The sequence below is a fragment of the Myotis daubentonii genome, chromosome 1 (assembly GCF_963259705.1).
Source record: "Myotis daubentonii chromosome 1, mMyoDau2.1, whole genome shotgun sequence".
Classification (NCBI taxonomy): Eukaryota; Metazoa; Chordata; class Mammalia; order Chiroptera; family Vespertilionidae; genus Myotis; species Myotis daubentonii.
In genome coordinates this window covers 152,256,716-152,400,894 of record NC_081840.1, presented here as the reverse complement: position 1 = coordinate 152,400,894, position 144,179 = coordinate 152,256,716, and the positions used below count along the sequence as shown (strand labels likewise).

At 44.5% G+C, this 144,179-nt stretch overlaps 2 protein-coding genes, 1 non-coding gene and 1 pseudogene across 4 annotated transcripts; 3 read left to right on the top strand and 1 right to left on the bottom strand.

The window, feature by feature from the left end:
- Positions 1-27,963: 27,963 nt before the first annotated feature.
- Positions 27,964-115,871, bottom strand: WDR37 (WD repeat domain 37). Of its 2 annotated transcripts, none has more exons than XM_059662955.1 (14): positions 115,659-115,871; positions 94,512-94,689; positions 90,062-90,158; positions 83,184-83,279; positions 82,810-82,874; positions 77,208-77,343; positions 75,834-75,905; positions 74,247-74,291; positions 72,375-72,451; positions 58,779-59,013; positions 57,269-57,410; positions 34,987-35,121; positions 34,460-34,574; positions 27,964-30,966 (listed from the first exon to the last, which is right to left on the bottom strand). In XM_059662955.1, exons 2-14 carry the CDS (start codon positions 94,647-94,649, stop codon positions 30,835-30,837), a joined length of 1,485 nt encoding a protein of 494 aa, XP_059518938.1. In that variant the 5' UTR covers positions 94,650-94,689; positions 115,659-115,871; the 3' UTR covers positions 27,964-30,834. The 2 variants fall into 2 exon arrangements, with proteins under 2 accessions (XP_059518938.1, XP_059518930.1); XM_059662947.1 differs by lacking the exon at positions 115,659-115,871 and adding an exon at positions 115,077-115,604.
- Positions 88,734-89,570, top strand: LOC132237403 (F-actin-capping protein subunit alpha-1-like; annotated as a pseudogene).
- A 12,329-nt stretch (positions 115,872-128,200) lies between the features above and the next one.
- On the top strand, positions 128,201-137,627 carry LOC132215201 (isopentenyl-diphosphate Delta-isomerase 1). Its single transcript, XM_059662967.1, has 5 exons — positions 128,201-128,521; positions 129,685-129,857; positions 131,375-131,467; positions 131,914-132,044; positions 136,167-137,627. Exons 1-5 carry the CDS (start codon positions 128,358-128,360, stop codon positions 136,482-136,484), a joined length of 879 nt encoding a protein of 292 aa, XP_059518950.1. The 5' UTR covers positions 128,201-128,357; the 3' UTR covers positions 136,485-137,627.
- Positions 137,628-143,402: 5,775 nt separating this feature from the next.
- LOC132223753 (U6 spliceosomal RNA) lies at positions 143,403-143,508 on the top strand. The gene has a single exon (XR_009450515.1). It is a non-coding gene; the product is annotated as a U6 spliceosomal RNA (small nuclear RNA).
- The last annotated feature ends 671 nt before the right edge of the window (positions 143,509-144,179 follow it).

The window sequence follows — 144,179 nt, the reverse complement described above, 5'->3', positions numbered from 1 at the left end:
AGCAACTAGACTTGAAGTGCTGCTTCTCAGATGACTGCTCCCAGGCTGCTGGAACCACGCCCGCCCGCCACACCTACAGGCACGAGTGTGGTGGCTCCCTCTTCTTGGTGTGCCAGAGGGGACATGACTATTCAGGCTGCAGGGTCTGAGTTGCAGCCTCGAAAGGTGGCACCGGGGCATTGCCAGTTAGAAATGAACCTCAGGCACCGTTCATTCCCTGTTCCCCTCCCCAACGCGCCGCTCGAGCGTTGCACTTGGTTCTCACTAGCACAAGGTTATAGACACTTCGAGATAAGCCACAAGTGAAGAGAAAAGCCATGGGCTCCTCCCCAAAGAAGCCAGTAAGAAGTCCTCTCGTTGTCATCATTCGTTTCGTGTTTTACTCCGTCTCCTTTCGAAACGCATTTGGGATGCATGATCTTAGCTCCTAAAACAGGGCCTGAGAAGTGAGACCCCTGCTGCAGAGCAGAGGCACTAGATGTGACAAAACTGTCCCTGAACGTCCCAGGACCCGACTGTCCCAGGCGGTCCCGGCCTCTTGTGCCCTTCACTGCTCGGCGTCGCTGGCAGATAATGAGGCTTGAGCTGTATAAAGGCAGCCACCACCCCACAGCCTCCCGCCAGGTAATGAGGAAACCCCATCCTAGACCAAATTCTGACTTGGGAACTAAATTGTTCTCAGAAAGCAAGCACCAGAAGTTTCCAAACAACCTTGACTCTGAGCTTGAGCACCCACCAACTCTCGGTTCCTTTAGGTTCCCCCTCAACATCTTGCATGACAGAAAGAATTCATTGAAAGCAGCTGTACAAATGCAGGAGGCAGGATCCTGTCCCCTCCAGAGCGGGCATCAGACGGCAAAGTCCTCCTGCACACGCTGGACGAGGCCAGGGCACCGTCCTGAGAGTGAGAGGCAGGATGCTACCCCTGGTCGTGCAAAGCAAGGTGTCCCCCTAGTGTACTGTAATCAGTCCGTACACCTGGACCTGTTACTGTGATCACTTGAGAGCTCATTTATAACACCCTTCATGCTAGTTGACAGGTCTCTAGTTTCTCCAGTTACAAGCCCCATATCTGAACTCATTGTGCTAAGTAGCAAAGCTTAGTAGTAGCCACAGCTCTGGTATCGGGGCTGCCGATCAGGGTCCCAGCTGCACCCTTGGGGGAACACCTTGAGAACACAGGCTCCCATTTAACCCAGGAAACACGAGCATAACATCAGACTCTATATATTCTGGTACAAATTACAGATGTCATACCAGTGAGTCAAAAATGAAACAAATCGAATTGTAGGTAGTTGTTAAACGATAATAAGTAGAGACATTAGTCTTGAAATAGAAGCTTTTCCTGGGATTTCATATAACATCAAATTTATCCCTCGTGTTTTTTGGAAAGGAAAAGGGCACTGCAGTAGACGACTTCTTCAAGATAAAGTTTCAAGAGATATGAAAATGTTTTGCAAATATGGCTCACATTAGTCATTCATAAAAATTTAAATCTTAAGTTAGTACAAAAGCCGTGATAAAACGGCCAGTTTATATTATTAGTTTCTGATAATCTGATGTGTCATTAGGATGGGGGTTAAAGAACCAAAAGCCTTGAGAGCTGATTGATGACTTAGACGCTCAGCCGCAATATCTGGAGCCCCTCTCCGACAGCAGCAGGCGTGGGCGATCCCGGCTGGCGTCTGTGGCCTGAACCCGAGCTGCCAGCATCCTCACCTGCTGCCTGGAGAAGTGTGCTTCCGCTTTACACCAACTGCTCCAAATAGCACTCCCTCTCCTGTGAGGAGCGAGCACAGGCGGCAGCAGTCCTAACCGCCACAGGAGTGACGCCGGCGGGACCGACCTGCAAACTGCACAGTGGGTCACCCGCACGGTCCATCCCAGGCCCCTGGATGGCATTCTCCTGCCCCACAAAGACCACGCCCACAGCTCCTGAACTGCACCAGTTTGGTCACAAGTCGTTTTGCCTAAAGCTCCGGCTCTCTGGAAACAGCCCAAACTTGACTAAACTAAAAACATCTTCTTCCGGAGAAAGCCACCCACGAACGCCGCAATACCCATTAGCACCAATATGCAGAGTTGTCTGCTGGGTCCGCAGGGACGCTTCAGAGGCAGAGATGAGGCTCTGCAGAGGTTTACAGAGAGAAGGTCCCAATGTAGCGGGAAGTCCGTCCAGCAGCCTGACACGCCGCCGCAGAGGCACCTGTCGGTGAGTGGGAAGTGAAGAAGGAGCCCAGGGAGGAGGAGACACTAGCAGGCTGTGGGCACAGAAGGGGCAGCCAAGGGAGGCGCACTGAGCCGCCCGGAAGCACCTGCCGAGAGCCCGGGCTCAGGGTGCTGCCCGGGAGGCACCTGGTGCAGCTGGAGGGGCGGTCGTCAGCCCAGAGACAGAAGGTCTTGCAGGGGAGCCGAGGATTTCACTCTCTCTCTCTTCAAAGTTCCAAAGGGCATCCCAACACTGCGTTAGGCCAGGTCTCCCCTGCATTTTCTAAATAGAAAATCTGAGGAATCTGAGTCCTGAGAGGGGCCCACATCCACCCGACCACCTGAGGTTTCCGTAAGGAGGACGAAACAGGAGCAGGTGGCGTGTAACGTCTAGTCACCCTGAAAATGTGACGAGCAAAACAGAGGGAAGATGGACAGACAGAAAGTCAGGGTCTCCCCAGGTTACCCCGACCGCCCCCACCACCCATCTGAATTTGCCTCAGCATCACCATCCTGCATCACCGGTGGCTCCGCCCCTTGCTCACAACCTTCCCACGTTCTGTATGTATCGCTCTTTAGCGCTGATACTGAACTCCAAGTGCAAGCCACACCACCCTTATCTGCCTCCAGAGCGCGTGTTGCTCTCCTGCTGGGGAGAGAAACCCTGGGAGCTCCCCTGCCTGGCTCTCAGCCAACGGGCTCGCCGGGGAGAAGGCCCCGGGTCGCATGGGCTCGGCCTGCCCCGCTCCAGCGGTGTCACAGCAACCTGTGACAGCACGTTAGGGGATTTAGGATTTCTTTGGTTCTGGTTTTTGCCAAGGAAAGGATTTGTGGGTCTGTAGCTATGATTTGTTTTTGTTCCTTGTGGTTCTCTTTGAGTCTGTATATAGTTTTCTTGCCACCACTGGTTTTGTCTTGCTCCTCAGACACATCCAGTTGTGTTACTTGTCAAGCAAACACAGCTCATGGTTTTCCCACATAATTTCCTTTTCAGAAGAAGCTGTTCTTATCAATAAAGTTAAATGTGTGTTTTTTTTCCTTTAGTTTACTGTTTACCACACCTGGAGAGCCATAAACAGTAAATACATGGTATTGCAATGCTCAGAGTAGAAGAGATAGAGTATTTTGATGAAATCCTATTTTTAGATTATAAATTTTAAAATGTGTCTATATATCTTGTTTAAAGAATTTAAAAAGACATTTAAAACGTAGACACTTTTAATTTGGGGAAACTTCTACACCCATTTTTTTTAAAAGCCATTCTAATGACATCGTCTGTGCAATTGGCCCAAAATACAACAAATTTCACTTTCTAGTAGAGACCAATGGGAGTTCGGGACCGTCTCTCTGTGCCCTAGCACTGACTGCTAACTCAGCAAACCAGGTGGACCTGTGCTAGTTTCTCCACTGCCCTCCTGAGCAGAGTTCATAGAGCCCATCACTCCACCCAGGATCAGGACAGTCCACACCGCTCACGTTCCCAGCTCTGAGTTCGTGTGGAGTTCGGGGTAGAGTGGGAAATTAGAAGCTGTGTTTCAGGAAGGGCTGTAACACCATCAGGCAGCATTTAGCTGGGACAAGACCCCTCTGCGGTCTTGCTGGCAGTTTATGCTCAGGCACAGAGATGAGACATGTGGGGTGCCCTCGGGACAGGGCAGAGGGCGGGACTGACAGCCTGCAGAGCGAGGGACCACTTGCCGCTGTCCGTGGTCCTGACCTGGTTGCTGCCTGCAGCACTGTGTGTCTGGGGCCACTGGGATACTGTTGGCTCCTGTCAGATGCTCCCACAAATTCCAAATTGAGTGAAGGAGAGCAGACCGAAGGAGAGCAAGGATGCAGGCTGCAGAGTGATGGCTTTGGAAAACAAATTTAGCACCTGCGATTCTGGGAATCCAGACAGATAGGTGACCATCACCCCCTTGTGCACTGTTCCTCTCACCAATGCTGCTTCTCTGATTTTCTTTCTCATATTTCCTCTCCCTCCCCTTCCTGTTCCCTTTCTTATTGCCTGTCCTTCCCTATCCAAACACCTCTGACTCCTGAGATTCAAGTCTCAGGCAGATGTCTGCCTTGAGCTCCACTCAGCTGATCTGTGAATCAGCTGGGCGCCCAGGACCAGGCAGGAGCCCGTGTGACTTCTTGTCCAGAGGGATTTATGAGTTCTTTCCTGGGCTCCTGGACCATGCCCACTCGGTCTGACCTTCCACCAAAGGGGACACTGATGGCCACATCCCTAGAAGTTTAGACCAGAGGACACCACTCCTGCAGGGAACTGCAGACAGTATCGAACTCTGGAGAAAGAAATACCTTACTTCCCAACTCAGCATTTCAAAGTCAAGTTGGAGGGACCCAATATCCTCTAAGATGCAGATAAAAGACCTGGGTTCTAGGGCCTCTTTTCACACAGGCACTAGATTTCTATCACTCTGCAGTGTGCGCATCAGTAAAGACAGAAGAAAAACACTAACCCAGCAGTGCCCAGTGAACTTTCTGCTAATTTTCAGCATTTTTTAAGCAAAATGAACTTAATGAATAGTATTCTTAAGAGAAGGTTTGTACATAAAAAGCATGACTGAATGGCAATATTGTACCAATGGATGTACATTTGTAATATTTGTAAAAAAAAAATCCAAAATCTTAAAATATGAATTTAGATATGTTAATTTTCCTCTAAGTTCTGTACATTGCACTGCAGTGATATCTGATAAGTGAATGTTTCTGTTAAGTGAATAAAAATATCAAGTAAAATTGTGTGACTCCGTAGGTTGTTGAGCCTTTTCATCGATCAGCATTCAGGGAAACTCTGCTGAATACACTGTGTAGGTTTAGAATCCATGAAGGGTCCACCCACTCCAAAGAAATGGCACACTCCACCCTACAACCCTTTTCTTTTCATTATGATTGTGCCTGTTAGTGGATCCTGCCTGATGTTACCCTTGTAGATTTTATGTAAATGAACCACCGAAAATATCACAGGGCTGGGAATAAAAGACCCCCCAAGCCCTGACTCAACTTCTATTAATTGCATAAAATGCAACAAATCTCTCAGCAGGTGACTTGGCCCCCCCAGTTTCCTCACTGTTAAGTGTGGGGAACAGCCAGCCCACTGCATCACGGTGCATAGGGGAATGGGCGGTGTTGGGATGCCTCCGGGCTTCGAGGCGTTGAAGAGAACATTGAGATGTTCTGAGTCTTCCGCCCAAACGTGCCCTCACACAGAAAGCACAGGTGTGGCTTGATGGCTTCCTATAGGAGACAAGGCCAGATGGGCATTGGGCCATAAGAAACACCTAAAACCTCACTCAGAGTCCTCAGCTCCACTCTACAGCATGATGCAGGGAACTTCCCACCAACACGTATGGTCCCCTTCCTGGGTCGGCTGAGGGACTTTGAAATTTCACCGATCCCAGGAGCAGAACGAAGTCACAGACACACTGCGCACAGGGCTGACGCTCCCAGTCAGGTTTCTTGTTGCGAGCACTCCTCTGGCCCGTCACGGCTCCTGCAAGTCCCCTCGCGGGCCTCTCAGGCTGGGGTGGAGGTTCTTACATTTTGTTCAGTCTGCACTGGTTTGCCACTAACCAGTGACACTCAGCTCAGGTATGAACATGAATCTCGGGGTGGGTGCACGCTGGAGTGTAGGGAGATCTTAAAATCAATGCCCCGGGGACATTCTGACACGTCCTGTCACCCTCAGGTCTGGTGGGGAGCACTGGGCAGCATCTCCCCTTTCAAGCCATACAGTAAGTTGCCCCTAATGGAGAGGACACTTAAGGCCACAGTCACTTGTAGGGAACAGAGGGGATCTGAAAGCATAAATAAGTTTCAAGACAAAACCCAGGCATCTGAGTGCTGCGCCTCAGAAGTCAGGGGTGGGATCACCGAGCCCTAAAATTGTGTCGTCGGGTGGTAGCATTGCTTATGGCAGGAGAGTGAAAGCTCCCAGACATCTCTTCACGGTCCTCAGAAGGGACTCTGGCCGGCACCCAGACCCGCTCTCACTCAGAGGACCCCCTTCCTACGAAAGAAGACCCCTCATTCCTGGAAATGAGCAGTCTGGTTCCTAGTCACCTCCTTGAGCTTAATGCACCTGCATATTCACCCAGATCATTCTTCATGCCTGTCGAGTCCCCGCCTGCCCTTGCTGGGAGCACGGCGGCCTCATTTCTTGTGGCATTTTTCTTGCTTGTTGGGAATTTTTGGGGTGAAACATGAAGTTTATGATATATTGGCTCAGTAAAAGGTTTCGGTGAAGTGCACATTTCCCAAGGAGAGTAACAAGAGTCTACTCCGACTCTTGAAGCTGGGAAGGCGAGTGTGAAGCATGAAGGACACACGGCCAGGCCAGCGCAGTGATGCACGGCGCCGGGCCCCTCCGCAGCTGTTCAGTCGGGTTGCCTGGACGGCAGAAATGCACTCTGTCTGCCAAGTGAGTTTCACAAACCAGTGCCCTTACAGAGCCAGCCTTCTGGAAAAGTCTATCAACAAAGACGGAGAGTGGCCAGGCCCCAGGGTAACAGCGATGGACTCAATGATGACCTGCTCCAAAGTGGTCACAACCGTGCCCTCGCCTTTCAGAATTACAAGTTAATTCTGGACTAAGCCTGGGACTGAGCTCACTAAGAAGGTCGGTGTTTAACGTAGGTCCCCCAGCCGCTCAGAGCTCGAGCTCCCTACAGGGTGTTCTGAACAGCGTCTCTCCCAACCCTGGGAAACAACGTCCCTGAGCAGTTCAGAGCCTGGGGAGGGGATGCTTCTGGAGTCAGGGAACCCGACGTCTCGTCCGCTCTGTGTTGGTGAGTGCTGAGGCCCAAGCAAACCGCAGCCCTGAGCATAAAATGGCTAATAGTTACCCCAGAGCAAAGAGCAACGCAGACACAGTGAACTCTCTCAAACCAGAGGGTGCTGTGCAAACATCAGTGGCTTTTCTTCATAGACGTGAGTGCACAGGGCAGGTGGTCCCAGTGAGCTTCTGGCAAACCAGGTCCACTCGGAGATTTCAGGATTTCAGTAGCAAGCACAGCACAGCTCTCCAGGGTTGCAAACTACTGGAGAATGGAAGAAGGAACTGGATCCATGGGGGGGGCGGGGGGGGGGGGACTTGTCACAGAGACAAGAATGAGGCGATGCCACTTTTATAGAGCCCGAGAGAAATGAAAACATCAGGAAGGTGATCAAACATGTAAATATATTATATGCATACACAATACATAAAACAGTCTGAATGCTTCTGTCCCCAAAATTCGTGGTGAAACTTAACCCCGAAGGTGATAGTGTTAGGAGGTGGGCCTTTGGGAGCTGATGAAGTCAGGAGGGTGGCGCCCCCTGATGGGATTAGTGCCCTTATAAAGAGCCTCAGGGAGCTCCCTCGCCCTCCACCATGTAAGAGGCGAGAAGACGCCTTCTGTGAACCAGAAAGAGGCTCTCAGCAGGCATTGAATCTGCCGGTACCTTGATCTTGAACTTCCAGCCTACAGACTGTGAGAAATGAAAGTCTGCTGCTTACGCCTCCATCTGTGATGTTTGTTATGCAGCCCAAACAGATTGAGACAGAAAACAAGGGGAAGGAGGACTCAGAAAAGACCTGACGACCAGAAGTCTGTGGGCTTTGAGGGAGAAATTTCGTGACCAGTCCAGGGTGGACGTGGCACAGTGAGGTGAGTGGGGCAGGGATAGGGCAGGAGGAAGGCAAATGCAGGTGGGGATGTGGGAGAAAGGGAGGGAAATGGAGATGTCCGTAGGAGAGCCCAGCAGGGTACTCAGCACAGGGAAAGTCGGAGGGTAGATCCTACAAGGACCAGGGCCACCAAGGGGCCTCCTGGAACTGGCCTGGCACACAAGGATGGGCAGAGGCCGCTGTGTTCCCCAGCCTTCAGAAGAGGCCACCAGTACATGGGCCCCACCGGGACAGCAATTCGGGGCTGCTTTACAAAAAAATGAGTGTGTCCCCAGTGGCTAGTGTATGGTAGGTGTTCCATAAAGATTTGCTAACATTCGAATGAGTCAGCATTTCTCTGGGTAAGGAGGGAAGGAAGAGGGACCAGGACTGAGCAAGAGAAAGCATTGAGCACTTTACATCCAGTTACACGGCGAGGAGAGAGTCGGAGACCCCCCAGCACACAGCGTGTCCTTGCCTGCAGGACTCCCCACGCCTGCACACCATCTCCCTTCGCTCTCACACACACACACATTTCACAGGTGCACAAAATACAAAGGCAGTGCTCTGGAGCCTCCTCCTTAGAAAACCGCCCGCTCACCCCTGTTCTACTTGAGGAACCATCATCCTGCACAGCAAATGTCACTTCCACTTTGCTTCCCCTTCAATTGGGCTAAGCAGGTAACTGTCCCTGCGCCCAGAGCCCTGCCATCTGCCGGCACTGCCCTGGATGCGAGTGACACTCCGCAGGCGTCACCGGGTCTCTCAGGCCTGAGGTCACAACCATCAGTTTCCATTTGTGTGAAACACCTTTACGGCCTCACTGGGAGGCTCACACAGGCTCCGGGACACACGGCTAATGATGGGCCCCGGTGGAGAGCCACACAACACAGGCACAGGCACAGGCACAGGCTGTGGGCCTCACACACTGGGGTGGGGGAATGAGGGGGTAGAACAAGGACCCACAGGTCAAACCTTGCGGGTGGGGGTGTCACACTGGGGCTTGGACCACTGTCAGCGTGGGATAACTGGCTCCTTTCCCAGCAGCTCTGGCTGCAGTCCGGACGCAGCACTTCCCTGCTCTGCACATAGTCTTTGACAAAAGAGGCTTCATTACTCTCCATTTTGGTTACCTGAAATGGCTCATTTAAGAATAAATGGTAATGTACTCTCCAATATCAAAGGAGGTCAGCCAGAAAGCCCAGGAGGGTCTGGAGGGAGAGGGGTGTGGGGCCGTCCTGGAGGTGGGGAGGATAATCCCGCTCACAGGATAGGCCCCTCCTCACCTCCCCAAGCATGTTAAATACGGAGACACGTGTCATTTCTTAGAATGCCAAGTGCAGACCCCAAGGAGAGCAGAACCCGAGTGTCACAGGCTTCGTGCCTGATTCTGGGATCCTGCCGACGGCTTCACACACTCGAAGCGCAGTGAACACCCCTGTCTGTGCCCTCAGGCTGTGCAGACTCACGCAGAGTGACCTCCGCAGTGTTTGTAGAGCTAGTTTTCAGTGAGTCAAGGCAATTTTCCCACAGAGATCTACGTTCACTAGCTCTGAGTCACCTATGCCACTGAACCCCAACTCTTCATCTTTTAGTAACAGAATAATACCTAAATTGAAGAATTATTATGAGGGGTCAACGAGATAACATGTGTAAAAATATGGGTGTTCGAAATTGGTGCAGCCAATTTAAAATTGGAAACAGTATGAAAGTTCTTCAAAAAATTAAAAATAGAACTACCATATAACCTAGTGATTCCACTTTGGGGTAGTTATCCGAAGAAATCCAAGACACTCAGATATATGCATCCCTTTGTTCATTGCAGCATTATTTACAACTAGAGGCCCAGTGCACGAAATTCAGCCCGGCCTGCACCCTCTCGCAATCCAGAACCCCTTGGGGGATGTCTGACTGGGGGATTAGGCCTAAAGTGGCAGTGAACATCCCTCTCACAATCCAGGACCACTGGCTCCTAACCACTCACCTGCCTGCCTGGTGCCCCTAACTGCTCCCTTGCCTGCCTGATCGCCCCTAACCACTCTGCCTGCCTACCTGATCGCCCCTAACTGCTCACCTGCCTGCCTGATCACCCCTAACCACTTGCCTGCCTGCCTGATCACTTCTAACCACTCACCTGCCTGCCTGATAGCTCCTAACTGCTTACCTCTGCCTGTCCAACCCTAACTATTCTGCCTGCCTGCATCATCGCCCCTGACAGCCTCTGCCTCAGCTCCTGCTGCCCCGGCTTCATCCAGAAGGACATCCGAAATGACATCTGGACTGTTGTTTGGCTGTCTGATCTAATTAGCATATTACGCTTTTATTATTATAGATAGCCAAGATCCAGAAGCAGCTTAGGTGTCCATCAGTAGATAGATAAAGAAGAGGTGGTACAATGGAATATTACTCAGCCATAAAAAAGAATGAAATCTTGCCATTTTCTGCAGCTTAGATGGACCTAGGGGATATTATGCTAAGTGAAATAATTCAGACAGAGAAAGACAAATATTGTATGATTTCACATATTTGTGGCATCTAAAAAACAAAATAAAGGAACAAACAAAACAGAAATAAACTCATAGATACAGAAAATAAACTGTTGGTCACCCAATGGGTAAAAAAGAGGAAGGGATAAATATGTAAAAATTGGCAGTTATAAAAATAGTCATGGGAATGTAAGGTACAGCATAGGGAATATAGTCAGTAATATTGTAATAACTATGTATGGTGGCAGATGGGTACTAGACTTATTGGGGAGATCACTTCATAAGGTGTATAGATATCTAATCACTATGTGCTGTATGCCTGAAACTAATGCAAAATTATGTTGAATGTCAATTATAATTAAAAAAGATTAGTAGGGGGAGAAACCAAGATGGCGGCATAGGTAAACATCGGAAATTGCTGCCTCACACAGCCACTTCAAAAATACAACTAAAAGACAAAACGGACATCATCCAGAACCACAGGAAGGCTGGCTGAGTGGAAATTCTACAACTAGAAGGAAAGAGAAAAGCACACTGAGACTCAGAGGAGGTAAGGAAGTAAAGTGCAGAGGTACAGAGGCGCATGTGGAAAGGGCTGGCAACTGAGGACGCGGCTGTCTTTTTCAATCAATCAGGAGGGAGTCTCAAGCTCCCAACTGCTCTGAACTCCAGTTCTGGGCGAGTCTCTGGGGACCCAGACTCATATGGGGAGAAACTGGATTGTCTGGCATCAGTCGGAACTCGAGGGCGGCTTTCTCTCAGAGGTGCTTGCAGCGATTACCGGGACACTGAGACTTGGGGCCCCTTAGGGTAGGACTGAGGAGCAGCCATAGCTGTTTGCTCCTCCCTGTTGATTCCCTGAGACCCCGCCCCACCCAAGCTGTGAGGAGAGGCTTTTGCATATGAAAGACCTAGCCCTTTGCAATCTGAAAATTACCTAACAAACTGCAGCTGGGCCAGAGAGACCCAGAACTTCCAAAAGAAGGCCAAGGCCCCACAGCAGCTTGCATTGCTTCACAGCTGGGCCTCATCTGGGCACCTCCAAACCCCAAACAAGGAAGGGGAATCTGCAGATCTCTCCATAGCTCCTGCTGGGTAGCCTCAGGCAGAGGCTAAATTAGCACCTCCTTAGAGATCCAAGAGCCAATGTACCCAGTGGTCAGAGTGGGACCATCCAGATTATAACTCCTCAGATCCATAAGGGACACACTCAGGGAGCAGACTCAGTGAGCACCAAAGCCCCACTGAAGCAAGTCTTGCCCCAGAAGGGTGTCTTCAGCACAGAAGTTCTCCCACTGCAGACACAGCTGATTCTCACAGCCAATTGGCCTGGAGGTCAATTCTTCCCAGTGATACCTACAACAATCAAGGCTTAACTACAACAAGACTGTGCACACAGCCCACAAAGGGGTGCACCAGAGTGTCCACCTCAGGTAACTGGGGAGGCTGAGCCACTGGGCCCTATAGGACACCAAGCACAGAAAGCCACTCTATCAACACAGAGAAGCATAAAAAATGCAGAGACAGATCTGAACCAAGATGGCGGCATAGGTTAACGCCGGAGTTTGCTGCTTTGAACAACTACTTCAAAAGTGAAACCAAAAAACGGAAGGGACATCACCCAGAACCACAGGAACGCTGGCTGAGTGGAAGTCCTACAACTAGGAGGAAAGAGAAACGCATACGGACACTCAGAGGAGGCGCAGTGCTGAAGTCAAATTCTGAGGTGCGGAGTGCGTGGAGCGGGCTGGCAGCGGAGGGCGCGGTTGTTGTTTTCAATCGGGAGGGAGTCGCAGACTCTGAGCACCAGATCCGGGGGAGTCTTTAGGGACCCAGACTCAAACGGGAGAAGCAGGACTGTCTGGCTTTGGTCAGAGCGAGTGCAGCTTTCTCTCCGAGCTTTGCAGCGGGTGCTGGGACTCAGAGAGGCAGAGCTCCTTGGGACAGGACTGAGAGCCGCCATAACTGCTCTCTCCGGCCCACCCTGTTGATCCTGTGCGACCCGCCCCGCCCAAGCCCTGCACAGAGGCCTTTGCCGGATAGCCTCAGGCAAAGGCTAGATTAGCACCTCCCTAGAGGACAGAAGTTCTCTCACTGCTGACACAGCTGATTCTCATAGCCACTTGGCCTGGAGGTCAAACCCTCCCTGGAATTAGCTACAACAATCAAGATTTATCTATAAGACTGCGAACAAAGACCACTAGGGGGTGCACCAAGGAAGCATAACAAAATGCGGAGACAAAGAAACAGGACAAAATTGTCAATGGAAGAAATAGAGTTCAGAACCACACTTTTAAGGTCTCTCAAGAACTGTTTAGAAGCTGCCGATAAACTTAATGAGCTCTACACGAAAACTAATAAGACCCTCGATCTTATATTGGGGAACCAACTAGAAATTAAGCACACACAGACTGAAATAACGAATATTATACAGACGCCCGACAGCAGACCAGAGGAGCGCAAGAATCAAGTCAATGATTTGAAATGCGAGGAAGCAAAAAACATCCAACCGGAAAAGCAAAATGAAAAAAGAATCCAAAAATGCGAGGATAGTGTAAGGAGCCTCTGGGACAGCTTCAAGCGTACCAACATCAGAATTATAGGGGTGCCAGAAGATGAGAGAGAGCAAGATATTGAAAACCTATTTGAAGAAATAATGACAGAAAACTTCCCCCACCTGGTGAAAGAAATGGACTTACAGGTCCAAGAAGCACGGAGAACCCCAAACAAAAGGAATCCAAAGAGGACCACACCAAGACACATCATAATTAAAATGTCAAGAGCAAAAGATAAAGAGAGAATCTTAAAAACAGCAAGAGAAAGAAACTCAGTTACCTACAAGGGAATACCCATACGACTGTCAGCTGATTTCTCAACAGAAACTTTGCAGGCCAGAAGGGAGTGGCAAGAAATATTCAAAGTGATGAATACCAAGAACCTACAACCAAGATTACTTTATCCAGCAAAGCTATCATTCAGAATTGAAGGTCAGATAAAGAGCTTCACAGATAAGGAAAAGCTAAAGGAGTTCATCACCACCAAACCAGGATTATATGAAATGCTGAAAGGTATCCTTTAAGAAGAGGAAGAGGAAGAAAAAGGTAAAGATACAAATTATGAACAACAAATATGCATCTATCAACAAGTGAATCTAAGAATCAAGTGAATAAATAATCTGATGAACAGAATGAACTGTTGATTATAATAGAATCAGGGACATAGAAAGGGAATGGACTGACTATTCTTGGGGGGGAAAGGGGTGTGGGAGATGTGGGAAGAGACTGGACAAAAATCGTGCACCTATGGATGAGGACAGTGGGTGGGGAGTGAGGGCGGAGGGTGGGCCGGGAACTGGGAGGAGGGGAGTTATGGGGGAAAAAAAAAAAAGGAACAAATGTAATAATCTGAACAATAAAGATTTAATTAAAAAAAAAAAAATGCAGAGACAAAGAAACAGGTCACAAATGACAGAAATGGAGGAAAGCAAACTACTGGATATAGAGTTCAAAACCACACTTCTAAGGTTTTTCAAGAATTTTCTAGAAACCACCAATAAATTTAGTGAGACCCTCAAGAAATCTAGTGAGACCCTCGAGGTTATGAAAAAGGAGCAACTAGAAATTAAGCATACACTGACTGAAATAAAGAATATTATACAGATTTCCAACAGCAGACTAGGGGATCGCAAGAATCAAGTCAAAGATTTGAAATAAGCTAAAAACACCCAACCGGAAAAACAAAAAGTAAAAAGAATCCAAAAATATGAAGATAGTGTAAAGAGCCTCTGGGACAGCTTCAAGCATACCAACATCCGAATTATAGGGGTGCCAGAAGATGAGAGAGAGCAAGATATTGAAAACCTATTTGAAGAAATAATGACAGAAAATTTCCCCTACCTGGTGAAAGAAATAGACTTACAAGTCCAGGAAGCGCAGAGAACCCCAAACAAAAGGAATCCAAAGAGGACCACACCAAGACACATCATAATTAAAATACCAAGAGCAAAAGACAAAGAGAGAATCTTAAAAGTAGCAAGAGAAAAACAGTCAGTTACCTACAAGGGAGTGTACCCATACGACTTGTCCACTGATTTCTCAACAGAAACTATGCAGGCCAGAAGGGAGTGGCAAGAAATATTCAAAGTGATGAATGCCAAGAACCTACAACCAAGATTACTTTATCCAGCAAAGCTATCATTCAGAATTGAAGGTCAGATAAAGAGCTTCACTGATAAGAAAAAGCTAAAGGAATTCATCACCATCAAAACAGTATTATATGAAATGCTGAAAGGTGTCCTTTAAGAAGAGGAAGAAGAATAAAAAGGTGAAGATACAAATTATGAACAACAAATATACATCTATCAACAAGTGAATCTAAAAATCAAGTGAATAAAAAATCTGATGAACAGAATAAACTGGTGAATATAATAAATCAGGGCCATAGAAAGGGAGTGGACTGATATTCTTGAGGGGGAAGGGGGTGAGAGGGGTGCGGGAAGAGATGACAAAAATCGTACACCTATGGATGAGGACAGTGGGGGGGGGGGGTAAGGGCAGAGGGTGGGGTGGGAACCGGTGGAGGGTAGCTATGAGGGGAAAAAGAGGAACAACTGTAATAATCTGAACAATAAAGATTTAATTTTTTTAAAAGTAGGGGCTCAATAAATGGTAATAATGATAATGGTTGTTATTAGTGTCAAGATTTGTCTCATTTTACTACCAACTAGGAGATCACACTTTTCCCACCATTCCTGGGATTCAGCTGGTCACTGAGAGGGAGATTCAAAGTGACTGCTCTTCCCAAATTCCTTAATAAACAGTATTTACTGAGCCTTGCTATGAGCAGTCACCATGCTCAGGCATTAGAGATCATAAAAATGTGCCATGATCTCTGGTCCCAAGGAGCTGACAGATTCATTGATGAAACAGGACATAAGAACATAAAGAAATTAAATAGTGAAGACATCAGGAAGAGTTGTCATAAGATAGAACATAATTAGTAGCTAGATGATAGAGTTTTCAACTTAAAGCAAGGGACAGTAGATAATGACCAGGCAAACTCCATGTCTGAGGGACTGCCAGCAATGAATGCCTGATGATATTTGAGTCATCTGGGAGGAAGGTAAGGGCACCTGGTGGGGGCAGGTGCAAGGTCAGAGGCCAGGATCATAGTGAGCAGGGCCCATAAATAAGAAGGATAGGAGGTAAATCCACAGGCCTTTTTATCGAAAGAAAAAGGGAAATGTAAGTTGTCTCGCCTCAAAGAAAGCTATCTGAAATTCTGGATTTATAAATATTTGTAATCTTAGCTAATAAATGTCATCTTAGGGGAACTCTTTAAAGGCAGCCACTGCATGAACTGTCCAGAGATTTGGAGATAAAATCATAAGAACTCTAACCCGGCTAGTGTGGTTCAGTGGTTGAGCATTGACCTATGAACCAGGAGGTCACACTTCAATTCCCCGTCAGGGCACATGCCCAGGTTGCGGGCTCCATCCCCAGTGTGGGGTGTGCAGGAGGCAGCCGATCAATGATTCTCTCTCATCGTTGATGTTTCTATCTCTCTCTCCCTCTCCCTTCCTCTCTGAATTCAATGGAAAAAAATTTTTTTTTAAATCCTAGGACCTCCTTAAAGAATTCACACCTGACATAGTCACTCAACTTCCTTGATTGGGTTGGAGAACCTACAACTGGATGAAGCAAAAGGTCTGGATGTGGTTACACTTTGGGGAAGATTCCAGCAGATGAACCCTATCACCCATGGACTTCACTGCAGTTGGCAAATCTGAGGTGGAGCTTGTGGTTGGGTTGTGGAGTCGAAGAACATCCAGCCTGTCAACTATATGAGCTGCAGGGAAGCTATCTAGTCGACCTTCGCTGCATCCCACGGCAGTATCAGCAGGACCCAACTGGGTATGTGGTTCTAAGACCAGGGAAAGGTGCTTAATGGTAGTGCGAAGCTCTGACCCATGGTTCAGATGGTGGGAGAGTCAGCCGGTGCACCGAAAGGTCCCTATTCAATTCTTGATCAGGGCACATACCTGGGTTGTGGGTTCAATCCTCAGTCAGGGTGCATACAAGAGACAACTGATAGATGTTTCTCATATAGTTGATGTTTTTCTCTCTCTAAAAAAAAAAAATCAGTAAAATATATCCTCAGATGATAATTTTTTTAACATTGGAAAATTGTTGGCAAGTAGGAAAGAACTGAGAAGTAGAGAGAGAGCGTATCTCCATGTCTGACAGCTTCAAGGAGGGACTCTGTGAAGAGAGAGAGAGAAAGAGCCAAACAGGCTGAAGGAAGGTGACACTGAGACATCAGAGGTGGGGAACCCCCACAGCTGACACACAAGTAACAGGATGTGTACTCAGAGAGGAACTCATCAAAGAGTGAGGGGCGCCCTAACCGGTTTGGCTCAGTGGATAGAGCGTCGGCCTGCAGACTCAAAGGTCCCAGGTTCGATTCTGGTCAAGGGCATGTACCTTGGTTGGGGGCACATCCCCAGTAGGGAGTGTGCAGGAAGCAGCTGATCGATGTTTCTCTCTCATTGATGTTTCTAACTCTCTGTCCCTCTCCCTTCCTCTCTGTAAAAAAATCAATAAAATATATATTTTTAAAAAAAGAGTGAGGGGCATGACTGCTGACCTTCTGCCTCTGAGAGGGGGGTTATGAACAAAGGGCTGTTAGACAGCCTGGCCATGGATGTCCCTGCTGCAAGCACAGAACTCTTACATGGAGCCCACACCCCAGGGAGACCAGAAAGCTACACAGGTGGAAAGAGACTCAAAGTTCCCAGAGTTAGGGACTGTGAAAGTGGTCAGTACACCAGCTCCCAAGCTGGGCTGGGTGGCCTAGCATCCCTCCACCTCTTGCACTCCAGGACGAGACCATAGGAAAGCACTGGCTCTTGGTGTCTTGGTTTCCTCATCAGTATCCTGTGTGCTACCCATGGCACTGGACGGTTGTGAGGACTAAATGACATCATCTGGTCAAGGGCCCCTTCATGAGGAGACCTTCTGAGCAATGCAGCCGTGGGGTGATTCCGTTGTGCAAACATCACAGAGTGTACTCACACAAAACTAGATGGTACAGACTAGATGGCTGTAATGGTATGTGCTATACTTTTATACGACCGGCAGCATCGTAGGTTTGTTTCCACCAGCATCACCACAAACACGTGTGCAAGGCATGGTGCTATGACATGTTGATGGCTCTGACATCAGTAAGTGACATCATAGCTCCATTAAAACCTATGGGGTCACCGTCACATTTGCTGCCCATCGTTGAGCAAAATGCTGTTGTGCAGCACATGACTGGACACAAAGCCTGAAACATAAATATTGGACGTGCATTGGTCGCTGCTGATGGTGGGAGGGGCTAGTGAAACAGAAACTGCATCACTGGGCGGCCTGCTGATCGACCTCCATTATCAGGCAGTGGGAGGAAAACCCTGCATGTGTCCAGATTTATATGACTCACCTCGCTGTAGAGACATTATCCTGGGACCCAAATCTAGGAGCATCGCTAGAGGACTGAGGACACCAGAGACCTTAGTAAGTCGGAGTCCTGCATGAGAAGGTGGAGCAGGAGCTAATGAAGGTGCTGGTTGCCATAAAATTACGGCGGTGCTGCGGGGACAAATCCCTTCCCCAGCAGTCGTCCTGCATTTGTTGAGTGAGCAAGTGAGCAGAGCCAGTTCCAGCAGCTCAGTGCTCATTGCTCTTCTTCCTCTTGGTAAGATGCGCAGGACTTCCCTCCCCATTGTCATCAAAGAGCTTTCATTGCGCACTGGAGGAGTGCTGTGCTAAAGGACAAGTGCAGTTCCTGTCAGCCTGGACACTGACATTAGACCATCAAGGCTGCCTGGCCTGTAGCTTCAAAAAAATACAGATTTTCTCATGACTCAAGGCAGTTAAATCCAACATAAGCACCAAGAATGCTCAATGAACACCTTCTGGGCATCGCTGGAGATTTAAGAGACAAAACAGATAACAGCACAGGGAAGAAACTCAATACATGTTTTATAGAAAACCCCACATCTCCCTTTGAGGAAGTTCTAACTAGGGAAACGAAATAGCTACTCTCTTCCCTCCTCTTCCCAATTCTAGGTCTACAACTTGTCCAACTTTTCCTAAATTAAATCCCCCAAACTCAAGAAATTGGCCAGAACCATGCTTCAAATCCTAGCACAGGAAGGGCGAGGAACAAGGTTGTGTAGCCATCACCAATGTCTAATCCAGGACATCTACCCTCCCCCGGCCCACCACCACCACCCCTGGATAGAAACGCTGTCCCTCCAGCAATCACTCCCTACTGCCAGCTCTCCCAGATCCTGGAACCACAAATCCGGTTTCCATCTCTACAGATTTGCCTGCTCTGGCCATTGCATATGGAAACCTCCAGCTGGTGGCCTTTGTGTCTGGTTATGTTCCCGTAGCAGGATGTTTTCAAGGTGGTTTCTGAGTCATATCCTACTGTGCGGATATGAGCACACTTCGCTCTCCATTCGCCAGCTGACGGACATTCATGTTGTTCTCACTTTGTGACATCAGGAGCGATGCAGCTTTGAGTGATCACATACTAGTACAAGGTGTGGACAAGCAGAGCCAACTCTTCCTGGGGGTGAAAATTCACCACAAGGGGCCCCTCCCAGGAAGCTCATTTTTTCACACTCGACCAACACAAGCAGGATTTTTCACAGGTCATGTGTTCTTTTAAAATTCCTCATGCAGCCCTAGCTGGTTTTGCTCAGTGGATAGAGTGTTGGCCTGTGAACTGAAGGGTCCCAGGTTCGATTCCAGTCAGGGGCACATGCCTGGGTTGCAGGCTCGATCTCCAGTGGGGGGCGTGCAGGAGGCAGCAGATCAGTGATTCTCTCTCATCGTTGATGTTTCTATCTCTCTCTCCCTTTCCCTTCCTCTCTGAAAGCAATTTAAAAAATTAAAATACAATTCCTCATGCAATGTCCTAAACTTTGGGACCTAAAGCAAAACATGGGCACCTGGTGGAACTTGGGAGAAGTTTCATTGAACGTTTTTGAGGCACCTGCTTTCTGCGAGACCCTGTACTGGGTGCTGTGGGGATAGAGACGAGGTGGTCTGTGCCAGGGCAGCTCCTCCTCCAGTGGAAACCAGTGGCGAGTCCTCCACTCCAGGCCTGCAGAACAGGCTCTGTCATGAGCAGTTCTTCATACAGAAAGAAGCAAAGGCAGCTGAGGACTGTCACCCAGAGGAAAAATCAGATGAGCTGGGGCAGGCATCCCAGAGAACTGGTGCAGGGTTTGCTCCTGCTATAAAACACCTATGCGAGACCTAAGACTTCACAGAATACCCAAGACCTTCACCTTGCAAGATGTGAGGATGCCTACAATTCAATAGTCTTTCTTTTAATATCAACCTTATAAAAAATCCAATTCCTACATGTTCTTTAGTCTCTTAGTGGACTTTCCCGGCCCCCACTTCTTCATTCTAGTGGTCATACCCTAGTAATATTAAGTCCTAATTATTAAAGATTTAAATGGTTTTTAATTTCTAGTAATTCTCTGAATTCATCTGGCATGTTTTATGCATTGCTTATTTTTTGGATTGACCTGTCTATAATCCTATGGCTGTTTTTATTGATTACCTTTAAATTTATGGAATAACTTTAGGATTGATGTCTTTGTGATGTTGAGCCTTCCTTGCCAAAAACACGGAGTACCTTTCCATATATTCCATATACCCCTCCCAAAAACATCCACATCTTAATCCCAGGTCCTGTGAATATGTGACATTCCACTCAAAGCAGAATTCATGCTGAAAATGAAGTTGTGGGCGCTGACCATCTGACTTCAAGCAGGGAGCTTAATCTGAGTGTTCTCACCACAAAAAGAAGGGTAACTGCAGGAGGGGATGGAACCTTAGGGTGGTGATCACTTCCGGTGTGTACGAACATCAGATCACCAAGTTTGTATGCCTTAAATATGTACCATTTTTAGTTATCAGGTGCACCCAAATAAACTAGGGTAAATAAATTTTAAAAAAAACAAAAGGGTGTGAGGTAGAGTCATTTGCAGTTGCAGCAGATGGAGCCACAGAGGCTCACATGTGCATGCATTATGTATGTATGCATGTGTATCCATCATGTGCATGCACGCTTCCATCACATGTGTCTACTTATATACATGTGTATGCTTCTGTCACGTGTGCATGAACCTCATTTGTGCATGTGCATACCTGCACATGTCTCTCTCACATGTGTTCATGCCTGTCTCCATCATGTGTGTGCATATTCCTCCATTGTGTGCCTATACATGTGCTCATGTGTGCTTCTATCATGTATGTATGCATGCATGCATGTGCATGTCTCCATTGTGATATGTGCCTGAGCTGTGTGCATGTGTGCTTCCAGGCATGTGCATGTGTCCCTACACATGTGCATGTGTGTGCCTCTATCACTTGTGCATGTGCATGTCTAGTTCCATCATATGTGCCTGCCTCCATCATGTGGGCCTGTATGTGTGCATGTGTCCCCATCATCTGTACAACTATGCACGTGTGTACAGGTTCATGATTTGCATGCATGTGCAATTGCTTATATCACATGTGCATGCCCACTAATGTGTGTGCCTCCGTCATGTGTACATGTGTGCATGCCCCATCATGTGTATAGGTTCATACTTGTATGTGTGTGTGCATTGCTTATATCACATGTGCATACCCATTCATGTGCATATGTGTGCTTCCATCACAAGTGTGCATGCCTCCTTCATGTGTGCAGATGTGCAAGTGTGTGCCTTACATGTGCATACACATGCCTATGCATGTGTGCCTCCATCGCATTGTTATAGGCCTGCATATGTGTGTACATGCCTCCATCATGCATTGCATGTGTGTCCATGGATGTGTGTGCATGTGATGGAGGAAGGGCACAGGTACCTGAGGTAGATCAGAAAGGGAGAAGCACCGGAAGGAGCTTGAGGACAAAGTTGACAACCCTGAGGTGGCCCTGGCAGACTGTGCCGGAAGCTCGAGGCCCAGCCTGTCCACTGTGCAGACCAGCTAAATGTCCCTCCTGTCAGTCAGGATCATGGTTTCCAAGTGGCAGAGATTGTGAGAGATATTCCTCTTCCCTTATCTCTCCCCCTTCCACCAAGAGACTGCAGAGCCACTCACTCGAACAATAGCTGAGCTTCGGGGCCAGGCAGCAGCTTGCAGAGGGGCTAATGTGCAGATTAAAACGGACACTGCTGAGTGAGGCGCCTTCCACCCGAGATGTCTAAAAACACTGATAACTGCTGTAGCCACCCTCCCGCTGCGCTTCGGCTGCCTCACGGCGGTCTGCACCGGGGCTTCCCGTGTGGTCAGGAGGGGACGATGACACCCGCCCTCTGAGTCCAGGCAGAAATGGGTCTCAAACATGGCACAGGAATTCAGTGCTTCCACATTTAAATTGACTAGGAGATGGTACTGACTGGTTAGGAGCTAAAAGGTGTGGGTTGCTGTTTTCGTGTATTAACAATAGTTTTCCAAGATTTAGAGGCTTTTACTGTGATATGAAATAGCTGCTGATGCAGTAAGCAGAGGACCACATGAGTCGGGCCCTTCGGGTTAGGATGGAGGGGAAGGAGCCTCAGGGGAAGTTGCCAGCGAGTGCACGCTCTAAGGGGCGTGGTCATGAGGTCTTAGGGTGGGGAGTGGGAGGCAGGAAGGTGGAGGTGGGGGTGCAATGCAAGCAATCCTTGACATGAGCACGGGGGATGCAGGAGCTGGGGGACACTTCGTCAAGTCCACGTTTACACACTCACCCAGCATCTCCCGGGGGCTGCCATGAGTTAGGCCTCGTGTTATGGTTCCTGATAAATCTTACCATCTGTATGACGGTAAAAAGTCTAGCCAATGTTACAACAGTACAATGTTACCAATATTATGATAGTGGTTTGGAGGGAGTATCAGTATTATTACCACAGATTCCTCAGATATTAAATGGCAACAAGGGGGAATAATATGAACAACTTTATGCCAATAAGTTCAACAGTTCAGATGAGAACACATTCCTGAGACACATAAACCAACAAGGCTTACTCAAGTATAAATTTAACTTACAGTTTAAAATGCTGTTTCCCCCCAAACACAGACTGTGAGAATAAAAATTCTTATTCTGATATGTGGCCGCTGCTCAGCACAATTTTTGGACTGTCTCCTGGATTTGAAATTATCTCCAGTCCCAGTTTATGAGCAACATAAGAAAACTACTTTTACTGTTTTATGATCGCACCTGGTAAACGAATCCTTATTACATTTCCCACTTTCAAGCTGGAATTTCCCAAACATATTTGAAAACAACCCAATTTAGACACCGTGCAACACTGCTGGTTTGCAATTTCCTCAGTGACTATGTTTTTCAAGAACATTATCCTGGAACAAAATTGGCTTTCATTTCCTCCTACGGACTGTACACACCAACTGAAATTCAGACATTTTAGAATAATAATACTACCTGTTTTTAAGTGGGAAAAACACTAATATTTGAAGTGAATAAAGTATGGTTATGTACTAAGCTTGAAACTAATGTGGTGAAAAATATTACTGTAAATCTCCCATTTTGTTATCAGCATTCACTTTATCCAACTTTGGAATAATACACATTTTTCTCTTTAGAATTTATTACTTTTAATGATATTAGATGCATTAAAGGAATATTTGTAAAGATAAAAGTACAAACACTGGAGCAGAGATTTGTGTACCATCATCTAAATTAAGAATCAAATCAAATATTGCCAATTCTGGGCTCATACGGATCCTGCCCTCTGCCTCCCACCCACACTCCTCTCCTGGCCCAGAGAATGCCATGCTGAATTTTGGGTTTTCATCCCCATGTCCCCATGTATGTGAACATAATCAGACATAGGTGGCTGAGCTTGTGTGTACTTTGTAAAAACGGTTTCACAGTGCATACTCCAGTGGCTCATGTCTTCATTCACCACTGTGCTCCTAAGGTCAACACTGGCAAGCTGTGTGTCTCATCCCTGTTTACTGGTAGGTAATGTTCCATTGTGCAGACGGACCGGTTTATTTATAGTCCCCGTCGAGGTGCTCAGGTTGTGTCCAGGTTGGCAGCACAACCTTGCCTGTGTCTCCCAGTGCACATGTACCAAGGTTCCTCAGGACAGCCGCGCTCAGACTGGACAAGATCACGCGCAGGAGCTTGTCTGCAGCGCAGATTCTTGCGTCCTACTGAAACGTTCTGGGTTGGCAGCTATGGAGTCAGACCCAGGAACCTCCATTTTAAGACTTGCAAGGTCTCCGGATACCACACTTTAATAAACCATATTCTTAACTGTATCCCTATTTTTTGCTGGAGCGGGAAGCATGCACACATCCAGACGTACAAACAGTACTTTCAAATTTCCAATTTAGTTTATATACAAACCAGTAAGTGCATATAAAATATTCCAACAATTTATGTGCTTGGCAGAGCTTTTATCAATCTAACAGTTCTGAGATGGTACTTTGTTTTGGTCTTAATTTTCATTTTTTAAATTTCTATATGTATTTATTGGCTATTTAGCTTTCTCTTTTGTAACATACTTATGTCTGTCCCATTCTCCTGGAAACATGTAGACTTTTGTTTATTATCCTGAATATTCATCTTTTGTAGATTATATATGCTACAACTATAACTTGTGATTTATCATTTCACTCTAAGGTGTCCTATAATCTTTTACTTTTAATATACTTAAATGTATCAATCTTTCTAGTATGGCTAATGTATTTTTAGATATTTAATAAAGTCAAAGTCACAAAAATGTTTTTAAAAAAATATCGTTTTTCCTTTAATATATAATGTGAAATTTTCTTTTGGTGTGAGGTAGGGATCCAAGTTCCTCGTTCTCCCCCAACCCCTCAAATATGGATAACCAGTACCATTAGAACCATTACTAAAATAGGCCACTTTCTTCCAGTGATCTGTGATTAAATAAGCAGAAATATTTCAAGTTTACATATTGGCAAGAGTCAACCTGGCATACTATTCCACTGGTCAGTTCTTCTGTTTCCAGTGCCAATATCACACTTTATGGGCCACAGCCCTTCCAGGTCTAAGGTAAATCTATTGTTCTCCTTTCTTCCTCCTCCTTTCTCTCCTTGGACATCTCATTAACCATGGCCTTTTCTCTTTCTAATAAATTTAAGATCAGATTGTCGTATCCCTCAAAACACTAGGGTGAGCTGGATTGGAATTGCACTGAATCTACTTGCCAACATGGAAGAGCTGACATTTTTACAATATTGACTCTTCCTATTAATGCACATGATAGTCTCTCATTTTGTCTTTTTCAATGTCTTTGCAACACTTTATGTTACTAATATTCTAATGGATAATTTCAAGCCTTTTTTCTTTGTCAGTTGTTCCCCAGCAGGTACCCTATGTTTTTGTCATTAGCATAAAATGTGAACTTTTCAGATAATGAGTGATGCACTTCAATGGTTCTAAAATTTAAAAACTGTGATACACCAAAAAGTCACTTCTACCCCAGTTCTTACATTTCCCAACCCCCCCCTTACAATAACCACTTTTTATCATTTTTTTTCTTTCCAATGTGTTTTCCTTCTTTGTAGTGACCCTTGAAATTTTGCATATATATGATAAAGACTAAAATGAATCATTATTTCATTCTTCCAGCCAAACAAAAACAGAAATTTAAACCAGTAACTCCAAGCATGTACAAGTGAGAACTCTGACCTATCCAGAACCAAAGTACCAGCCACACACACACGCCAACACATACACCCAAAGGCCCAGGACGTAATCAAAACCTGAACACCAGAACCCTTTCTTCAGAAGCCCTGTTGTCCAGGAAAATCTGGTGTTGATGCCCCTTAACATAAATGGCCAAGTTCCAGGGTCCTCCAATTAAAACTTCCCCACCAGCACTTCTGCATATGTGTTCCCACTCAACCTTTAAAAACCCTCAACCTAACCCAGTGTGGCTCAGGGACTGAGTGCAGTCCTATGAACCAGGTCACGGTTCAATTCTCAGTCAGGGCACATGCCTAGGGTTGCAAGCTTGATCCCCAATAGGGGGTGTGCAGGAAGAAGTCGATCAATGATTCTCTTTCATCATTGATGTTTCTCTCTCTCTCCCTCTCCTTCTCCCTTCCTCTCTGAAATCAATAAAAATATAAAGAAAAGAAACCCCCAACCGAGTCCAACGAGCAAGATGGATTTGAGAGGCACAATTTGTCTCCCATCTTGTTTGGTGCCTTCTCAGGCAAGAAAGTTTTCCTTACCCCCAAAAATAAACCACTAACTCCAATCAGACACTATTTTAGATGGCTGTCTGCTGAGATGTTTGTCTATTTTGAAACCATTCTTTTGTGACTTGTTCTCCCTACATTATCTCAAAAAACTCCATCAGAAAAGGCGATCTAGTGAAAACTGTTTATCCCCGCATTATCTGCATTTCACACATTCTCCAGAGGCAGTTTGCTGAGCACACAACTCTAGTTATTTTCTCTTAGTACATTAGCATAGTTTTCACTCAGGTGAAGCTATTGAAAACTGAGTTTCTCAGTTCTAGTTCCAAAAATTTCAGGAGAGGATCTTGAAGGCCCAGTTTGGATTGGATGGAGCATAAAATAAACACTCATTCAGAACCTGTGAAGATGAAGGGCAGGCATGGCACCCAGAATGTGAGAGGAAGTGTTTGTGTCATGGTGGTAACAAAATGCCCAGCAGTCAGAAGTAAACAAATTTAGCTAAGGTAACTGAAACCCAATGTTTCTAAATAGTGATTAAAATTTCCTCGCCCTAACCGGTTTGGCTCAGCGGATAGAGCGTCGGCCTGCGGACTGAGGGGTCCTGGGTTCGATTCTGGTCAAGGGCATGTACCTGGGTTGCGGGCACATCCCCAGTGGGGGGCGTGCAAGAGGCAGCTGAATCGATGTTTCTCTCTCATCGATGTTTCTAACTCTCTATCCCTCGCCCTTCCTCTCTGTAAAAAATCAACAAAATATATTTTTAAAAAAAAAATTTCCTAACACATCCCATTACCATTTTCTTTAGGGAAAAATCCTTCTCATACATTCTAGGTTGTGCTCGATTCATCCTTTGGGTAACTAAGGAACGCCCGAGGGCAAAGCTGTACGCTCCCGGTAACAGCATTTTCTGTCACACACCGAAATTATGGAATAAACAGCCCTGCCTTCGGGCAAGACCTGCCTGGTCTCCTTCCAAGTAAGACCTCAAGGCCATGCTCTTCCCCCACCGCACTGTGGCCACGTCTTCTACCTGAACGGCTCCTGGTGACCCCTCAGTCTGTCCCAAGTCAGTGAGCCCACGACGTGGAGCAAACCACTCTCCCCGAAGCTGCTTGCAGGACTCAGGGTCCGTCCCTCCCCCCTCCTCACCTGGTGTCCTCCCTTGGTTCTGTGTGCGACTTCCCTTGCTCCTTGGTCACCCTTCAGTTCCTGCCCCCCTCACCAACCTTCATGCTCAAGATTAAACCTCTGCTCTTTGGAGATATCTGGACCAAACTATCTAAAGCAGCTCCCTTTGTTGCTCTCTACCCAAGCCCACAAATCACAAATGGACATCACTTGTCAATCACACAGACTTTTAAGATCCAAAGATCTGCTTAGTCTTTTATTTTTTACCAAAAGCTGCTTAAAGATATTTCATTAGAATTAATTTTAAATTACACAACACTTTTATCTGACTTCTGATTTCATTTGTAGCTTCTTCCCTCCATAATATGGACTATATATGTTGTACATAGTAACTGAGGTGTTCTCAATTTTTGGAATAATTTAACTTCTAATTTATTAAGAGAAAACAAAACTTATGAATAGTAGAGGAGACACACATCTTGGTGGCATTTTGATGACATCATAGTAATACAAGTCGTGCCTTCTTGATTCTTTATACTAATATGTGAAGTTTTAAATGTAACTGAAGATGTAATTTCACCAATAATCACGTTTTTGAAGAGTAGCGTAGAGGGTTAAGCAAGCAGTGGAGAGTTTCTGAATGTACACCCAATGCCTGTGCAACGAGCCTTCACACCTGAAAAGGGGGCCGCTGGCAGGCCGGACACACCAGGGCGTGTTAACACCTCCTGAGGTTCCCGCGGCCAGCACAGGGCTTCACTCACGTGGGTAAGAACAGAAGGGAGGACCGGCAGCCGCCACAGATCCTGACTTGCACTCACTCTGCAGAAAATGCGGTCGACTTTCTAAAACTGCAATTTTTAAAACTTTCGAACAAGCTTACCTGTCTATGACAAGAACCAGACAAGCATCTTATGAGACGCTGAGGAACTTTGAGAAATACCTGTATTAGGTCCAATTGTTAATGCCCTTCAGAAAATTTTGAGATAGGAATAAAGGAATGGAAAAGCATAATTATGTATCGCTTAATATTAGCCTCTAACAGACAGATAGAAAATATAACACAATTGCTCTTTTAAGTCTAGAATTTATATTTTCAAATGTGCAATCCTATAATTAGAAATTTGTTCAATTTCTACATCATTGTGATATCCAGTAGCTATTAACAAAATTGCACCAAAATAAAACATAAAAAAGGTAAAATAATAAAAAGAGACTCCTAATAACAAAACTTTTACAATAGTAATTATGGAACATGGATTTTTAATGAATTTCATTTTGCAATGAAGACACTGAACACTTAAAAACAATTACATCAATACAATAAAAACACTTGCTTCTACACAACACTTACAAATGTGTACTTTCTCCAAAGAAACTTGTTTTTCACACATTTAAGCAACAAATAATTTTACAAAGGATTCTTCAGATGGCAAAATATGTACAGAATCTTTGACTCTACAGAAACCAATGTGCAGTGGTTGAAAAGGAGTGTTGCTTTGTCCAATGCATCTTGTACAAAATTCTCTATCAATGCATATTTTTCAGTAACCACATTCTCTTTGCATTATTAAATGAAATTCTGGACATCATATAGGAGAAAACAATTCCCATTTCAAAACACTATTTCAGATGAGATCACTTGTGGCTGATGACATGACAATTTCAGCCACACAAACATTCATACACACACACATATTCAAGCACATACATGCACACACTATCGCTAATCTCCTTCATGACTCCTGAAATAGCCAGCAATATAACCAGAGCAACTGGAAGGAAGCCCTCAGAGACACACAGCAGGTAGCAGAAGCGTGTCCTGCTCCTGGGAACAGCCCCAGCTCCCTGAGGCCTTCTGCACTCAAGGAGACAAGGGAGGCTGGCCCCTCCACTTAGCAACGTGAGCAGCTGTCGGCCATGAAGGGCATTGGTCTGCACAGAATTAAATGGCCATCACAACATATATTTTAAAACTTCAAATTTTTTTTAATCTTTTTATTGATTTTTTCAGAGAGCAAGGAAGGGAGAGGGATAGAGAGATGGGAACATCAATGAGAAACATTGCTCGGCTACCTCCTGCACCCACTCCCTTACTGGGGATCGAGCCAGCAACCAAGGGCACGTGCCCTGACCAGGAATTGAACCAGGGACTTCTTGTTTCATGGGTTGACACCAGGCAAGCTAAAAGTTTCAAATTTTTTAATCTGGAAGAGATCTGGTTCTTAAGTTTAATTTACCTATTTGTATACATTTTTCAGTGTTCCTAATGGTGAGTCTAAGACAGCCAGACATTCAAATTAAAACACAAGAGGAACCCAAGAGTGTGGTTATGCAACTTATCATTAAGAACTCACTGTGCTCATGTCTTTGGGGTGAGGTGCGGTAGAGAAGGTGTGACCATCAGCCATCTCAGCACGAGACCACTCAGGAGAGCAGTGCCTGAACCTGGTGCTTAGACCCATAGTGACCAGCTGACTTGGTTCTCAATGAGTGTGCTTAGGGCAAATGTCACACTTTAAAAATACAACCAATTCTTTAGCTTTAAAAATAAAGTCGCTCTAAAGCATTGTTTGTCCTTCGTTAGCAACCTCAACTCTACTATTATTACTGGCTTTTCCTGGTCTCTCTCCCTTCCAGGCTCTATAAATCATTTCAGAATCACCAATGACTCAGGGCTGAAGTTTCAAAAATTAGCTACTGTAGGACCGAGCCCAGGGCTCCACCCCACGGCAGCCTGCAGCGAACGGTGCCCAGCTGTGTCACTACAAAATAGGAGACACAGGAATGGGTCGTTTTCAACGTTACCCTCTTGTATCTCTCCAAGGGGCCAGTTTCCGACATATTCAAAGGATTAAAAATATGAGGAGCAGTACACTGAGATGTCTTCTTTATCAGAACTGTAACTCAACAATAACACGAACTCACAAACATCAAACACAGGAACTGCTAAGAAGGCAAGGGTGACAGGCCCACGCCAGCAGTGGGAGGGTTGGCACTGAGAGGTGTCCTGGCGGCTGAGACAGGAGCATCTTGTCACCTGTGAACTATGGCTGCGGCTGCCACCCTGGTAGCTAGCTAATGCAAGTGCCTTTCCATTACATTTGCTGATTGTCTTTCTTGCCTTCTGAACTGAACTCAGTATTCCAGCTAAAAGCCAAAGTGCTTAGTTAGCTAGGCACAGTAAGACTCCCAAGTTTTCCAAACATTTATTTTTGAGGTAGTACTCATTTATTTGCATTGTTGGCTCTCAAATACCACCAAAGAAGTGAACCCATGTAGAAATATGCAAACCAAAGGTGTAGAAAATAAATAAGGTTTTGTCTTCAGGTAGCACAGCCTTCTTAAAAAGGTCAAGTCACATTCAATGGATAAGTCATTTGAAACTTCTAAAAATTGTTTATAACCACAGCTATAAACTAAAGTGCTTTAAATTTTGCTTACGATCTGAAATTGGTGATTAGAATCATCATATTTTAGAATTTGCTAATATGAGACCTCAGGGTACTGAAATGATTTTCTATAAAAAGAACAAACTTTTTCTTAAAAAAAAAAAAAAGAATGAATCCTGCAAACTCAACATTTGATGCTATTTTTTTAACTTCTAAGATCCAAGTTAATTTCACAGAACTGTAAAAGGATGAAGAGCTGAAGCTGAATTACAACAGCACGTGCTACAACTTCACATGGAAGTAAACATAAAATTTTTTGCCAATCCCGCCATCCATCAGCCAACGCAAACACAGCTCTGCAGTCTCCCAGGACAAGGTAGATATGTAGGATTATTCCAGAAATGCCACAGACTTATACTCACAGTAAGTACACAGGTTCACATTGAACTCACACAAGTGTGATGCCCTCCTGTCATATGTCAAATGCCACGTGCTATAGGGAGCGGCTTTGTCCCCACTGACCAGAGGATGCCAGCACAGACAAGACGGAATAAAAACATAACCACAGTTCTGTACATCATGCAAGCCGGGTACAATGGGAAAAGGACATATACAAATCACCCTTCTCAGGGTCCAGCTCTCACAAAAATGGCTGATCGGTATGAGAAAAGCCTGCTCCAGTCACAGGTCCGTGGCGAACTATGAAACTAAGGAACGCCGGCACCTTATTTTTCCTGTAACAATGCAGGGATGTTGATGTTCCAGCCTATGGCTTGCCTGTCAAACCCGCAGGTGAACAGATTGCAGGTGGGGTGGTCCTCGCTCCACGCCGAGCAGCACACCATTCTTCTGTGGCCCTATTACCAAGCACACAAACCAGAATGAGTGTATTATTCCTCAAACATAAGGGCTGTAAAACCTCAACCAAATTAACAACTACACCACTCAAAGCAACCAAATTGAGAGAGAAAAAATTAACGCTCAGGATTAATCAGAGTGAGACAAAAATACTGAGTTGGCAGCAGGTTCTCAGGGATGAGCTGGTGGAAAGGCCGTGATGAATGAATGAGGTCAGACACAACATGAATCTAGTGAGACACACCAAAAGCACTCATGATTCTTTAAGAAAATGAGTAAGATTACAGTCCGAAAGAAAAAATAATCAATTTTTAAATTTTAATGTATGAATCTAGGTAAATTTGGGAATAAACTCAATAAAATTCACCCAAAGACCTCAAATATCATTTTAACAAATAATTGGTTCAGATGTTCAAGCAGTTAAAAAACACATTCAGGCCGAAACCGGTTTGGCTCAGTGGATAGAGCGTCGGCCTGCGGACTGAAAGGTCCCAGGTTCGATTCCGGTCAGGGGCATGTACCTGGGTTGCGGGCATATCCCCAGTGGGAGATGTGCAGGAGGCAGCTGATCGATGTTTCTCTCTCATCGATGTTTCTGACTCTCTATCTCTCTCCCTTCCTCTCTGTAAAAAATCAATAAAATATATTTAAAAAAAACACACACACATTCAGTGTCAAATGAAAAAAAGGAAAAATGAATGGCCTTTCAAGTAGATTCCTAATATCTTTAGAAATTCCAGTTCAATACCACAATGTGGGGAAAAATTACTGCAAAACGTACAAAGTTTACAGTGTGATGTTTGGTATATACAGGCAGAGATGCAAGCAATGCCTTAGGACACAAGTCATTGTTACAGTAATAGTTGGCTGGTGCTATATCATACAATAAAGTACAAGAAGGATTAGAAACAGCTAACAGAAATTTAGTAAAAGAAACACTCAAAAGAATGGCACAACAGCTCCCTCTGGAAAACATTCGCATTTGAATGCTGCTGGTTTTAGAGAGAATCAGGCCACAAAGGGAAAGCCCTGCAAGAAAGGAGCCCCAGAATGAAGGGTTAAGGGCGCTCTCCTACATCTCTTTGTTAGGAACTTGAGAAGAGAGAATGCATAAGCAACCACTAGCTGGCAGTAAAAATCAAGCCTCTAGAAAGAACTAGTTCAAGATGATAAACTCAAGACACTCACTGGACAAACACTGAGATCACGTCCTACTACCTAGTGAGGGAAAGGACCAGGCGGCACCTGCAAATGTGGGTCCAATCCAGGATCTCAGTCCTGCCTGAGCTGGGAGCCCGCACTAGGTGAGTCATCCTTTCATCTCATGTACATCCCCCGCCAGAGTGTACACAGACATGACCCAAAAAAGGCTCAGGGCACATGCAGACTTTGAAACCACTCTGTGCCCTCCTAGTCACAGAGCCACGCTAAAACTTCTCCGTTCCTGTAGCACAGATCCTGTGCGCCGTCTGTAGATCACCTTTCACTGCACACGGCACCACCCCCTCCCTGAGCTCCTGATCACAGTCCACTCTCTGGGAAATGGCACTTACACTTTCCCCAAAGTAAAACAATTCCATATTGTAAGCCCCTGACCCTCTAGTGACCAAGTTGAACTGAGTTTTGTTGTCTCCTTATAAAGCTGTCAGCTGAAAGAAGCTGGGACAACATGAACCGGGGATTTCTAGCTGTGGTTCTGTGAGACCGAAAAGTATACTGATTCATCTGAAATGTTACAGGTTCAGAATGAAATGAAATGTGATTCATTAACCTTAAAGATAAGCATTTTCAAAAACTACTTTAGGAGGAAATAAAGCCACGCACAGCGGAATTCTACAATTCCAACAGGGTTGAATGTTAACAGATAATTAAAAATAAAGTTGTGCCCACAGAATTAGCCCGACCAACACTGCTGAAATCTCCCTATTTTTTGAGAGGAAACATTCTCAAAATAATGAAGTCATACACACTCATACATTTGTTTGAAAATGCTGGCTTTCCATGTTGCACAGCAATTTTATGTACTACACAGGCACAGCTATAAAAAATAAAATAAAAGAGTGAAGAGAGAGAGCCCTTCTATGTGAGAGAGACGTTTAGGATACATCAGTGCTGCTCAGCAGTTACCAAAACACAAAAATCCCAGACAAGCAACTCTAGCTTTGTGTAGTTACTCTAATTTCATGAGTAGTTTTTCTGTGACCTGCACTCATAATTAAGAAGCTCAGTCACTAACTTCAAACAGTTCACGTAAGGAGCTACACAGAGAAAAACCAACCGTGTCTTGAATACACAGGGCTTTTGGAAACTTGGTGCCATTGCATTTGCTGCTCTGTTGGTAGCAAATGCCACTTGACCACATACCTCTGGAATCGCCTGGGTCTGCGGTTCCTGAGCCCTACCTCCCACGGGGACAGCCTGCAGCGCATGTCTGCACTTGGAGGCTCTGCCCTGAAGGGGACAGGAGCAGCCACCGAGTTGCAGCCATGGTGGGAGAGCAAGGTATCACAGTGACACACAGAAAAGGCCGAAAGAAGCAAAGGAGAGTGTGACTGTGGTGGGGCTCGGCTAGGCACAAAGGCTGCAGAGAGGCTGCCTTCGTAAGTGGGAAGGGGAGGGGAGGACACTGGCTGTTGTTACTACAGCTGCATCCATTTCCCCCACAAAAGGCGCCAGTATGTCACTCACTCAAATGTGGAGCCACCCAGGGAACGAATCTAAACACAGGTTCCCAGACTTCCCTCAGAGACCGAGTCAGCAGGTCTGAGCTGGTACCGCAGCCCAGGTAGCTGTGACAGGTGGGGCAAATACCCCAGTATACACCGAACCAACACCCCTGCACGGCACCATCTGGGCCAAATGCAAGTCCTAGCGCCCAGGAAAGTCTCTTCTACAATGGAGTTTGTCTTGGCAACCCACCATGGAAAGGGGTTCCTGGCTAGGAGTAGAGGGTCCTTTCTTAAGAAGCTTCCACAATCCAGGACACCACTCCTGCGTGGCCATGCACTGTCCTTTAATATATTTCCAATCTGCACAAGTTCAACTGAAAATATCTAAAACTGTGTTTTCCAGTACGGCGGCCACTAACCCACGCAAAACTGAGCTCCTGAGACGTGGCTACTGACACTGAGGAACTAAACATTGGATTTCATTCAGATTAAACTTAAAAACTAATATTCAGTTCAGGTACTGGGAAACATTTTAACATTTTCAATGATAAATTTTAGGAACTCTAAATACAGATCAAATATATCCAATATATAGTAAGAAACTAGGAGTGTAAATTTGCTAATATTTTTATATTGATGGCATGTTCACATGTTATTATTTTGGGTTTATCTAGTTAAATATACTGTTAAAATAGCTTCTCGCTTTTTTAAGGTGGCTATTAGGAAACTAAAATCACACGTGTGGCTCCCAGTGTGCGTCCAGGAGTCACTGATGACGGAGAAGAACTGAGATTCTGTGAATATGCATCAGCAGCACAGTTACCTGCCGGCTGCTGCGGGGGAGCCGCGCCAGCCGCACGCCGGACATATCGAACAATCTGACTTGTCGGTTGTCATGGGGGAGGGCGATGATTTTTTGGCCAACGCATACATTGATCCTGCAAAGAGACAAGAAGGTTCCATATAAAACAGTGACAGCACCAGGGTAGGGTATTCCATACTATGCACACTTCATGGCAAACACAACAGTGAGTATTACATGTCTGCAACTTTAGGATACAGAGACCAAGCTGCTTATATGCAACTCACATGTACAGCATGTCACTAAAACAGAGGGGCCATAATGGGCTCATTTTTATTCTCAAAGCCCATTACACCAACCTGATTCTATACTTAAGTTTCAGTGTTTACAGACACTGAATTTGCATTAGAGGATCAATGACAAATATTTTCCCAGGAGTCTAAACCACTTTCCCAAGGTCCATTTAATTGTCACATGTACAAGACATTGTACTACAATCAACCCTATCAAGTCAAATAAACATCTAAGCAATGAGCAGCTTCCCTCACCTGTTGATGGCAGAATCCGTACGAATGGTTGCAATGGGGGATCTCATGTTCTTTAAATCCCAGACCTTCACAGTGCGGTCGTCACTGCCTGAAACGACGTTATCTCCCACGGTGAACACGGCAGAGGTCACGGTGCTACAAGTAAAGGGCACAGGGTCAGAACTCATCTAGTGTTCGGCATGGTGACAACAGTTGGTACCATAACATGTTCTTGAAATTTGCTGGGAGAATGGATCTGAAATGACCTCACCACACCTGGGAGATGATAGATGTGCTAATTAATTTGACTGTGATCAGTTCAGTGGAAACGTATATAGAACATCACATTGTATATCTTAAATATGCTCAATTTTTACTTGTCAATTATACCTCAATAAGAAGGAAAAAACTTTAAAGATAACAAGAAAGGTCAAGAAAACAATCTCACCATTCCAGACAACTCCAGCCCTAAATAACAGCCTCCCAGAATATTGAAGAGCCGTATTTTTTCAGAGGCAAAAAAATTAACTACGAATAAATAATATCTTATATATACAACCTTATCATTTCTCACAATAATTTCAAACTACTTTTATTTCTCTTAGAGCTTAAAACAAGAGATAAACTGGAATTCAGAAAACCCAGGTGCTACCCAGACCTTAGACCTAAAACTGCACCACCGGCGTCAAATCCATACTGAGTCCCTATCAGGTGGGTTTCAACCCGGTACTGTCAACGTCCAGGCGACCCCTGCTCATGGGGCGCCCCGTGCACCTGGGCTGAGCAGCCTCTACCTCTGCCCACCCGACCCCAGTCACATCTCCTCCCTAGGTGCTAAATCGCCCAACATCAGCCGCTGTGCTACACCTAAGGACACTGTGTGTGACACTGGCAGAAAGGGGGAAAGGGGAACCTGGAGCACCAGCCCAGTGACCCATTGGAACTCCTATTTAAAAAACAATGCCAGAGCCTGACTAGAATGAGGTGCTGCTCCTCTTCCATGCAGAGGTCACAGCAAGGTGTAAAGAAACTGCCAGCAGACCTCTGGGAGCAGCTCACGACTAGGGACTGTTCTGAAGATTCTAGTCTTTAGAGGTTTGGGCCAAGTTAAACTTCAGTTAACATTCTGCTAAATTAATGGGAAAAGTCTCCACAAAAGACCATCGAACCCTATGTTAATGAAACGCTGAAAGACATTAGGTTTTTAATAAATCACAGCCCTGACAGGTATTGTGGGCCATCAAAGGGAAAAGCTGGCACAGAGACAGCACCCTCAACTCAGGTCCCATGGGGAGCGGGCCACCACGGCCGCACCCTGGAAAAGCTCAGACTCTGCCAGACTCCAGCAGACTCATTTATCTTGTCGCCGCGAGCAGCCGACCATGTGCTTCCAGCTGACAGTGCAGTACCTCCTCACCGCACACCACTGCCCGATCTGGAACATTCCGCTCCCTCTGAGGGTCTCAATCAACGGAAAGACTGTAATGCTAGCACTCCTCATTAGGACTAACAGCTGTCTTCCCAGTCACACAGAGACACAAAACTGTTTTGCATAACAATCTGCTGGAATTTCATGGCTAAGGAAAAAAATATATGATGTGGAAAATGCTGGCCCATGAAATGCTGAAGCAGGGTGCTTTCCTGGCTCTGAGTCAGGGCCTGACTGCAGAGCACCCATTTCTTACTGTAAGGTGTATTCCCTACAAAACAGAGTCATCCTTCTGCATCTGAGGTACAGACCAGAGCAGCGGTGGACCACTAGTGGTCCGTGAGGTCCAAAAGGTTGGTGACCGCTGGACTAGAGAGCAGGCACTCCATCCGGGAACAGAAAGGGCAGGGCACCCTTCCCTGGAACACAGGCTGCATCTCCCCAGTCCACGGAGCCATCTGTGAAAAGCATATCAAGCAGCAACCAGTGTGGCCTTCTCAATGGCCATCCACCTGCTCAGGTGCACTGCAGTTGACGTGAACATGCAGGTCCAACACTTGTGTGTCCAGCAGAGGCTGATGTGACAAATGGACCTCAGCACTTTTCCACCAGCCAAGGTAGAGCTCACACGCCTACACTGGAAACCTGCACACATCACCTGACCCTGTCGTGGCCTCTGTGTACAAAGCCAGCAGATGACCACATTCCTTTCCAGGTCATCACCACTTCACAAGCTGTTTTAGAAATTAAGCATCTAACAGATGACACCATTCAGGAGACATGGCAGGATCCTGGAGAGTATGCCCTGACCAGGGCCTTTCCTACTGTGGCTTGGCAGAGTATAAGAAGCTCATGTCAGCCTGTCCTGTACAACCCCAGATACCTCAAAGAGAAACAGGAAACTTCTTCAAATAAACACACTTCTGTATATTCCTTGATGGCTAAGTCCCCAAAAAATAGACCCAAAGATTAAAAAAAAAAACATTCAAAGGAAGAGTCAAATTGTATCACACGTGATTCTTTTTCTGGACTGAAAATTCCACTCTTGAAAAATGATGTTCCGGTATCTACCACACCAGCCACTAAATATTCTCACTTGGTTGCTCTCCTCTCTACACCTCCCTCTTCAGGACAACCGGGAGATTTCCTTTCTAATTACTGAAAGAACTGTCCATCCGAGGAGGATTCAGAGCACTGCAGTGTGCCAGGCCTGCTTTCTGTGAGAGAAACCCTAACAGAGAGGGGTGAAACCACTCCTGGTGATGCTGACACTCTAGTGGAGAAGATGGCAGTGGTCCTGGCTTTAAAGAAACATGCTGCAGTTTTAGGGCCTGCAGTCTAATTCTAGTGGCTGAAATGTGCTGCTGATTAAAAAAACAAAAACCCTGCAATGACCAGCTTTACTACTGACCAGAGAGAAGGGCTCTAAAAGTAGCTTTAAGAGTGTGTCAAGCCCTAACTGGTTTGGCTCAGTGAATAAAGCATCGGCCTGTGGACTGAAGGGTCCTGGGTTAGATGTCGGTCAAGGGCACATGCCTGGGTTGCAGGCTCAAACCCCAATAGGGGGCGTGCAGGAGGCAGCTGATCCATGATTCTCTCTCATCACTGTTTTTCTCTCTTTCTTTCTCTCCCTCTCCCCACCTCCTCTCTCCTTCTCTCTTTCCATTCCTCTCTGTGTGAAATCAATAAAAATATACTTTTAAAAAAAAGTGTGTCAAGCCCTAGCTGGTTTGGCTCAGTGGATAGAGCATCAACCTGAGAACTGAAAGGTCCCAGGTTCAATTCTAATCAAAGGCACATGCCCGGGTTGCGGGCTCGACCCCCACTGGGGGGCGTGCAGGAGACAGCTAATCAATGATTCTCTCTTATCAATGTCTGTCTCTCTCTCTCTCTCTCTCTCTCTCTCTCTCTCTCTCTCTCTCTCTCCCTTCTTCTCTGAAATCAATCCTATATAATAAAAGGGTAATATGCAAATTGACCAAATGGTGGAGTCACTGGTCGCTATGATGCGCACTGACCACCAGGGCGCAGATGCTCAATGCAAGAGCTGCCCCCTAGTGGTCAGCACACTCCCACAGGGGGAGTGCCACTCAGCCAGAAGCTGGCTCAAGGCTGGCGAGCGCAGTGGCAGTGGCAGGAGCCTCTCCCGCCTTGTCAGCAGCACTAAAGATGTCCACTGCCAGCTTTGGCTCGCTCCCTGTGAGCGGGCCTAAGCCGTCAGTCAGACATCCCCCAATGACTCCTGGGCTGCGAAAGGGCACAGGCCAGGCTGAGGGAACCCCGTTCCCTCCTCGAGTGCACACACACATATACACACACACACATACTAGTGGCCTGCTGCACGAAATTTGTGCACATTAAAAGGGAATTAGCCAAAACCAGTTTGGCTTGGTGGATAGAGCATCGGCCTGCAGACTGAAAGGTCCCAGGTTCGATTCCAGTCAAGGGCATATACCTTGGTTGCAGGCACATCCCCAGTGGGAGGTCTGCAGGAGGCAGCTGGTCGATGTTTCTTTCTCATCAATGTTTCTAACTCTCTATCCCTCTCCCTTCCTCTCTGTAAAAAATAAATAAAAATATATTTAAAAAATAAATAAATAAAAATTTAAAAATTTAAAAATAAAGTAAAAGGGAATTAATTAAAGGAAAGAAAATTAGTAAAATGTATATAAAAATCTTCCTCCTGTCAGAGTCTGGGATACACCACGGGACCCAGAGTCAAGTCCCCTCCCACCCGTGTGCACCTCGAAATCGCACGAGACCCAGACCAGCCGGCCCCAACCCCATTGGGCAAGATCCAGACCCGGCGGGCCCCACCCCCGTCAAGCCCCGCTGTGCAGGGGGCACAGCCTCAGGTCTGGATCTCCTGTGTTTTCGAAGCATGTGGGGGGGGGGGGGCGGGGGGAGGGGCGGGGGCGGCTACTTGACTCTAGGTCCCGCGGCGTGCCCCAGATTCTGACAGGAGGGAGATTTTCATACACATTTTACTTATTTTCTTTCATCTCTGACACTTCTATTACAGAGAAAGGACAAATAGCAATATTAAAATATTTCCTCTAATTCTCTTTTAATGTGCACAAATTCTGTACACCGGGCCACTAGTGTGTGTGTGTGTGTGTGTACGCCTAAGTGACAGTTACAACCACTCAACCGGTTGCTATGACAACGCACTGACCACCAGGGGGCAGACGTTCAACACAGGAGTTGCCCCATGATGGTCAGTGCACTCCCACAAGCCAACCTCCTGCAGTCGGTCAACCTCCTGTGCTCCACCCCCTCCCCAGCAATTGGGGTGGGCTGGTCAACCTCCCACGGTCCCTCTCTCTGGTCATCTAGCCCCAATCAGCCCCAATCAGCCCCGATCACGGGCCAGGCCAAGGGACCCCATCCGTGCATGAGTTCGTGCACCAGGCCTCTAGTAAAAATATATTTTCTTAAAAAAAGTGTGTGTCAAAACAGTACGTTCAGTTAACTTGGTTAAATTCTCTTCCTTAGTATCCTATTAATTAAGAACCTTTTGCCATAACCGGTTTGGCTCAGTGGATAGAGCGTCAGTCTGCAGACTGAGGGGTTCCAGGTTCGATTCCAGTCAAGGGCATGTACCTTGGTTGCGGGCACATCCCCAGTGGGAGGTGTGCAGGAGGCAGCTGATCGATGTTTCTCACTCATCGATGTTTCTCTATCCCTCTCCCTTCCTCTCTGTAAAAAAATCAATAAAATACATTTTTTTAAAAAGAACCTTTTTCCACAGATTTATTCAAAGATGACAGTTCCACAGAACCTGATTTAAAATTACAGAGAAGATAAAATGAATAAGGTTTATATGCTGATTTCCTGCTTGTGATACCAAGGTCAAGATTCACTTCCTTTCTGGGAAAACTGAACCTTGTTTCATTTTTACTGAATAATATAACAGAGAACCATAAGTTCTGAATAGCTGCAATGGCTTCAGTAATTTTACAGAAATCTGAGAGAAATGCATTCCATTTAAATTAGGTGAGGAATGATTCTCTCTGGTTTTAATCACCTGACTTTCCATTCCCTTATTTTCTGAATCCAAGACTTTGCCTCTTATATACTCACCAATTAACAACAGCCAGTATTTCGAAATCACTATGATAAAAATTGGGAAGAAAGAAATTTCAAAGGTTTTTCTTAAATCTTCAAAAGGAAAAAACTTTACATCAACTTTGAAGGTAATATGATACAGACAAACCCTGTTCATCAAAATAGTTAGAAAAATAAAAGTCAGAAATATATCAAGAACTGCAAGTTTTTTACTCTGAAATATACTAGATTAGCCAAAAATTGCCAAGTTGAAGGAAAGTCACTGTTGCTTTATTGTTAAGACGTCACATGTAACCGCATTCCCAGTCCTGGATGTTTAGTGACACCCCACCCCCACCCCAGGAGACTCTTTACTTCACTGGTACCAGAGGAAGCTTGACCTGAAGTGTTGCTCAGACTAGAAAATGGGGTGACCACCACACACAGCCTGAGATTGTGCGCAAATAGATGCATGTATGCCCACAAGAAGTGGCACAGGCTACAAAGAATATGACGTGTGCAGGGTGCCCACCAGAAGTGACATGGGTTACACAAATTGTGATGTATGTGCAGATGTGCACATATATGTGAACATGTTCATCAGAAGTGACACCGGCTACACGAAACATGACATGTATGCAGATAGGTATATACATATACATATAAAATAAGCCATAGCTAATGTTTTTCAAACAAGTATTTGAGTTGATCTCTGAAAGACTGAAAGGAGCAGAATCATGTGGCCCCAGGAAGCATCCTTGGGTTCCATATGTGGCAGGGAAGATGACTGAAAGTAAAATTTTACTTTAAAAACTTCAGAATTAGCCAAAACCGGTTTGGCTCAGTGGATAGAGCGTCGGTCTGCGGACTGAAAGGTCCCAGGTTCGATTCCAGTCAAGGGCATGTACCTTGGTTGCAGGCATATCCCCAGTGGGAGATGTGCAGGAGGCAGCTGATCGATGTTTCTCTCTCATCGATGTTTCTAACTCTCTATCTCTCTCCCTTCCTCTCTGTAAAAAATCAATAAAATATATTAAAAAAAAAAAAACAAACTTCAGAATTAGTTATTATCACAGCCCTTCAACACCTTGTGTTTCCTTATTCATTTAGAGGAGCCACCCAAGTGGTAGCTGCCTGGTTCTTTTCTAGGTCATGTGTAACTCACACATTTTACATGCTGGTTGTCTGAGGAATGACTTTGAAGGGCCCAGTGTGGTATTAGTCAGAACCCTGCAGCTCCCACACATAGCTGAGTGGGAGAAAGCATAGATGTCGACTGGGTGATGATGTAAGCCCACCTAGACTCCGAGTGCAGGGCCTGAGCGCACAGACCAGAAACACCACCATCTTTCCAAAGATAAGCCCCACCTCTCGCAGCAGCTCCCTTCCCTACTCTGCTAACTGTGCATCACTGCTCAGTGGTTTCTGCCAACACATGGAACCTGGTCCAGACACAGTTCATGTCTGTCTTCATGAGTCTGTAACAATGCAGTTGGCATGTTTTTAGTTTGTTAATAACCTGACAATTCTTTTCTAAGTCATCTCAATAAAAGGGAAGCAACCTGAATAGCTCCTAACAAAGCCGAGAAATAGGGTGATTTAATCGCACTAATTTCCTTAAAGTCCTTATTTTATTATGTACTGATCAGCCCTTTTTTAAATGAGAAATTTTAAAAGGGTAAATGGAGAAGTATTAAACCTCCTCTTAAACTATAAGCTATACTTTGAGTTGGAAACAATCTTTAAAAGTATCAACCAGGGGATTAAGTAAATTACTGCATCCAAACTATAGGCCTCTTAGAAGCAGAGGTGGAGGGACGAAGGCAACTCCAAGGTGCCGACACGGAAGAACCTTAAGCCTCTCTCAGTGAAATACAATGAGACTTGCAAAATGATCTCACTTACAGAAAGTCACCACTATGTCCACGTATGGAGGTGCAAATGCACACTCCGGCAGCTGTGGCTGCACACTATACTGACCACTGTCTCCTTACTCATCTCCATGATGATAAGACAAAGCAGTGAATGCAAAGGAAACTTCCCAAAACAGCCTTTACCACACCACTGCAGTTAAGTCACATTCCCGCCAACATTGCTGCCACTCCTTTTCTCTATGAACTGGGTGGTAGGTATACGCTAATGAAGCTGGGAAAACCGTAAATGGGGCTGCACTTTGGAATTGCACTGTCCATCTGAGTTTTTGCTTTTATGATAACCTCGGATACCAACAAAATATTGCCAGGAATTACATGTCTCTAACCTTTCTCAAATAAAATTATTCCAATCTAATTAAGAAGATAAAACCAGACTTCCAGATATATGGGTTAAGGCAGGGGTGGGCAAACTTTTTGACTCGAGGGCCACAATGGGTTCTTAAACTGGACCGGAGGGCCGGAACAAAAGCATGGATGGAGTGTTTGTGTGAACTAATATAAATTCAAAGTAAACATCATTACATAAAAGGGTACGGTCTTTTTTTTCAATAGTTTTATTCATTTCAAACCGGCCGGATCCGGCCCACGGGCCGTAGTTTGCCCACGGCTGGGTTAAGGGGACACGAAGCTGAGAGGGGCTTTAGGTTCTGTTTAGTTTTGAGGCCTCTGCAATCCTGCAGGTCCTTTTCTTTCTTGGGCAGTAATTCCAGTCTTGGGGCACTTCTGAGGCCGTCCTACAGCCCCTATAAGAAACCTCGAAGTACAGTACCTCCTGTTCCCACAGGCAAGGGCTTAAAAACTCTCTCCAAGAGTAATGAGCTTACAAAACCAAGTGCAGTCTACCAAAATTTTAAAAAGCACTTAGAAATTATGACTGCTTTAAAGTTATGACATTTTCATATGTTTTATGCCAAATACCCAGGGGAGATATTTAGTACAAATACAAAACCTCCAAGGCAGTGTGCCAACAGACAGCTGCCCGTCCCCACCACAGGCCTGCACACATCAGACTCACTGACCAAGCACAGAACTCAACACAGTGAAAAATCAACCACCACCTGGTTATAAATGTCATGCTATCAAAACACATTTTCTCTTTAAAAGCATACAAACAACTTAATAGCACAACACAAAATTCAAAGCACATAATCTAGACCTTAGTATTTAGTACTACATATCTCCTCTGGGTATTTGAGAATAAAAGCATATGAAAATGTCATAACTTTAGAGCAAACATTATAATTTTTTTAACTAATATTTTTAATGTCTTATTAGATGTGGTGTTTTTCTTTCTTTAGAAGTGCTGAAGTTCACATGGGGAAGTAAAGTTGCAAGCATATGGAAAGAAAGCAAAAAAGAAAAAACTTGGTGTTTCAAATATTTTATCTATGTTGAGCTAATTTCAGATTTTTTTCAATGCCAGAGTTTATTCACACGTGTAAATACCATCAGTTGTGTATAGACTAGAGTCATCGGCCACCCATGGGGGAAGCTTAATGGCCCTGTGACAGCCTCAACTGTCAGTTCCTTTTTATAGTAATTGAAACAAAACAAAACTAAACTAAAAAAAGGGGGTGAGGGGGCCTTCTACCAAGCTCCACAAGGAAGGCACTGGTGCTGGAAGGCAAGAATCTGGGTCCTCCTATTACAAAACAATTTAAATGGGAATGTCTCACACTCCTTTCAAAGGGCAGTTAACTGGATTTAACCTAAAAATAAGTTTTATCATAGCAAGAGGTTCTCGCATAAATGTCTGTGCATCCACAGCCCTCAGGGCGATAGTCCTGGAATGACCTTTGTGTGGAGTCCCACCCCGGAAGAGCTTGTACCAACACACAGCAAACGGGCAGGCAGGCTACCCAACTAGACTCCTTCAAATAGCTCACTTGCTGAAGAATGGCATCAGGTGAAAGTAATGACTATATAAGGGTTTGGCTTATTTCAGATGAAACCACAGGATTTTAGCCCTAGTTTTTGAGGATGAGGACAGAAATATATGAGAAATAAATGCCAACAGCTGGAGAATTCCAGGAATCTAGGACAGTCCCAAATTTCTCCATTAAACATTTCTATTATTTCCAAGACAGTACACACTACAGTTTCTCATTCCTGCTACGAGGAAAACAGTTATATAAAGTATCTATACTTACTTTTCATATAAATTGGTACACCTTGGGTCACTAACAGCTAAGCCAGTCAAATAATAACAGCCACAGTTACACAAGTAAATCCTGTTATGGTAAAATTCCCTTTATAATAAAGAGATTTCATAATACAGAGTAAAAGTAAATGTAACACATCAAAAATGAAAAAGACATGTGCATGTTTGTCCTTTCTAACAATCCTCGATGAAAGCCTAAACAGAGCTTACATCAAGGAGCTCCGACCCTGTCCAGCAAAAACGATGCAGCACAGAGTTCAAGGGGACCCACTTGGTAACAGATTTTCATCTTATTAGCGAAGTGTTAAGTCTCAAACTCTATTTATTTAGAAAAAATCTCGAATCTATGTAAAAGTACAGAGAGAACAGAGAAAATGAAAAGACAAAAATCATCTCCCTCCCAGCTCCTAGAGAAACTAGTTATAAAACTAGGCCAGTAATGGTGAAGCCTGTCTGGCTACATCTTTCCTTAAGACAACACAAGACAACACACAGAAATTCAAATTAACTGAATGGTTAAGTGAATTACATCATGAAAGACATGAGATTCTAATATATGTCACTAAGAAACTTGTGTTGAGTTCCTGGAAATGACAATAGGCTCAGATATAGTTTTCCAAAGTGTATTCTACAACAAGTTACCATGAAATATACTAGTGACCCAGTGCACAGATTTGTGCACATTGAAAGGAAATTAATTAGAAGGTGGCTGGTGGGGCGGGACTGGGCAAGACGGACAGAACACGCCCTGGAGCCAACCTCCTGTGGTCCCTCCCAAGTGTCTTCGGAGTGAGCGGGGTCCCTCCGGCAGGTGGGGTCCCTCGGCCTGACCTGCGGGGATCGGGCTGAAACCAGCTCTCCAATATCTCCCCAAGGGTCCCTGAGTGCAAGAGGGCACTCTGCAAAGTTGTTGTCATACAGGGTGTGGAATGCAAACACAAGTGTGCTGTAAACCAGATTCGGGGCCGACAGTGCCCCAGCAACACCACCACCCACAGCCAAAGGTGGAATCGTGCAGCCCCACGAGGAATCAGGCTCCCTCCTCTCCGGTTTCAGGGTGTGTCACCTGAGAACCACCACTGCCAAGGCAATGCAGCTCGGCAGTTCCTACATTGAGAGTCTGCCCCCTGGAGGTCAGTGCACGTCACAGCGGCCAGTCAAACAGTCGGACACTTAGCATATTAGCCTTATCCTGTCTAATAATAGACAAAGATGCAAATTGACTGTACCTTCGCTACGCCCACCAATGGCTAATCAGAGCAATATGCAAATTAGCCACCAACAAAGATGGTGGCTAATTTGCATATGCCAGCTGGGAGCGAAGACTGAAGACACCATAGAAGGAAGCCAAGCAACGGAGCCGAGGTAGCGGAGATGGGCGGGAAAGAAGCGGCAGAGATGGGCGGGAGAGAAGCTGCAGAGACGGGCGGGGTAGGAACGGCAGAGAAGGGCGGGATAGGAGCAGCAGAGATGGGCAGGGTAGGAGCGGCAGAGACGGGAGCAAAGCCCTACTCTTGCAGGAATCTTCCTGCAAACGGGCCTCTAGTCCTATTTAATAAAGAGGGAATATGCAAACTGACCATCACTCCACCACAAAGGTGGCTGCGCCCACAGCGGAGACAGGGTTTCCATAACACAAGATGGCTGCACCCACAGCAGAGGCCAAGTTCCTGTAACAAGCCTTAACGAGCAATCAGCAGGGACCTGAGGCTGCAACCCTCATCTCGCCCCCGTGGGGCTTGACAGGGGACCTCAGGCCATGCCCCCCACCCCAACACCAGGACAGGGGACCGTAGGCCGTGCCCACCGCCCAGCACCAAGCCAGGGGACCTGAGGCCACACCCCCCTACCCCAGTGCCAGGCTGGGGGACCTGAGGCCACGCCCCCGCCTGGCAGGACTTGACAGGGGACCTCAAGGTGCCTCCCCCCACCCCAGAGACATGACTCTGGGTCCCGTGGTGCACCCCAGACTCTGATAGGAGGAAGATTTTCATATACATTTTACTAATTTTCTTTCATCTCTGACATTTCTATGATAGAGAAAGGGCAAATAGCAATATTAAAATATTTCCTCTAATTACTCCCCTTTTAATGTGCACGAATTTCATGCACGGGGCCACTACTATATATATATATATATATTATATATATTATATATATATATAGATAGTCATGTATTTTTAAGAAATACTGATCCACTAAAACACACTCCACATGAGATTTTTCAGGGCAACACCAACAAGTAAAGAACAGCAAAGCCAGAAGAACTGCACACCTGAGTTTTAACCTATATATAAAAGCCCAGCGACTGAATGGTGGAATGACCAGGACGACTGCAACCTCTCCCCTGATCGGGGGCGGGGCCAGCTGGAAAACAGCCCGCAGCCCCTCACCCCTTCCAGTCCCGCCCCCAAGCAGCCCCCAACACCCCTAAATCATAGCCTGGCTCCCTAGTGCATGTACATTTAGTGAAAGTACAAGAAAATAATTATCAGTCCCTTCTGTCCCCAACCAGAGTCTCCAGAGGGCTCTGCTAATACTGCAGCCAAGGTGTTGAATTCTCCTTCCAGAGAAGGCAGCCCCAGGAGACCTTCCAAGTTAGCCAAAAAGGCAACCTAAGCATTAACAGGATGGCAGCCTTTGCTGAGGAATGTAGAGAGGCTGGGTGGGGGTTTTGTGAAATTGCAGTGCCTTGCAGATTAGGTGAGTTTTCAATCTCTCTTTAAAAGGGGCAGCGAAGAGGACCCACAGGCTGCCAGGAGCAACTGCAAAGGGTAGGCACATTCAAAAACAGAAAAACTGCCGAAACCGGTTTGGCTCAGTGGATAGAGCGTCGGCCTGCGGACTGAAAGGTCCCAGGTTCGATTCCAGTCAAGGGCATGTACCTGGGTTGCGGGCGCATCCCCAGTGGGGGATGTGCAGGAGGCGGCTGATCGATGTTTCTCTCTCATCGATGTTTCTGACTCTCTATCTCTCTCCCTTCCTCTCTGTAGAAAATCAATAAAATATATTTAAAAAAAACAAACAAACAAAAAAAAACAGAAAAACTTTTAAACAAACAAGATCATATTGGGAAACTGAGGGCAGAGCCCCGGGAAGAACGCAAAAATCATTAAAAGGCCATCATCCATCTTGATATACCTTTGCAAACAACACATAAACAACTTCATCCCATGGCACGTGAAATGCAAAACAGTTCTGTTGTGGGTTTTCTTTTAGCCATCCTTAAAGTATAATTAGATCCAGCTGGGGGAAATCCAGCATTAGACCTCACAGCCGACCCCACCCAATAGGCCCCCATCGGGATGGCCCCCCATCGGTATGGGCCCGTCGGACCCCATCCATGCACGAATTCATGCACCGGGCCTCTACTGTTTAATATTCAGCAAAGGATTGGGTAGAAGGATTCAAAAAATCAGCTAGGAATACAGAAGTCCATCTAGACTAGGAGGATGAACCCGACTTGCTCCCTGCGGTGGCAGACACTGTGCTTGATGCTGGAAATGCCAACAGCACAGCTCACCCCAACCCTGGGGGGGAGAGGGTGCAAAGGGGGGCTGGTAGTGCAGTGGCCTGGCTGGTGGGCATCCTCTAAGACAGAAACCTATTGGTCTGCGGGGAAGCAAGAGATCCCGGGAGGGCTGGCTGGAGAAGCCACACTCAGACCATCAGAGATGAGCAATGAAGCTAAATACACACTCAAAATCAGCCACTGCTATGCTCTTCTGTGAGAATTAGGGTCTCATGTTTGGTTGTAAGAGAAGCATGCCTTTGCGTGGGGACACAGGTCTACTTGCAAAGGCAATGAATTCTAAAAGTTTTATTGGTCATATGGGTGCAAACCTACAGGACCCATGCAAGAGATTAAGGGAAAAAAAGCAACAGTTATGGAATAAGAGTCCTCAGAAGAAGACTGTAAAATGTCTCACTTCCTGCCCTAGCCAACATAGCTCAGTTGGTTGGGCATTGTCCCGGGCACCAAAAGGTTGTCAGTACGATTCCCAGTCAGGGCATGTCCAGGTTGCAGGTTCCATCCCTGGTAGAGGGCATGCAGTAGGCAGCTGATCAATGTTTTGCTCTCTCTCTCTCTCGCTCTCTACCTCTCCCTTCCTTTTCCCTCTAAAAATCAATAAAAATATTTTTTAAATAAAATAAAATGTCTCACTTCCTGCTTTTCCAAACTGCAATTATTTCTAGAGGCTTCCTGCTAACAACACAGGAAAGTACTGTAGTGTAGGATAAAGAGCATGCAGCCTTTACCTGCTGACCACGCACTGTGGGGTCGCACAAGGCAGGGCCTGTCTGGGCAGAGATGGCAGAGGCCCTGGCATGTCGTCCTGGTGCAGCTGTGACTGGGTGACAGAGGAGACACAGCAAACCAGCCCCTGCAGATTCTCAAAAACTTAACAAAAGATAAAACATCCCCCTGACACTTTCTACAGTAAACTAGCGCCAAAGAGAGAAATTTTTTAAACTTATTTTTTTATCTACATATCAACAAAGTATGCTAGTTCACCCTAACATGAGTAAAAGAGAAAATGTAAATAATCTGAATGACAGTGCTACTTGTACATATATCTTATTTTTATTCAAAAGCTTATATGCCCTCAGAGTTACAGTTACTGCAGCATCAACTTATGTCTTGGGAGACCTGGATAGAAGAGGCCCCCGGGACAGACACAACTTATCTATAAGCAACTCCTGATCCCATCAGAGAAACAAATCTAAGAAACTGTGTCAAAGGTCCACACTAGGAATAAGAATTCCTTTGTAACTACTTATATTCCTCATAGTCATATCACTCCAAAAACAGCCATTATTTCCTATATCCACCAACTTCAAAAACGTGTCACAAATTAAATAGATATTTTAAACCTGACATCAATATCTCCTATACTCCATAATCAGAGGGAGACAGATGAGAATAGACTTTGTTAAACCTCCTAAAGCTAAAACTGGCACTTTCATCAACTACCTGTAATATACTAGTACATACAGTCCTGGCTCTTTTAGCACAAAAGATACATAAAATCTTTCAGACAAATAAAGCAAGTGAAAACATAATGTGATTAAAAAGTGTTAGAAAGGCCCTGGCCGGTTTGGCTCAGTGTATAGAGCGTTGCTCTGCGGACTCAAGGGTCCCGGGTTCGATTCCAGTCAGGGGCATATGCCCAGGTTGTGGGCTCGATCCCCAGTGGGGGGCTTGCAGGAGGCAGCCAATCGGTGATTCTCTCTCATCATTGATTATTTCTCTCTCTCTCTTCCTCTCCCTTCCTCTCTGAAATCAATAAAAATATTTTTTAAAAAGTGTTAGAAAGACTCTCTGGAATCATAGGAGTCAAGGCCCACCTAGGACCCAGGCAATCTTCAAGAAATTACCTCATCTCCCTGTGCCTCAGTTTACCTCCACAGAACAGAGATAGACTCACTGTGAAGATTAAACAAATAGGACCAAATTTTCTTTTTTTTTTTTTTTTTTTTTTTTTTTTTTATTGCTTAAAGTATTACAAAGGGTATTACATATGTATCCATTTTATCCCCCCGCCCTAGACAGTCCCCTAGCCTCCCCTATCACCCAGTGTCTTATGTCCATTGGTTATGCTTATATGCGTGCATACAAGTCCTTTAGTTGATCTCTTACCCCCCTACCTCCTGCCCCCCAACCCTCCCCGGCCTTCCCGCTGCAGCTCGACAATCTGTTTGAGGCAGCTCTGCCTCTGTATCTATTATTGTTCAAAAGTTTATAATGGTCTCTATTGTCCACGAATGAGTGAGATCATGTGGTATTTTTCCTTTATTGACTGGCTTATTTCACTTAGCATAATGCTCTCCAGTTCCATCCATGACGTTGCAAATGGTAAGAGTTCCTTCCTTTTTACAGCAGCATAGTATTCCATCGTGTAGATGTACCACAGTTTTCTAATCCATTCATCTACTGATGGGCACTTAGGCTGTTTCCAGATCTTAGCTATGGTGAATTGTGCTGCTATGAACATAGGGGTGCATATATCCTTTCTGATTGGTGTTTCTGGTTTCTTGGGATATATTCCTAGAAGTGGGATCACAGGGTCAAATGGGAGTTCCATTTTCAGTTTTTTAAGGAAACTCCATACTGTCTTCCATAGTGGCTGCACCAGTCTGCATTCCCACCAGCAGTGCACAAGTGTTCCTTTTTCTCCACATCCTCTCCAGCACTTGTCGTTTGTTGATTTGTTGATGATAGCCAGTCTGACAGGTGTGAGATGGTACCTCATTGCTGTTTTGATTTGCATCTCTCGGATGATTAGTGACTTTGAGCATGTTTTCATATGTCTCTTGGCTTTCTGGATGTCCTCTTTTGAAAGGTGTCTATTTAGGTCCTTTGCCCATTTTTTGATTGGATTGTTTATCTTTCTTTTGTTAAGTTGTATGAGTTCCCTATAAATTTTGGAGATTAGGCCCTTATCAGATATGTCATTGGCAAATATGTTTTCCCACACAGTGGGTTTTCTCGTTGTTTTGTTGATGGTTTCTTTTGCTGTGCAGAAGCTTTTTATTTTGATGTAGTCCCATTTGTTCATTTTTTCTTTAGTTTCAAGTGCCCTAGGAGCTGTATCAGTGAAGAAATTGCTTCGGCATATGTCTGAGATTTTCTTGCCTTTGGAATCTTCTAGAATTTTTATGGTATCCTGTCGTACATTTAAGTCCTTTATCCATTTTGAGTTTATTTTTGTGTATGGTGTAAGTTGGTGGTCTAGTTTCATTTTCTTGCATATATCTGTCCAATTTTCCCAGCACCATTTATTGAAGAGACTATCTTGGCTCCATTGTATGTTCTTGCCTCCTTTGTCAAATATTAATTGAGCATATTGGTTCGGGCCGATTTCTGGGCTCTCTATTCTATTCCATTGATCTATATGCCTATTCTTGTGCCAGTACCAGGCAGTTTTGAGAACAGTGGCTTTGTAATACAACTTGATATCTGGTATTGAGATCCCACCTACTTTGTTCTTTTTCAGGATTGCTGCAGCTATTCGGGGTCTTTTTTTATTCCAGATGAATTTTTGGAAAGTTCGTTCTAGATCTCTGAAGTATGCTGTTGGTACTTTAATGGGAAGTGCGTTGAATTTATAGATTGTTTTGGGTAGTATGGACATTTTGATGATGTTGATTCTACCAATCCATGAACACGGTATGTTCTTCCATCTGTTTATGTCTTCCTCTATGTCTTTTTTCAACGTCCTGTAGTTTTCTGAGTAGAGGTCTTTTACCTCTTTAGTGAAGTTTATTCCTAGGTAGCTTAGTTTTTTCGGTGCAATGGTAAACGGGATTGTTTTTATAATCTCTCTTTCTGAAAGTTCACTATTGGTGTATAGAAATGCCTCAGATTTCTTGGGGTTAATTTTGTATCCTGCTACATTGCCAAATTCATGTATTAAGTCTAGTAGCTTTTTGATGGAATCTCTAGGGTTTTGTATGTATAATATCATGTCGTCTGCAAATAAGGACAGTTTTACTTCCTCTTTTCCAATTTGGATGCCTTTTATTTCTTCTTCTTGCCGAATTGCAATGGCTAACACTTCCAGTACTATGTTGAACAGGAGTGGTGAGAGGGGGCATCCCTGTCTTGTTCCTGTTCTTAGGGGAAATGGTGTTAGTTTTTGTCCATTGAGTATGATGTTGGCTGTGGGCCTGTCATATATGGCTTTTATTATGTTGAGGTATGATCCTTCTACTCCCACCTTGCTGAGAGTTTTTATCAAAAATGGGTGTTGAATTTTGTCAAATGCTTTTTCTGCATCAATTGATATGACCATGTGGTTTTTTTCTTTCAATTTGTTTATGTGATGTATCACGTTTATTGATTTGCGGATATTGTACCATCCTTGCATCCCTGGGATAAATCCTACTTGGTCATGGTGTATGATCTTTCTGATGTACTGCTGGATCCGATTTGCTAAGATTTTGTTGAGGATTTTGGCATCTATGTTCATGAGGGATATTGGCCTGTAATTCTCTTTCATTGTGTTGTCTTTACCTGGTTTTGGTATTAGGGTGATGCTGGCTTCATAGAATGAGCTTGGAAGTGTTCCTTCCTCTTGAATTTTTTGTAGTAGTCTGAGGAGGATAGGTTTTAGTTCTTCCTTGAATGTTTGGTAAAACTCCCCTGTGAAGCCGTCTGGTCCTGGGCTTTTGTTTGATGGAAGCTTTTTGATGACTGCTTCAATTTCTTCCATAGTTATTGGCCTGTTGAGATTTTTAGATTCTTCCTGATTGAGTTTTGGAATGCTGTATTTTTCTAGGAATTTGTCCATTTCCTCCAGGTTGTCTAGTTTGTTGGAGTAGAGTTGTCCATAGTATTTTTTAACAATCATTTGTATTTCTGTGGGGTCTGTTGTTATTTCGCCTCTATCGTTTCTGATTTTATTTATTTGGGTCCTCTCTCTCTGCTTCTTGGTGAGTCTGGCTAGAGGTTTATCAATCTTGTTTATCCTTTCAAAGAACCAGCTCTTGGTTTCATTGATTTTCTGTATTGTTTTTTTGGTCTCTATGTCATTTATTTCTGCTCTAATCTTTATTATCTCCTTCCTTCTGCTCACTCTGGGGTTTTCTTGTTGCTCTCTTTCTAATTCTTTGAGTTGTAGAGTTAGATGACTTACTACCATTTTTTCTTGTTTTTTGAGATAGGCCTGTAGAGCTATAAACTTCCCTCTCAGGACTGCTTTCAATGTGTCCCATAGGTTTTGGATTGTTGTGTTTTCATTGTCATTAGTTTCCAGGATGTTTTTAATTTCTTCTTTGATCTCATTGGTAACCCAATCAATATTTAGTAGCATGCTATTCAGCTTCCAGGTGTTTGAGTATTTTGGGTTGTTTTTATTGTAGTTTATTTCTAATATTATGCCATCGTGGTCTGCGAAGACGCTTTTTATGATTTCAATCTTCTTGAATTTGGGGATACTTTGCTTGTGACCCAATATGTGGTCTATTTTTGAATATGGAGGACCAAATTTTCACTGTGCCTGATGACAACAAGGACTCAATAAAAGCAACTGCCACCATTCTCCATTTCTGTCCCCCTTCCCAGACATGACCCCAGTCCTCCCTGGTTCTCCACCCACCGGTCTTTGTGTGCATCCATGCTGCACAGGACAGTTAGTCAGTGTAGCAAAGGTCACTTACATTCTGTCTCCTAGAGACACAGCACAAGTACTGACTGCCCTTTCTCTACACCAAAACTCCCTTCTTCACACAGTCCTCAAATCCCTGACCACATGTAACTCGGTGCAGTAGCAGTGAGCAGAGTCAGTTTAGTGGAAAAACTGCTGGCACTTTCCACTGTTGGGTAGGGAAGTGCAGGGTGAGGCTAGGACAGACTCCTACTGTGCCAAAGATGAGAGGGTGCTGTCGAAAGAGACAGAGAAGCCACAAGAGGGTGCACTGAACCTGGAACAACTTGAGCATCAAAATTATGACAACAAAGACTTTATAACCATCAAAAAGAAAAAAGTCCTTGAGTCTATACTAATCCTCAACTACACTAATGAAGAGTGCCAGCTAATGAGTGTAGAAGAATGACAGAATTAGCACGATCACCCTTTGCAACACTCAGTGTAATAACTGATTCAGGCAAGGATCACTGATGATGTCAGACCTTCCACAAGACGGGCTTGGTTTCATGACAAAAAATTCAATGTCATAAATACCAATGAAATGGTGGAGAATTGTCTTAAATTAAAAAAGACCAAAGAACTTTTCAACAAGTCTGTAATATGTATGTCTTAATATTAGTTTTATAATTTAAACTACTAAAAAAATCAGTAGTAAAATTTAAAAATATAAAAAAAGAGAGAGAGAGATAAGCGGGGTGGGGAGAGGGAGAGGGAGAGGGAGAGGGAGAGGGAGAGGGAGAGGGAGAGGGAGAGAGAGAGAGAGAGAGAGAGAGAGAGAGAGAGAGAGAGAGAGGCCAAAGAACACAGTACCTAAATGTAATAATGAATCCTGATTAAATCCTTTAAAAAGTTTCGAAGATATTTGGGGACCACAAGAATAAATCTGAATATGGGCTGGACATCAGGTGATATTAGAAAATTTTTTTTACTTTTCTTAAGTGGATAACGCATGGTTATTTAGCAGAATGTCCTTATACTGAAAAGATGCATCTGAGGTATCAGGGCAAAGTGTGATAACATGGACATTTCCTTTCCAAAGGCTCAGGCAGAGAAAGTACGTATTTTCATATAATAGCATGTGTACATGTATAGAGACAGAAGTGGATGTATGTGCTATATATTCATATACGTATACACAATCCAAAGAGACAGAAGTGCACATGTGCTATGTATTCATAGGATACATTTGTACAGGTATCTATAGAGAGAAGTGCATATGTGTGTGTGTGCTATATATTCATTCGATATGTGTTCATGAATCTAGGCACAGAAGTGTGGGTATGTGCTGTATATCCTATAATACCTATGTGTATACATATCTATAACAAGGCAGACAGCCCTGGCTGAAATGGATCTGTGGATAGAGCAACAGCCTGTGGACTGAAGGGTCCCAAATTCAATTCCAGTGAAGGGCACATGCCCGGGTTGTGGGCTTGATCCCCAGTAGGAGGCGTGCAGTCATAATTTATGTTTCTATCTCTCTCTCCCTCTCCCTCCCTCCCTGAAATCAATAAAAACATTTTTTTTAAAAAGAGACAGACAAATGTGGTGAAATAAAAACAATTGTGCTTCTAAAAGGATTAGTGGGTTTGCTTCATTTTTTTCAACTTTTACTTAAGCTTGAAACTTTTCACAATAAAAACCTGGGAGAGCCCTAGCCAGTTTAGCTCAGTGTATAGAGCGTCAGCCTGCGGACTCAAGGATCCCGGGTTCGATTCCAGTCAAGGGCACATGCCCGGGTTGCGGGTTCCGTCCCCAGTAAGGGGCATGCAGGAGGCAGCCAATCAATGATTCCCTCTCATCATTGATGTTTCTATCTGTCCCTTCTTCTCCCTTCCTCTCTGAAATTAATAAAAATATATTTAAAAAAACAAACAAACTTGGGAGAAGCCCTAACCAGTTTGGCTCAGTGGATAGAGCATTGGCCTGCAGACTGAAGGGTCCCAAGTTCGATTCCGGTCAAGGGCATGTACCTTGGTTGCAAGCACATCCCCAGTAGGGAGTGTGCAGGAGGCAGCTAAATCGATGTTTCTCTCTTATCAATGTATCTGTCTATCCTTCCTCACTGTAAAAAATCAATAAAATATATTTAAAAAAAAAAAAAAAACTTGGGAGAAGAGATGTGCAAGCTGCAGGGTAAGGATGTATGGGGGGTCCCATTTGCCTTGCATATGGTCTATAAGAAAACCACAGACAGTTCCTTCTGCTCTCTGGGCCCACAGTGACCCCACCCTAAAAGCAGATGAAGAAGAGCTGCTTAGCTCCACTCTTTTCAGTTCAGTGTTCTCATCTGGGCTGTGCTGGGCCAGTTAGAAGTTGTCCCCTCCATGACCTCCAGAGCAACCAAGACTGGACCATTGGGACACAGGGAAAGCACGTGGGCCCTGCTCAGTCCCCAGCACTGTATGAACCCCTGAGAATCCGGCATTTTCTATTTCGGGGCTATGGCTACGCTGGCTGGTGAAGAAATGCCTCCCTTGTCAGAATGAAATAATTTCTCATATGGAAGCTCTCAGAACAGAGCCGGTGGTACACTAAGATTTCAGTATGTGCTCACTGCTGCTTACTCCTAACGTTTTTGCACACCTTAGGTGCAAGATGCCAAATTGTTTTCCAATCTCAAACTCCTTAAAAAATTCTGTCCTAGCGTTCCCTTTTGTATACTTTATGACTTTTGAACATTAAATCTAAAACTTGGTATCTAACATTCAAAACATAAAACAGACTCATTTGCTACATTACATGATAAAATTAATAAAATCCATATTTTGGAGAAACCAAATGAGCAAAAATTCATACATGAAAAAGTGTTTACTGAGCACTAATGTGTGTAGGACCTTTTCTGGATGTGCAAGGGCTCAAGCAGAACAACACTGCCATCTAGGAGAGAGATAGGGATGGTTTGGTGGGGACAGTGGTGGCCTGAGGAGCAGGTGAAGGACACATCAGGAGGTATAACTGGACAGGAGTCCTACTCCTGGTCTGGATGGGGCATAGCTGAGGGAGTGGAGAGGTTTGTGGGATGAATAACTAGAAAGATAGTCACTTCCTGTATCGGGAAAAGTCAGACTAGGAGAAGAACAAGTCTGTGGAAAGAACAAAGTTCTGTTAAGATATGGGTACGCCTGAGCTGCCCAATAGACAACCAGACCGAGAAAGGTGAGAGTCAGTGTGTCTTCTCCTGGAACAAAACAGACCCTGCAAATATATGGAATATCAAAACTAGATGAAAACGACCCAAGGGCAGGGATTTGGGAGCGGCTGTTAACAGTTCCAGTGTGATCACCTCATACCGCCAATGCTGGAGTACTTCCTGCTTCCTCTCTGATCCCCTCTCCCAATGTCCCATTCTGTCTCCATCCAATTTCTTGAGAGAACTTTGGTGACTTCTCTTGTTCTCCTAACTTCTTTGAAATCTCCAAAATGGAGTTAAACATTTAGGAAAACAGTAGCCATTTTGAAAGACAGTGGAGTTGGAAATTAATATTGAAAATTAAGACAAATATGAAGTTTTCATATCCACCCATAAAGCCTTTTTCATGAACAATTAAAAAGAGACATATGAATGACTGTGACTCACTCTGTATGGCCCTGGAAAACATTCACAGAGTGGATGGACGGGTCCCTAAAATCCCACAGACGGAAGGTCGTGTCACGGGAGGAGGTTACCACGAGCCGCTGGGTGGGGTGTGTACAACAGTGCGTGAGTTCTTGGTCGTGCCCTACAATACAACCAAAGACGACAAAAGTGCAAGGTCACCCATCTGCAGATACAGTTAGAGTAAAGCTTTCATAAAAATCACTGGAATCAAAAAAACAGTCTTTATGGTCTCTAGTGCTAGTATTTATTCACCGTAAAAGTAAACACAAGGAATCATTTAATGACAGCATGTGTGGTCACAGTGGGACCAGTTTTCCCTCAGGAGCTGGAAGTCCTTTCACTTGTACATTTAAAAGGATCATGACACTGAGTGAGTGTAACCCAGTTCCTGATCCAAACAGTTAAAAGGTCTGGCAAATCTCTGTTAAAGGCTCAGCGTGCAAACTAATTAACTGTTAGTTCTTCACTTCCCAAATGACCGCTAATAATATTTGTGGAGCCTTCTGTGAAATACAGTCTTTCACAGTCAATCAGAAAATGCACCTACTGACAAATTTGAAAAATACTTGTAATGGGCAGAATTCTAAGATGGCCTGGTATACACATCCTGTCTGATACCTTCCCTTGAGTTTGGGCAGAATCTGCAAATGTGATGAGCTACCCTTCTGGTAATCTCAGTACGTTATAAGGCAAAATAGACTTTACAGCCATAACTAAGGCCACCAAACGATGTAGTTTTGAGTTCATCGAATTCAAAAGATGTCCTCGTGGGCCTGACCTGATCAAATGCACCCTTTAAAGGGTCCAAGGCAGCCCTGGCTGGTGTGGCTCAGTTGGTGGGACCATTGTCCCATAGACCAAAAAGTTGTAGGTTCAATTCCTGGTCAGGGTTGCAGATTTGATCCCCGGTCTGGGAGTGTATGGGAGGCAACCAATTGATGTTTCTCACATCTGTGTTTCTCTCTTTCCCTTCCTCTCATTAAAACCAATAATAAAAAAAAAAAAACACATATCCTCAGGTGAGGATTAAAAATAATAAGAATGAAAGTGTCCAGCAGAGATGCCCTCTTGCTGGTGCTGGTCTGGAAGAAATCAAACAGCCATGGTTAATATACTAGTACCTCTCGATGGGGACCATGCTAGATGCTAAAAGCAGTCCCCAGCCCAAAATTCCTGACCAGGGAAACTGTAAGGTTATAAATTCATGTTATTTTAAGACACCACCTTTGTGGAAATCTGTTATAAAGCAACGGAAAACGAATACACCAGCATATTTCAAATTTCTAGATACTACACGCTACAATTAAATCCCCTAAAGATACAATTAGCTACCAACAGTTCTACTAGAAAGGATTTCTGAAAAATCACAACCTGAGCATCCCGAGAACTAAAACTTATTCTGGACAGAGAGGAATTTGCCAGGTAAGATATGAATAAACACAGGCACACAGATCACACACACGCGGCTGGCAGGCCAGGGCTGACGTACCTGTCAGGGAGTGCACGAGCTCCGCTGTCTCCACGTCATACAGGTTTGCTGTTCGGTCCCAGGAGGCCGTCACCACCTGCTTCCCCCCAACCAGCCAGTCAGCAGCTATGACTACTCCCTGGTGACTCTTAAGGGAAGTCAATGGCACCCGGATGGTAGGACAGTCACTGGACACGTCTCCGTCCACATCAGGCTCATCCTTGTCAGAGCACTCAACTTCGTCCTCGCCACATATCTGCAGATAGAGGTGAGAGCAGAGAACTCCTGAGAACTGTGGGTCTTTCCTGGCACGGCTACACAATCAGACTGTGTCACTTATCTTTCTAGGACTTGATCATCATTATCACAATACTGGCACAGTACATGGTACATAACTGGTGCTCAATAAATGTTTATCACCTTTATGATTATGTGCTTGGCTAAAACCAGGGCCAAATATAAGGAAAGAAAAAAGTCAGGGGTACTATAACATCATGTCCACTTCCACTAATCAACAAAATGGCAAATAAAGTGATTCTCAACATTTTAAGTTTTTTTCATGTATTAGATATTTAATAAAATTAAACAAATACAACTGAAAGTCAATAATTCATCATAATAAAAAAGAAATATTACAATTCTCAAGTGTCTGCCTAAGATATACTTAGAATTCTATTGCAATAACAATAGATATGAAAGTTCACTTTATTGTCATACAAACCAACCAAGTCTTTTGTCAAAAGCTAAAGATAAAATAAAAACATAATAGTCACCATAGGCTTCAGCTCTTTAAGAAAATGTTTAGCCCTAACCGGTTTGACTCAGTGGATAGAGCGTCAGCCTGCGGACTCAAGGGTCCCAGGTTCGATTCCGGTCAAGGGCATGTACCTTGGTTGCGGGCACATCCCCAGTAGGGATTGCGCAAGAGGCAGCCAAATCGATGTTTCTAACTCTCTATTCCTCACCCTCTCCCTTCCTCTCTGTAAAAAATCAATAAAACATATATTTTCAAAAAAAGAAAATATGTTTAGCTATCCATTTAACAAATATTTATCAGGTGCTTACACAGTGCTATACCAAAGACTGGGCACAGAGCAGAGAAGGAGACAAACTCTGCTAACATGTATAAGGAACAATGAACAGCAAGGTGCACACCCCCTACTGCAATGAAGCCAGAGAATGGCAAAGTCCCGCCTCAGGGAGCTAACATGATAGCAAAGACAAGCCACACATGTGAGGGTGCATGCATACATGCACACACACACTAGTATGGACATATGTGTTGTGTATATACACACACTAGTGTGGGAATACACAACATGTGTACACACAGGGATAAGTGTGACATGTACACACACATAGTATAGTGATATTTGTAATACACACACAGTCCTAGTAAAGGGATATGTGTCACATGCACATACACAGATTCAGGCAATAATAAGTGCTAAGAAGGAAAATAAAGCAAGATGAGAGGATGGACAGTCATAAGGGCTACTCTTTTATTCAAAATGATCAGGGAAAAGTAATATTTAACTTGGGATGTGACGAAACGAGAGCGTATTTAGGGGAACAGTGTTCCCCACCAAGGGAACAGAAGATGCAAAAGACAAGAAGGGAGCAGATGAGCTGCAGGATAAGAGATTACAGAGATGTTACCAGTATAAAACAGGTAAAACTTGGAGAAACAGAAAGGACTTTGGATTTTATTGTGTGTGTGCTGGAAAATCACTAGATGGTTTTGAGTAAGGAAGAGAGATAGTCTGACTCATGCTTTAAAGAACCAATGTTCTGTGTTAACATTCCGGATGGTTGAACTGTCTCCCAAAATTCATGTTGAATCCTCAACCCCCAGTACTTCAGAATGAGACAGTACGTGAAAATGGGGTCTTTACTTAAAAAAAAAAAAAAAAAAAGTTGTTATTGATTTTTAAAGCGAGAGGAAGTGAGAGGGATAGAGAGATAGAAACACCGATGACAGAGAATCACCAATGGCTACGTCCTGCACAACCCCTACTGGGGATCAAACCTGCAACCCAGGTATGTGCCTTAACCAGGAATTAAACTCTGGACATCCTGGTTCCTAGGTTGCCGCTCAACCGCTGAGCCACACCAGCTGGGCAAAATGGGGTCTTTAGAGAGGTAATTAAGGCCTGGCCGAGTGGCTCAGTTGGTTACACATCATCCTACGCACCCAAAGGTTGCCGGTTCGATTCCTGGTCAGGGCACATATCTGGGTTGCGGGTTCTATCCTGGTCAGGACATGTACAGAAGGAAGGCAACCAATGTTTCTTTCTCACATCGATGTTTCTCTCTCTCTTCCTCTCTCTCTCTTTCTCCCCCCCCCCCTTCCTCTTTCTAAAGTAGTGAGGATTTAAAAAATAAAAATAAAAAAGGTAATTAGGGTTAAAATGGGGTCATCTGGGTAGGCCCTAATCTAGCATGACTAGTGTCCCTAAAAGAGGAGAGGAGGACAGACACACAGAGATGGCCACATGAGGACACTGGAAGATGGCTGCCTACACGCCTAAAGTCCTAGGCCTCAGGATGCCAGTAAGAAAAATTATGGATGATTTACTGGTGTTTAGTCTAAATAATAAGATGAAAGATAATGGCTGAAACAGGGAACAAAACAGAAGGAGTGGTTGTGGGAACATGCAGAGCTCAATTTCATACACATTAGTTTTGCAATGTCTGTAAGACACCAAGTAGAAATTGAGTAAGTAGTTAGATGTCATAGAAGTCTGGAGTTAAAGAGTCGAGGACAGTATGCAAACCTGGGGGTCAGCAGCAAGGCATGCTCCTTAAAATCACAGGTCTAACTAGAGCAGTGATGGCGAACCTATGACAACGCAAACTCATTTTTTTGGTTGATTTTTCTTTGTTAAATGGCATTTAAATATATAAAATAAATATCAGAAATAGAAGTCTTCGTTTTACTATGGTTGCAAATATCAAAAAATTTCTATATGTGACACGGCACCAGAGTTAAGTTAGGGTTTTTCAAAATTCTGGCACGCCGAGCTCAAAAGGTTCGCCATCACTAAACTAGAGAGTAGTGTGGGAGGAAAACAGGAGAGAGGGTAGCAATATCCTACAAGCAAGTGAGAGGGCAAGGAGGGGATCCACACACAGGTGAGAGGGCTGGGAGGAGACCCACACGCAGGTTAGAGGGAAAAGTGTCAGAGACCCAGGAGTCATTGGTAAGAGCAGGTGACCCAGCCAATGAGACTCAAGAGGAAGAAAAAAATGAAACACACAAGATGTGAGATGGAGAGAGGGTCACACTGTGATAGTGATTTAGGAGGAGCCCGAGGAGTGACTGCAAGTGTCTGCTGGGTGGGCAACATGGATGGGATGCTGACGAGAGAAGCCCAGCAGGGACACAGCCTATCCTAGAGAAGTGTGAGGGAGAGGAAAAGGAGTGCAAGGACAAGTCTGAGGTCTGCATAGGAAAACCAACACCCCATGGCTCCTGGTGGGATAGAAGGCTCAGGTGGGTTACAAGACAGCTACTACGCCCTGTCTGTGTGCTGCTGGGAACGACACAAGAAAATGAGGCAGGTGAAAATCTGCAGAAGGGAAAGTGAGGAAGTCACCCATGAATGTGGCAGAAACGTGGCCTGGAGGAGTGTCACAGCCCAGAGTTGCCTGGTGGTGGGGCTGGTCACAGGGTGCTCATTGACAATGCAGGAGGGACAGAGGAAATGCCAGATTTAACACGGGTGGATTTGTCCAGGAGAGAACGCACAATCTAGCAGCAAAGTTAAACATAAATGCTTACACAAAATTATCTATTCCATATGAATGTTAAATGCTACAAAAGATGCTCCGAGAGTAAGACAGGCAGTCTGCAACACTGAGAGGTACCTACAGGATGAGGAGTGGAGTGAGGGGAGAGTTCTAGGAAAAGAACCAGGAGGGAGAGAGAAGGTGGGAGTCAGGGCAGCAAGCCCATCCAGGGGTTGGAGCAGGAAGGGGATGCAAACAGAAACTAAGGGTCTACAAGGGCTCACTGAGGTGACTCACTGAGATTCGATGCTACAAAGACCATGCCTAATTTCATAGAGAAGAGGCTGGACATGAGCAGTCAGATCTGAGGTGGGGAGACTAGTTAGAAGACTAGTTAGTGATCTGGACTAGGGACGGTGACAGCAAATAAGAAAGGAGTGTTCCTGTGGAGTGTAGCCTGCTCAAGGTAAACCATTCCCTGCCTGGTAAACAGCACCTAGAAGGGAAAACAACAGTCACTATACGTCCTGATGGAGACACTGGTCCCCAAACTCTCCTTCAGGGGACACTGGTTCCTGGGCAATGGGGCTTTCAGCCCTCACAGCCACTCCTAAGGAGCTTTGCTATCTCCTGTGCTAACAGGTGGGGGGGTGTGGAAGGGGGGTGGTGTCTGGATGGCTCTGTGGGAAATGCAGAACAAGGGTGCCAGGTAGAGGAAATTCAACAGAGACCTCAGGGTGGATGTCACAAAAGGAGTGTCACAGGGAGACAGAAGTAGATCCAAGAATTATTTAGGAACCAGAACCAGAAAGACATCAAGTATTAGGCAGAAATGGAGGTGGGGAGGTGAGAGCAGGGAAGAGTCAAAGACAAGTGACAGTTCTGTCACCTAGACCTTCATCAGTTAGCCTAACAGGCTCTTCACTAACTATTCTAATGGAAGGAGTGACAAGTGGGCACACAAAGGAGTAACTTCTGTCAGAGGAGTGGGGAGGTCTACGGCAGGCCCTGTGCACAATGTGGCCTTGAAACAGCACAGTGGAGACCCTGATGTGGGAAGAGTGCAGGAGTGCAGAAGAACAGCCTAGAGCTCCCATGTAAAAAGCCCTACTTATCAGCATCCACATTTGAGAGCTCAAAGAGTCACAACATTTACAGAAGTCATTTTAGCAAACTACACAAGCAATTAAAATATATTTAAAACACAAATGTAATAAGTCATATTAAAAAATAATTGTAAAACCTTTAACCCTAAACTGGCAAATGGCAAGAGGTGAAAGGGTAAGAACTGTATGCTTGTTGCCACTGTCTTGGAGACAATCTATTTAACTTTAGTCATTTTTACTGCCAACGACGTATGAACAGAAATGTCCAAGAACTGCCAATTTCATACTAAGAACCTACTGAGAACCAGTTGTCCACCGAACTACAAGTCCCTAAATCACATGTTCTCATGTAAGAAGGACCAATGGGAGCCCATATGTAACTCATATCAATTTTCACTTTCAAATGGAGAAAATTCACCTCACTAAGTTAAATTAATTACTTAACATTATACAACTAGCATGATACAGTGATCAAACAGGCAATCTAAAACTGTTTACATGAGCCCTAAGCTGGTTTGGCTCAGTGGATACAGCATCGATCTGCGATTTGAAGGGTCCTGGGTTCAATTCTAGTCAAGGGTACAGGCCCGGGTTACAGGCTCAATCCCCATTAGGGGGCATACAAGAGGCAACCAATCAATGATTCTTTCTCATCATTGATGTTTCTCTCTCTCCCTTCCTCTCTGAAATCAAAATTATATTTAAAAAAAGAAAAATGGAAAGGAATAACTTAAAAAAGAAAAACATTTTAAAACTGTTCACAGGATATCATCCAAGTATATTTCTCCATCAACATGGTGGATGCCAAATTAAAAAGAGAAAATGTCTGTCCAAAAACTGTACTGATTCAAAATGATCAAGATCTTAAACAGACTACGGTTTATTTCAGAATCTAGAACTGCTAAAAAAAATCCAGCAGAAGCTTAAAGAGACTTGTATGCACTGGGTGGCAACTACAGAGGGGAGTAATCGAGTCCTCACTAGGGAAGGCCACACAGAACCTTGGCAGCCCGCTGGAGCGGTTCCAGTCATGCACTATGATGAAGGCTCCGCTCTAATTCAGCCTAGGCTTTCCCCAGGTGCCCCAACTCCTGAGGCAGCAACTCCAAGCATGAAAAGTCCCTGTGTCTAATATAAGCAAAATCATAAAGGAGAAAAGTCAATTTAATATTCTATGTAAACTATTAAGTTTTTTAAATGTAATTACTCCTCAACACAAGGGTTTGAAAAACAATAAATAAAAAATGAAATAGAAAGTAATTACTATATATAATTTTCCCCTTTAAAAAGACTGGTGCTTTCTTATTTATTTTGGGGGGAGGGGGAACAACTTCACACAATGTTAACTCACTTTCTCAGCTTTCTGAGCATTCATCCCACCCTTTTCTCTGCCCTGTCCTCCATCATAACCCAATACTTGTCTCTTGAATGAATGAATCTGTTAAGTATGGCATATAATCAATAGTTTGGTAATTCCACATGGGAAAAACCTGTGTTAAAATAAAATACAAGGGGGGTAAGGAAGGCCAGGGGAAGGTCAAGGGGGGAAAAAAGGAGACATATGTACTACTCTTTGTAATACTTTAAGCAATAAAACAAAATTTAAAAAATAAGTAAAATACAAAATATGCTCAATCAAAAATGAGCTGTTAATAAAAGCTCTTAACTAAAGAAAACTCATTCTTACTCATCACTGTGGTTATTAATTATTTAACCAACCTCTAAATAGAACAATGTTTAAAATGTTTTAGAAAGAAAAAATAAAGGAGTATTCAGAGGCAGAAACATCAAAACTAGAAGGTTACCATCATCCACCAACAATTATGACCAAAAGTAAACTGAAACTTCATGTTTACACTAACTGCATGACATCACTGAATTCCCTCTGCCTGGTACCACTTCCACCTGTGTCAGCAGGGCAGGGAAAGGGTTCACCACATGTAAGGACGAGACGGCAAAAAACTAGATCATTTCACTCAAAAGAACAATTAAGATCTCTGCATGATTATAAATAGTATCCAATATTACAAGAGTAACTAAAGGATTTATGGTTTAAATCTATTGATTCACTCTTCTTCTAAATATGCAAACTCTTTTATTACCTACATTAAAACTTTATCCACATAAAAATGATGTTATACATGCCACTGATTTTAGAAAGTTGTCTAAAATCAAATATGTGGAGCAGACGCCGGTGGCCGCGCGCGGGAGCCAGGCGCGAGCAGAGCACAGCCGCGAGGGAGGCGCGGGGGGAGGCGAGCGGGAGCCGGAGCCGAAGCCAAGCAACAGCCAGTGTTGGCAGGGAGCAGCCGGGCGCAGCCGGAGCCGGGGGGCAGCCGCGATGGCCGTGGCCGTGGGGAGACCGTCTGTGGTTTTGGGCTTGGCTTTGAGAAGACCCTGAAGCACGCTGTACAGTTTCCAGCGTGTAACTGACGATTAGCAAGAGCATTTCTCCCCTAGGGATGTGTCCACATTTAGGATGAATTAGTATTTTTGCATCCAAGTCCCAAGGCAGCTTTTATTTTTATTTTAAACAGAGCGTGGTAATTACTCTACCTGGGAATCACGCTTTATGTAGCTGGTCCACTCGTAAGGTGTGGAGCTCATCCAGTTACAGAGTCTAGGAGTTGACAGGAACTTTAGAGCTCAATTGGCTCAGCTTCCTCCCCAGTGCGGAAATACTTATTCCTAGCAGAGGCAGCTATATGTGAAGCCTCCCCAGACCAGCCAGAAGAGCCACCACAGCGGTGAACAGCACCCACCAGAAGAGCTGCTGCCAACTGAGGAGCAGCTGCTACCGCAACCGCCCAACGAGCAACCACAGCCCGAGGAGCCACTGCCACCCACGGAGCAGCCACTGAACGACTCAACATCTAGATATGTCAGTGAGATCAAACATGGGTAGACAAAGAAACTCCCAAAGGAAAGAAAAGGAGGACTCGCCAGAAAAGCAGCTAAGTGATACAGAGGCATGCAACATGACAGAAAAAGAATTCAGATTAAGGGTCCTAGAGTGCATAAACTGGATGGAGGAAAAACTCAACAATTTATGCAAGAAGAAGAAGAAACAGATGAAAAAATCAATAACTTATGTAAGAACCAAGAAAAAATGAAGAGCAATATAGTGGCAATAAAAAACACCATTGAAAGTATCAAAAGTAGACTAGGAGAAGCAGAGGACCGAATTAGTGAATTAGAAGGCAAAGAAGCAAAACACACCCAAACTGAACTGCAATTGGAGAAAAAAATTAAAAGACAGGAAGAGAGCCTAAGGGAGCTTTGGGACAGCATGAAACGAAGCAACATACGAATAATAGGGGTGCCAGAACAACAGGAAGAGGAACAAGGATTAGAAAACCTATTGGAAGAAATAATATCTGAACACTTCCCTGAGGTGGGGAAGAAAAAAGTCACACAAGCCCAGAGAGTCCCAAACAAGGTGAACCCGAAAAGACTCACACCAAGACACATCATAGTTACCATGGCAAATGTTCAGGACAAAGAGAGAATCTTACAGGCTGCAAGAGAGAGACGGAAAGTTACATACAAGGGATCTATCATCAGATTATCAAATGATTTCTCAACAGAAACACATCAGGCCAGAAAAAAATGGACGGAAATTTACAAAGTGATGCAAAGCAAAGGACTGAATCCAAGAATACTCTATCTAGCAAGGCTATCATTCAAAACTGAAGGGGAAATAAGAAGCTTCACAGACAAAAAAAGGCTAAGGGAGTTTATCACCACCAAGCCAGCAATGCACGATATGCTCAAGGGACTGGTATAAAAAGAAGAAATAAAAAGCTCAGAAAGAAAATAGCCACACAAAAAAAGAAATGGCTCCAAACAAGTACCTTTCAATAATAACTTTAAACATAAACGGACTAAATGCTCCAACCAAAGACATCGAGTGGCTGAATGGATAAAAAAAACATGACCCATACATTTGCTGTCTACAAGAGACCCATCTCAGAAGAAGGGACTCACACAGGCTGAAAGTGAAGGGATGGAAAAATATCTTTCAGGCAAATGGAAAGGAAAAGAAAGCTGGGGTAGCAATACTTATATCTGACAAAATAGACCTCAAAGTGAAGGCCATAACAAGAGATAAGGAAGGTCACTTCATAATACTAAAGGGATCAATACAACAAGAAGATATAACCCTGGTAAACATATATGCACCCAATGCAGGAGCACCCAAATACATAAAAAAAACTCCTGGAAGATATCAAAGGAGAGATCGACAACAATACAATCATAGTAGGCAACTTTAATACACCACTGACATCACTGGATAAATCCTATAGACAAATAATCAGCAAAGAAACAGCAATCCTAAATGACTCACTAGATCAGATGGACTTAATTGACATCTTCAGAACACTTCACCCCAAAGCCACAGAATATACATTCTACTCAAGTGCTCGTAAGACACATTCAAAAATAGACCACATATTGGATCACAAACAAAGTCTCCCCAATTTCAAGAAGACTGAAATCATACCAACCATCTTCTCAGACCACAAGGGCATAATATTAGATAATAAACTACAATAAAAACAACCCAAAATACTCAAACACTTGGAAGCTGAATAGCATGCTATTAAATATTGATAACAATCCAAAAACCTATGAGACGTAATGAAAGCAGTCCTGAGAGGGAAGTTTTTAGCTCTACAGACCTATCTCAAAAAACAAGAAGAAATGGTAGTAAATCATCTAACTCTACAACTCAAAGAATTAGAAAGAGAACAACAAGAAAACCCCAGAGTGAGCAGAGGGAAACAGATAATTAAGATTAGAGCAGAAATAAATGACATAGAAACCAAAAAAACAATACAGAAAATCAATGAAACCAAGAGCTGGTTCTTTGAAAGGATAAACAAGATTGACAAACCTCTAGCCAGGCTCACCAAGAAGCAAAGAGAGAGGACCCAAATAAACAAAATCAGAAATGATAGAGGCGAAATAACAACAGACCCCACAGAAATACAAATGATTGTTAAAAAATACTATGGACAACTCTACTCCAACAAACTAGACAACCTGGATGAAATGGATAAATTCCTAGAAAAATACAACATTCCAAAACTCAATCAGGAAGAATCTAAAAATCTCAACAGGCCAATAACTATGGAAGAAATTGAAGCAGTCATCAAAAAGCTTCCAGCAAACAAAAGCCCAGGACCGGACGGCTTCACAGGGGAGTTTTACCAAACACTCAAGAAAGAACTAAAACCTATCCTCCTCAGACTACTACAAAAAATTCAAGAGGAAGGAACACTTCCAAGCTCATTCTATGAAGCCAGCATCACCCTAATACCAAAACCAGGTAAAGACAACACAAAGAAATAGAATTACAGGCCAATAACCTTCATGAACATAAATGCCAAAATCCTCAACAAAATCTTAGCAAATCGGATCCAGCAGTACATCAGAAAGATCATACACCATGACCAAGTAGGATTTATCCCAGGGATGCAAGGATGGTACAATATCCGCAAATCAATAAACGTGATACATCACATAAACAAATTGAAAGAAAAAAAACCACAGTCATATCAATTGATGCAGAAAAGGCTCTTGACAAAATCCAACACCCATTTTTGATAAAAACTCTCAGCAAGGTGGGAATAGAAGGATCATACCTCAACATAATAAAAGCCATATATGACAAGCCCATAGCCAACATCATACTCAATGGACAAAAACTAACACCATTTCCCCTAAGAACAGGAACAAGACAGGGATGCCCACTCTCACCACTCCTGTTCAACATAGTACTGGAAGTATTAGCCATTGCACTTAGACAAGAAGAAGAAATAAAAGGCATCCAAATTGGAAAAGAGGAAGTAAAACTGTCCCTATTTGTAGACGATATGATATTATACATACAAAACCCTAGAGACTCCATCAAAAAACTACTAGACTTAATACATGAATTTGGCAATGTAGCAGGATACAAAATTAACCCCAAGAAATCTAAGGCATTTCTATACACCAATAGTGAACTTTCAGAAAGAGAGACTAAAAAAAAATCCCATTTACCATCACACCAAAAAGTTAAGCTACCTAGGAATAAACTTCACTAAAGAGGTAAAAGACCTCTACTCAGAAAACTACAGGACGTTGAAAAAAGAGATAGAGGAAGACATAAACAGATGGAAGAACATACCGTGTTCATGGGTTGGTAGAATCAACATCATTAAAATGTCCATACTACCCAAAGCAATCTATAAATTCAACGCATTTCCCATTAAAATACCAACGGCATACTTCATAGATCTAGAACGAACTCTCCAAAAATTCATCTGGAATAAAAAAAAGACCCCGAACAGCTGCAGCAATCCTGAGAAAGAACAAAGTAGTAGGGATCTCAATACCAAATATCAAACTGTATTACAAAGCCACTGTTCTCAAAACTGCCTGGTACTGGCACAAGAACAGGCATATAGATCAATGGAATAGAACAGAGAGCCCAGAAATCGGCCCGAACCAATATGCTCAATTAATATTTGACAAAGGAGACAAGAACATACAATGGAGCCAAGATAGTCTCAATAAATGGTGTTGGGAAAATTGGGCAGATATATGCAAGAAAATGAAACTAGACCACCAACTTACACCATACACAAAAATAAACTCAAAATGGATAAAGGACTTAAATGTACGACAGGAAACCATAAAAATTCTAGAAGAATCCAAAGGCAAGAAAATCTCAGACATATACCGAAGCAATTTCTTCACTGATACAGCTCCTAGGGCACTTGAAACTAAAGAGAAAATGAACAAATGGGACTACATCAAAATAAAAAGCTTCTGCACAGCAAAAGAAACCATCAACAAAACAACGAGAAAACCCACTGCGTGGGAAAACATATTTGCCAATGTCATATCTAATAAGGGCCTAATCTCCAAAATTTATAGGGAACTCATACAACTTAACAAAAGGAAGATAAACAATCCAATCAAAAAATGGGCAAAGGACCTAAATAGACACCTTTCAAAAGAGGACATTCAGAAAGTCAAGAGACATATGAAAACATGCTCAAAGTCACTAATCACCGGAGAGATGCAAATCAAAACAACGAGGTACCATCTCACACCTGTCAGACTGGCTATCATCAACAAATCAACAAACGACAAGTGCTGGAGAGGATGTGGAGAAAAAGGAACACTCGTGCACTGCTGGTGGGAATGCAGACTGGTTCAGCCACTATGGAAGACAGTATGGAGTTTCCTCAAAAAACTGAAAATGGAACTCCCATTTGACCCTGTGATCCCACTTCTAGGAATATATCCCAAGAAACCAGAAACACCAATCAGAAAGGATATATGCACCCATATGTTCATAGCAGCACAATTCACCATAGCTAAGATCTGGAAACAGTCCAAGTGCCCATCAGGAGATGAATGGATTAGAAAACTGTGGTACATCTACACGATGGAATACTATGCTGCTGTAAAAAAGAAGGAACTCTTACTATTTGCAACAGCATGGATGGAACTGGAGAGCATTATGCTAAGTGAAATAAGCCAGTCAATGAAGGAAAAATACCACATGATCTCACTCATTCATGGATAATAGAGACCATTATAAACTTTTGAACAATAATAGATACAGAGGCAGAGCTGCCTCAAACAGATTGTCAAACTGCAGCAGGAAGGCCGGAGAGAGTAGGGAGGCAGAAGCGGGGGGTAAGAGATCAACCAAAGGACTTATAATGCATGCATATAAGCATAACCAATGGACATAAGACACTGGGGGGTAGGGGAGGCCAGGGGACTGTCAAGGGCGGAGGGGAAAAGGAGACATATGTAATACCCTTTGTAATACTTTAAGCAATAAAACAATTTAAAAAATAAAAAATAAAATAAAATATGTGCCCAGCCAGAATGGCTCAGTGGTTGAGCATCGACCTGTGAACCAGGGGTCAAGGTTTGATTCCTGGTCAGAGCACATGCCTGGGTTGCAGGTTCAATTCCCAATGGAGGGGCAATCAGGCAGGCAGGCAGAGGGGTTAGGGGTGATCAGGTAGGCAGGCGAGTAGTTAGGGGTATCAGGCAGGCAGGCAGAGGGGTTAGGAGCGATCAGGCAGGCAGGCGAGCAGTTAGGGACAATGAGGCAGGAAGGCAGAATGGTTAGGGGCAATCAAAGAGACAGGGAGGCGAGTGGTTAAGAGCCAGCAGTGCCAGATTGTGAGAGGGATGTCCAACTGGCGGTAAGTCGGACATCCCCTGAGGGGTCCTGAATTGAGAGAGGGTACAGGCTGGGCTGAGGGACCACTCCCCACCCCATGCATAAATTTCATGCACCAGACTTCTAGTATATAAATAAAGGTACTTCTTAGACAGAGCCTTGGTCTGCACAGGTTGCCAGAACGAAGCACCAAGACTGGGTGGCCAAGATCAAAGGATGGCCGATATGTGTTCTGGAAAGAACTTTCTTCCTGGCGTGCAGATGGCCACCTTCTCTTTATGTCCTCACATGGCCTCTCCCAGGTGTATACAGGGAGAGATCTTTGGTGTCTCTTCTTGTAAGGGCACTAATCCTTTAGGATCAGGACCTTGCTCTATGACCCCATGTAACCTTCATTTCTTCCTCAGAGGCCCTATCTCCAAATGCAGCCATAGTGGGGTTACAACTCCAACCTCTGAATGTTGGGGAGACACAAATATTCAGTCCATAAGATATTACAAAGTTATCCTAATATTTGCAGACATCCAGAACCCCACCAACATACCCCAGGTCACGTTTTCAAGTAAATGTGCTGCTTACACTAGTGTCGGCCACAGGCTGGGGTGTCGGCAGCTGAACCGCGTATCTCCAAATGTGAGCAGTCTGGTCTCCAGAAGCTGAGGAGAGAAATGGGGAAATCATCCAAGTGCACACCAGATGTAAGAAGTGCCTCTGTAAGGCTCAGAGCATCCTCAGAAGTGTGTAACTTGGTGATCGTTACTGAGATAAATGTACTTCACTCAAGTAGCTATTTCTGAGACCGCATAATGCTATTGAGAATAGAGCAAATGCACAAAATTAAGGTAATTACTTATAAAAATGTTCCCCTTTTAATTTTAGGGTGGAAAGCTATGAGAGTTCAGAGTAAACTTACAAATAGATTGTATTCTCCAACTACCGTCCTAACCTAAATAAACTGAAACTGAATTATACTCTAACTCGTGCCTATAATAGGTTCTGAGGTATTTCAGAAAAGTGAGTAACACATAAATGCACAGTCCCATCCACTCAACACTCATGGACCTCACAATCTGCCAGGCACTACATAAGTACTAACATCTCACTTTCACCAGCCAACTCTGCAAAGTGATGCTTGGACTTGGGACTGGAAAGAGAGGGCAGCTGAAGGCCCAGAAAGGCAGCAGATGTGCCAAACAGTCGTCTCCACTGACCCTCACAAGAGCACCTGCTGAATCCCATCTTGTCTTCTGGCTGCAGAGTTTACCCAAAGAATTGGCCACACGCAGAGGGTGGTACCTTTCTCAGGTGTCAAATGCATTTACTGCCTGACTTGCCAATCTCTCTTCGAATGAGCACCAGCCCACTACTTTATCTGTTTCAGTTTCCATCAGTTCCCTTCTGAGTTGTCTCTTGATTTCACCCCCTCCTTTCCAACCTCTTGTTGTTGCTGGTCTCCCTCCACCTTTCCTCTTCCCAATTACATAACAAACAGTTGATTTAATAAAGTTTAAAGTCCTCATCTACCTTATTCCCCAAATGTTTTTTCAGGTATCAACTAGCTACCGTGGTCAGGCCTGTGACTCTCAAACTGACCTTCCCACTGTAATCCACTCACATGTAACAGCACCCAATTAGAACTACTTTTGTCTTTTATCCCAAGGATCAGCAAAATCATGCCACGGGCCAAATCCAGGCAGCCACCCCTTTTGCAAATAACATTTACTGCACTAAGCCACGTCCACTACTTTCCCACTAACACAGAGCTGAGTAGTTATGACACTGACCCTGTGGCCCTCAAAGATGAAAACATTTACTTCTGGTCCTTTATAGACAAAGACCTCTGACCTCTAGTTCATCCAAACACTTATACCTCAAGATTACTGTCAGTGTCCCCAAAACACCATAGGGGTTGGACATTCTATAGGAAAATTTCTCAGTATAATAATGAAGGCGTTTTTAAAATCACTATGTAAAATACGATAAACCCAAGCTACCACAGCTTAGGAGAACTACCTAGAACAGAATAAGAATGCAGATTGCTGTGACTTGGAACTGCTTTTTTTCTCATTTTTGTATTTGAAGTGCTGAATTAGGAACTCAGCAGGAATAATGGGCCTTAGAGAACTGAGTTACAGTCTGCTGAGAATCATCATGGCACAAGCAGGGAAAGTGGGCAACTATGATGTCCTTCATAAAAAGACACCAAGAACATGGATCCATGTTAATCTCACAATAAAGTCAAGCTCATGTAATTCGCAATCCACTACTGATTAAAAGAAGTACTACTTAATGTATTTTTCTTATTTCTCACATAATTCATAAACGTCTACTAACACACATCTGACTTTTGTACACGACATGGATAATCCTGATGCTACCGATAAGAGAATGATTATAGCTGTTTTAAGATTATCAACAACTTTGTTCAATAAAGAAATTAAGTCAACATACCAGTGAGAGCCAACTGCTCTGATGGGTGGAATTTTATAGAATTTACTGCAAAACAAAAATATTACATAAACAGGTTTAAAATAAAACATCATCAGTATCTATTATAGCTACAGAATGTATTACAAAGTTAAATTTAAAAAGTAAAAGAACTATGGTAGTTCAAAGTTAGATCCTCCCATTCAGTTAACCTGTGATTAAACGTGTAAGTTACAGAGAACTGAGATACAATAAACATACCCAATATCAGCTGTCAAATTGCCAAAGTGCAACACACAGAGAAAAAAAAATATTAATAATCTATTTATTTTTATCTATAGAAAAGGCATCTAGAGTTAAAAATAATCTGCAGAGTCCAGTCGGGGACACTGTACTGCCCACCCAGCTGGCCCTAGGCCATGCCCTCCTCCCAGCTCTCAGCACCCGATAGTCAGGTCACCCACGGAAGCCAGCCTTCACACCCACACCTGAAAGGAGATGCGGGTCCCCTATATGGAATATAAGGAAGTTTTGCCAGCCTTCAACAAATTCTCTCCTTCAGTGAGATTCAGTTAGCTACACCATTAAAATTATATTTTTCTAAGGACTGAAAAATGCAGAAGATACTGTTTTACTGTTAACACCAAACAGGTAGCTGTAGGAGGAGCTGGTCAAACAAAGAACTGTGATGCTTAGGCCATCACCACACTCCTAACAGATGAACAATATAAATACTCCCAATTTCAGTAAGATTCACTGCTAGAGAGGAAGAGCAGCCAGAATATGCCTGCACTGCTGATGGAGCAGAAGCAAAGGGTGGAAGCACACGCTCTGAGACTGTTTGGGAGTACCTGCTCATGCTGACCACCACGAACTGGCCCACCTGGAGACACTCACCACACAGAATGGCCACACATGTGAGCATCCTGGGCAGGACTGAACAGGAGCTCATTGCATGTCAGCCCCCTCCCGCTCTCACCTTCACCTCCTCACTCCAGCAGAAGACAGACACTCACTTCTCGGTGGGTTGGTAGGTGGAAACACCTTTAACTCTATAAGCGAAAGGCAGATGCCACCTAGAAATTTATCTATGAGAGTTCAGAGGGGGGTGGTGGCTGGTGAGGGGCAGTGAGCTATGGGGCCACCTGACAAAACATTGAAGATGATGCATTCCAGATGGAAGGACCCACAAAGGAAGTGGGACAAGAGTGGGTGAAATTTGGTCAGAACACTTGGACACACAGGGTATACACAGAAAGGGCAGGGAAGAGCTGCTGTGTTAACTACAGCATCAATGGCAGGCAAGGGTCTGGGGCAGACAGCAGCCTACATTGGGTCCGATTATGGGAAAGTGAATCTAGAGTGACTACGCAGTTTTTGATAAATAACACACATATTTCAGTTTCAAAACTATCTACCTGTGCCTGTCTGTGCAACATTAAATAAAACACAGACAACTCCTATATGATGTTGTTTAGGGAGCTGAGCTTTCCCTTTGTGAAGCCCACACTTAGAGGAATGGCATCTGTCTGTCTATGAGAATGCTCCACTGTCCCGACACCAACTCAGCAAGCCTCCCATCTGGAGACCTGTTTATGTAATAGCACTCACCTGACCCCACATGGCCAGTGTACTTGATGAGGCACCTCCCCGTCTCGATGCTCCAAAGCAATGCTGTGTGGTCTGCAAATTCAAACAAATAAGAGGAACTGAGCTACACGGTCTTTTTAATAAAAGAGTAAGACAAATATTCTAAAAATGAGAAGTTACATTACCACCACTATCTCCTGCAACTCTGATTATAACTAGTTTGTAATTCAACTGATCAGTTTTAAAACTGTAAAACTTACAAACACTTCCAAAAGATGGGAGAAGCTGGTGACTTGTCTGGGGTCATTTACTGGCAAGGGGAAAAACCAGGGTCCTGAGTTCCTGGTTCACTGTTACAGACAGCACCCCATTGGAGACTTAAATACAGAGGTCATTTACATCTCAGGTTCATTTTTTTAGCGAAATATTAAAACTTTTCAGAACACCATGTGATATTCAAATGTAAATAGCATCTAAATACAGTTCTAAATTATTTGATATTTAATAAATATTCCTTTAGACCTTTCCATTTATGAGCATAAGGAAAAGATAAAAAGTAGACTTAATAGGAAAATCTGAAAAATAAATGCCAATTACCCAAGTGAGATTTCAAAGACATCAGAAAAGGTCCTTTTTATTCTTATTAGTTGTAAATTCCATAAATAATCTGGGATGCTTGTGTGCAAACAGAGTTTTAAACAAGAGAAAAAAATTTCTTCATCATTCTAACTAGCTTTACATTTTCTATTTCCACTTGAAAAGGCAGATTCTAGTGAGTAACTTGTCACAGCTGGAAAATTCATTTCCAACACGTGGGCACCATTTTAATTTTAGCAATTTTTAATTGAAGGAGCATTAATTAGACAGCTTTCAAAAAATGCCTTTTCTTTGGTGAAAAGATAGGAGTCTCAATAAGGCTCACCCTGTGATTCCCACAGGCAAACTCAGGGCAGCGGTAGTCCCACTTCCCTAAATCCTGGGACAGCAGTCCCCTTCAGAGACCACATAGCACTTCCCTCAGCCACACCTTACAAATGGGAAAAATGGGAAATGTGCTTTCAAAAGCAGATATACAGTTAGCATAAGTAACAAGAAAGCTAATCAAAAAAATACCTAATATGTTTAAAAGACATTCCACCTTCTGCTGCCTCGAATAGTGATTCCTTAACAGAGTTGGCTATATACCCTGAGGAAACATGGCATCATACCCACAGCCTAAGACAGGCCCGACAGGGGCATCAGAACTAAGCACTAAGTCATGGCTTTGTATGAATGACTGCTCGGCCACATGTCTGCTCCCAGGGTCACTCTGCTACCAACACCCAAAGGTCATTCAATCACACCAGCTGTTGTGCAATCATGCGTGACAAGCAGCAGGGTGAGCTCTGGACTCACCAGCAGATGCGGTCCCCAGCACCACAGGCTGTGTTCTCGCCACACTGACATCCCAGATGCCATCCCTGTGGCCGATGTACTCCTTCACAAGCTGGCACACAGCCCTTGATGTGGTGGCCTTGAAGCTGGAGACAATCTAAAATTGTGACAGGAAAGAATATTGTAGATGATTTACTGAGCAAATGTTTTCCAAGTTAAAAAAGAATGTTTTGAAAATGCATAAATCATTGAACAGAATATTAAAAACACTAAAGGAACACAACATATATGCAAGCAGTGGAACTCATCCAGCTGGATATCACAAAGCAGGAATGGAGTCCTTACAAAGGCCCCAAAGAGCCCCAAGTCCCCCACTTCCCATAAGCATGTCCTACTATGAAAAGCCTATTAATGTGTTGCAAGTCACTCTTCCAAAATCCAAATCATCAAAAAATTTCCAAATTCTGAAAGATATACCCCAAACCCTTAACATTAATTACTTTTATTATTGGAGACTTTCGTTGTGTTTCTTTTTGTTTGGGGTGACTGATACGAACCACGTTATTTTTGGGAAACACCAAACAATGGCCCTTCTAAACAGCATTTTTCCAGCATTGTTTGGTGACCACACCACACTAGGAGGAGCACAGGGCAGTGATAGCAGCCAGGGTGCAAGCAGCTCACAGTCTAATGGGGACAGACTCAAGCACCACACAGGCCACAAGATGGTGTGGCATCATCTAACATGACACAAACAATTCTCCCTTCCTTTTAGGAAAAGTGGAAAGCATGTGAGGAAGACACTAAAATTCAACACAAAGAACTCTTCAGAATTTCACTTGTAAAACTTTAAAATCGAGTGAAAAAGAAAAATTGGTGGCATTATACAGCTGTTTGAAACTCTGAGTTAGCAAAGCCCTAAAAAGATGTCTCAGTCCATTCTCAGTGAAAACACAACCCACTGTTGCATCAACTCGGGTGTGAGTACCAAGTTATTTCTAACACAGAGGGTAACAGAACAAATGTGTTAGGAGACCCATTCTCACCAGCACCATACACAGGTGCTGTCTGACTTGACTTAAATATACATGGAACTACAAAAGGACCAGGTCAACCTCAAACCTTCTTCTTTTTGAAAGCTCATATCCTACTCAACCTAGTAAGATTGTCCCTCCACGTGGAAACGCTGCTGTCTAGGTGCCATTCATGTGGTAAATAATGTAACATTTAGAAAGGGGTGAGTTGAAAAACATGCAGAGCCTACCCCCACAATAAGTGGTAGCATGTTTAATTTTCCGAATGTGCCATTTCTCACACAGACTGTATGAATATGAGAAATGAACAACTGAAGCCACATCCATCACCGGCCCCACGGGAACAGTAAAGACCGAGGGGCACTGACTCACAAAAACATTTCTGGTGGATTTCTGGAAGAGGTAATAGGCAGTCCATGAACATTAACACATTGCTCCATGTGCTGCTTCCTAATGCCATTACATGGTGACCAACTCTTAGCTCTGTTCTTAAAAGTGTTAACTGCTTAGCCACAATTGCAAGGAGGCCCCACCAAAGACTGAACTACTCAGAGAAAACATTCATGACAGAAAAGCAACATGATGAAGCAACAAATGGACACTCACACATCCTAACTATCACTTTAACTGAAATATAATCTATACTACTTCAACAAAATCCAATGTGTGAATGTTTTCGTAAGTTTCTTTCAAGTGGTTTGCGGATTAAACTGTCGTGCCTGCCTACCTCCTTCCTAGTTTGCTCAGTGAACTTTGGTTTTCTACTATGTCACCAACCACGTGACGTACCTACCTGCTGAGTCAGAAGGAGAAAAGTAATAAACCCAGAACACAGTGCCTACCTGCTGCACTGTACAAGCTCTACTACCCAGAATATGCATGGCACCAATCAGAATACATTCTGATATCAGATCATTTCTCCCATTTTTAAATAATATCATATGTGTTCACTGTTATTCTTTAAGATGGGTACACTCACACTGTGCACAATGCTAGAAAGATCATTACCCACATGCTTCTCATAAATTCAGATCAATTTCTAGTATCCAAAATGATTGGGCTTTAAATACATTTGTTTTAAAAGCAAAGTGTTATTGTACACACCCTTACCTTTGCCCCAATCTTATTTTTCACTACTCATAGTAAGGAATAATTTTATATAATCCCTTATTCCTCTACTTCAAAAATATTCAGAGCCCTAGCCCATTTTGCTCAGTGGATAGAACGACGGCCTACAGGATGAAGTGTCCTAGGTTTGATTCCGGTCAAGGGCACATGCCCAGGTTGTGGGCTTGATCCCCAGTAGGGGACATGCAGGAGGCAGCCAATCAATGATCCTTCTCATCACTGATGTTTCTATCTCTCTCTTCCTCTCTGAAATCAGTAAAAAACAAAAAACAAAATTATCAGAAAGTTTTGGCATTCTAAGACCTTATATTATATACATAAGCTAAAATCACTAAATAAACAATATAATCTCTATATACATAAAAGCCTAAGCGAAGGTTAAGACTGAACGACCAGAACGACCATTCACTATGATGCACACTGACCACCAAGAGGCAGATGCTCAATGCAGGAGCTGTTCCCTGGTGGTCAGTGTGATCCCACAGCCAACCTCCCCCAGTCCCACCCTGCAGCCGGCCAATCAACCTCCGGCGGCCCCCTCCCTCCTACCCTCTTCCCCGCTGGCACAAGCCCACAGCCGATGGGCCCCAATCAAGGACGGGGCCAGCCAGCCAACCTCTGGCCCCACCCCTGGCCAGCCACCCCCGATCGCTGGCCAAGCTGAGGAACCCCACCTGTGCATGAATTTGTGCACTGAGCCTCTAGTACAGGGGTGGGCAAACTTTTTGACTCGAGGGCCACAATGGGTTCTTAAACTGGACTGGAGGGCCGGAACAAAAGCATGGATGGAGTGTTTGTGTGAACTAATATAAATTCAAAGTAAACATCATTACTTTTTTTTTTTTTAGTTTTATTCATTTCAAACGGGCCGGATCCGGCCCACAGGCCATAGTTTGCCCACGGCTGCTCTAGTACTATAATAAGAAGTTAAATGAGGAAGAACATAACCTCACCGCATTTGAAAAAAGTTTAACATTGATTTATTAAAAACTTAAAGTCTGGTTAAGTTTAAGCTAAATACATCCAAAAAAATTTAACCATTTACATTCCAAAGTTATTTAAAAAAAAAAACAGCCCTAGCCAGTTTGGCTCAGTGGACAGAGTGTAGGTCTACAAACCAAAGGGTCCTGGGTTCAATTCTAGTCAAGGGCATGTACTTGGTTGCAGGCTCCTGCCCAGCCTGGGCCCTGGTCAAGGCTTGTGCAGGAGGCAACCAATCAATGTGTTTCTCTCACATCAATGTTTCTCTCTGTCTTTCCCTCTCTCTTCTACTCTCCCTGGAAATCAATGGAAAAATATCCTTGAGTAAGGATTAACAACAACAACAACAAAAAAAACACACATACACAAGAAAATGTCAGCAATACTCAGATTTTTAACTAAGAATTTCCAAAGACTTCCAAGTGAGCAGAAAGACCAAGTCTGCAACATTAATTGCAGTTAATCTCACTTTGGATGTTAAGGGAAGTAACTTTAAGCTCAGGGAACAAACTGGAAAAACAATAGCTAACAATAACTATTTATGTCTTTACTAGGGGCCCGGTGCATGAAGATTCATGCACTGGGGTGGGTCCCTCAGCCCGACCTGTACCCTCTCCAATCTGGGAGCCCTCAGGAGAGCCCTCTCCAATCTAGGAGTTTCTGTCTTTGGAATCATATGGGCGAATTGTCTGAGACCCCGCCAACCCAGTTTGGTTTGTTGCTCACAGAATAATAGAGGCTTTTTTTTTTCTTTGCTTCATTGATGGAGATTTCCTGGAAGTTTTAGGATATCTTCCCTTTAATTTTTCCTAGACACTCTGATTTTACTTACGTCTCTCACCTTTGCTTTCCCTCCATCCCCCACCACAACAGTAACTTGCTCCAGGCTCACTTTGCTCTAGTGTCTAGGACAGGGGTCCTCAAACTTTTTAAACAGGGGGCCTGTCCCTCAGACAGTTGGAGGGCTGGACTATAGTTTAAAAAAAAACTATGAACAAATTCCTATGCACACTGCACATATCTTGTTTTTTTTTAATATATTTTATTGATTTTTCACAGAGAGGGAGAGTTAGAAACATTGATGAGAAAGAAATATCAATCAGCTGCCTCTTGCACACCTCCCACTGGGGATGTGCCCACAACCAAGGTACATGCCCTTGACTAGAATCGAACCTGGGACCTTTCAGTCCGCAGGCCGACGCTCTATCCACTGAGCCAAACCGGTCAGGGCTCACTGCACATATCTTATTTTGAAGTAAAAAAACAAATGTTTTCGGCGGGCCGCATGTGGCCCGCGGGCCGTAGTTTGAGGACCCCTGGTCTAGGAGGTCCGTCTGCCACCAGAACTACAATTCCCAGCATTCCTGGTGCTCCCCACACTCTGGGCTTCCACTTACGGTCCTGGGGCTGCCACCAGAACTACTATTCTCAGAATTCCTGTTGCTCCCCGTGCTCTTGGTTTTCCCTTCCTGCTCTGTCTCCGTCCCACGGCCTCCCACTCTGCCAAGTCCTCCAAGCCGCCAGCTCTCCCTCTCTGCTCTCTGTCTGGCGGCTTGGGGAGCCAAGTTCCCCAAGCTGCTCCACTCTCTGCAGGCTCTCCTGCTCTGCTCTCCGCCCGGTGGCTTGGGGGAGCAACCGAGGGAGCCACGTCCCCCTAAGCTGCCAGCTCTCCCACTCTGCTCTCCGCCTGACCCCTGTGTATGCAAATTAACCCACCATCTTTGTCAGGGTGATTTGCATACTCACTCCTGATTGGCTGGTGAGCATAACAGAGGAACAGTCAATTTGCATATTTCTCTTTTGTTATATAGGATAGCAGACTCACCACAAATTTAAACTTTCCCTCAGGTTTAGAAAAGGAGTGTACATTTGTTAAGATTAGGTAATTATTTTATATTTTGTATACTCAAAATCCTCCAAAGTAGAGATGCATACAAAATTACCTCAAAATATTACTTCATAATAGTAATTCCTCATAGATATTTCCATGCAATTAAATCCTGCCACTTTAAGAAGATTAGAACAAGATAATTTAAGAAAAAGCAAAACACCGCACCAAAAAAAAAAAAAATTGCCTTGGAGACAGACCTTCACTTCCTGATCATACTTGGAAAATTAGAGAAATTGAACTAAAACTTAACTATAGTTCAGAATGTAATTTTTCATTGCATTATACCCATATATTAGTTTTCTCCCAATTCAAAGTCTCTGTATCAAGCCAAATAATAATACAAAATATGTTTTTCCTCAAAAAAAACACAAATTTACTGATGCATAATATATTCACCTCAACAAGTATTAGTATCTAGGTGTCAATACACTGTGGCCATTTAACAAATTTATCCTTCTAAAAACTGATTTAACACCAGAAGTTTATCTTTTCCTATCAGACATATCTAATTAAAAATATGCAACTTAGAGTATACATATGCCCACCTTAAGTACCACATGGCTGGCCCACGAGCCAGCGCCTTGCATACCTTACTGGTGGAGGCCTTGTAAGTGGTCTTCAGCTTCTGAGAAAGCTGGCTGGTACTGTGACTGGCTGCAGAGACAGAGAATCGACAATCAATACAGCCATACAACTAAGGAGCCACCAACTTTCAGAGCTGGGCTATCACTGCAGTCATTAATGGGGTCGTCCATTTCACATGGGAAGACAGTGCAATTGGGAGGGTTTGTCTGTCCATGTGGACATGGGGGCAACAGGCAATTCCTTCTTCACTCTGTGCCTACACCTAAATTATAGACTCAAGTATTGCTGATCACAAAAATCAATGAATCATGTCTACATTAAATTCCAAATTCCCCCCCATATAATCGGCAGGGCACCATTCACAAATACTCCCCTTACCTTTAGTTTTCAGTTGGCCCTTACTCAGTTCTGCCCCATCGATTACTTGTCCTTCAGCAGCTAAACGCTCATTAAGAGTCTCAATTTCTCTACGCACTGGAAATAAAAAAAATTTTTTTGAAGTTAAAATGTGTCCCTAGCTGGTTTGGCTCACTGTATAGAGCCATCAGCCTGCAGAATGAAGGGTCCTGGGTTCAATTCTGGCCAAGGGCACATACCTAGGTTGTGGGCTCTATCCTCAGTGATGGGGGGGCATGCAGGAGGCAGCTGATGATCAATAATTCACTCTCTCTCTCTCTCTCCTTTCCTCTCTGAAATCAATTTTTTAAAAATGTTGTTTAAAAAAAGAAAAAAGTTAAAAATGTGTACTTTTTGTTGAAATATATTGACTACTTCCAAACCTTGAGCATATAAAACTGTTATATATTGGTATTGTCTAAACCAGCCGTGGGCAAACTACGGCCCGCGGGCCGGATCCGGCCCATTCGGCTGTTCTATCCGGTCCGCGGAGCCGAAAGAGCGGAGGGTTCTCTTGCTCTCCCCTCCGCTCCTTCACCAGCAGCAGTGTTAACATGTATTAGTTCACACAAACACTCCATCCACGCTTTTGTTCCGGCCCTCCGGTCCAGTTTAAGAACCCATTGTGGCCCTCGAGTCAAAAAGTTTGCCCACCCCTGGTCTAAACAAAGACCAGAATAATATCCTGTAAACAAAATCACAATTTATAGAGTTCTTAAAAAATTTAAGACATGATTCCAAAAATAGAAACTCCTATGCTCTTCCTACTCAGGTGAGACATGATGCTATCAAGGTTCTCATCAAGGTAGGAACCAAGATGGCGGCATAAGGTACAAACCTGTACGTGCTGCCCCCCACAACAACATTAAAACCACAACTATAAGACAAAACAGATATCATCCAGAACCACGGGAAAGCTGATCGAGTGGAAGTTCTACAACTAGAAGGAAAGAAAAAAGCGCATTGAGACCGAGTAGAAGGGGAGAGGCACCAAGAACAGAGGTACGGGGGTGCGCGCGAGGCTGCTGCACCTGGGTGCACGGTTTTTTTCAATCAGAAGGGGACAAGCTCTCGAACCCACTGAACTCATTTACAGCGAGACGCTGGGGTCCCAGGCTCCTACGGGGAGAAACGGGACTGTCTTGCAGCGGGTCAGAAAGCGAAGGTGACTTTCTCACAGAGCTGCTCGCAGGGCTGTGGGGGCGGGCGGCACTCGGGGAATCGCGGAGTTGGAGTCACGGGGTTGCTGACGACACCATTGCTGTTTGCCCCGCCCTGGGAACTCTCCGAGACCCCGCCCCACTACATCCCCTCCCAAGCTGTGCTCAGCGGCACAAGGAAGGCATCTGTGCTTTTGCAGCCTAACTGCAGTGAATCAGAGAGCTCCAAAACTTCCAAACAAAGAGGAGAAATCTGTTGACATTGCTGTAGCCCCTGCTGGGTGGATCCACACACATAAGGGTGTCTCCAGCACAGACAGAGGCTCCTCGCAGTCAGTCAAAAACGCAAAGACAAGAAATATATCACAAATGAAAGAAATGGAGGAAAGCAAACTAATGGAGGACATAGAGTTCAGAACCACAGTTATAAGGTTACTCAAGAATCTTCTACGAACCTCCGAGGAACTTCGTGAGACCTTCAAGGATCTTAATGAGAATGCCAAAAAAATGGAAAAGGACCAGTCAGAAATTAAACATACATTGACTGAAATAAAGAATAATATACAGAGATCCAACAGCAGACGAGAGGATCCCAAGAATCAAGTCAAAGATCTGAAATACGAAGCAGCAAAAAACACCCATCCGGAAAAGCAAAATGAAAAAAGAATCCAAAAATACGAAGATAGTGTAAGGAGCCTCTGGGACAACTTTAAACGTCCCAACATCCGAATTATCGGGGTGCCAGAAGAAGAGAGAGAGCAAGATACTGAAAGCCTATTTGAAGAAATCATGACAGAAAACTTCCCCTACCTAGTGAAAGAAATAGACTTACAAGTCCAGGAAGCGCAGAGAACCCCAAACAAAAACCCCAAAGAGGACCACACCAAGACACATCATAATTAAAATGCCAAGGGCTAAAGACAAAGAGAGAATCTTAAAAGCAGCAAGAGAAAGAAAGTCAGTTACCTACAAGGGAGTACCCATACGACTGTCAGCTGATTTCTCAACAGAAACTTTGCAGGCCAGAAGGGAGTGGCAAGAAATATTCAAAGTGATGAATGCCAAGAACCTACAACCAAGATTACTTTATCCAGCAAAGCTATCATTCAGAATTAAAGGTCGGATAAAGAGCTTCACAGATAAGGGAAGGCTAAAGGAGTTCATCACCACCAAACCAGGATTATATGAAATGCTGAAGGATATTCTTTAAGGGATAAATACCACATGATCTCACACATTTGTGGAATATAATGAACAACATAAACTGATGAACAAGGACTGATCCAGAGACGGAGAGGCATTGATTGGACTGTCGGGCCCTGGAGGGAAGGTAGGGGAGGGTGGGGGTAAGGGGGAGAGATCAACCAAAGGACTTATATGCAAGCATATAGGCCTAACCAATGGACATGGACAACGAGGGGGGGGGGGGCAGGAAGGCATGAGCAGGGGGCGGGGGGTAGAGAATAATGTGGGGATAAGGACACAGATGTAATATCTTAATCAATAAAGAATATATTTTCAAAAAAAGGTTCTCATCAAGCAGAGCTCTTGGATATCAATATCATCTTTTCCTTTGTATTTTATTCTATATATTTAAAAACATTATCCTGATATTGTCCAAAACTAAATGTAATATTACAGTCTAGCTGAGCACTGAAATCAAGGGGAAAAAACATAAAATAAAAAAACATAATCATTGTTGCATGACACTATAGAGTACCAAGTGAGGATTATATATAAGGAAGATTGAAAACCGAAGTTATGAAAAATAAATAGAAGTAGAGGTGTATGGGAACAGAAGAGGAGAGTAAAGAGGAAGGACATCAGCTCTGAAGAAGAGAATGAGCAGAGACACTGCAGGGAGGAAGCAGACACGGCTATGCTATAGACAGATGCTATTATCCCGGTTTCCACACTATGCAGATGAGAAAAGAGACCAGTGGGAGAAGGGACTTATCCAAGGACACAACCTACTATAGCCTTGCAGCTGGTCTCTGGCCACAAATCCACCCAGCACTAAGGCTATGAGCCTGCCATGCTGCCTCCCAGGCCTGGACAAGATCAGTTCAGACTAGTGTGAGGCCAAGTGTCTGGGTGAAAGTGCAAATGAGATCAACTAGAAACAAGGCCAAGCGCAAAAGGCTCTGAACAAATCCAGTTTGAGCAATTTCAACTCTATCTCACAGGCAAGAGGAAGCCACTGACCCTCCAAAATTAGTCATCTGTAAATCCTACAGTTTTTCTTGAAAGACTGTACAAATTCATAAAACACAAGGCCTTAAATCACAATGGAAATTCAATAATACCTGGGTCCATACAACTGTGGTACTTAAAAAAATGCTTAAAATCAGATGCAGTACACAGTACCTAATTTCATTTTATAAAATGTTGAAATAATTTCTTCCTCTGTAAATTTTCAAGATGGCTTTACAAGGAAAATCCAATTATCAAAACATTAAATTTTCTAATAGCAAAGTTTAAATGACATAGGATTATACTCTCTTCACTATTGACCCAACCACACCACTTAGTTCTAGAGTAAACATACTCTAATAATACAAAAGCTGTTTATTAGTATTCAATTTCTAGAATCAATTTATAAGGGACGAAAGACCTGATTATGGTTAAAAATTTTATAAACACAAACCCTGGAAAGTAATAGAGCAGTGAGGGGTAAAAGACACATCATTTCCTAACGTTTTACAAAGTATGACTTCATGTGAACTAAAGTTGACAGAGCAAAAACAGATATTTTATAAAATAATTACTAGAAGAACTAAAAGCAAAAAATGCAGCAAATGTTTTCCTTTGCACAGTGGGATGGATCAACAGGAGAAATAATTACAGATATGTTTCCTTTTTACACTAATTGATTCTTCAAGGCAGCAATTTTCAACTGGTATGTCACATCAGGCACACTGGTGTGCCACAAGAATTTTTAAAATATGCAATACCTGACTATTTAGTCAGGGGCACTGACCTCTTTTCCCTTAAATTGTCACATAAAAAAAATAACAGCCAACACAACAATAGCCATCTGGTGTGAATGAATCAAAATTGTACCTATTTATTTTATCAGATTGGCAAAAAATATATTTTTTGGTGTGCCACAGCATTTAGTAGTTTACGTGTGCCATGAGATGAAAATGGTTGAAAATCACTACTTTAAGGAAATAAAGAAATTGCTTCTAAAAGAAAATTTTTTTAGTGTTTTTTCAATTAGTTTACATACAATATTTTATATTAGTTTCAGATAAATAAAATTGTTTAAAAAAACTAAAAACAAGAGAAAGAATATATGCATCCCTATGTTCATAGCAGCACAATTTACAATAACTAAGATTTGGAAACAGCCTAAATGCCCATCAGCAGATGAGTGGATTAAAAACCTGTGGTACATATACACAATGGAATACTACGCTGCTGTAAAAAAGAAAGAACTCTTACCATTTGCAACAGCATGGATGGACCTGGAGAGCATCATGCTAAGTGAAATAAGCCAGTCCAAGAAAGCTAAATATCAGATTATCTCACTCATTTGTGGAATATAATGAACAAATAAACTGATGAACAAAAATAGATCCAGAGACACAGAAGCATCAAACAGATCATCAAACCTCAGAGGGAGGGCAGGGAAGGGGGGTGGAGGGGGAGAGATCAACCAAAGGACTTGTATGCATGCATATAAGCATAACCAATGGACACAGACAGTAGGGCGGTGAGGGTCTGTGATGGGGGGCGAGTGGGTGAGAAGAGATCAATGGGGGGAAAGAGAATCACGGAAAACTTTCAACAAGGAAGAGTTTAAAAAGAAAAAGCTAAAGACAAGCCCTGGCTGGCTTGATTCAGTGGTTAGAACGTAAGCCTGCTCTAACCATGAGGGTCTTGGGTTCGATTCTGGTCAAAGGCATATACCTGGGTTGCAGGTTCGTTCCCAACCCCAGTCAGGGCATGTGCAGGAAGCAATCAAATCAATTAATGTCTCTCTCTCACATTAATGTTTCTCTCTTTCTCTTCCCCCCCTCCCCATCTCTCTCTCCCCCCCCTCCTCCCTTCCCTTCCTCTCTCTAAAAAAATAAATAAATAAATAAAATCAAAGACTGCCCTTGGGTGAGGATTTTGAAAAAAACACCTAGCCCTCACCAGTTTGTCTCAGTGGATGGAGCGTTGGCCTGCAGACTGAAGGGTCCCAGGTTCGATTCCGGTCAAGGGCATGTACCTTGGTTGCAGGCACATCCCCAGTAGGGGGTGTGCAGGAGGCAGCTGATCAATGTTTCTCTCTCATCGATATTTCTAGCTCTCTATCCCTCTCCCTTCCTCTCTGTAAAAAAATCAATAAAATATATTTTAAAAAAACACACCTAAAGACAAGATGGCCGACTTCGAGGATCAGGTGTCAAATGAGAAGGTACATATAGCTGCTAAATTCATCACTCATATACCCCCCAGAAGAATTAATGAAGCATTCAATAATGTCCAGCTACCCCTTAATAATGAATGACAATTTCCTTGAGGAAGGGGCAGCACAAGCATTTGCTCAGTATAATATGGATCAGTTCACACCTATAAAGGTAGGATATGAAGATCAGGTCTCAATTACAAAACACAGTGACCTGGATAATAGCAGATTTTTCGATCCAAGAAACAAAATTTCCTTTAAGTTTAATCAGTTACAGAAAGAAGCAAGTTACTCCCAGCCAGAGGAAGTAGATGGAGGTCTGAAGTCTTGGAAAGAATCCTGTGACAGCACTTTAAGGGCCTATGTGAAAGATCACTATTTCAATGGTTTCTGTGCTGTTTATGTTAAAACTATAGATGGGCAACAGACCATTATTGCATGTATTGAAAGCCACCAGTTTCAGCCTAAAAACTTCTGGAATGGTCATTGAATATCACAATATCACTACCTAAAGCCCAGAAGGTTGGAGTACTTAAGATTTAGATTCATTATTATGAAGATGGCAGTGTTCAATTGATTAGTCATAAAGATGTACAGGATTCACTAACTGCTTCAAATGAAGTCCAAACTACCAAGGAGTTTATTAAAATCACAGAGCATGCAGAAAATGAGTATCAGACAGCAATTAGTGAAAACCATCAAACAATGCCAGATACCACATTCAAGGCCTTGTGCTGGCAGCTTCCAGTTACCCACACCAAAACTGAATGGAACAAGATACTCAGCTATAAGACTGGCAAAGAGCCCTAGCCGGTTTTGCTCAATGGATAGAGCATCGGCCTGCAAACTGAAGGGTCCCAGGTTCAATTCTGGTCAAGGGCACATGTCCAGGTGTGGGCTCGATCCCCAGTAGGGGGCGTGCAGGAGGCAGCTAGTCAATGGTCCTCTCTCATCATTGATAATTCTATCTCTCTCTCTCTCTTCCTTCCTCTCTGAAATCAATAAACATATATATTTTTAAAAATATATAAATCATTCGAAGTAAATGAAATCTGCCACAAACCAAACAAACAGGAGGAGAAGATTCCTTCTCATGCCTCCAGAAGGAACACAGCTCTGCCCACACCTGATTTTAGTCTGTAGAGCTTTAAGATAATAAATTGTGATATTTAAAGCCAGTAATCTTACTATGGCAGCAGAAAAGAAAACAAATGCAGTGGTGAATGTCCACCCACAAATTTGACTCTCAAAGATTTTTAAGTGAAAAGTTATAAAAGTATATTAAGACAGGAAATACTCACATTCTAAATTTTCAATATAAAGGTTTTCAAATTCTCTTTCTATTTGACCAAACAGTTCCAAAAGTGTACTGCGAACTGAGGAAGGCAGTTTAGAATCCTGTAGAAAAAGAAGATTTTGTTTAAAATGCGTAATGAATGAGAAACTCTGATACCAAGTACCAATATATTTTTTCCAAAGTGAATTATCTTGTATCTTAAGCTTTTATATCTTTAGATGTTTCATGTCTTATACATAAAATGCTTACAGAACTTAAAGTCTCAAATTTCTATAGATAAAACTAAAATCAATATGGGATTCAAGAATAAGCACTTCTTTGAAACAACACAATTGTTTTTTTTACAAGGGAGGAAATAAGCCTACCTTATTTTAAAAATTCCAAATTTGTAGAGAAGGCATGCAGTTCTCACAAATAAAATTATATTATGTCCTGGCCGGTGTGGCTCAGTTGGTTGGAGCACTGTCCAGTACACCGAGAGGTCATGGGTTTGCTTCCCGGTCAGGGCACATTCCTAGGTTACAGGGTGCATATGGAAGGTAACTGACCCATGTTTCTCTCTCTCTCTTCCTGTCTCTATAAAATCAATGACTATATCTTTGGGTGAGGATTTTTTAAATTACATTATAAATAGCCTTTAAATTCTATCATATAGTACTATAAATTAATTTTAATAAGTTACATATTAATAGAAATTGTGCCTTATAGAATCCTCATGTCCACTGTAACTCTATGTAATACCTATAAGATTATCATGAGGAGAGAAAAAAGAAAAATTTCACCTGTAAAAGCAAAACTTGTATCAGTTAAATGAAAACATTACCATGTAAGTTCCCAGTTAGTTCCTGGTGCCTGCGTGCATCAGCACGTGCTCTGCACACCTTCAGTTCTGTCTAAACCTCATGGGAAGTCAGTGGGAAGAAGCAACAGCTCAGCTAAATTTTTAGGTATGGTCAAATGAGTAAGCAGTGCCTTAGACACCAACTGTGTTCACAAGCATTTACCTTCCAGACACTGTTAATAACAGGGAGAATGACACAGTCTACATTCTCTTCTAATTTCCTAAGGACATGGCCTATATTGTAGAGTATCTTCTGAGTGACCCCCCCTCCCAGCACTTAAGAGTATTCTTAAACAAAATTCTTTTTTTTTTTAAATATATTTTATTGATTTTTTTACAGAGAGGAAGGGAGTGAAATAGAGAGTTAGAAACATCGATGAGAGAGAAACATCGATCAGCCGCCCCCTGCACATCTCCCACTGGGGATGTGCACGCAACCCAGGCACATGCCCTCGACCGGAATCGAACCCGGGACCTTTCAGTCCGCAAACGCTCCATCCACTGAGCCAAACCGGTTTCGGCTTAAACAAAATTCTTAATAAGTATTTCTTAAAAAATGTTTTAATACTTTAACTGCTGACACAGTAATTTTCTAAGTAGCTTTTCAAATTTATATGCAGAACAAACTTTTTGATGTTTAGTGAGTTGCAAATATATATAACATTTATTAAATTCCTTCAGATTAACTTCTTAGGAAGACAAGAATTTTGGGCAAAATGATCTCTAATGACATAAGCATTTTAGCAATATGTTTTTAAGTAATCACAGAATGCTCAAGTAAATTTTACAAGCTACCTGAAAATATATGTGAAGCCTTGTTTACAAACTGAATCTGATAGAACTGATTCATGCAGCCTCTCTCAATACCCCTCTAAAATACCAATTAAAACCCTAACTGGTTTGGCTCAGTGGATAGAGCATTGGCCTGCAGACTCAAGGGTTCCAGGTTCAATTCTGGTCAAGGGCATGTACCTTGGTTGCAAGCACCTACCCAGAAGGGAGTGTGCAGGAGGCAGCTGATCAATGTTTCTCTCTCATTGATGTTTCTAACTCTCTAACCCTCTCCCTTCCTCTCTGTAAAAAATCAATAAAATATATTTTTAAAAAAATAATAAAATAAAATACCAATTTAAAAAAACATGAAAAAAAAAGAAATAAACACTTAAAGTAACAATGAAAAATAAACTAAACTAAACCAGCACAATTAATGTTTAACACACTGTCTGCCCCGCCTCATGGCCCTTGCCTATCTCTTCCCTCTCCGTGCCATGTTCCCGCAGAACCCCTCATTCAGTTAGCCCTCCTCAGAGTGTCACTTGGAAGCTTTTCTGACTCCCAAGACCCAATCTCCTCTCATGTCTATCAATTCCAACTCACCTACACCCACAATGTTTAAGATCCTTATTCAGCCACTGAAATGTTACATTTACTTAAATAGTAAACGCCTCTTAAAATGTAATTGTAATGGAGATAAAACTAAGATGTCAGTGTTAATGTCACTTGATAAAGACAATCAAGAAGCAACGTGCAGTGAAATGAGAACTTTTCCACTGGAGGGCAAGTGGCCTGACAGCTCCTGCTGACCTTTCCTAACAGCTCTCCTAGTGCCACTTGACTTCACAGACCCTGAACTGAGGAATGTAACTTATGGTATCACTTGAGAAAACTCTAACAGAAAAACTACTATGGATTCAGTAAAGCTTGTAAAGGGAATTACATTTTACCACAGCATGTACCTGGGTAAAAGATGACCCTCAATGCTCCATGCGCACAGAGATTCAGTAGCCCTGTGCGAGTACAGGCTTCCCATCCCTGAGCTAAGCACTGCTTCCTAAACTACTTCCGACTCATGAATCTAAGAGGTAACTGACTATGGCTTCTTCACACTAATCTTCACTATTGACAGTGCTCCCCAACAAACTCAAAGAGCATGACTGTAACCTCCTCTAGAGAGTGATGACCTACTGTTCAACTCAAACCCACTGGTAAAATCAAGCTGCTGAACCAGGCAAAGCACCTCACACCAGCCTTTCAGGACATTGGACTCACTGACAAGTAGGCACCATCCAAGGAACGCTGGAGACACCACGATGAGGACCGAGGAGCAATGCTAGGCTGTGCAGCTTGGAGGGCTCTGAATGGCCTTCACAAAAGGTTATCCTGAGATGCAATTACCCATGGTGCTACATCACAATGGAGGGCAGGCCCTCAGAAGGCCAAGAGAACACAAGTACCTCATACGGCAGTTCATGCTAGGAAATGCTAGCAAAGGTTATAGAATTTTTCACTGCTAGAAATGTAAATAAATCTAACAATTAAAAAGATGTATCTTAGTCCTGGCCAATGTGGCTCAGTTAGTTGGAGCATCATCCCGTATACCGAAAGGTCAAAGGTTTGATTCCCGTTCAGGGCACATATTTAAGTTTACGGGTTTGATCCCCAGTAGCTCCATTTGACTATTTAAATGTAAGTTAATTAAAATTTTTTAAATTCCTCAGTCACAGGAGACACCTGAGGCTTGTGGCTCCCATATCTGATAGCAAAGATCTAGAACATTCCATCATAGAAGGTCCACTGCACAGCTCTGGTTCAAATTCTTTCCTAAGAGTTATGGGCTGTGTTTCCCCCAAAACTCATATGAAGTACTGACCTTCCCGCATCTCAAAATATGACTTTATTCAGAGCTACAGTGATTGAGGCAAAATGGGGTCACTGGGGTTGGCCCTAATCCAATCTGACTGGTGCCATTATCAGAAGGGGAGATGAAAACACAGACACACACAGATGAACCACCATGTGAAGACACAAGTAGGAAACAACCATCTATAAGCCAAGGAGAGAGGCTTCAGGAGAAACTGCCCACACCTTGATTTACAACTTTCAGCCTCCAAGACTGAGGGAGAATAAAGTTCTATTAAGTCCACTCAGTCTGTGTGGTACTTTGTTATGGCCACCCAAGTTCACTAACACACTAAAAATATCAAACCTATTTTGGAGGCTCCTTAAAGTCTATGGTTTTTATTTCCAATACTGTTAAAATACAGTTTCTTTTAGAAAGCAGAACCACATATTTGTTCATTTATTCATCCATTCAATACGTATTAACAGGGTTCTAACTAAATATTTACTATGTGCCAAGCAATTGCACTAGGTTCTGAGTGTGTACTGCTGCCCTCCTAGAAGATGCTCAGTGGACTGAGCATCAGCCTGTGGACTAAAGGGTCCTGGGTTCAATTCTGGTCAGGGTAAATGCCCAGGTTGCAGGCTCGATCCCCAGTAGGGAGTGTGCAGAAGGCAACCGATCAATGATTCTCCCTTATCATTGATCTCTCTCTCTCTCTCTCTCTCTCTCTCTCTCTCTCTCTCTCTCTCTCTCCCCCCCTTCCTCTCTGAAATCAATAAAAATATATTTTTTAAAAAAAACAAAAAACATTAACCTTGGAATTGAATCCTGTCACTGTGTAGGCTATTGTATTTGACAGTAGTTTTATTTAAGGGAGAGGAAGTTAGGTTTGTTTTGTTTTTTGGTAACTCACAGTTTTTCTCTACTTTAGAGACCTGTGTATATTTGGCTATTTCTGGAACATTACAAACATGCTCAGCACTAACTTACTTGTCCTTCTAACATTTCTCTTGGCAAACCCGTCCTCTCCTGTTCAGAGCTGTTAGTTCTTCGTATAGAAAGGCTATGAGATTTGCGTTTCTGTTTTGCTTGGCGAGCAGTTGAACAGCTCCCGCTTTCTGTGGGCATTACTTCTATAAGGTGATATCCTGGTCACTCCTGCAATAAGCTAAACAAAAGCAGGAAAAACAAGTACTTTATTTCTGATCACAGCAAATTGAAATGAAGGAAAAACAGTGACAAGACAATGAGTACTTTTAATTCCAAATTTCCTTACTATGGTTAACATTGACTATGTAATTTAGAATATGACAAATTAACATTTTAAGGTAGAGACCACACACAGCCTTTGTTAAAAAGGTAATTTTTTATCAAATTTCATTAATATGTTTTAAAAATCCAATAGCAACAAAGACTTTAAAATACAGAACAACTCTCCCTTAACCAGCTTTCCCCAGACTCAGCCTACTCCCCAGGGGAACCAATTCTAACTGCCTGTCCTAGACAAGGGGTGGGGAACCTTTTTCCTGCCAAGGGCCACTTGGACATTTATAACATCATTCAAGGGCCATACAAAATTATCAACTTAAAATTAGCCTTCTATATTTGGTCAAACATTTAATTAACCAACCCCTAATGCCTTGGCAGGGCCAGACCAAATGATATCTTGGGCCTTACATGACCCGAGGGTCAGATGTTCCCCATCCATCCTTGACTATAGATGGTAGAGCAGCGATTTTCAACACATGTGCCACAAGAAGTTTTAAAAGATGCAGTACTAGACTATTTAGTCAGGAGCACTGACCTCTTTTTCCTTAGATTGTCAAATTTAAAAAATGACAATAGCCAACACAATAGCCATCCGGTGTGAATGAATCAATATTATACCTACATTTTGTCAGATCAGCAAGAAACGTTTTTTTTTGGTGTGCCGCAGGATTGTAGTAATTAGTTTGTATGTGCCATGAGATGAAAAAGGTGGAAAACCGCTGGTCAAGAGGAATACAATGCAAGCCACCCATGTTACTGCAAATTTTCTAGTGGCCACATTAAAAAAAAAGTAAAAACAGGTGAAATTACTTTCATTTATTTATTTAACCCAATATGTCTAAAATAGTCTCATTTTCGTAACTGCAAAAAATACCACTGGGATATTTCTAGTTTGTAAGCTTCAACTTCAATGTATATTTCATATTCACAGCATGCCTTAATTAACATACACATGACATTTCCTTCCTCAATTGCAGTTTCACATCTTGGGCATTTTTCACTCGTATTGATCCTTCCTTCTCCCAATATATCTATGTTAGTTCATGTAATTTTAAGTAATACATATATGTATCTTCCTTCTTCACCTCCTGACAGTATATTTTGATCCTCTCCATTCCCCACTTCACTTTATTTTTTTTTATTTTTTTTTTAAGTAAACACATGTTTGACACCATCAATCACATTTAGTTAAAATGTAAGCCTTGGAGATATGAAACATCACTAAACAAACTACATGCAAATGAGAGAGTCCCACTTCACTTTAAGAAAGACTGTAGTGCCTTAGCTAGTTTGGCTCAGTGAATAGAGCGTTGGCCTGCGGACTGAAGGGTCCCAGGTTCGATTCCAGTCAAGGGCGTATGCCCAGGTTGCGGGCTCAATCCCCAGTTGGGGGCGTGCAAGAGGCAGCCAATATATGATTCTCTCTCATCATTGATGTTTCTCTCTCTCTCCCTCTTCCTTCCTCTCTGAAATCAATAAAAATATATTTTTTTTAAAAGACTGTAGTATCCCACCTTTTCTTGAGCTCTCCCCCACAGCTACCCATCTCCCAACTTTTGTTCTATCATTTGAGATTATATAAATGTGAGAACAGAGTATGTGTCCTTGACATTTTGAGCTTAATACCCTTGAGATCCACCGAAGTTGCTGCACGCACAAATAATTACTGCCATTTTTGATGGCTGGGTAGTATTCCATGGTATGGATGTACTACAATTTAACCTTTCACCGATTGCAAAAAAATGTGGTTCTTTCCAGATTTTTACTATTACAAGCAAAGCACTATGAACAATAATACACCGGTTTTTGTGTGAACTCCAGTTTCCATTTGTTTTGAATGATTGCCGAAATGTGAGATTGCTGGGGTAGAGAGAAAATGCGTATTTAGTTTTAAAAAAGCATTATTGAGCCCTGGCCAGTATAGTGTGGCTCAGTTGGTTGGGCATCATCCTGTGCACAGAAAGATTAGTAGTTCAATTCCCAGTCAGGGCACATGCCCAGGTTGTGGGCTCAATCCCTGGTAGGGGGTGTGCAAGAGGCAGCTGAATACTACCTACTCATTTCATGCTACTATCAATTCTCTCACATGGATGTTTCTCTATCTTCCCCTCTCTCTAAAACATCAATAAAAATAAAAAACATTGAGATGAAATTCAGATACCATATAGTAAGTCCCACAGCCAACTCTAGACAACCACTAAAATACTTTCTCTACATTTAAATTTTCTAAAACTGGCCATTTAATATAAATAGTTCTATACAATTTAAAGCTTGATCTATTGTGACTGGCTTTTTGCACTTGGCATGTTTTCAAGGCTCATCCACATCACAGCACTGCATTAGCAATTTCTTCCTTTTTATTGAAAAATATACATTTTACTTATCAATACAGTTGATGGACAGTTGGTTAATTCCATTTTTAGATTATGAATAATGCCACTGTGAACATTAGCATGCAAGTTTTTATATGCATTTATGTTTTCTTTTTTCCAACATACATACCTAGGAATGGAATTGATGGGTCATAAGGTAACTCTATGTTTAACCATGTTGTTGTTTTTACAAACCATCAAGTTATTTTACAAGGTGGAAAATATTTCCATCAGCAATGTATGAAAGATTCTGTCTTCCACATCCTCACCAGCATTTGGTTATCTCACTATTTTTAATTTTAGCTGTTCTGATAGGTGTGCAACATCTTGTCATGGTCTTAGTTTGCATTTCCCTGGTGGTAGGTGATACTGAACATCTTTCCATGTGCTTATTTTTAAAAAAAAAAAAAATTTTAATGATTTCAGAGAGGAAGGGAAAAGGAGAGAGAGGTAAAAACATTAATGAAGAGAGAGAATCATTGATCAGCTGCCTCCTGCACACCCCACACTGGGGATGGAGCCTGCAACTCAGACATATGCCTTGACTGGGAATTGAATCATGACTTCCTGGTTCATAGGTCTACACCAGGGGTGGGCAAACTTTTTGACTCGAGGACCACAATGGGTTCTTAAACTGGACCAGAGGGCCGGAACAAAAGCATGGATGGAGTGTTTGTGTGAACTAATATAAATTCAAAGTAAACATCATTACATAAAAGGGTACGGTCTTTTTTTTCAATAGTTTTATTCATTTCAAACGGGCCAGATCCGGCCCGCGGGCCGTAGTTTGCCCATGGCTGGTCTACACTCAACCACTGAGCCACGCCAGCCAGGCTGTCTGCTTATTTTTGACATCCGTATATCCTCTTCAATAAAATGCCTTTTCATGTCTTTTGCCCATTTTCCTAATATGATTGTTTGGATCTTTACTGTTAAGATTTTAGAACTGTTTATATTTTCTCCATATAAGTTATGTGTCAAATATGTGGACTGGAAATAGTTTCTCCCAGTCTGTAACCTGTTTTTTCATCCTAATATGATTTTTTACAGTAATTTGATGAAACCCAACTGACCAATTATTCTTCTATAAATCATACTTTGAAAGTCAGATCTAAGAACTTTTCACCAACCCTAAATCCCAAAATTTTTCTCATTTTCTTTTTTAAAAATATATATATATATATACTAGAGGCCGGGTGCACAAAAATTTGTGCACTGGCGGGGGGGGGGGGGAGGGGGGGAGTCCCTCAGCCCCACTAGTGTCCTCTCACAGTCTGGGACCCCTCGGGAGATAACGACCTGCTGGCTTAGGCTTGCTCCTGGGTGGCAGAGGGCAGGCCCAATCCCTAGGTGCAGCCCCTGGTCAGGCTCAGAGCAGGGCCAATTGGGGAGTTGGGGCACCACCCCCTGTAATGCACAGAGCAGGGCGGACCGGGAGGTTGCGATGCCACCCCCAGTCATGCTCAAGGTAGGGCCGATTGGGGGGGTTGGCGCGCCGCCCCGTCACACTCAAGGCAGGGTTGATGGGGAGGTTGCGGCGCCACCCCGTCACGCACAGAGCAGGCCGATCAGAGGGTTGGGGCGCTGCCCCGTCACGCATAGAGCAGGGCCCATCAGGGGGGTTGGGGCTCCGCACCCTGTCACACACAGAGTAGGGCCGATCAGGGGGTTGGGGAGCTGCCCCCGTCACGCACAGAGTAGGGCCCATCAGGGGGGTTGGGCCTCCGTACCCTGTCACACACAGAGCAGGGCCAATCAGGGGGTTGGGGAGCTCCCCTCTGTCACGCACAGAGCAGGGCCCATCAGGGGGTTGGAGAGCTCTCCCCTGTCACCCACAGAGCAGGGCCGATCAGGGGTTTGGGGCACTCCCCTGTCACACTCAGGGCAGGGCCGATGGGGAGATTACGGCTCCACCCTGTCACACACAGAGCAGAGCCCATGGGGGGGTTGGGGCGCCGCACCCTGTCACACACAGAGCAGGGCCGATCAGGGGGTTGGGAGCTCCCTCCTATCAGGCACAGAGCAGGGCCTTTCAGGGGGTTGGGGTGCCTTCCCCTGTCATGAACAGAGCAGGGCGGATAGGGAGGTTGTGGCCCCGCACCCTGTCACACACAGAGCCACAGGGCAATCAGGGGGTTTGGGCGCTGCCCCCGTCACGCTGCTCCAGGGGCCAGGAGGCCTCGCGGCTCCGCTGATCCTGGTGCTGGGAGGCCTCACGGCTCCGCTTGACACAGGGGAAGTGAGGCCCCGCTGCTCCGCTGATCCGGGTGCCAGGAGGCTTCGCGGCTCTGCTGATCCCGGTGCTGGGAGGTATATTACCCTCTTACTATATAGGATAGAGGCCTGGTGCACAGGTGGGGGCCGGCTGGTTTGCCCTGAAGGGTGTCCTGGATCAGAGTGGGGGTCCCGCTTGGGTACCTGGCCAGCCTGGATGAGGGGATGATGTCTGTTTGCAGCTGGTCACACCCCCTTCAGGGCAGGGGTCCCCACTGGGGTGCCTAGCCAGCCTGGATGAGGGGCTGAGGGCCGTTTTCAGGCTGGCGGGTGACTGAAGCTCCCAAACTCTCCTTTTTTTCTTTTCTTTTTTTTTTTTAATTCTGGGATTTATTTACCTTCTATGGCTGTCACTGGAACTGAGAGCCGGCTTTAGCTCTGAGACTCGGCTACAGCTCTGAGACCTTGGCTGCTGAAAGCAGGAATCTGGGCTTTGTTTAGCTTCTATAATTGAAACACTGTTGCAACTCCAGCTTGGCCGGCTGGCTGAAACCATGGGTTTTGTTTAACTTCTATAATTGCAACATAGTTGCTTAGAGTGCAAGCTCAGAGGCCAGCAGCGGCAGGCAGGGAACCTTGGCTTCCTCCTTCACTGGAGCAAGCAGGCCTCCTGTTCGCTTCAGCTGCCTGGCTGCCAGCAACCATCTTGGTTGGCAGTTAATTTGCATATCGCCCTGATTAGCCAATGGGAAGCATGTCGGAGGTATGGTTAATTACCATGTTTGTCTATTATTAGATAGGATATATACACTGAATGGCCAGATTATTATGACCACCTGACATTTGTAGGCAAATTACCTATAATTTCACGCTGAAGTTGCTAGAGGGCCAGACCATTATAAATAGGAAAGCAGGTTGTTTACCACAACAGTAGAAGTGATTTTTTTCTGAAGATATGGGTAAACAACACGATTTAACAGCCTTTCAACGTGGGATGTATTATGAGTGGCCAGATTATTATGACCACCTGACATTGTAGGCAAATTAGCCGTGCACTGCATCATATGGGATATGGAAGCTGAAGGCCTGTTCGAACACCTTTGCTGTCTGCAGTTACCAAGATAAAATGTCTCCAATTCGCACAGGAACACAAGGATTGGACAGTCGAACATTGGAAAAAAGTCATGTGTTCGATGAATCACGTTTCCAGTTGCATCATGCAGATGGCAGAGTGAGAATTTGGTGGAAACAGCATGAAAGCATGCACCGCACATGCATGACTACAACCCTTCAAGCTGGAGGGGGCAGTGTTATGGTTTGGGGCATGTTTTCCTGGCAAAATTTGGGCCCTTTAATTTGTGTGGAACAACGTCTGAATAGCACAACCTGCTTCCCTACTTATAATGGTCTGGCCCTCTAGCAACTTCAGCGTGAAATTATAGCTAATTTGCCTACAAACATCAAGTGGTCATAATAATCTGGCGTGTGTGTGTGTGTAATTGATTTCAGAGAGGAAGGGAGGAGAGAAACATCAGTGATGAGAATCACTGATCAGCTGCCTACTGCATGCCCCCTACTGGGGATCAAGCCCAAAACCTGGGCATGTGCCCTTGACCAGAATTGAAGCCGGGACCCTTTATTCTGCAGGCTGACACTCTATCCACTAAGCCAAACCAGCTAGGGCTCATTTTCTTCTTAAAAATTTTTTTTAATTTATGTGTATTATAAGATGTAAAGTTTAGATCAAAGTTTTTGGTTTTTTCTCATTTGGGTTTTTTGTTTGTTTCTGCTGATATTACCCAATTATTGTAGCACTATAAGTTTTGATCTACCCATTCTACACTGAACTGAGAAAGTTTGGCATACTAGTCAAAAATCAATTGGCTATACTTAGGTGGGATTACTTTTTGGTTCTCTATTTTCTTCCAGTGATCTATGTATCCATCCCTCTGCCAATACCATTCTTGATTACTGTGCTATCTCAAAATTAGTTATTCCTAAGTTGTCTTAGCTATTCTAGTTCCTTTGCCTTCCCATATAAATTTAGAACAAACTTTTCCATAGCTACAAAAACCTGATGAAATTTCTACAGGAATGGTGTTTATCTGTTCAACTTGGAGATAATTGGCATCTTATGTTGAGCCTTCTAAACTATGAACTCAGTTTATTTAGATATTTTTTTCCTGTTTTGTAGTTTTCTACATCAAAGTTCTCCATGTCGTCTCAGATTTACACTTAAAGTTTATATTTTTGAGAAATTTTAAATATATTTTTATTTCCATTTCCACATTTTAATTGCTGGTATATAAATACAATTTATTTTTTTAATATATTGAGCTTATATCCTATAATCCTGTTGAACTCATTAGTTCTAGATTTTTTTTGTGTGTAGGTTATTTGGCATTTTCTACGTAGACTATTTTGTCATCTAAAAACAGCTTTATTGCCCTGGCTGGTTTGGCTCAGTGCACAGAGCATGCCGACTAAAGGGCCCCGGGTTCAATTCCAGTCAAGGGCACATGCCCAGGTTTTGGGCTCGATCTCCAGTAGGGAGCATGCAGAAGGCAGCCAATCAACGATTCTCTCTCTTCATTGATGTTCGTTCTCTCTCTCTCTCTCTCTCTCTCTCTCTCTCTCTCCCCTCCCTTCCTCTCTGAAATCAATAAAAATATATTTTTTAAAAAATAAAAACAGCTTTATATCTTCCTTTCTGATCTGTATGCCTTTAGTATTTCCTTTTATCTTACTGATCTGGCTAGAAATTCCAGTACTTAAAATAGTGACAACAGCCCAACTGGCATGGCTCAGTGGTTGAGCACTGATCTATGAACCAGGAGGTCACAGTTCAACTCTATGGTCAGATTATGAGGTCACAGCTCAATTCCGTGGTCAGAGTACGTGCCCAGGTTGTGGGCTTGATCCCCAATAGGAAGCATGCAGGAGGTAGGCAATCAATGATTCTCTAATCGTTGATGTTTCTATCTCTCCCTCTCCCTTCCTCTCTGAAATCAATAAGAACGTATTTTTTTTAAATAGTGACAACAATCTTCCTTGCTTTGTTCTGATCTCAATGTAAAAATATTCAGGCCCTAACTGGTTTGGCTCAGTGGGTAGAGTATTGGCCTGTGGACTGAAAGGTCCCAGGTTTGATTCCAGTCAAGGGCATGTACCTTGGTTGCGGGCACATCCCCAGTAGGAGGTGTGCAGGAGGCAGCTGATCAATGTTTTTCTCTTATCAATGTTTCTAACTCTCTATCCCTCTCTCTTCCTCTCTGTAAAAAAACAATAAAATATATTTTTTTAAAAATATTAATTATTTTACCATTAGATATGATGCTAGCTGTAGGTTATTTTGTAAATATTGTTATCCAGTTGAGAAAGTTCTCTATTGTTTGTTTTCTGAGCATTTCAGGAATGAGTGTTGAATTCTGTCATGTATCTTTCTGCATCACTTAATATGATTGTAGGGTTTTTGTCATTTTAGCCTGCTAACAAGTCAATTACAATGATATCATGCTATCTACACTAATAAAAGAGAAAAATGGTAATTGGCATACAGCGCTATCCTTTTCATTGGCTAATCAGGGCTATAGGCAAATTAACTGCCAACTAAGATGGCAGTTAACTGCCAACAAAGATGGGGGCTAATTTGCATATGTAGGCACAATGCAGGGAGGCGAAAGGGAAAGCAGGAAGAAGCCCCCTGCCACTGACAGTGATCGGAAACCCAGGGGGGAGCTAAGAGCTGGGGGGCAGGGCAAAGGCGGCCTCCAGCCATGATCGGAGAATCAGGTGCCTTTGCCGCCCTGGCCAGTGATAGCAGGAAGTAGGGGTGGAGCCAGCGATGGGAGCTGGGCACGGTCGAAGCTGGCAGTCCCGGGGGCTAGGGGTCCCTTGCCTGGGCCTAAAGCGGAGCCCACGATCGCGGGGCCGCTGCAGCTGCGGGTCCCCGCTGCCCGAGGCGTCCTGCAGGGGCAGGGGCGGAGCCCGCGCGATCGCGGCACCCCCCGCTGCCACTGCGGGTCCCCGCTGCCCGGGCCGGACGCCTAGGCCAGAGGCGTTAGGCCTGGGCAGGGGCAGAGCCTGCAACCGCGGGGAGCTGGGGGTCCCCTGCCCAGGCCTAATGCTTCGGCCAGAGGCGTTAGGCCTGGGCAGGGGCAGAGCGGGAGATCGCGGCACTGCTGCCGCTGCAGGTCCCCGCTACCCGGGCCGGACGCCTCGGCCAGAGGCGTTAGGCCTGGGCAGGGGCGGAGCCTGCAACCACAGGGAGCTGGGGGTCCCCGCCCAGGCCTAATGCCTCGGCCAGAGGCGTTAGGCCTGGGCAGGGGCAGAGCGGGAGATCGCGGGGAGCTGGGAGTCCCCTGCCCACGCCTAATACCTCAGCCAGAGGAGTTAGGCCTGGGCAGGGGCGGAGCCTGCAACCGCGGGGCGCTGGGGATCCCCTGCCCAGGCCTGACACCTCTGCCAGAGGCCTCAGGCCTGGTCAAGGAGCCGATCCGGTGATTGGTCATCGGAGGGTGATGAGGGTCAACTCCTCTGGCCAAGGCATCAGGCCTGGGTGGGGGGCGGAGCCAGGGATTGGAGGGATATGATGGTCCCCTTGCCCAGGCCTGAAGCCTGGGCCAGAGGCCTCAGGCCTGGGCGGGGGTCAGAGCCAGTGATCAGGGGGAGATGGGGGTCCCCTGTCCAAGTCTGACACCTCTGGCGGAGGCGTCAGGCCTGGGCAAGGGGCCGATCCTGCGATTGGAGGGTGATGGGGGTCAACGCCTGAAGGCTCCCAGTATGTGAGAGGGGGCAGGCTGGGCTGAGGGACACTCCCCCGCTCTACACACACACACACACACACACACACACACAGTGCACAAATTTCGTGCACCGGGCCCCTAGTATAACATGAAGGTAACATCAGTTTATTCAGTGAATAAACCCCACTTGATCGCGATGCACACGTCATTGTTCTCTCATTTTGTTTTGTTTTTTCCCACCTTCTTGGGTTACCTAAATATTTTTTTCTGGGTTTTTTTGTTGGGTTTTTTTTGGGGGGGGGGGTTGTTTTTTATTGATTTCAGAGAGGAAGGGAGAGAGATAGAAACATCAATGATGAGAATCATTGATTGGCTGCCTCCTGCATGCCCCCCACTGGGGGGGATCAAGCCCACAACCCAGGCATGTGCCCTTAGCCAGAATTGAACCTGGGACCCTTTAGTCTGCAGGCCAACACTCTACCCACTGAGCCAAACCGGCTAGGACTAACCTGAATTTTTTTTTTAATATATATTTTATTGATTTTTTTTTTACAGAGAGGAAGGGGAGGGATAGAGTTAGAAACATCGATGAGAGAGAAACATTGACCAGCTGCCTCCTGCACCCCCCCCAATGGGGATGTGCCTGCAACCAAGGTACATGCCCTTGACTGGAATCGAACCTGGGACCCTTCAGTCCACAGGCCGACACTCTATCCACTGAGCCAAACCGATCAGGGCCTGAATATTTTTTAAATTTCATATTGATTTATCTATAGTATAGTTTCAGTATATCTCATTGTTATAACTTTTTCTAGTGACTGTTGTAGGCATTACATTATATTTTCATAACATATCCCAGGCTATTGATTATCAACATTTTACCAGTTCATGGTAAAGTGTAGAAACCTTACCTTCCTCCTCTATGTCCTCTGCCCACCCCTATTTCTAACATCACCATCTTAAAGATTTCCTCTACAGAGAACCACGTCAGACAGTTATGCTTCAACTGCAAAAGGGTGTCTATTGAATTTACCAATGTTTGTTCTTTCTATTGGTAATTCTTCCTTCCTGGTGTTCCCACATCCCTTATGTCATTTTTCCATTTAAAGAACTTCCGCTACCTTTTATTTTAGGGTAGGCCTGCTGGGCACAAATCATATGAAGGATTTTTTCCCTTAATATATTATTCTGAGTTGACAGTTATTTTCCTTAAGCATTTCCTTCTGTCATCCATAGTTTCTAATGAGAAACCACTGTAATTCAAATTGTTTTTCTACTATAGGTAAAGTGACATATTTCCCTCTCACTGCTTTTTTTGTCTTTAGTTTTCAGAAGTTTGACTGTGATTGTCTTAGCGTGGATTTCTTTTAGGTGATCCTGCCTGGGTACCACTCAGCTTCTTGAAACTGTGTGTTTATGGCTCAACAAATTAGGCAACATTCAACCGGTATTTCTTCAACTATATTTTGAGCCCCACTGTCTCCTCTTTCTGGGATTCTGATAACAAGAATGATTGATAGGTCTTTTTTTAAAGCCATACAGGTCCCTGAGGTTATTTTTTCCAGCCTATTTTCTCTGTTATTCAGCTTCGGTAATTTCTATTGTCTTCAAGTTCACTGAATCTTTCCTCTGCCTTTTCCATTCTGTTATTGAGCCATCCACTGGTTTCTTTTATCTATTTCTCAGTTCTGAAATTTCCATGTTTTTTCTTTAAATCCTGTATTTTCTTCCTGAGATTTTCTATTTTTGTTTCAAGTGCTTGTAATTAATCATTAAAATATTTTTATGACTGCTTTAATATCCCTGTCAAATAATTCTAACATCTGTCATCACTGTCATGCTGTCAGGTGACCTCTCATTCTCAAGTGAGGATTTTCCTGATTCTTCGTGTCACATGTGATTTTTTTAAAAAAATATATTTTTTTTCTTTTTTTTAAAAATATATTTTATTGATTTTTTACAGAGAGGAAGGGAGAGAGATAGAGAGTTAGAAACATCGATGAGAGAGAAACATCAATCAGCTGCCTCCTGCACATCTCCTACTGGGGATATGCCCGCAACCCAGGTACATGCCCTTGACCGGAATCGAACCTGGGACCTTTCAGTCCGCAGGCCGACGCTCTATCCACTGAGCTAAACCGGTTTCGGCTAAAAAATATATTTTATTGAATTTTTACAGAGAGGAAGGGAGAGTGGTAGTTAGAAACATCAATGAGAGAGAAATATCAATCAGCTGCCTCCTGCACACTCCTTACTGGGTATGTGCCCACAACCAAGGTACATGCCCTTGGCCAGAATCGAACCTGGGACCCCTAAGACCGCAGGCCGATGCTCTATCCACTGAGGCAAACCGGTTAGGGCTGACATGTGATTTTTAGTTGAAACCCAACATTTTGGGTATTATGTTATCAGATTTAAGATCTGACTTAAGTCTTATGGTAGGGCTCTCTGCTGGCACTGCAAGAAGCAAGATGGGCACTACCTTGTTTCTGCCAGGTGCATATTGAAGGTGGAAGGAAACTGGGGCTCCCCACTCAGACTCCATTGACCCTAATGGGTAAGAGTTCAGCCTCTCTCATGGCCTCTGCTCATACCACCCTGGCTAGACAAGGGGTTCCTAGTCACTGCATCTTATATGGCCTCATTACCACTGAATGTGGTGAAATTCCTGACTCTCTCTAATTCCTCTGACGCCACCCCAGCAGGAAGAGGGGTAGATGTGCTTTGTTACCACCCTGCAGATGAGACTCCCAGCTCACTCACCTGGCCTTCTCTGATACCACCCAGCAGAGTGTCACCTCAATATAATTGTTGAGGGTAAAAATCTAGTCTCCCCATCTGGCTTTTGCCAGCAAGAGTGAGGGGTGGAGGTTCCAGTTCTCTTAAAGTGTTCTGTCTGGCCCTGACCAGTTTGGCTCAGTGGATGGAGCGTCAGCCTGCGAACTGAAGGGTCCCATGTTCGACTCCAGTCAAGGGCATGTACCTTGGTTGTGGGCACATCCCAGTGGGGTGAGTGCATGAGGCAGCTGATCAATGTTTCTCTCTCATCGATGTTTCTAACTATCCCTCTCCCTTCCTCTCTGTAAAAAAAATCAATATAATATATTTTTTTAAAAAGTGGTCTGTCTGGTGGGCTGGCTCTCCCTCTCCTGGTCTTTTAGCTAGAAAGCAGACTTTTTCTGGGGGCTTTGAACCTTTTGGTGTTGCTAGGTTGTTAGCTTTTCCAGTCAGTCTGGGACATGTAGGCAAAAAAAAAAAAAAAAAGAAAGAAAGAAAAAGAAAAATCCAGGGGAATATGTTCTGTGTCATTTCTCAGGTCCAAATACACCCAGTCAGTCTACTTCCTTATCTCCACCTTTTAGTCTTATATTTGTTTTATCTCTAATGTTCAGTGTTTTTAGCTTAGGGGGAGGAACAGGAACGGTACATATGCTCCATCCTTCCATTAGTTCAAAGCCAGATCGCCTTTTGTGTCTCACATTGAATGTATAGGCCTTGTAAAATGGCAATGAGTCTCACTTCACAACACAGGCAGACATTCAAATTGATCAATTCTGAATGTTTAGGTTCAATATTTTGAAAGTCATTAATTTGTTAAAATTTTCTGTAGCATTATGTAGACAAAATGTAACTCAGCCCTGGTCTGTGTGGCTCAATTGAGCATCATCCTGTACACCAAAAGGTCACCAGTTTGATTCCCAGCCAAGGCATATAACCCAGGTTTTGGATTTGATCTCAAGGCAGGGCTCATGCAGGAGGCAACCAATCAATGTTTCTCTCTCACATTGATGTTTCTCTCTCTCCCTCTCACTTCCTCTCTCTCTAAAAGTCAATAAAAATATTTTTTTTAATGTAGCAATCTTTAATATATTTTATTGATTTTTTGCAGAGAGGAAGGGAGAGGGATAGAGAGTTGGAAACATCGATGAAAAACATCGATCAGCTGCCTCCTGCACACCCACTACTGGGGATGTGCCCACAACCCAGGTACATGCCCTTGACCGGAATCAAACCTGGGACCTTTCAGTCCGCAGGCCGACGCTCTATCCACTGAGGCAAACTGGTTAGGGCTAATGTAGCAATCTTTAATACATCACATCTTATTTTACCATGGATTTTGGCTCTCCATTGAATAACATTCTGCTTCCCATACGCATAATTAGCTATTTATTAATAAAGGACCTATTATCGGTGGAACTAGAGTTCTTAGGGTGCTGCGAGGAAAAGAATTTCCTGGGGCTCCCATGAAAGGATGGGGTTTCATGGAAAGCTTTTTTTTTTTTAAATATATATTTTATTGATTTTTTACAGAGAGGAAGGAAGAGGGATAGAGAGTTAGAAACATTGATCAATGAGAGAGAAACATTGATCAGCTGCCTCCTGCACACCCCCTACTGGGGATGTGCCTGCAACCAAGGAACATGCCCTTGACCAGAATCGAACCCGGGACCCTTCAGTCCGCAGGCCGACGCTCTATCCACTGAGCCAAACCGTTACGGAGAAAGCTTTATTGATGATGTAAAATTACAGGAGTTCCTCTTCAAGGTCCCATCTCTGTCTACCCTGCCATGGAAAAGTCCAATCTTGTCTTCAGCAGGGCCAGAATAGGCCACTGCCCAGCATTTCTGCTCCATATTCAAGTCCAGTCCAGTTCAGCATCTGGCTAGCTTAGCCTGTGTTCCCAGCTGCAGTCCATCACGTGCAGTATCTGCATGGCCCATGGCCATGCGGTTGCTTATGGTCACATGGAGAGAGAATAGGCCAGCACGCAGGTAAGTGTGGGTCACAAAGCAAGTAGGAACAAGAGAATAAGAGCCAGGGAACAAGAACAAACAAGAGGGAACTCTTTGGGGATTTTAACTTTCCAAGATTTCACGCACTTCTGATGGGGTCCACCCACTAGTTAATCCACTGTTCCCCAAGCCAGACTGACAGGCCAGCACCTTCCCTATGTCACCTGGACTTCACTGCGCATGCACCCATCTTGCTTTTCCCACCAACAAACCAGTAGTGGAAAGGGGAAAGGGGGGGTGTTAATTCCCTTGGAGGGACAATGCTCTGATTCCTTCAGGTGCAAAGCTGTTAGCTTCCTGGTACCACAAACAGGCCTCTGCTTCCCAGCTAAATATGCTCAACAATGTCTGACTCTCCCTTTGCTCACTTATTTTATTAATATTATTAACTAATTACACCAATAACAAATTGAAGTATACATTTTGTCACTTCAAATATTTAGTGGAATGCACGTAAATCATTCAGTTAAGTTAAACACTTCACTCAGAATTAAATCGATAAAGCCCCAGCTTAACTGTTAACTCCTCAAAAAGGTTTCCTTTAACCACCACTAGTCTTAGTGCTTCATGACCCTTACCCACATTTGTACTCTTATTTGTGGTTTTCTTAGTCAATGAATGCTTCCCCCCTACACCTTCAACACCATGAAGTCTGGAGTATGGCTATTTGGGTTCACTACTGTATTTGTAGAGCCTACCATGTTGCCTGACAAAAACATCCTCAAACAATTGATGAATGTGTAAGTGAATAAATGAATGAATGCATCTACCACTGATTAGCTGTGTAGTAACCTTTGTCAAGTAACTTGACCACCTTCCTAAGGCTTAGTTTTGTCATCTTTAAAGCAGGGATAATAACAGCACTTATTTCATTAAAGTCATTCATCACATATTTGTTGTATATCATCTAGGTACTAGGAATACAGTAGTGAACAAAACAAACTTGGTTCCTACCTTCAGGATGCATAGAGTTGGATTTTAAGCCAGATATTAAACATAGGATCTCATAATTTATTACAGCAATTAGAAATCATGATGCATACTATGAAAGAAATATATAGATACTAGGGGCCCAGTGCACGAAATTCGTGCACTGGGTGTGTGTGGGGGGGAGTGTCCCTCAGCAAGCCTGCCCCCTCTCACATACTGGGAGCCCTCAGGCGTTGACCCCCATCACCCTCCGATCGCCTGATCGGCCCCTTGCCCAGGCCTGACGCCTCCGCCAGAGGTGTCAGGCTTGGACAGGGGACCCCCATCTCCCCCTGATCACTTGCTCCACCCCCCACCGAAGCCTGACGCCTCTGACCCAGGCTTCAGGCCTGGGCAAGGGGACCATCATATCCCCCCAATCCCCGGCTCCGCCCCCCACCCAGGCCTGATGCCTCGGCCAGAGGAGTTGACCCTCATCACCCTCCGATCACCAATCACCGGATCGGCCCCTTGACCAGGCCTGAGGCCTCTGGCTGAGGCGTCCGGCCCGGGCAGCGGGGACCCGCAGCTGCAGCGGCCCCGCGATCGTGGGCTACGCTTTAGGCCCAAGCAAGGGACCCCTAGCTCCCGGGACTGCCAGCTTCGACCGTGTCCAGCTCCCATCGCTGGCTCCACCCCTACTTCCTGCTATCACTGGCCAGGGCGGAAAAGGCGCCTGATTCTCCGATCATGGCTGGGGGGCAGGGCAAAGGCGGCCTCAGGGCCGCCTTTGCCCTGCCCCCCAGCTCTTAGCTCCCCCCTGGGTTTCCGATCACTGTCAGTGGCAGGGGGCTTCTTCCTGCTTTCCCTTTCGCCTCCCTGCATTGTGCCTACATATGCAAATTAACTGCCATCTTGTTGGCAGTTAACTGTCAATCATAGTTGGCAGTTAACTGCCAATCATAGTTGGCAGTTAATTTGCATATAGCCCTGATTAGCCAATGAAAAGGGTATCGTCGTACGCCAATTACCATTTTTCTCTTTTATTAGATAGGATTATGAGACCAGATATTAGCTAAAGTTAGGAAGGTCATTCTAAGAAACTCATTTAAATGGAGACTGAATAATTAGTAAAAATTAACCATGTGGAAAATAGAGAGGGACAGGAACAGTGCATGCAAATGCCCTGAGCTGGGAATAAGATTGGTTTATCAGAGATACTAAAAATAGGTAATGTGGCTACAACATAGTGAAAAAAGGAGAGAATGGTGGTGCAAGATAGGCTGGAGATACAGCCTTAGATTGTCCTTTACATCAAAATTTTATCCTAAAATAAAAAGGACGGCGCTTAAAGGTTTTAAGCCACTGACACTAGATTTGCATTAAAAATCAGTCTGGCCCTGACCAGTTTTTAGCATCAGCCTGCGGACTGAAGGGTCCCAGGTTCGAGTCTGGTCAAGGGCGTACGTACCTTGGCTGCGGGCACGTCCCCAGTGAGGGGTGTGCAGGAGGCAGCTGATCGATGTTTCTCTCTCATTGATGTTTCTAGCTCTCTATCCCTCTCCCTTCCTCTCTGTAAAAAAATCAATAAAATATATTTTTTTAAAAAATCAGTCTGGCTGCTGTGTGGAAAATAACAGATAACTAGGAATGGGGAAGCTAGTCAGGAAGTTACTGAAGTAGTCTAGGCGATAAAATAATGACAGTTAAGATTAGAGAGTAGATAAACAGATTTGGGGAGTGGAGGAGCAAGTGAGGAAGGAAAGAGGTTATCAAAGAGTTTCCTAGTTTCAGAGGAAAGAGGTAGGTGAAATGGAGGCCAGAACACTGATATAAGACAGCAGATTTGGAGAAGTAATAAAGAACTAATTATTGAACGTATTATATTTGCAATGCCGTTGAATATCTAAAATACAAGGAGGCATGTATAACTAGACTGTATTTATAAAATCTGGCAGAGGTCTGGGCATTTTGACCCCATCATGACTCTAGATCCAAAGCTTTGCCATATTACTTTCTTTGCAAGAAGGAAAGTTTATAATTCAGATTACTGGTGAAATAAGCATCACAAAATAAAACTGATGATCCCTTAAATGACATATGGAAACATTATTTTTGACTGAAATATGACAGGACAAATCTTTTGATGTAATTTAGATATGAAAATTTTGAGCTATAGAAATTAGAGATGCTTGAAATAAAGGAATAAAGAAAAACTCATGCCTGGCTGGTGTCACTCAGTGGTTGAGCATCAACCTATGAACCAAGAGATTACGATTCAATTCACGATCACAGCATATGCCCTGGTTGCAGGCTCAATCCCCAGTAAGGGGTGTGCAGGAGGCACCCAATCGATGATTCTCTCTCATCACTGACGTTTCTCTCTCTCTCCCCCTCTCCCTCTGAAACCAATAAAAATATACTTTAAAAAAAGAAAAAATTCACAATGGCAGAATCTTTAATTGGTGGGATTTTATTTAGAAAACAAAGGTTCTATTGATATTAAATTCAACAAATTTGAATATAATCTATATATATATAAAAGGCTAATATGCTAAGTGTCCGACTATCCAAACAGTCGCTGTGATGCGCACTAACCACCAGGGGGCAGACACTCAAAGCAGGAGCTGCTGAGCTGCAAGTGACTTGGCAGTGGCGGTTCCCGGATGACACGCCCCAAAACCAGAGAGGAGGGAGCCTGATTCCTCACAGGGCTGTGCGATTCCACCTTCAGCCTTTGGTTATTTGTTGCTGGGACACGGTTGGCCCTGAATCTGGTTTACTGCCCACTTGTGTTTGTGTTCTACACACTGTACAACAGTGACTTTGCAGAGTGCCCTCTTGCACTCTGGGACCCCTAGGGGAATACTGGAGAGCCGGTTTCGCCCGATCCCCGCAAGCCAGGCTGAGGGACCCCACCTGCCGGAGGGACCCCACTCACTCCACAGACGCTGGAGAGAGACCACAGGAGGTTGGCTCCAGGGGATGTCTAGCCCGTTTTGCCCAGTCCTGCTCCACCAGCCACCTTCTTATTAATTTCCTTTCAATATGCACTAATCTGTGCACCGGATCACTAGTAAATCTATGTTATGAAATAATTCACATGATTCCCCCCCCCCCTTGAACTATAGCTTAGTGTTTTTTAATGGAAACATTTAGAAACTATTTAACTGTGCCATATACAAGAAGTGGCCAAGAAACCAAACTAATTTAATGGAATCTTCTCCAGAAATTATGTTCTTCATGAAAATATAGGAAAGTGAATATAATTCTCTTTAGCAGTGTTACACATATTAATAACTTCATAAAGCATATCAGTTTCCAAAATCATTAACAGCAACTTACCAGTTACCTTGCAGTTTATAAGGTGTTTTGTAAAGAAATAAAGAAATCAAAACCCCGTGGAAGCTATCCTGGCTTAGACCTCAGAGAAAAAAAGGAGACTTTGTCTTTGGACATTTAAATCAAAAAAATAAAACAGTAACGGGTTTCTCCTTCCTCTCTCAAGAACAATAACTGAAGCATTCTGTTAAGTATAACTGTGAGGTTAATGCACTACCAAGAGTCTATCACTGGTTATACAATGTGCAAAAATTTCAGTAATAACCTTCTTTTCACCTCACAGTGCTTTTCTCCTAATAGCACACCTCAGCCACTGTACCTTCAGTAGGAAATTAGCATTCTTCTTCTTCACAATTAATTTTAAAACTCTCACCTTCTGTCTTTCACTGAGCGCTTTTAACCCCTCACTCATCTCCATGAACCACATGGTGTTCTGCGCTTTGCCTACTTTTATTTGTCACTTCACTAAACAGTCCATACACTGGCAATCTTTCCCCACTGATCAACTTCCAACCATACATTCAAACTATTGTAAATTATAAATCTGGAAGAAGCTTGGTTCTCTGAAATCTGGCATCAAATGGAGCTTTTCCATACTAAGTGATTTTATTTTTCTGTAACTTTCTAAAGTCTGTGCAGTCATATCTCAGATGTGAGTTCATGTGCCTATGCTGTACCTTGAATATTAACACTAAATTCTCCAGAAAATTCAGGTTCTGCCTCTTCCTCGAATTTCTTCAGCTATAGTTAACCATCCTTCCAAAGCTAAGTCTGTAGGTTCCTCTAGTTTTAACCTCTTTTAAATTTCTTTTTTTTTTTTCTGTTGTTAATCTGTCACAATTTTTTCCCTGAAACTTTTTTTTTTACCCCTCTCTTCATTCACGTCCCACCTTTTCCCAGCAGGCATCACTGGTCCCAGCACCACTTCCTTCCTTTCACAGCAGACCCTGCATGGAAAATAGGCTATTGGCCCAGGAGCTAAAGTATCTATTGTCTTCACCTCAGACAATGGGTCAGGGTTAGTTTAAATTCCATTTAAACATCCGATAAGGAGTTTAGAGCGAGGAAGGAAGCGTACTTAACAAAGACGTCCTGTGTCGAGGTCTTCGAGGGTCCTATTATAACATAACCTTCTCAGTAACAAAACGAGGCTAGGAATGGGGAGGCTGAGGAAGTTCCTTGCCTAAAGTCGCATTGCTATTGTTAAATGTGGCCAGGGTCCAAGGCCCTCCTGTTTCCCTGGGCAGTGCTAACAGAAATGAGGGGTGCCGGTCACTGCGTTACTCCACCTCCGTCGGAATTCCCAAGAGATGGGCTCACCAGCCATTGGCCCGGGGGTGCCCTCGCCTCGACAGCGAAGGGAGCGTGCAGAAGGTGCCCAGAGGAGATCTGGGGCGCGCGACTACCTGGGGAATTGCTTATTCGCAAGTGGGTTATTTCGGGGGCACCTCTAAGGTCAAAAGTGCAGACCAGCGCACTGGACTTAAAATTTTGACAGCCGTTTAAAACTGAATTACGGAAACTTCCAAACCAGCAGCGCTCGCTCCCGTCGGCACAGCTTCCCAGGGCAGGGCCGAGGGGCGCTATGGGGGAGCCGGCTCTCCAGGCCTCAACGCACCTGCCCGTGCCACGCGTGCAGCGGGGAGCGGTCTCCCGGGAAAGGCAACCGTAACCGACGCGCACGGCGACGCCAGGCACCGCTGCGGGGCTCAACGCATCCTCCCCGACCCTCACCAGCGGCAGGGCTGGTGCACGAAGTGGGGACGGTTGGGGGCAATGAAGTCCGAGGAAGAACTTCGAGAGCGCGGAGTGACCGGGCCCCCACAAGCATGCCTGTACCCCAGGGCGAAGCCGCAGACTGCTTCACCGGGGCAATCCGTCCCGGAAGAAAAATGGCGGCCCGGCACTCACCTATCACGCCGCCGCCGAGCCCGCCGCCCTGCCTGCCGGGCCGTGCGCTGCCACCGTCGCTTCCCAGCCACACGGCGCCAGGGACCGATGCGGAGACACAGGATACGGTCTCTACCCTAACGCGTCCTCCACCACCCGGCAACCTGATGATCTGCACTTCCGGCGCCGTCGGAAGTCCCGGCCTCGCCCGGCGCAAAGCACGCCAGCAATCCGGCCCATAACGCCGGAAACCCCGGAGACCACGCCCACTTCGGGGCCACAGGAAGTCCCGCCCAGCCCCCATAAATTCCGCCGGGTCTCCGGTGCCCGTGCCGCCGGAAGTCTCGCCTGGCGTCGACCCGCGCTCTCACCGCCGTAAATCGCGCTCGGACTCCGCCCCTCATCGGAACTCCCGCCTCCGCCTCGCCGGAAATCCCGTTCCACAGCCCCCGCCCACGGGGTCGATAGCAGGGGATGCAGGGGGTCGTTTGCGACCTGGGCAGAGGCGTGAAGGCGTTCCTTGTCCGCGATGATCACCCGGTCCTCGCTCCCACGTTGGCGCTGGTCTGGGGAGGCCCTGGGTGTGGGGCCGCAGATACTCACCGCGGCCGGGTTCCTCGGCGCCCCGGCATCGCTTGCTCTTGTGCATCGTCCCGCAGGCCCCTGGACTTGGGGCCGGGCCGCTTGCGGCCCGGCTGCGGGCAGACGTTGCGAGTGAGGCTGGCTGCTGCTCGGAGCCCGGCGGAGATGCTATTAATATTTCAGCTTATCTGCAGAAGGTGACTCAGTCAGCGTCCTTTCTGAAGTATCCGTTCACCATTGGCTCGCTGGAGAAACGAAATCAGCTGCTCACTGCGAAAGGCTTTCTGGCTTTGAGCCAGCCTGGGAAATCTGCATAGCAGATGAGTTCAGCTCCCACTGGGCGTGAAAAGCTCGCCGCAGTGAATTAAAAGCACGAAAGCATTGCTCTCCTATCTGGGTCACCTTTCTTGCTCCTTCCTTTAAAAACTAAAGCTCAGCATTCAAATTCAAGAAGCACTAATGTGATTGTTAGACAAGAAACAAATTTAACATATTTGGTGACCCAAATAACCAAAAAGTATGTAGAATTAAACCCTTAAGTGATGTCTGCATTAAGTATAATAAAAGCTTATCAATGGGAACAGTTATGGGAGATGAACCAAGGCCTTCACACTCTTGGAGGTTGTAGAAAACATTCAAATAACAGTTTTTATTTTTTAAAATATATTTTTATTGATTTTTCACAGAGAGGAAGGGAGAGGAATAGAGAGTTAGAAACATCGATGAGAGAGAAACATCGATCAGCTGCCTCCTGCACACCCCCTACTGGGGATGTGCCCGCAACCAAGGTACATGCCCTTGACCGGAATCGAACCTGGGACCCTTCAGTCAGCAGGCGGAGGCTCTATCCACTGAGCAAAAACCGGTTAGGGCTCAAGTAACAGTTTTGTCACCTAATGTGCACAAGGACTTCTGCTGGGCATGGTCACTGATGAAAAGCTTTATGAACCACAGTATCTTCAGCTAATTCACATGCTAATGTGTGGGTTTATTTTGCAACACAGCAACCACAATTTGGATGAAACAGGATATTGTTAATTGAAGTAACTCTTCTCTGATATAATTAAGGTTCCCTAAAAGTCACTGTAAATAATGAGGTATCACAAAACTAAGAAGGGAAAGTAATCACTTTGAGGGTCTACTGTGTGTCAGGCACTCATTTGGTAACTTGTTTAATCCTCAAAACAAAAAATAGAAATGATTCTAATTAAAATTCATAATGGTACTATGCAATGGCGCAAAGGTTAGATCAAAATCGAGGTCCATGTTCTTTCCACCATGTATTCCTTTTAGAGTTGCAGAAACAAAATACCACAAACGAGGTGGCTTAAGCAATAGAAATACATTAGAGCCCTGGCCCGTGTCATTCAGTGGAGCTTCATCCCATGCACTTGAGAGGTCATGGGTTTGAGTCCCAGTCAGGGCACATGTCTGGTTGTGCGTTTGATCCTCATTAGGAGGCGTGCAGGAGGCATCAGATCCCTTTCATCAATGTTTCTATCTCTCTCCCCTTCTCCCTTCCACTCTCTAAAATCAATAAAAGCATATATATTAGAAGTCCAGGATCAAGTTGGTTCCTCTGACAGCTATGAGGGAGACTATTCCATGCCTCTCGTAGCTGCTACTTAGAGATCTGGCATCACTTGGCTTGTGGCAGCAATAACTCCAGTCTTCAGGTGGCATCTCTGTGTGCAGGTCCCTTCTCTTGGCATCTATAATAATAAAAGCGTAATATGCAAATCAACCGAACAGCAGAATGGCCATCCGGATCACCTTCCAGATGACCACACTATGACACGCACTAGCACCGGGCCAGCCAAGGTGGGTGCGATGCGATTGGTCCCGGGCGCCCACCCCCACCCCACCCTTACCCCCTCCACCCCCTGCCACTGCCCCACAGAGGGAAGCCCAGGCTAGCCAAGCAGTCACGCCTGTCCCCCGCAGAGGGAGGCAACCAGTGGGTGAGGGAGCGGGGGAGGGGTTAGTGTGGCACAGATGGCAAGCAGTGGCAGCAGCGGGGGTGGGGCCAGGCCCCAATAGGCCCTGATCACTGGCCAGGCCTAGGGACCCTACCCAAGGGGTCCGGATTGCGAGAGGGCGCAGGCAGGGCTGAGGGACACCTACACACACTCCCATACACAAATTTCATGCACCGGCCTCTAGTTCTTTTTTTTTTTTAAGTATATATATTTTATTTTTATTTTTATTTTTATTTTACAGAGAGGAAGGGAGAGGGATAGAGTTAGAAGCATTGATCAGCTGCCTCCTGAACACCCCCCACTGGGGATGTGCCCACAACCAAGGTACATGCCCTTGACCGGAATCGAACCTGGGACCTTTCAGTCCACAGGCCGACGCCCTATCCACTGAGCCAAACCAGTTAGGGCTCTAGTTCTTTTTATAAGATCATATTGGAAGATCATACTGGATTAGGGGCCCATCCTACTCCACTCCATGTATAGCACTTCATTCGGATCTCTGCTCAAATATCACCACTTCAGAAATGTTCTCCTTATCATTTATCTATACTTATTTATTTTAATATATTTTTATTGATTTCAGAGAGAAGGGGAGAGATAGAAACATCAATGATGAGAGAGAATCATTGATTGTTTGCTCCTGCACACCCCCTGCTGGGGAGGAGCCTGCAATCCAGGCATGTGCCCTTGACTGGAATCAAACCCGGGACCCTTCAGTCCTCAGGTGGAAGCTCTGTCCACTTAGCCAAACCCATTAGGGCCTTATCACTTATCTTTAAATGGCATAATCCCTCATTATCCCTTACCTGTATTTTTCTTCATAGTACTTATAACCTCTTATGACATTATTTGAGTATTTGTTACTGTTTCCCCCATTAGCATGTATTGTAAACTCTATAAAAACTTTTTCTAATTTGTTCACTGCTTTATTCCCAAGACCTAGAAAAGTGCCTGGCACAGTATGCAACTAAAAATGTTTACTAAAGGGTAAATATTTGTACTTCTCAAGAGTATATAGACTCCTGAATGGCATAGGTCAAGTTTTCTAGTTCTTCTTATGTACAAAATGTATCTAGCTCTATGCAATAGGAGAACTAAGAAAAACACAATCATGGCATGTGAATACAACACCTGAACAACTACTCAGTTTCTCCTATTCAAAAGTGCTCTCACTAGGAAAGTCAATTCATAATTTTGTGGACCAAAGAGTCCAGTCCATACAATGAAACTTCACCAGAACTGAGGTGCTAACCCATGTCACCTGTGCCTCATTCATGACACTGGAACAGGTACTGACTTTCTAGCCTCAAAAAAAAATTCAGGCCAGGACCGGTTTGGCTCAGTGGATAGAGCATCGGCCTGCGGACTGAAAGGCCCCAGGTTTGATTCCGGTCAAGGGCGTGTACCTGGGTTGCGGGCACATCCCCAGTGGGAGATGTGCGGGAGGCGGCTGATCGATGTTTCTCTCTCATCGATGTTTCTAACTCTGTATCTCCCTCCCTTCCTCTCTGTAAAAAATCAATAAAATATATTTTTTAAAAAATTCAGTCTGTATTGTTTCACCCAGTACATATTTGTTACCTTGTGTGCTGTCCACGTGCCGAATGAAAAGGAACAACTAATCTCACAGTGGGTGTATGTTTAGTCTTCAAGCTGTCTTTAGGAATATGTTTCAGTTCCAGAACAGCAGTTTTGATGTTTTTGAATAAAGAAACAAATCTGTGTTGTTCTCATTATGACACCTAGATTCTTAAAAAGTAAGGTCATTATTGGGGGGGGGGGGAGAGTAAGTGTTGAGAAACTCTAAAGAACAACCAAACATTTACTGCAAATCTGTTCCAGATGACAGTAGAAGACTGTATCTCTATTGATCGCAAGTACAAATGAATGAAAACTAAAATACTGTAAGGAGCTTTGTATTGTTCTCTAAGCCACACAGTTGATACCCTTTTATTTCTTTATCAATACTGTATGACTTGTAACCCAACAACTATTTACATTCATAACAATAACAGTGCCTAGTTAATGTTAGGCATATTTTAGAAGAGATGCTCCAATATATGTAGTAACTAGTCCAAGGTCACAAAATAAGAGACTGAACTAGAACTAACTTCTCTCTTCTCTTTTTGTTAATATTAACAATACTAGTGGCCCAGTGCATGAAATTCGTGCATATTAAAAGGGGATTAATTAGAGGAAATATTTTAAGATTGCTATTTGCTCTTTCTCTATAATAGAAGTGTCAGAGATTAAAGAAAATTAGGAAAATGTATATGAAAATCTTCCTCCTGTCAGAGTCTGGGGTGCATCACGGGACCCAGAGTCAAGTCCCCATCCACCCACGTGCGCCTCAAAATTGCACGAGACCCAGACCCAGCCAGCCCCCCATCATTGGGCTAGATACAGAACCGGCTGGTCCCACCCTTGTCAAGCCCCGCTGGGTGGTAGGCGTGGCCTGAGGTCCCCTGGCCTGGCACCGGGGAGTACACAGCCTGAGGTCCCCCAGCCCAGGCCAGGGCAGCAGAAGCAGCCTGAGGTCCCCCAGCCTGGTGCTGGGGCGGGAGACATGGCCTGAGGTCCCCTGGCCCAGCACCAGGGCGGGTGGCGCAGCTTGAGGTCCCCTGTCAAGTCCCACTGGGTGGGGGGAACGGCCTCAGGTCCCCTGGCCCGGTGCCGGGGTGGAGAGTGTGGCCCGAGGTCCCCCGTCAAGCCTCACCAAGTGGAGAGTTCAGCCTGAGGTCCCCTGACCTGGCACCAGGGCAGGGGGCATGGCCAGAGGTCCCCCGACCTGGCACCAGGGCAGGGGTGCAGCCTGAGGTCCCCTGTCAAGCCCCACGGAGCGGGGAGGGGGGGGGCACAGCCTCAGGTCCCTGCTGATTGCTCCTTAAGGCTCGTTATGGGAACTCGGCCTCAGCTGTGGGTGCAGCCATCTTTGTGGTGGAGTGACAGTCAATTTGCATATTCCCGCTTTATTATATAGGATGAAAACCAAATACTCTAATAGCTCTGGAGTGTACTTAAAAGTTAAAACCAAACAACTACTAGTCTATGAATCTGAATCTTGTAAATAGGCTTACACATACACAACGAACTCCCATTGCTGGGCACTCTGAATTTCTCCATATGTATCAGAATTATATACGGAGATTTCTTGATAGGAATATCACTGTCCCCAATCTGATGTCAGTAATTTCCATAACTTGGAAGTTTCAAAGTAAAGTATTGAAATGTGAATGCTGTGCCATGTTAGTTAAGTCTAGAACTTTGGTCTCATGAGCCTACTTATGTTATAAAGGGGAACATAAAAAAAATAAATAAATCATCGCTGAACTTCAATTCCTTCATATCAATAAGGACACCATTTACATGTAAGGATAAAGTGAAAAAAAAATATACGTAAAATGCTCCTAGCATAGTAAATACTGTAGGCAGGTTTAAACTAGAAGGGAACTTCAAGACCATCTAAACTTTCTCCTATTACAGATGAGGGTGATGAGGTGAATAATATTTAGCACCATATTATTCAATAACAGGTAGCAAAGCCCTGATAAAAACTAATTAAGGTCTTCTACATTCAGTAGGCTTCCCACTACCCCAGCAGTTCTCAAGAGTAGTACAGGGACCACTGGCATTTCCCAGACCCTGCCAGGGACTCCATGAGGTCAAAATAAATGCCATACTAATACTGTCCACCAATACATGTCGGAGGTTATAAAACAATTTAAAAGGTTATTTGGACCTGTGGACCAAATCCAGCCCCACTGTGAGGTCCTGTGAGCTAAGAATGGTTTTTCAGTTTAGTTGCTTGTGGGGCGAAGCAGGGAGAGATATTTTGTATTTGTGAAAACAGAGCAAAATTCCAGTTTCACTGTCCCTTGGTGAAGTTTCCTTGGAACAGTTCACACGCGGCCCACAACTGCATTTGCGCTGCCAGGGAGGGGTGACTCTCACTGCAGACAGTGAACTGTCTACATCAGCAGCTCCCCTAAGCAATTCTTTTTTTTTTTTTTAATATATTTTATTGATCCTTTACAGAGAGGAAGGTAGAGAGATAGAGAGTTAGAAACATCGATGAGAGAGAAACACCAATCAGCTGCCTCCTGCACATCTCCCACTGGGGATGTGCCCGCAACCCAGGTACATGCCCTTGGCCAGAATCGAACCCGGGACCCCTCAGTCCGCAGGCCGACGCTCTATCCACTGAGCCAAACCGGTTAGGGCCCCTAAGCAATTCTTTATTTTCTTTCCCTAATAGCTCACTCGCCCCACCCTTCTTCCTATAAAATCCTTCCATTTTGTACAACTCTTGGGCCCTCCCTTCTAGGTGCTAGATGGGATGCTGCCAGACTCATAAACTGTTTTAATAAAATCAAGTAGGTCTGTTCTTAGGGAAATCGGTGTCCTTTTTCCAGTTGAGTGCTGGGCTGGAGTCTTTATGATATATGGACAAAACAAATTTTCTGAGATTTTCATGAGCAGATGAGTGATTTATATTTGCATGGAATTACATCCCTGGGTTTCCAAAGACCCATTTCCCTTAGTCCAGCTTTAGAAGTGTAGCTGGGGTTTCAGTAGAGCTAGAAACAAAGCCAGTGTCCAGAGTTTCCAGTCCATATTGCAGCTGGGTCCAGTCAGCATCAGGCTAGTTGCAGTCCATTAATCCACTGTGTGGGGTCCACATGGTGGTGGGCCATGTGCCAAATGCAGAGAAACCAAGAGTGTGCCGCCCCCTGCAACAAGAGTCCCAGGATTAAATATCCCAAATTTCTTGCCTTTGCAGTGGCCACGCCCATTCTGGCCAATGACCTGTTCCTAGGTGTGACTGACAGCCAAGTACTTTTCCAAAGTCACCCCAACTTTACTGGGTATGCCTCTATCTTCCCTTCGTTCCTTTCTTATTATTAGTAACTAGGTTAACTGAAACAGCATCAGATCTTCACATTTACTACATTGAATTTTTTAAAATATTTTATTGATTTCAAAGAGAGGGAGGGAAAGGGAGAAACAGAAACATCAATGATCAGAGAGAGTCATGATCAGCTGCCTCCTGCACACCCTGTACAGCATGTTCCCTGACTGAGGATTGAGCTCTGACCTCCTGGTTCATGGGTCATGGTTCATGGTTGAGCACTGAGCCACACTGGCCGGGCTGAATTTTGTTTTTGTTTTTTAAAAAATATATTTTTTATTGATTTCAAAGAGGAAGGGAGAGGGAGAAATAGAGACATCAATGATGAGAGAGAATCATTGACTGGCTGCCTCCTGCATGCACCCTGCTGGAGATCAAGCCCGCAATCTGGGCATGTGCTCTTGCCTGGAATTGAAGCTGGGACCCTTCAGTCTGAAGGCTAATGTGCTAGCCACTGAGCCAAACCAGCTAGGGCTGAATTTTGTTTTTTATGTTCATGTGTCTATACAACGGTTGTTCCAGGATGTTATGTTTATGGCTCAGCCTTGAGCTGAGTTTACCAAGTTAATAGCAGCTAAGGGAACTGAGGGCAAGTTCTGTATAGGCCCCACTTCCCTAAAAGCCTCCCAACTACATTTTAAGTGACTCTCTTAGCAATGCTTACTCCATTTAATTTTCTCCATTATTAGGCTAAACACCCTTTCAATTACTTTACATTGTGGACAAAAAATGGGCCACATGCTAACCTGATAAGTTCAGGGAAGGCCTGCATGGCAGTCTTGCAAACTCAAAGACCTAAAGTAACCACAAAGGATGATCTGAAATTAAAACTTTACTTTATTTATTTTTTCCTTTTCTCTCTATATATTTTGTTGAGATATGTACTACTTTTTACAGGTCAATGATAAAAGAATCCTAGCAACAAGTTCTAACATACAAATGAAGGGTTCCATACAAATAAAGGTCCAATATCTAAGTGAATGATGATTTCACAAACAGTGCAAATACAGACAAGTGGTAAAAGAATTATCACCTAGCAAACAACAGTGCAGCCTGTTGTCACATTGAGCAGTTATATTACATTAGCGGGCCGGTGCACGAAATTCATGCACTGGGGTAGGGGGTGGAAAGGGGCCCCTCAGTCTGGCCTTCACCCTCTCCAATCTGAGACCCCTCAGGGAATGTCCAACTACCGGTTTGTGCCCACACTTTTAACAGATAACAGCTCCATTGTTGTTTCTTTCTTATGCTTAAAACCATTGGAATTAGTAGGTATTCAAAGTGTGTACACATTTTGGGGGGACACCCTGTATATCTCTAGTCAGCAGTGAAAGAAACCAACAGCAGATTTGGAACCCCAGACAGGGAACCTTGCTCACTCCCCACATGTCTCCCCACTTCACTTTCCACCTTCATGGGCAGCAGGAGAATCAACGTTTTCTCTCATTAATTCAGAAAAGCACGTCCTGTCACCCGCTGCCTGGCAGGAGTGCGCTGGGCCCCAAGCAAGCGAGGCTCAGTCAAGGCAGCCTTCGCTCATGGGTGCTGGCACCCAAAGTGCACATTCCTTCTCTACAGTCACCCCGACTATCCCACTGTTTCACTGAGAGGACGGAATTCCTCTCCGCCTCTGGGTTCTTGATCTTGAACACTGATCGAAGGCACCTCAGCGAGGGCCGCCTGCGCCCACCCGGTGTGTCTGTCTGCAGCTCCTGCCTCAGCACCTGCATTAACCCCCCAGAGGTGATCTCGTAGCTGCACTGGCCTCCGTGGGAACAGGGCATCACCACTCCGCCCTCTCACTGTCATCTCACAGGCACCCACTCTCAGCACCCAGAACACACAGACACTCTCCAAAGGACGTGAGCGCATCAGAGGGGATGTGTGCACATCCTGTGGGGGTGTTAGGCATGCCGGGTTGATGTAAGTGCGGTGGAGAGGTGGGGGAACTTGTGCACGCCTTGGTTTGCAACTATTGCAGGCGCAGGAGGGTGACAGTGTGCTGGGGGATGTTCGCACGCCAGGAGGGGATGTGCACACTGGAGGCCTCTGGCTTTGCAGATCCGCAAACCCCCGTGGTGCGGCCAGGAGGACGTCAGTCTGGCCCGCCACGGTGGCTGTCCCTGCGATCCTGCACCTTCTGGGCCAGGAGGCGGATCTTGCGCAGCCACTCCTGGGCGCTGATGGCCTGCAGGCGCTACTTCAGCTCAGCCTGCAGGCTCTGCTTGGCGCGCTCACAGCTGTCACCACCGCCATGTGGGGAGTACAGGCCGCCCTCTGCCAGCCTGCCTCCCCTGTCCAGAGGCTCTCTGCACTGCTCACTTGCCCAGAGTGACTGGGGCTGGGCAGAAGCCAGGCGTCCTGCCCTGCCCAACCCCGGCCGATCCGCCCTGTGCGAGCTGCCGCCCAGCCGGGAAGGGTCACGGATCCGGGTTCCGGGACTACAGACAGCCTCAAGCACTGCCCCCAGCCCGGCAGGGTCACGGATCCGGGTCCTGGGACTACAGACAGCCTCAAGCACTGCCCCCCGCCCGGCAGGGTCACAGATCCGTGTCTTGGTCCCGTGGACAACCTCAAGCACTGCCCCCTGCCCAGCAGGGTCACAGATCCGTGTCCCGGGACCATGGACAGCCTCAAGCGCTGCCCCCTGCCCACCAGGACATAGATCTGGGTCCCAGACCGCCGACAGCCTCAAGCGCTCCCCACCGCCCGCCAAGTCACGGATCCAGGTCTGGACCGCAGACAGTCTCAAGCACTGCTCCCCGCCCAGCAGGGTCACAGATCCAGTCCAAGACCCCGGACAGCTGTTCCCGCTGCCACCTGCCTTCAGTATGCAAATTAGCCGCCATCTTGTTGCTTCAGGGTGGGGGTCCCCATGGGGGTGCCTGGCCAGTCTGGGTGAGGGGATGATGGCTGTTTTCAGGCTGGCGGGCAACTGAGGCTCCCAACCTCTCCTTTTTTCTTTTATACTGGGATTTATTTACCTTCTATGGCTGTCACTGGAGCTGAGAGTCGGTTTTAGCTCTGAGGCTCGGCTCCAGCTATGAGACCTCCGCTGTTGAAAGCAGGGATCTGGGTTTGTTTCGGTTCTATAATTGTAACACTGGCCGAAACCGGTTTGGCTCAGTGGATAGAGCGTCGGCCTGCGGCCTGAAAGGTCCCGGGTTTGATTCCGGCCAAGGGCATGTACCTGGGTTGTGGGCACTTCCCCAGTGGGGGATGTGCAGGAGGCAGCTGATAGATGTTTCTCTCTCATCGATGTTTCTAACGCTCTATCTCTCTCTCTTCCACTCTGTAAAAAATCAATAAAATATATTAAAAAAAAAATTGTAACACTGTTGCGGTCCTGCTGGCTGAAGCCCAGCTGGCTGAAAGCAGGTTTCTGGGGAATGTTTACCTTCTATATTTGCAACAATGTTTCTTAGAGTTGCAGCTCAGAGGCCGGCAGCAGCAGGCAGGGAACCTTCGCTTCCTCTGTCACTGGAGCAAGCAAGCCTCCTGTTCGCTTCAGGTGCCTGGCTGCCCGCCGCCATCTTGGTTGGCAGTTAATTTGCATATCTCCCTGATTAGCCAATGGGAAGTGTTCACGGCCTTGGTCAATTTGCATCTTTCTCTTTTATTAGATAGGATAAATTCCACCCTTAATCATAGCAACAGTTCATGAACAGTAAGTATAGAAGCAAATATGCAGTGAAGACATTTCTGAAAGTTATGTTTTCATTCTTTAAGATTGTTTTGGGGTTTCTTCATGGATTTTTTTTTTTTTAAGTTTAATTTCAGACCATCCTTTACGGTTACTTTAGGTCTTGAGGGTTTTTTTTGTTTTGTTTTGTTTTTAAAAATATATTTTATTGATTTTTTACAGAGAGGAAGGGAGAGAGATAGAGAGTTAGAAACATCGATGAGAGAGAAACATCGATCAGCTGCCTCCTGCACATCTCCTACTGGGGATATGCCCGCAACCCAGGTACATGCCCTTGACTGGAATCGAACCCGGGACCCTTTAGTCTGCAGGCCGATGCTCTATCTACTGAGCCAAACCAGTTCGGCGAGTTTTTTTTTTTTTAATATGTTATTGATTTTTTACAGAGAGGAAGGGAGAGAGATAGAGAGTTAGAAACATCGATGAGAGAGAAACATCGATCAGCTGCCTCCTGCACATCTCCTACTGGGGATGTGCCCGCAACCCAGGTACATGCCCTTGACTGGAATCGAACCCGGGACCCTTTAGTCTGCAGGCCGATGCTCTATCCACTGAGCCAAACCAGTTCGGCGAGTTTTTTTTTTTTAATATGTTATTGATTTTTTACAGAGAGGAAGGGAGAGAGATAGAGAGTTAGAAATATCGATGAGAGAGAAACATCGATCAGCTGCCTCCTGCACATCTCCTACTGAGTATGTGCCTGCAACCAAGGTACATGCCCTTGACCGGAATCGAACCCGGGACCTTTCAGTCCACAGGCCAACGCTCTATCCACTGAGCCAAACCGGTTTCGGCTCTTCATGGATCTTTTTTTTAACATTTGAAGACCTTTATTTTGTATTTGTCATCAAAGCCTTTTTAGTGGCATATTTTTTTCTTTATTGATTAAGGTATTACATATGTGTACTTATTCCCCCCTTACCTCCCCCCCATGCCCTCACCCCCCTGGTGTCTGTGTCCTTTGGTCATGCTCATATGCATGCATACAAGTCCTTTGGCTGATCTCTCCCTCTTGCCCCCACCCTCCCCTACCTTCCCTCTAAAATTTTAAAAGCAGTTATGGTGGATAGTCAATCTTTACCTTAACTGAGCCTACTGTCTTTTTGCATGTACGATAACATATTGAAATGTCTGGGTAACTTGTAACTTCCCTTTTTCCAGACCCCTCAGGGCACAAGCGGATGTCCTGGGCGCCAGGATGGGTTCCATAAATTCCTTCATTGTTATTGTTATCATATTAGTTGTTGACTATTAACTATCCTGTACCCACCTAAGAAGTATGTGTCTATCATTTTACTTTTTATCCAATCCCAGAGGTTTCCCCACCTCCATTATCAGGCTACAGGTCTCCCTAATCTATCACCAATGGATTTCATGTAACCCTCTTAAGTCTCCTCTTTTGGTTGTAATGTCTGAAACAAGGTGAAAAACTGCCAGTCTCCAGGGCATTCTCCCAACATATTGAGATTCCGCTTCCTGACAACTATATGGCTGAAATAAACTCACAAAAATTCTTTATAGGTTTGAATGTCTTTTACGTTAACAATATCTAAACACTGAAAGATAATTTCACATGATCTCTGCATTACTGACATGTAACCTTCAATGACTATATGGGTAAAATAAATGCTTGCCACCTGCTCCTTGAACTGCCTCTCCCTCGCTCAGCAACTGTCCTAGGAACGTCACCGCTTCAGAACTCGCAGAAATTCCCCACTGGAGGTGCCGTCTTTAACGATTCCAAACGATGTACCCGGGGTGTGTGGCCCCCAAGCTGGTACATCGACAGCGACGTCCACCTTCATCTTCACGCCAGGGACCCCGACCGAGCCGGACCGGCTGAGCGGCTCCGCAATTCACTCCCCGCAGCGCGCAGGCCCCCAGCGCGCAGGCGCGACTCCAGGCTCAGTCCCCGCCCCGGGCCGGCCTCCGGGGCTCCCCGATAAGAAGCAGCCCTCCGGCAGGCGGCTCCACGGTCGCGGGATCCGAGAGACCGAGGAGAGGCACTGCGCCTGGGCTACAGCCGGGTCTGCCACCTCCGGTCCCGCGAGAGACCCCGCGCGAGGTGGGCGTGGCGCCATCGCGCGACGTGACGTCAGGCCTTGGCCGCGCGCGATTGGCCTGCAGACATGTGGAGCGCTCTGGCGCGGGCGCGGGCGCCGGCGATTGGGCTGACGGCGTCGGGGGCCTGGACCGCGGGGAGGCGCGCGCTGTGGAGCGGCGGCCCGCGGAGCCTGCACCGCGGGGAGGCGCGCGCGGCGGAGCGGCAGCCCACCGACCGTCGGCACCTCAGGTTCAGTGCGCCCCCGAGGGGAGAAAAGGGGCTCCAGGGGGAGCGATGTGGGGTCGGGGGTCCCTGAGGGCTGGTGACGAGGGGCTCCCAGGTATCCCGAGGCCAGAGGAGGGGGACTGGCCCCCGAAGGAAGAGTTGGGAAGTTCACCCTGGTGGACGGGGGACAGGTCCCCGAGGGGTAAGCCGAGGGGTGGGGGTTCCCGAGGGGAGACACTGAGGGCTCCCGGGGGTCCTGAGGGAGAGAGACGGAGGTCCGCGAGGGGGGCACCGGGGGCCGGTCCCCAAGAGTCCCGGAGGCTCGGCGCCGCCCTCAGTGAGGGACCGCCTTCAGCCTGAGAACCAAACCGGCCCCTTGCCTGGTGGGTCCTGGGAGCCAGGAATGCTTTAGTAGTTGGCGGGGGCGGGGGGTGGAGGGGGTCGGGATATTTTGCATTTGTGAAGATGGAGTGAAATTCCTGTTCCACTGCCTCGGTGAAGTTTCCCAGGCGCAGTTGGCGCGCTGCCAGGGCGGACAGGCGGGGTGCCCCTCACCGCGGGGGCGCTGCTCGCTCTCTGCCTGGGAGAGCGGACACAGCGGCCACTATCTCATTCGGGTCCCCGGCGGAGAACATTGGTTAGGTCCTCCTGGGATGTTGGTTAAAAGGCCCCTGAGTGTTGGGCACATAGAGTGGACGTTGAAAAGCGGTTTTAACAGGTGGGTATGTGGCCTCGGAGGGAACACGGTTGCCACCTGAGCCACTTCTGTGTACGTGACGTGTACTGTGGGTTATCACAGACAACGCGGACGGGGTGAGCGGCAGGGTGAGGGTGAGGCTGGGGCTAGGTCAGGGGCGGACAGGCTCCTGGGGAGGAAGGTGTGCAGAGGCAGAGGGGCACCGCAGGCGTCTGGAGTGCAGAGGGTGGCTGGACAGACATCAGTGCAGACAGACATTCAGTCTGCACACATCTCTCCAGCTGATGGCCAGGAGGAGGCTACATGCTGGAGGCAAGAAGGGGGGGGGGGTGGCGGGACACGGGACGCGGGGAGCAGCAGGCACAGTTCCCACCCTCGGAAATGGCTTATGTGGTCATTGGGCTCGTGGATTCAGAATTGACGTGTCACTGTGTTCATGGGACAGTTCCAGACCTGTGATGCCTTGGCCTTGCTTTCTCCTCCCTCCTAGGATTCTAGGACAGGTCAGGCACGCTGTCACGATGCCTGAAATCAACACCGACCATCTCGATGAGCAGCAGGTTCAGCTCCTGGCAGAGATGTGCATTCTTATTGATGAGAATGACAACAAAATTGGGGCTGAGACCAAAAAGAATTGTCACCTGAATGAAAACATTGAGAAAGGTACTGTGTTGAAATTCTGTGTGAGAAAGTGACACGCCTGGGCATTGCAGGGCAGCTGAGGAAAGTATGTGGGTAAAGGTGTGACCCTCAGTCACATCAGAGTTTATCTCTGCTTCCAGGTAGGCCAGTGGTGTAATTATACAACCTGTCTTGCTGCTTTCCCTGCTTAACAGCTATTCCACTTCATGTCTTTTATACATATACTAGAGGCCTGGTGCAAGAAATTCATGCACTGGGGCGGGGGGGGGGGGGGCGGGCGGGGCGGGGCGCGGGATGGGTCCCTCAGCCCAGCCTGCACCCTCTCCCATCTGGGACCCCTCGGGGGATAACTGGCAGTTGGACATCCCTCTCACAATCCTGGACCACTGGCTCCAAATCACTCACCTCCCTGGTTGCCCCCAACTGCACACCACTACCCCCCTGCCGGCCTGGTCACCCCACACAGCCTGCCTGTTCAGTCGTTTGGTCGTCCCTCACTAACTCCCCTGCCGGCCTGGTCGTAGTCAGCCATCTTGTGAGGGTGTGAGGTTAATTTGCATATTACCTCTATGATATAGGAGGACTTGAGACCCAGTGCACAAAATTTGTGCATGGGTGGGGTCCCTAGGCCTGGCCGGTGATCAGGGCTTATGGGGGCATCTCACCCAGTCCCGATTGGGGCCTACCGGATGGGGGAGGGACTGCAGGAGGTTTGCCAGCCAGGGGGGCGGAGAGACCGGAGGAGATTGGCTGGCTGTGGGAACACACTTACCACCAGGGGGCAACTCCTGCATTGAGCGTCTGCCTCCTGGTGGTCAGTGCACATCATAGTGACTGGTTGACTGGTCATTCCAGTCATTCAGTCGTAATGGTCGCTTCGGCTTTTATATGTATACATATATATATATATTTTTTTTAATTCAGAAACGAAAGGAGGGGGAAAGAGAGATAGAAACATCATTGATCAACTGCCTCCTGCATGCCCCCTACTGGGGATTGAGCCCACAACCCTGGGTATATGCCCTGGCCAGGAATCAAACCTTGACCTTTTAGTTCATAGGTTGATGCTCAACCACTGATCCACACTGGCCAGGCAACTTCATGTCTTTTACTCAGCTTCTTCAGGATTGATTTGGTTTTTAAAAAAGAAGAAACATAGTAATCCTAGCAAAATAGCACTTGTCAAGCCTATAATGCTTTTTTCCTAGTGAATGGAGAAAGAGACAAGTATCGTAAATGAAAGCACATACCTTCCCAGCTTTCTCAGGAGAAGCCTCACTAAGCCTAATGTCCCTGGATGGGAGATTGGCTGGTAGCAGACTGGCTGACGTATCTCCATTTCTGTCACTTGGAGGCCAACTTCTTGCTGGTATGCCGGAGTTCTTTTCCATTGTAGCCATCTGGAGACTCACTAAATAGAAGACAGTGGAAAAAAGCAGAACTGCCAGCAAGTTACTAATATCCTGAATTCCAAGTAGAGAATCAGAAACGTAACTGGTTTTTTAAAACTATATTAACAGTATTGTTTTTGCTTTCAGGATTATTGCATCGAGCTTTTAGTGTCTTCTTATTCAACACTGACAATAAGCTCCTGCTACAGCAGAGATCAGATGCTAAAATTACCTTTCCAGGTTAGTGTGCCCAATCGATGTACAGTATTTTGTTGGGAATATAATTTGACTTTGTCATTTGGAACTTTCTGGTTAGCCATTGTCAAAAAGGGAAATCCTGTGAATGACATAATTTCATATTCTACATAAAAGAAGCTTATACAATGAGTGTAGCCTAATAAAATAGCAGTAAAGGATAAAAACTGCTAGCTGTATGTGTGTGTGTTTTTAAATCTGTATCTTCTTACATTTTGATCTTTTTTATTAAAAAGGTATTAATAAAGAACTTACCTATACATGTCTGTTTCACGAAATGATGACTGATAGTCCATTATAACTGATTTAGAAATCAATTTTCAAGAATCATTTGATTAATTTTTCTATTAGTTTTAAAACGTTGGGTTGTTTTGAACTTTTAGACCTACTTTGAGCAAAAGTTAATCTACAGCTATATTAACATGTTCCAGGTTGTTTTACCAATACTTGTTGTAGTCATCCTTTAAGTAACCCAGGAGAGCTTGAAGAGAATGATGCAATTGGAGTTAGGCGAGCAGCACAGAGGCGTTTAAAGGCTGAATTGGGAATTCCCATGGAACAGGTAACTAAATTGATTGCATAACCAACCCCTACAAGGTGAAATCTAAACATACATTAAAACATTTTTCATTAAAATTTGAAAACCAAGTGTAGGTTTCTGCTTTGTAACCTCTTTATAGTTATTGGCCCTCCAGAAAACCTTGAATAAAGAATATTGAAATTTTCATTTCTTAAAAAATCTTTATTGTTCAGATTATTGGTTGTTCCCTTTTTTCCCCCCATAGTTCCCCTCCATCCGGTTCCCACCCCACCCCCTGCCCTTACCCCCCCCCCCACCTTCCCCCCACCCCCACAGTCCTCGTCCATAGGTGTATGATTTTTGGCCAGACTCTTCCCGCACCCCCCACACTCCCTTCCTCCCGAGAATTGTCAGTCCACTCCCTTTGTATGCCCCTGATTCGATTCTATTTACCAGTTTATTCTGTTCGTCAGATTTTTTATTCACTTGATTTTTAGATTCATTTGTTGATAGATACGTGTTTGTTGTCACTTTGTTGTTCATAATTTTTATCTTTACCTTTTTCTTCTTCCTCTTCTTAAAGAATACTCTTCAGCATTTCATATAATACTGGTTTGGCGGTGATGAACTCCTTTAGCTTTTTTTTTTTATCTGTGAAGCTCTTTATCTGACCTTCAATTCTAAATGATAGCTTCGCTGGGTAGAGTAATCTTGGTTGTAGGTTCTTGCTATTCATCACTTTGAATATTTCTTGCCACTCTCTTCTCGCCTGTATAGTTTCTGTTGAGAAATCAGCTGACAGTAGTATGGGGACTCCCTTGTAGGTAACTAACTATTTTTCTCTTGCTGCTTTTAATATTCTCAATTTTTCTTTTGCCCTTGGCATTTTAATTATGATGTGTCTTTGTGTGATCCTCTTTGGATTCCTTTTGTTTGGGGTTCTTTGTGCTTCCTGGACTTGTAAGTCTATTTCTTTCACCAGGTAGGGGAAGTTTTCTGTCATTAGTTCTTCAAATAGGTTTTCAATATCTTTATCTCTTCTTCTGGCACCTGTATAATTCGGATGTTGGTATGCTTGAAGTTGTCCCAGAGGCTCTTTACACTATCTTCATATTTTTGTATTGTTTTTTCCGTTTGCTTTTCCGGTTGGGTGTTTTTTGCTTCTTTGTATTTCATATCTTTGACTTGATTCTTGGGATCCTCTAGTCTGCTGTTGGGTCTCTGTATATTATTCTTTTTTAAAAAATATATCTTTATTGATTTCAGAGAGGAAGGGAGAGGGAAAGAGGGATAGAAACATCAATGATGAGAGAGAATGATTGATTGGCTGCCTCCTGCACGTCCCCTACTGGGGATTAAGCCCACAACCTAGGCATGTGCCCTTGACCAGAATCAAACCTGGGACCCTTCAGTCCACAGGCTGACGCTCTATCCACGGAGCCAAACCAGCTAGGGCTGTATATTCTTTATTTTAGTCAGTGTATGTTTAATTTCTAATTGGTCCTTTTTCATATCGTTGAGCGTCTCACTATATTTTTCGGAGGTTTCTAGAAGATTCTTGAGTAGCCTTATAACCGTGGTTTTGAACTCTATATTACCAGTAGTTTGCTTTCCTCCATTTCTTTCATTTGTGACCTGTTTCTTTGTCTCCGCATTTTGGCTGCTTCCCTGTGTTGATAGAGTGGCTTTCTGTGCTAGATGTCATATAGGGCCCAGTGGCTTAGCCTTCCTAATTACCTGAGGTGGACAGTCTTGGTTCACCCCTTTGTGGGCTGTGTGCACAGTCGTGTTATAGTTAACCCTTGATTGCTGTTGGTATTACTGATAGGAATTGACCTCCAGGTCAATTGGCTGTGAGGACCAGTTGTGTCTACAGTGGGAGAACTTCTGTGCTGGAGACACCCTTATGGGGCAGGACTTGCTTCAGTGGAGCTTTGGCACTCACTGAGTCTGCCCCCTGAGTGTGTCTCTTATGGATCTGAGGAGTTGTAATCTGGATGGTCTCACATTGACCACTGGGTACACTGGCTCTTGGATCTCCAAGGAGGTGCAAAGTCGGCCAAGGCCTGAGGCCACCTAGCAGGAGCTACAGAGAGATCTGAAGATTCCTCCTCTTTGTTTGGGGTTTGGAGGTGAGGCACAGCTGGGAAGTAATGCAGGCTGCTGACTAGCCTTAGGCCTTTTGGAAGCTCTGGGTTTCTCTGACCCAGCTGCAGTTTGAGAGGTTTTTAGGTGGAGAAAGGCCAGGCCATTAGTATGCAAAAGCCTCTGCTCACAGCTTGGGTGGAGTTGTAAATTGGGTGGGGCAGGGTCTCAGGGAATCACCAGAGTGGAGCAAACAGCAGTGGTTTCCGTAGGCCCTCCCCCGATAGGTCCCTGGGTCTCTGTGTCCCGTGGCCCCGTGCAGGAACAGTGAATGCTGTAAGCACCTCTGCGAGAAAGCCGCCCTCACATTCCCGCCCAATGCCAGACAGTCCAGTTTCTCTCGGTTTGAGTCTGGGTCCCCAGATTCTCACCTGGAACTGGAGTTCAGAGCAGTCGGGAGCTTGTATCTCCCTCCCAATTGAAAAAGACAACAGTGTACCCAACTGCCAGCCTGTTTCGTGCGCTCCTCCATACCTCCACACTTCCACACCTCTGCACCTCCTATCAGACTCAATACGCTTTTCTCTTTCCTTCCAGTTGTAGAATTTCCACTCAGCCAGCCTTCCCGTGGTTCTGGATGATATTCGTTTTGTTTTTTAGTTGTAGTTTTAATGTGGTTGTATGCGGCAGCAAGTTCAGGTGTTTACCTATGCCGCCATCTTGGTTGTCTCCGAAATTTTCATTTCTTTTTTTTTTTTAAATATATTTTATTAATTTTTTTTTTTAATTTTTTTTTTACAGAGAGGAAGGGAGAGAGATAGAGAGTTAGAAACATCGATGAGAGAGAAACATCAATAAGCTGTACATGCCCTTGACCGGAATCGAACCCGGGACCCTTCAGTCCACAGGCCGACGCTCTATCCACTGAGCCAAACCGGTTTTGGCGCGAAATTTTCATTTCTTAATATTACTTATCAGAATTTACCTCAGTATTGAAACAGATTGATCTGTTAACCAGTACAAAGTTGACTATTTTTATAATTGGTCATATCAAAGATGAATTATTTTCTTCTTTTTTTTTTTTTTAAATATATTTTATTGATTTTTCACAGAGAAGAAGGGAGAGAGAGAGAGAGTCAGAAACATCGATGAGAGAGAAACATCGATCAGCTGCCTCCTGCACATCTCCCACTGGGGATGTGCCCGCAACCCAGGTACATGCCCTTGACCGGAATCGAACCTGGGACCCTTCAGTCTGCAGGCAGAAGCTCTATCCACTGAGCCAAACCGGTTTCGGCGATGAATTATTTTCTTGTGGAAATCCTTAAGATTATGAACCACAGGTCTGGGTGAATTAAAATCACCCCCCTCCTCCCAAATTGTCCCCTTTAAGTAAGACAAAATATCTGAATAAACAAAGTATCTCTCATCTAGTTAAATAGCAAGTATTTTTTTCTCCCAAAAAGTAATATTAAGATGTAAAGGGAGACTGATACAATTCCAATTTGAGTGACTGCTTTTTTCTTTCTTTATTGATTAAGGTATTACATGTGTCCTTATCCCCCCATTCCCTCCCCCTCCGCCCCCTCCTCCCCCCAGTGGCTGCTTTTAAAAAAATATATAATTCTGCCCAGCTGGCATGGCTCAGTGGTTGAGTGTGGATCTATGAAGCAGAAGGTCAGAGTTCGATTTCCCATCAGGGCACATGCCCAGATTTCAGGCTCAATCCCTGGTGTGTGGTGTGCAGGAGGCAGCCGATCAATGATTCTCTGTCATTGATATCTCTCTCTCCCTTCTGCTCCAAAATCAATAAAAATATATTTAAAAAACAATAATAAAATAAAAATTAAAAAATACAATTCTTTCAATAAATAAAATTATTTTTGGTCCTATGGAAAAAATTTCAGTACTTTAAACTATATAGTAATATTTCCATATATCATCAATAGAAAATTAAATTTTTAAAGTCATAATTAAAACTCTACTTCTTTTGTTCAGGATAGTACTGAAATGTGGTCAGTTAATTTAGATTATTTGTTTGTTTTTTATATTCTTATTACTGCTTCATTTTCATCCTAGGTTCCTCCAGAAGAAATTAATTATCTGACTAGAATTCACTACAAGGCTCAGTCTGATGGTATCTGGGGAGAACATGAAATTGATTACATTTTGTTTGTGAGAAAGAACGTGACTTTGGATCCAGACCCCAATGAGATTAAAAGCTATTGCTATGTGTCAAAGGAAGAAGTGGAAGAAATGCTGAAAAAGGCAGCCAGCGGTGAAATTAAGATAACTCCATGGTTTCAATGTATTGCAGAAACTTTTCTCTTTACATGGTGGGATAACTTAAATAATTTGAAACAGTTTGCTGATCATGACAAAATACACAGAATGTGAATGTGGAGATGAATGATTAGTAAAACATGAAAAATGTCTCTACTTAGTAAACTTAAAATGATTTTTTAAAAATTGGGATCCCCAATAGAATTCTCATTGGATACACTGGTACTTTACAGCCCGAATTTGTGTGGAAAAAATGCTGACAATTCTGACTTGTATCACACACCCCCACATATATGCACTCCTATTTGTAAAGGACACTTATGAAAGATTATTTTTAAAAAGCAAATCAACTAAACTTAACCTGTCTAAACAGTCCTGACAAATTTGAACAAATAAGTGAAGCTCTTTATTTGTGATGTGTTGAGACATTTTCAGAACCCGCAGAGCACTTGATTTGCCAGGTGCTTTACATATCATTAAAGTTTTACCATAGTCCAGAAAAACGTGCAACAGAAACTCTGCTTAGCTGCTTCAGAACAGCTCAAATTAACTTTCCAAGTTAAGATATTAAATTAGGGGAGCAGGTCGAAGGTACCTAAATGGTGTATGTCCTGATTTCTATCAGTCTGTGTTCTCAGAATTACAGGGGGCAGACTATTTGTAAAAAGGAAATTGGGTCATACTCTACCACAGGGGTTCTTACCGCTGGTTCTGTTGACATTTGGGCTGGGTAGCTCTTGGTTGTGGGGGTTCATCCTGTGCACTGAAGGACATTTAGCGGCATCGTTGGGTTCTATCCACTATTTGCCATTGGTACCCACCCCCCCATCACAGTCACAGTTATTACTGATGCCAAATGTGTGCTGGATGGCAAAGGTGCTTCTGTTGAGAACCACTGCTCTACAAAGTCATGCCATATTGGGGGGAGCAGAGGGAATTAAACAGAAAGGTTAATATTCGTGTTAAATGGAATTGGGGTCTGGAGTATGTGTATATTAATATTTAAACTGTACCTTAATTGATGCACTTTTTAAAACTCTTGCATAGATTTCTGTTTGAAATCTCAAGACAGCTTATAATCTTTGAATGCTGTGTAATAATAAAAAAATTGTTTCTTACAAGCTAAATATTTTATAAATTTAATGGAAGAATCCATTTCTTGTTAACTCTGAGCAGTTAATTCATAATTTCAGGGAAGATATGTCACAAGTATTAATTTTACTGAAAAGTAAAAACAATAAAAAAATAACATTTTAATACGGTTGTCTTTTTTGTTAAAATTTTAATACAGTAATAGGTTAACCTGCCTATGGTAGCATAAACATAAATGCCATATAGCTTCAAAGTACATTCAGCCGAACCGGTTTGGCTCAGTGGATGGAGCGTCGGCTTGTGGACTGAAGGGTCCCAGGTTCGATTCCGGTCAGGGGCATGTGCCTTGGTTGCAGGCACATCCCCAGTGGGGGGCGTGCAGGAGGCAGCTGATCGATGTTTCTCATCGATGTTTCTAACTCTCTAGCCCTCTCCCCTCTTCTCTGTAAAAAAAATCAATAAAATATATATAAAAATGAAAACAAAAAACAAAGTACATTCAAACATTTCTAGTTCTTAAGTTTTCTTTCCTAGGAAGTTTCAGGCTGAAAGCCACGCGTAACTAGTTACTCAGCTACAGTGGCTAAAGGCCGCCATACTGGACAATGGGGCTTTAGACCAGCACTTGGCACTTCGTAATATATTTTATTGATTTTTTTACAGAGAGGAAGGGAGAGGGATATAGAGTTAGAAACATTGATGAGAGAGAAACATCGATCAGCTGCCTCCTGCACCCCCCCCACTGGGGATGTGCCCGCAGCCAAGGTACATGCCTTTGACCAGACTCGAACCTGGGACAGCTCAGTCTGCAGGCCAACATTCTATCCACTGAGCCAAACCGGTCAGGGCCAGCACTTGGCACTTTGTAAGTGCTCAGCAAGTGTCACATATTCCACTGATACTAGAATGCCCCTCCTTTGTGCCTCTCTCCCACTCCCCATTTATTTTTTTAAAAAATATATTTTATTGATTTTTCACAGAGAGGAAGGGAGAGAGACAGAGAGTTAGAAACATTGACGAGAGAGAAACATCGATCAGCTGCCTCCTGCACATCTCCTACTGGGGATGTGCTCGCAACCCAGGTACATGCCCTTGACCGGAATCGAACCTGGGACCCTCCAGTCCGCAGACCGACGCTCTATCCACTGAGCCAAACCGGTTTTGGCTGATTTTTTTTAAAAAATATATTTTATTGATTTTTTACAGAGAGGAAGGGAGAGAGATAGAGAGTCAGAAACATCGATGAGAGAGAAACATCGATTAGCTGCCTCCTGCACATCTCCTACTAGGGATGTGCCCGCAACCCAGGTACATGCCCTTGACTGGAATCGAACCTGGGACCTTTCAGTCCGCAGGCCAACACTCTATCCACTGAGCCAAACCGGTTTCGGCCCCATTGATTTTTTTTATACAAGAGTGGAAAGGATGAGGAGAGACTGAGAGATAAACATCGATGTGAGAGACACCTATTGGTTGCCTCCCCCACACACCCCAATCAGGGTTGGGGATCAAGCCTTCAACTGAGGTATGTGCCCTTGACCAGAACCAAACCCTGGACCCTTTAGTCCGAGGGCTAATGCTCCAATCACAGCCAATCCAGCTATGTAGAATGCCCCTTCTTTGACCTGATGAATTTACAACTCATTCATCCAAGTGAGACTAAAAATTCCTGAAAGGGCCTGAAGGAGCCTATTTAAGCCACTCTGTATTTGTCTTTCTCCATCAGTTTTAGGTTACACCTCTCATTCCAGACACAATCAGATGTTCAGGGCCATGTATATTTCCCATGGTCAAGTCCTGAAATCAGCTACTTTTTCAAGACAAAAGAATAGGAGTTTGTATACACATACACTAATTTTAGATTCATTGCAAAATTTACTCATCAGAGAGCCTCTGAAGTTGAGGATTTTTACCCAAAGACCCTCTTTCCCAAGCTTCCTTTCTTAAATTTTGAGATTAAATTTGTAATTATAAACATGAAAGATGGTAGTAAAAAAAAAAAACCATCAGTGGTATATAACATTCAAGATTGTTTTAAGGACTTTCCTACTACTTCAGTAAGGCCAACCTTAGTGATTAGGGCAGGTTCCACACCCAGAACATTGGCTTAGATTCAACTGTAATCTTTTTTGTAGGTTTTGTTTGTTTTAATGTGCACCCGAAGATATTTTTCCTTTCCTTTTTTTTTTTTTTTCTAGAGTGGAAGGGAGGGAGAGAGAAAAACATCAATAGGAGGGCCAATATTCTACCACTGAACCGAACCGGTTAGGGCTGTAATCTGTTTTTAAATGTTTATTTTAGAGAGAAACATCGATTGGCTGCCTTCCACATGCCACACCCTGGCAAGTTCCCCGACCAAATGGAATCAAACCAGTACCCTCTTTTGTAGGTCGATGATCAACCATAAGCAACACCAGCTGGCAGGGCTGTAATCTGTTTTTATTTTATTTTATTTTTTAAATATATTTTATTGATTTTTTACAGAGAGGAAGGGAGAGGGATAGAGAGTTAGAAACATCGATGAAAGAGAAACATCGATCAGCTGCCTCCTGTACACTCCCTATTGGGGATGTGCCCGAAACCAAGGTACATGCCCTTGACTGGAATCGAACCTGGGACCCTTGAGTCTGCAGGCTGACACTCTATCCACTGAGCCAAACCGGCTAGGGCTGTAATCTGTTTTTAAACTAAAGGACAGTGTTAATGTGCATGGGCTGCTTTTTTTTTAAATCCTCACCTGAAGATATTTTTTCATTGATTTTTAGAAAAAGTGGAAGAGAGTGGGAAAGAGAGAAATATCGATGTGAGAGAAACACATCGATTAGTTTTCTCTTGCACATGCCCTGACCAGGGCCTGGGCTGGGGAGGAGTCTGCAACCAAGGCACATGCCCTTGACCTTACAGTCGACAGGCTTCCATTCTATATCCACTGAGCTGAACTGGCTAGGGCTGGGCTGCTTTTCAAAAAAAATGTTATATATATATAAAAAAATAGTTATATCTAGGAGTAATTTCATTTAATCTGGTAAATGAATTGCCTCCCAGTACTAATGGAGAAATGTGAAGTCTGGAAAGAGGCTCATCTTAATTAATAGTAGAGTTTCATACGGATATACATAATTTCTAGAGTAACAAGTATAGAAACAGATTGTATTAATTTCAATCAGTAGAGGAACTAAGTAGGATAAAAATTACATTCCAAAAGCAGGCAAGACAGAGTATATATAAAGACAAATTACAAGTACAAAATAAGATAGTGCTTTTTAATTTGGGCATATAAATAATGAGAACTATACTCTCTTAGCAATTTTCAAATACGTAATACAGTATTTTTTAAATGAGATTTAATCTTTTATTTATGAATTTATTTACTAGAGCCCCAGTGCACAAAATTCGTGCACAGGTAGGGTCCCTAGGCCTGGCCAGTGATCAGGGCTGATCTGTGGGGCAACCAGTGGGGAGATAGGGGGTGCCCACTGGCAACCTTTTGGCTGGCCTGGTGCCATCTGCTCCCTGGTCCCATCCCCCACCTCTGCGGGGCAACCAGCAGTTTGATCAGGGCCCGCCCCCCCAATGGCACCCGCCTTGGCTAGCCTGGGGCCTGTGAGTTGGGGAAAGTTCCTGCGTTGTCTTCCCCCTGGTGGTCAGTGCGCACCATAGCGATCAGTCATTCTGCCGGTCCTTCAGCCATTCGGTTGATTTGCATATTAGGCTTTTATTATATAGGATTCTTTTTTAATCCTCACCCGATATAGTTTCCCATTGATTTTCAGATAGGGTAGAAGAGAGAGGGAAAGAGAAAGAGAAATAGCAATGTGAGAGAAACACATCGATTGGTTGTCTGCTACACGTGCCACGGGGAGCAGCTTGCAACTGAGGTACGTGCCTTTGATGGGAATCAAACCTGAGACCCTTAGGTCCACAGGCCGACATTCTATCCACTGAGCCAAACTGGCTAAGGCTGTAATACAGTATTTTTAAAATTGTTTTTAGAGAGAGGAAGGGAGAGAAACATCAATGTGTGAGAGAAACATTGATCGGATGCCTTCTGTACATGTCCCAACCAGGGATCGAACCCACAACCTGGGTATGTGCCCTGACCAGGAATTAAACTTCTAATGTACTGGGACAATGCTCCAACCAAGTGAGCCAAGTGAGCCACCTTGGCCAGGGCAATATAATATTTTTAACTACAGTCACTATCCTATCTAATAATAGACAAACATGGTAATTGACCATACCTTCACTACGCCTCCCATTGACTAATCAGCGAGATATGCAAATTAACCCAACCAAGATGGCGGCCAGCAGCCACACAGCTGAAGCGAGCAGGAGGCTTGCTTGCTCCAGGGATGGAGGAAGCCAAGGTTCCCCGCCTGCAGTGGCCGGACTCTGAGCTCCGAAAGCAACAAAGTTTCAATTATAGAAGGTAAATAAATCCCAGAATTAAAAAAAAAGAAAAAAAAAGAAAGGAGAGGCTGGGAGCTTCAGTCACCGGCCAGCCTGAAAATGGCCCTCAGTCCCTCACCCAGACTGGCCAAGCACCCCAGTGGGGACCCCCACCCTAAAGGGGGTGTGGCCAGCCTGAAAACAGCCATCAGCCCCTCCCCAGACTGGCCAGGCACCCCAGTGGGGACCCCCACCCTGAAGGGGGTGTGACCAGCTACAAACAGCCATCAGCCCCTCACCCAGGCTGGCCAGGCACCCCAGAGGGACCCCCACCTGATCCAGGACACCCTTCAGGGCAAACCAGTCGGCCCCCACGAGTGCACCAGGCCTCTATCCTATATAGTAAAAGGGTAATATGCAAACTGACCCTAACAGCAGAAAGACTGGGAATGACTGGTCACTATGACACACACTGACCACCAGGGGGCAGAAGCTCAATGCAGGAGCTGCCCTCTGGTGGTCAGTGTGCTCCCACATGGGGGAGCTCTGCTCACCCACAAGCCAGGCTGATGGCTGCCAGTACAGCGGTGGTGGTGGGAGCCTCTCCTGCCTCCTCAGCAGCGCTAAGGATGTCTGACTGCAGCTTAGGTCTGCTCCCCGCTGGCAAGTGGACATCCCCCAAGAGCAGCCAGGCTGCCAGAGGGATGTCTGATTGCCATCTTAGGCCCAATCCCCCAGGGAGCAGGCCTAAGCCAGAAGCAGGTGGTCATCCCCCAAGGGGTCCCAGACTGCGAGAGGGCACAGGCTGGGCTGAGGGACCCCCCACCCCGAGTGCACAAATTTTTGTGCACCAGGTCTCTAGTGCTATATATTACATTCCCATGACTTAGTTATCTTGCATGAGGAGTTTATTTATACCTTTTGACTTCTGTCACTCATCTCGCCCACACTCCAGCCCTCACCTCTGGCAACCACTAGTCTCTTCTCTGTAGCTGAGAAACACTGGCCAGGGCCATTTTTTAAATAAGTGTTGTTGTTATAGTTGAGTTGTAGGAATTCCTTTTATATTCTGGATATTAATCTCTTACAGATATTTGCAAAAATTTTCTCCATTCTGTAAGTTGTCTTTTCAGTCTATTTCCTTTGATGTAAAGAAACTTGTTTGACCTAGTCTCATTTATCTCTCTTTTTTTTTTTTTTTTTTTTTTTACTGTCTGTACTTTCCACCTCCAGTGTTTTTTTTTGGTACATGTTTTCTCTTTATTGACATTTCTATTATGTTCACACTGTTTTTCCCACATCTTCCTTTAGCTCTTTCAGCATCTTTTGCATGGTATTTGCAGAAAAACAGACACAAAGGCCAATGGAAAAGAACTGAGAGCCCAGAAATAAACACATGTATATGGGCAAATAATTTTTGACAAAGGGGCCCAAAACATACAATAGAGAAAAGAAAGCCTCTTCAATTAATGGTGCCGGGAAAATTGGAAAGCCACATGCAAAAGCATGAAACTGGGTTTTAGTTTGTTCCCTTGTACAAAAATTAACTCAGTGCTGGCTTCGGCAGCACATATACTAAAATTGGAACGATACAGAGAAGATTAGCATGGCCCTACGCAAGGATGACACGCAAATTCGTGAAGTGTTCCACATTTAAAAAAAAAAAATTAACTCAAAACAGATCAAAGACCTAAATATAAGAATTGAGACAAAATCACATAGAAGAAAACACTGGATCTTGGCCTTAGAGAAGATTTTATGAGTTTTATCTCAAAGGCAAGGGAAGTAAAGGCAAAAATAAATAAACGTGACTACCTCAAAGCTTATGGACAGCAGAAGAAACCACTAACAAAACAAAAAGGCAATCAACTGAATGAAAGGTGAAATTTGCAAACAACACTGCTGATAAGGGGTTATTATTCAAAATGTATAAAGAATTACTACAACTAAACAACAACAAAAATCCAAATAGAAAAGGAGCAAAAAAGTTGACCACTTAGTATCCCAAAAAGACATACAAATGGCCAACAGGTGTATGAAAAGATGCTCAACTTCACTAGCTATTATGAAATGCAAATCAAAACTAAAATGGCCCCAGGTGGTTTTCCTCAGTGGATAGAGCATCGGCCTGTGAACTGAAAGGTCCCAGGTTCGATTCCAGTCAAAGGCACATGCCTGGGTTGTGGGCTCGATCCCCAGTGGGGGACTTGCAGGAGACAAACTGATGCATGATTCTCTCTCATCATGGATGTTTCTATTTCTCTCTCCCTCTTCCTCTCTGAAATCAATAAAAACAAACAAAAAAACTCAGCTGAAGTGAATGACATT

What these genes read in the sequence shown, in the direction of transcription:
- WDR37 (XM_059662955.1), bottom strand. Translation starts at nt 94,649, where the DNA reads ATGCCCACAGAAAGCGGGAGCTGTTCAACTGCTCGCCAAGCAAAACAG. An exon ending in CACTGGCCATGTGGGGTCAG is followed by an intron (nt 74,292 to 75,833) that starts GTGAGTGCTATT and finishes TTTGTTTTGCAG; the next exon opens with TAAATTCTATAAAATTCCAC. An exon ending in AGAGCAGTTGGCTCTCACTG is followed by an intron (nt 72,452 to 74,246) that starts GTATGTTGACTT and finishes TTCTCTCCTCAG; the next exon opens with CTTCTGGAGACCAGACTGCT.
- LOC132215201 (XM_059662967.1), top strand. Translation starts at nt 128,358, where the DNA reads ATGTGGAGCGCTCTGGCGCGGGCGCGGGCGCCGGCGATTGGGCTGACG. An exon ending in ACCGACCGTCGGCACCTCAG is followed by an intron (nt 128,522 to 129,684) that starts GTTCAGTGCGCC and finishes CCTCCCTCCTAG; the next exon opens with GATTCTAGGACAGGTCAGGC. An exon ending in TGGGAATTCCCATGGAACAG is followed by an intron (nt 132,045 to 136,166) that starts GTAACTAAATTG and finishes TTTTCATCCTAG; the next exon opens with GTTCCTCCAGAAGAAATTAA.